The sequence below is a fragment of the Hibiscus syriacus genome, unplaced genomic scaffold (assembly GCF_006381635.1).
Source record: "Hibiscus syriacus cultivar Baekdansim isolate YM2019G1 unplaced genomic scaffold, ASM638163v2 tig00014086_pilon, whole genome shotgun sequence".
NCBI lineage: Eukaryota > Viridiplantae > Streptophyta > Magnoliopsida > Malvales > Malvaceae > Hibiscus > Hibiscus syriacus.
Window position 1 is genome coordinate 1 of NW_024062316.1, and position 106,411 is coordinate 106,411.

At 35.6% G+C, this 106,411-nt stretch overlaps 14 protein-coding genes and 6 pseudogenes across 15 annotated transcripts; 8 read left to right on the forward strand and 12 right to left on the reverse strand.

The window, feature by feature from the left end:
* Positions 1-152: 152 nt before the first annotated feature.
* Positions 153-811, forward strand: LOC120206916 (annotated as a pseudogene).
* An 82-nt stretch (positions 812-893) lies between these two features.
* On the reverse strand, positions 894-4,605 carry LOC120206920 (annotated as a pseudogene).
* An 11,221-nt stretch (positions 4,606-15,826) lies between these two features.
* On the reverse strand, positions 15,827-24,668 carry LOC120206917 (choline-phosphate cytidylyltransferase 2-like; the record flags this gene model as incomplete). The annotated part of the gene is made up of 9 exons (XM_039206481.1): positions 24,448-24,668; positions 24,156-24,269; positions 23,771-23,866; positions 23,530-23,572; positions 23,287-23,442; positions 22,864-22,944; positions 22,499-22,639; positions 22,226-22,422; positions 15,827-15,860 (listed from the first exon to the last, which is right to left on the reverse strand). Coding segments are annotated over exons 1-9 (984 nt in total), but the record flags the coding sequence as incomplete, so codon positions are not given.
* On the reverse strand, positions 17,756-18,734 carry LOC120206914 (zinc transporter 1-like). The gene is made up of 2 exons (XM_039206479.1): positions 18,117-18,734; positions 17,756-17,953 (listed from the first exon to the last, which is right to left on the reverse strand). The coding sequence occupies exons 1-2, from the start codon at positions 18,732-18,734 to the stop codon at positions 17,756-17,758; spliced, it is 816 nt and encodes a 271-aa protein (XP_039062410.1).
* A 4,539-nt stretch (positions 24,669-29,207) lies between the features above and the next one.
* Positions 29,208-30,054, reverse strand: LOC120206924 (VQ motif-containing protein 22-like). Its single transcript, XM_039206488.1, has one exon. It carries the CDS (start codon positions 29,975-29,977, stop codon positions 29,285-29,287), a length of 693 nt encoding a protein of 230 aa, XP_039062419.1. The 5' UTR covers positions 29,978-30,054; the 3' UTR covers positions 29,208-29,284.
* Positions 30,055-33,275: 3,221 nt separating this feature from the next.
* Positions 33,276-38,050, reverse strand: LOC120206921 (protein FAR-RED IMPAIRED RESPONSE 1-like). Its single transcript, XM_039206484.1, has 8 exons — positions 37,952-38,050; positions 35,258-37,489; positions 35,088-35,144; positions 34,690-34,758; positions 34,534-34,602; positions 34,231-34,299; positions 34,094-34,141; positions 33,276-34,016 (listed from the first exon to the last, which is right to left on the reverse strand). The coding sequence occupies exons 2-8, from the start codon at positions 37,415-37,417 to the stop codon at positions 33,960-33,962; spliced, it is 2,529 nt and encodes an 842-aa protein (XP_039062415.1). The 5' UTR covers positions 37,418-37,489; positions 37,952-38,050; the 3' UTR covers positions 33,276-33,959.
* Positions 38,051-39,432: 1,382 nt separating this feature from the next.
* LOC120206918 (gamma aminobutyrate transaminase 3, chloroplastic-like) lies at positions 39,433-42,698 on the forward strand. Its single transcript, XM_039206483.1, has 10 exons — positions 39,433-39,447; positions 40,313-40,351; positions 40,449-40,532; positions 40,627-40,714; positions 40,791-40,869; positions 41,337-41,427; positions 41,518-41,596; positions 41,736-41,851; positions 42,296-42,456; positions 42,492-42,698. The coding sequence occupies exons 1-9, from the start codon at positions 39,433-39,435 to the stop codon at positions 42,374-42,376; spliced, it is 672 nt and encodes a 223-aa protein (XP_039062414.1). The 3' UTR covers positions 42,377-42,456; positions 42,492-42,698.
* Positions 42,699-44,698: 2,000 nt separating this feature from the next.
* Positions 44,699-51,259, reverse strand: LOC120206922 (protein PAT1 homolog 1-like). Of its 2 annotated transcripts, XR_005524152.1 has the most exons (6): positions 51,034-51,259; positions 50,566-50,714; positions 49,617-49,673; positions 48,028-48,100; positions 45,016-47,362; positions 44,699-44,941 (listed from the first exon to the last, which is right to left on the reverse strand). XR_005524152.1 is itself a non-coding variant. In XM_039206486.1 (5 exons), exons 1-5 carry the CDS (start codon positions 51,086-51,088, stop codon positions 45,309-45,311), a joined length of 2,388 nt encoding a protein of 795 aa, XP_039062417.1. In that variant the 5' UTR covers positions 51,089-51,259; the 3' UTR covers positions 44,699-45,308. The 2 variants fall into 2 exon arrangements, 1 of the variants encoding a protein (XP_039062417.1); XM_039206486.1 differs by having other exon boundaries at positions 44,699-47,362.
* Positions 51,260-57,667: 6,408 nt separating this feature from the next.
* Positions 57,668-60,947, forward strand: LOC120206919 (annotated as a pseudogene).
* Positions 59,247-62,428, reverse strand: LOC120206923 (receptor-like protein kinase FERONIA). The gene is made up of 2 exons (XM_039206487.1): positions 61,220-62,428; positions 59,247-59,427 (listed from the first exon to the last, which is right to left on the reverse strand). The coding sequence occupies exon 1, from the start codon at positions 62,371-62,373 to the stop codon at positions 61,306-61,308; it is 1,068 nt and encodes a 355-aa protein (XP_039062418.1). The 5' UTR covers positions 62,374-62,428; the 3' UTR covers positions 59,247-59,427; positions 61,220-61,305.
* Positions 62,429-64,146: 1,718 nt separating this feature from the next.
* Positions 64,147-65,978, forward strand: LOC120206926 (plant-specific TFIIB-related protein PTF2-like). Its single transcript, XM_039206489.1, has one exon. It carries the CDS (start codon positions 64,227-64,229, stop codon positions 65,361-65,363), a length of 1,137 nt encoding a protein of 378 aa, XP_039062420.1. The 5' UTR covers positions 64,147-64,226; the 3' UTR covers positions 65,364-65,978.
* A 3,695-nt stretch (positions 65,979-69,673) lies between these two features.
* Positions 69,674-70,564, forward strand: LOC120206915. The gene is made up of 2 exons (XM_039206480.1): positions 69,674-69,742; positions 69,878-70,564. The coding sequence occupies exon 2, from the start codon at positions 69,905-69,907 to the stop codon at positions 70,286-70,288; it is 384 nt and encodes a 127-aa protein (XP_039062411.1). The 5' UTR covers positions 69,674-69,742; positions 69,878-69,904; the 3' UTR covers positions 70,289-70,564.
* A 9,770-nt stretch (positions 70,565-80,334) lies between these two features.
* Positions 80,335-83,329, forward strand: LOC120206927 (annotated as a pseudogene).
* Positions 83,330-84,597: 1,268 nt separating this feature from the next.
* On the reverse strand, positions 84,598-85,837 carry LOC120206930 (receptor-like protein kinase FERONIA). The gene has a single exon (XM_039206493.1). The coding sequence runs from the start codon at positions 85,756-85,758 to the stop codon at positions 84,682-84,684; it is 1,077 nt and encodes a 358-aa protein (XP_039062424.1). The 5' UTR covers positions 85,759-85,837; the 3' UTR covers positions 84,598-84,681.
* A 590-nt stretch (positions 85,838-86,427) lies between these two features.
* Positions 86,428-87,757, reverse strand: LOC120206928 (receptor-like protein kinase ANXUR2). Its single transcript, XM_039206490.1, has one exon. It carries the CDS (start codon positions 87,725-87,727, stop codon positions 86,573-86,575), a length of 1,155 nt encoding a protein of 384 aa, XP_039062421.1. The 5' UTR covers positions 87,728-87,757; the 3' UTR covers positions 86,428-86,572.
* A 3,735-nt stretch (positions 87,758-91,492) lies between these two features.
* Positions 91,493-92,853, reverse strand: LOC120206932 (annotated as a pseudogene).
* Positions 92,854-95,996: 3,143 nt separating this feature from the next.
* LOC120206934 (PI-PLC X domain-containing protein At5g67130-like) lies at positions 95,997-98,129 on the forward strand. The gene is made up of 9 exons (XM_039206495.1): positions 95,997-96,016; positions 96,071-96,166; positions 96,276-96,398; positions 96,662-96,803; positions 96,875-96,978; positions 97,059-97,359; positions 97,457-97,680; positions 97,775-97,861; positions 97,974-98,129. Exons 2-9 carry the CDS (start codon positions 96,080-96,082, stop codon positions 98,004-98,006), a joined length of 1,101 nt encoding a protein of 366 aa, XP_039062426.1. The 5' UTR covers positions 95,997-96,016; positions 96,071-96,079; the 3' UTR covers positions 98,007-98,129.
* Positions 98,130-98,707: 578 nt separating this feature from the next.
* Positions 98,708-100,054, forward strand: LOC120206929 (UDP-arabinopyranose mutase 1-like). Its single transcript, XM_039206492.1, has 3 exons — positions 98,708-99,049; positions 99,126-99,545; positions 99,623-100,054. The coding sequence occupies exons 1-3, from the start codon at positions 98,708-98,710 to the stop codon at positions 99,959-99,961; spliced, it is 1,101 nt and encodes a 366-aa protein (XP_039062423.1). The 3' UTR covers positions 99,962-100,054.
* A 1,393-nt stretch (positions 100,055-101,447) lies between these two features.
* Positions 101,448-102,796, reverse strand: LOC120206933 (probable tRNA (guanine(26)-N(2))-dimethyltransferase 2). Its single transcript, XM_039206494.1, has 2 exons — positions 102,503-102,796; positions 101,448-101,902 (listed from the first exon to the last, which is right to left on the reverse strand). Exons 1-2 carry the CDS (start codon positions 102,596-102,598, stop codon positions 101,615-101,617), a joined length of 384 nt encoding a protein of 127 aa, XP_039062425.1. The 5' UTR covers positions 102,599-102,796; the 3' UTR covers positions 101,448-101,614.
* A 1,822-nt stretch (positions 102,797-104,618) lies between these two features.
* On the reverse strand, positions 104,619-105,883 carry LOC120206931 (annotated as a pseudogene).
* Positions 105,884-106,411: the final 528 nt, after the last annotated feature.

Genomic DNA, 106,411 nt, shown 5'->3' on the forward strand with positions numbered 1-106,411 from the left:
TTGCTCTTCTCAGCCTCTTCTCACCCCTGAAGGTTGGCTCCATCTCTGTTATGCAGTTAATTGTTAAAGTCGAAACTTATGCCTGTTTTATGCATGCTTACATGCATGGCAAAATTAAGTTAATTTTGTGGCTCCGTCTTTAATTTATGCAGGACTGAACAATGCTCCCGCTTCAGGTTAGTTTCCAGTTTCTTTCTCATTGATGTATTTATTAGAATCTAGAACCGACAATGCAAGGAAATCTACAATTGTTCTCTTATCTTTTCTGGGTTTCTTGGTTACTGTTACACCATTTTTGCTCCTATCACGTTCTTTAGGTGTCAACTTTACCTTAACAGATTTATGCCTTCTATATCTGATGTGAAATCAGTATATTCCATAATTTCTCTTATTCTTCTCTCTTTACTCTCTAATAATCACTGTAGTACTAAATTACAATTGCGGGTGTTGCAGACGTATTTGCAGATTGCGCAAAACATGATCCGGAGGTGAATGAGGACACTGAAAAGCAGCTTGCAGAACTTTTGACAGAAGAGCTGAAGCTAAGAGAAGCTGAAGCTTTGGAAAGTCAGCAACGAGGCGACATGGCATTACTGGAGGCTAGAAATTAGCATCACAGTATCAAAAGGAAGCGGACAAATGCAATTCAGGCATGGAGACATGCGAAGAAGCCAGGGAGAAAGCTGAAGAAGCACTGTCGACTCAGATGAAATTAACAGCAATGTGGGAAATAAGAGCTCGACAAAAAGGTTGGAGAGAAGAGGTTACCAAATCTCACACACAGTTACAAGATAATCTCTTGTTCGTCTGAAACCATCGACCATGGCTATATAGGAACAAGATCATTAGAAAACTTTATTGGGGATGTATATATATTTCAGTAGTGATAATAATGAGAAGTAATATCAAATTTATTTGAAGGAACATTGGTCCAGAGAGACTCTGTGCTCCTAAATACTGATTCTAATTTGCCTTCTCGACAGCTGTGATTGTACCAGCATTCCCACTGATTGAATCATACCTTCGATACATGTGAGCTACAATCAACGAAGCTGACAGTGTCACATAATCCTTTGCTGCACATTGCTTATTCATTTCACTCGGCGTCCCGGTCTGAGGTCCATTCGACCAGAACAAGTAATTCAGCAACTCTTTCCCTTTCCCCACAAACCTGTCTGGTTTAAAACTCTCCGGTTCTTTGAAAACTTTACCATCCCTCATGGCCAAAGGCTGATATCCACAAAGTAACTCACCTTTCTTAATGTCGAAAACCGATTCATGAGAAGTGAGTTGAAAATCCTTCCTAGCTCGCGCGTATTGAAGTTGTACCGGCGGGTTCATACGCAACGTCTCGTAAACGACCGAGTTCACCAGCTCCATGTCTTTCACCGAGTCGAACCTCAGACCTGTTGATGTCCCACATACTTTCCTCACTTCGTCTCTTAACCTAGCTTGTAGCCCGGTTCTATCACTAGCTATGGTGTCTAACAATGTAGGTAAAAAGACGGAGAAACCACCATACGCATTGAAGCCGAGAATGAAGATCAAGTTGTGGATGACGTCGGATTTGGAAAGGCCAAACTCTTTTTCACCAAGCTGAACGACTTCTTTACCGTGCTGTTCGATGAAGCTATAGAGTTTTCTGTAGCCTCCACTTACGAGGGCAAAAGGGTAGGTGTAGGAGTGAAGAAGTATCTCAACCAAGGGCTGAAAAGCGAGGATAGGGACGGTGGGGAGGAGTTGGAGGCCGAGCCATAGGTTCATGGACAAGGGACCGGACTTGGCAACGCCAGGGTCGAGGGCAGGGTCGGCTCCGACGAGGGACTTGCTGAGGAAGTTGAAGAGGAAGGTTTGGAGGTGTGAGCCGAAGGAGGAGGAGCCGCCTTTTGAGATGTCGGATTCAATGGTGTCGAAGAAGATGTCGAGGTTGGCTTGGAGTTCCTCCACCCACACTTGGACCCACGCTTCAGGATGTCTAAAGCAAAGTTCTTGAGCTGTTCAATTCAAACATCTCAAACAACCGTCATTGCAATATCAGTAACATACAAAGTATTTAACCCAAAAACACACACACACACACATTCTTTTGGATGTTGAGAAAAAAGCAGCAAAATCCATAGCCAACTATCTAGGGTTCTTATTACGTACCTATTTTCCTTCTAACTTGTCATTTTATTTAAACAATTTCTATTTTCAATCATACAATCAACAAATGCGTTAAAGGAAAGATGAACTAAGGAGATTAAACCATGTATATCAAGGGTTTTCAACAAAATAATATTAGCAACGAAGGAACACTAAATGTTTTTTTCATCATTTTAAAAGGAATTTAACGACGAACCTGAAGGTGATTTCTCTACTCAAAGGCAAATTTTTTATTAAGCAAATATGTTTACTTTAAATTTTAATATGATTCGGCTCAAAGGAAGAAAGCAGAGAGAAGTCGCTGAAGATGCAAATGGAGGTCTTGCCACAAAGCAAAGTTCAGGAGAGTTGCGTTTGCACAAAGGTTTGCTTCTTATACTGAATTCAGTTGTTTGGTGCTTTTAAACAAAGGAAAGTAGATCTGTACTACGTGATGAAGGACGATGATTATTGTGTTTAAGACTAAATTGATATAATTTACAAATATAAAAGTTAATTTGTTGTATTATTTTGAATTAGAACTAGTTAATAATATATATAAATTTCGAGAATTAAATGTATTATTATATCAAATCCTATTATTTCGTTGTATTTTTAACAATAGCTGATAGGTGATTAAAATATAAAAAGCATGCCATCATTAGTGAGTAAAATGAAAATTTTAGAAGTTGGGTAACCAAACTCTAACCTAGCAATAGTCAGATGACTTAAATAAAGGTAATTTAACCCAAAAACTAATAACAAGTCTAAGGAATTCAGACATTTTAAAGTAATATATATGTATATTGTTATAACTTATATTAATTAATATATTGGATTAAAAGGTCATTTCAAATTTATATAATACTGGGGGCCATGCTGCCTATTTATGGTTGATCCTGATGTGTGGCCATACCTTGTAGTTGGCCCTCAAAGGTGAGGACGGTCCAAAAAGCTTATCTTGCCTTCACCTCAAAACAATTTCTTTAATCAAAATCAAATCTGAACCAGAGTGAACAGAACTTACTCTTTCAAAAAAATAATCAAAAAATTCATTTTAATCTGATGTTAAAAAATTCTACTTGAATCGATTCAATTTATAATTTTTTAATTTTCGAAAAAAATTAAATTCTAATTAAATTATAAAACATAACTCGAATAAATAAAAATTTAATAACTAGAGATTGATTTTTAAATTTAAATCAAATATATTAACTTATCAACGTATGAAAATATATATATATATAATATTGATTTTTAACAAGTGTTGTAAAATTAGCGATGCATCCTTCAATCCTATCTCATTTTTTCAATATGTATTATTGAAAATTGTCACATCACATAACAAAGCATCACGTGTTTAATAATGCAGCTCCAAAAAAAAAATTATCATCGTTCATTCTCTAAAATATTTTTCTTTTACCAACTCAATGTCGGTTGATGCGAGAAATTATGAATTAAACTAGTATCCCAGTTCCCCTTCCTTCCCCCCCCCCCCCAATTTTCTTAGAATCCAAACATGATGAGAGAAAATTTCAACTTCATGACAAAGAAAAGGAAAAGACCGGACAACCCCTAATATCTGGTTCCTTTACACTAATCTTTGGGCCTTTGTGGGGGTCATAAAAACAGCTTAACCATTTGTCCTTTGCTTCGGAAAGAAAGATTGTTTACAAAATCGGTGGAGGAAAAATTTTGATTTTTTTCACTTTTATTTGTCGGAAAGAAAATAATTCACACTTGTGAAGAAATCATCACTAACCCTTTCTTTGATTACTTTCTTTGAGATTTCTTTGATTACTATTGAATAAATAAATCTAACAAGATTTGAAGTAAATTCCTCACCAATAATTTCCTTCCAGTTATCCAGTTTATAGTGTCATGGAAGAAAGGAGGGAAAAAGACCCAGATTCATCACGTACCTGGGCATGTTTTGGCTCGACGGTATCAAGATAAGCACAAACCCTGGTATTTCCGGTGTAGCCGGTGCTAGGCATGAAGTCCCCAACCAAAATATCTTTTTTCTCAACCACTTCCATGTCGAACAGATGAGCGAAAGAGTTGCAGTCGAGGACGGCGATGACATTGGGGTTCACTCGGAGGAAGAAAGGGAAACTCGGGGGAACATTTGTACGGAAAACGGTGCTCTTATGCTTCTCCATTCTTGACCGGAAGAAGGTGTCGGGTCCCTGGAACCAGAAGTAATCTAGACGGTCGGAGATTGGTCCTACCAAAGGCCAGCCGTAGGATCCCGGGATTGTGCGGAGTGGGAGGTTGCTTGCCTGCCTTGATGGTGCTGAAAGCGACTGACTTGCCAACGGAGAAGAAAATGATGGTGGTGGCATGCACATCATGGCTGCCATGGCCTTTACGGATCTCTAGCTAGAGTGTTTAACTTGGTCTTTGTTAACGTTTCAAGTATCCTCAATGATCTGCCGTTTTGAGTTTAGAGAGAAGAGAGCTAAGTTTGGATTTGATAGTGATGAGCTACACTCATTACCAGGGAAATTTTGGAAGATTATGTACGGAGTTTTTTTCTTGAGAAAATAATTTTAGTGACTAAAAATATCTTATAATATAAGATTTTAATTAATATTTTTTAGATTTGTAAAATGACCAACTAAATCGTAATTCGATCGATAATTCGCAATGCGATCTCCGGTATCGCAAATCAGTTTCCAGATTTGCAACGCGATTTTAATTATCGTTTTGCGATTTCTCAAATTCGCGTTGTGATTTTTCTGAATACGTAAATCGCAACGCGAATACGTAAATCGCAACTCGAATACGTAAATCGGTACGCGATTACGTAAATCACAACGCGTATCTGTAAATGCAATGCGTATTTGTAAATCGCAACGCGTATCCGTAAATCGCAACGCGATTTTTTAAGCGCCATTACAATCGCTACGCGTATTTTATTTTCAAATTCCAAACACGAATATTAATTATCGGAACACTGAACCGTCCACAGTATATCCCGTAATCGCAACTCATAACCTAAAACCTAAAATCACAACTCAGTCCTATCTCTATCTCCCACTCTCTACGGCGAAATCCGTCCCCATCTCCGAAGATTTCCGTCCCCATCTCCAGCAAAATCCCTCACAACCATTCACGGTTAGAAATCACTCACAATCATTCAGAAATGGAAAATCAACCTCCGAGGGTTAGTTTTTTTAATTATTTTTATTTTGAAATTTTTGCATTATTTTAGGTTTTTCATATTGAAATTGATGATAAGTTTACTGGTAATTTCAATAATAAATTAACCATTTCACTTAGATTTCTTATTAAATTCATTCGATTGCTGCCAATACTGCTAAACTGTTTAGTCTTTAACCCTGTGAAGTTAGTATTTGTCTTTGTTTTGTCTTTTGGTTGAAGTAATGCAATCCATTAAAGTTTCAATTTACAGAAGAAGAATAGTTTCTAAACTTAAAATCGCAACATGAAAATGAAAATCGCAACACGAAAATGACTATCGCAACGAGAGAAATGAAAATCGCAACGAGAGAATCGCAACGCGAAACCAAAATCGCATGCGATTTTAATTTCGCGTTGCGATTCTCTCGTTGCGATTTTAATTTCGCGTTGCGATTCTCTCGTTACGATTTTCATTTCGCGTTGCGATAGTCATTTTCGTGTTGCGATAGTCATTCTCTCATTGCGATTTTCATTTCAACCAAAAGACAAAACAGTGTTGTAAATTTTAGTTTCAAGAATAAACTGCTACTCTTTATGTTTATTGTTTTTGGTATATCTTCACAGTGTAGTTTTTGGTATATCTAACTTGGTATGTTTATTGTTTTTGTAGAATTTTTTTCGGCTTCATTGACATTAAGGAATAAAGTTAGCCTAGCCACTACAATTGCTTCGAAGCTTTCACCTGCACAAAGAAAATTGTTTGAGGAAACCTGCTTTGGGCCATGGCTGAGAGTACATCATCCGGGTGGAGATGCTAATTTGACCCATTTGTGGCTTCAGACCATGACTAGCGATCTACCCGACAGTATACAACGTGGTGAGGAAGAGATATGATTTCATTTTCCACCGGCGTATACTTGTTTTGGGCGGAAGGAGTTCTGCTTAATCACTGGTCTACGATTCAGACACGATGATGTAGGCCGATACACTCGTCATAGCACCCGCCCATCATAGTTATCCCGGGTTTTTCCTGATGAGTCAATAGAGAAGTCGAACTTACACGTCGACGACCTGAAGAAATTGTTTAATAAGAAAGATGGTTTTACTCGGATGAATGACGTCGATGTTGTCCGAGTATGCTTTCTAGTACTTTTGTATGCCGACTTTTTAGGCAGAGAGGCCAGACAACCTATTCCTCAGGAGCTAATATTATTGGTAGAGGATCTAAATGCATGGAATCTGTTTCCGTGGGGTTCATATATATATGGAAAGCTACCTGGACTAAGTTGTCGTCTGCCTTTGATGACCGCAAAAGTTTGCGTGACGATGGGTCGAAATACACTTTGTCAGGCTTTGTTTGGGCCTTTAAGGTAAGAATTTCTATATAATGTTTTCAAAATTATAATTAATTATTTAACAATTACTAATGTTTGTTATTATATTGTTTGTAGATTTGGATATTCGAGGCTTTCCCCAGCATGCGGACATATGCATTAAAAACTTCAAATGATATTCCTAGGGCTATTTCATGGAAGAGGAAACGTCTGTTGGATTGGGAAGACTTAATACCATATGCGATAATAAATAATGTAAGTTAACACAAATACTATCATATATAAACAAGTTATTAATAGTAGACGTTTAACTTTGTTTGAGTTTTTATATTTTTAGGAGGCCAACACTCCATTACAGAGACTGACACCTCTACGGAGGCTGAGCTTGCCACTGATTGGTGGCAAGCTAGTCAGCGTTTTTTTTGTGGCACGAATGATGATCAACCTCCACTTCCTCCACTTCGAGAGCCATCACATCACCCAGAGCCATCACCTGATCGACCCGACTATACACCTCTACAACGAGAGCCATCACCTATCCCGTCACATCATCGAGCCTCTTCTCCACCATCACCTCATGATAGGCGACCGGCAAAGATGCCACGACTTCTATCTCCTGTTCTCAGAAGTGAGCTGCGTGAAAATGATGTATGGCTGCAAAAGTTGATTCAATAGTAGATGAGGAAATAAGAATTATTGCTTATTTTTTGATTGTTTAATTGATTTGTAAAAGATGATTTGTTTAATTGATGTGAACTTAATTCTTATTTGTACTTGTTTAATTGATTGAAATGTAATGGTTGATTTTGTTGATTTCAATATGCATTATGTTGAAGGCAATTTCGCGTTGCGATTTTGTCGTTGCGATTTTCATTTCGCATTGCGATTCTCTCGTTGCGATTTTCATTTCGCATTGCGATAGTCATTTCCGCGTTGCGATTTTCATATTCGCGTTACAATTTTCACGTTGCGATTTTCATTTCGCATTGCGATTCTCTCGTTGCGATAGTAATTTTCGCGTTGCGATTGACATTAAGATGATAGCGAACGTTATTTCCGTGTTGCGATAGTCAAATGAATGCCTAATAAGTGATAACAACTTAACAAATCATAGAAATTTTCAAACTCAAGTTACTAATACATGCCTAATTGAAAATATTAAAAGTTCACACATAAAATCCACATAATACAACGTTTGCATTTAAAAATCACTTAAGTTAACAGTCCCAAAAGGTGAAGCCGGTTGTGATTGGGATTTTAAAGATGATTACGATTTTGATTGCCTTTTGCTTGACACCATATGAGCTTTGTATTTTGATGAGGTTCCATATTTTGGTAGAGAAAAAGATGATTGTGATGGCACTGGTGATCCACATGTCAACCTTGTATGACCATTTCTTTGCACCAACTACATGTCGATCTCTTCTTCTCTTCACCCTTAGACGGTATACGATCATGACTTTTTGGTCGGCCAGGTAGCCTTCTGTCCATGGCTGGTGGCAAAACTGTTTGTAAGTCATCTGGTATGTCACACTCAGAAGGATGTGGAATAGGGTAGACAATCTCGCCATAAGTCTGTCGATATACTTCTGTAGTGTAGCAATCCATAGCGTATGCGCTTGAATCATCTTGGTTTAGATGAAAATAAACTTTTATAACATGGGCACACGGATAACCAGATGTTTGCCATTTCATACAACTACATTGCATTTAGATCGACAATTTAAGTTATTATCCGTACTTCAAACAAAGTGTTTAAACATGGTTCAACTCTCCATGACGTTGACTTCACAACACGTTTCGTTATCTTTTTTTCTGTCCATGGTGTAACACGATGTTCCAATGTTCCTGTAAATTTAAATAAATAATACTTAGTAAAATATATGATAAGTTACGAATTTAAAGAAATAATACATGCATGGTTTCTTTTCTTGTAGTACCACTGTTGAATAGAGGCTCGAAAAAACTCCATTAACATAGTAATGGGTAATTTCCGGGAATGACGACTTAGAGCGTTGATTGATTCTGCACTATTAGACGTCATGAAACCATATCTTGCTCCAAGTTGATGTACTCTTGACCATCTTTCAAACCCGACATCTTCTAGTGTTTGAGCACACTGAGGTAAAACATGTCTTAAACAGTTTATATGCTTATTAAAATCCACTTCCCGATAAGCTTTTACAGCCTTCCAGTATGTCCATCTGTGATTTTTTATACCAGCAGACCTTGATTTTAGATTTATATACAAATGAACACCACAAAGTCCATGAAAAGCATTTGGGAAACACCTTCTAACAGCGTTGTCAATTGAGTTTGCCTTATCGGATATGATTGTCAGATTGCTAATAGGATATATACAATCCCTAAGATGCCCCATAAACCATGTCCATGAATCAGAGCTTTTAGATTTGCCAACCCCGTAAGCTATTGGCAGTATCCCATTGTTAGCATCCATGGCTACTGCTAATAAGTTTACTCCAAGGTATCGACCTTTTAAATGTGCTCCGTCAACTATAATAACTGGGCGCATGCAATTAATAAACGAACGAATCTACAAAATCATATACACAAGAAATATAATCATTTAAATGTGAAATGCATGTGACTAACAAAAACGAGTCAACAAAATTATATTGATTTACTAACCGCAACACCAATGGCGATAAACACCAACTCAAAGCGTCCATCTCTATCTGTTTTGATATGAGTTACCGACCCATGATTTTTCAGTTTTAAATTGTGACAATAAGCCGGCAGTTGGGCAAACGATGCTTCTGGCGACCCCCTCAACAATTCCAAGGCATAACATTTGGCTCTCCAAGCTTGAGAATATGAGATACTAATCTTGAACCGAGCATTTATGTCAGTCATAATTTCATGTCCCCGATATACCCTACCATTCAAAAACATTAACTCAGCCAGAAAACCACCCAACACCTTTTTGTTTGTCTGTCTATGGTGAGGAAAAACTTGGGTTCTTGAACATGTATGTTTATCAATAAAAGTCCTAACTTGAAACAATTCGCAATCTTTTATCCTCTTTGCAATCATACGCCACATACAGTTTTTGTCAATCATACACCTTGTTTCGAAACGATCTTTGCTTGATTTGTTAACTTTTAGTTGATAGCTATCTTCCACACATTTCGTATACAAAGCTATCTTCAAGTCTTCCTTTGTATCAAAACAATCATCTTTCTTGATACGAATAATTTTTGTGTAACAATCAACTGCTATCTTTACCAACTCTTCTTCCGGTATCTGAAGTAATTCTGGCATATTCCAGTTATACTCCCGTGGCATTTTCTTCGGGGACTTTTCTTTGGGGATTTCTTCTTATTCTTTTTCTTATTCAGTGTTATATGAATTACAGAATGGATGTTCAACATGTTCATTTATAGTCGTAACTTCCTCCTCATTATCATCAACAACATCTTCCTCGGCAACGGCTGTTTCATCATCAAAATTCGGGTATTGACCAATATCAAAATCATTACATGCAGGGTCTGTTTCTTCTTCTGAAAAATCATCAAAATCCGAGTATTGACCAAGATCAAAGTCCGGGTATTGACCAAGATCAAATTTTGAATACTGACTAGTACTCACAATTTTTTCTGTTGGCTCATCATCGTCTAACTGGTCAATACGAAAACCGGAATATGGTGCTGAAAGTTGATTGGGATTTGGATTAGGGAAAGGTTGTGGGTTTTGAGATTGTGTTTGGTATTGGAAATGTGGTGAAACAATATTTGCTTGGTGATGAAATTGTGGTGGAACCATTAAATTTTGAGCACCATAAACTGGGGTTGAAAAACTTAGTTGATTACTACCCGCTACTGACCCAACTTCACTACTTCTAGGTTTAACAACATACAATGTAACATCATCACTTGAAACACTAATGTAAGCAATGAATCGTTTAACATCTTCATTGTCGGTTAACAAATAAACTTTACCATTTCTCTGATAAGATAGCCTAAATCCACTTAGGGGCTCTAAATTCAATTTATTTGCAACACGTAACATTAGAGTTTCATAAGTTAACTTTTTTAATGACAGTTTTAGTTGAAGATTCATGGGTAAAGACATATATTGTAAAACACCATGAACATTCTCCCATGACCCTCCAAAACACAAATCTATCCAATCATGATCAACATGAGATGATTTCATTATTGTAAATTAATTTACTAAACAAACGAGCTGCGAAACTAAAACCTGTTGCCGGATGGGGAATGATGTCATTGGATATAGGAACGGATGTCGCCGGAGAGAGTGATAGATGGAGATGGAATGAGTTGCGATTTAGGGATTTAGGTTATGAGTTGCTGCGTAGTTATATACCCAAAACATTTGTGTTGTGAAATTAAAACCTGTTGCGAATTCAGAAATCGAGTTGCGAATTTGAAATTCAGTATTGCGATAGTCATAATCTCGTTGCGATTTACGTATTCGCATTGCGAATTAGGAAAATCGCAACGTGAATTTGAGAAATCGCAATGCGATAGTCAGAATCGCATTGCGAATCTGGAAACTGATTTGCGATACCGGAGATCGCGTTGCGAATTATCGATCGCATTGCGATTTAGTTGGTCATTTTGGCAAATCCAAAAAAAGTTGGTTAAAATCGTATATTATAAGCATTTTTTGTCACTGAGGTTATTTTCTCTTATTTCTTTTCTCATAAGAAGGATGTATAAGGTACTACCATCTTAATATACCGTTAAAAAATTATTATTATAAATGTTAATTATTTTTTAATATTTTTGATAAAACGTTAATTAAAATATTTTTTATCAAAAATGTTAAAGTTAGACGTTACTTAAAATATTTTATATTTTTGATAAAATATTAATTAAATTTTTTTATCAAAAATATTAATAGTAAGTGTTTATTTTTTTATCAGAAATTAGGTAACAAAATTAATATTTTAAATAAAAAATAATATTTTAAATAATATTTTATTAAAAATATTAATATTTTCAATATGATTTTTTAATTGTATATTAATACAATCGTACAATAAAATTACTCAAATAATAGGAAAAAGGAGGGTGAGATTATGTTGATGTGGTGATACAATTTTACAATGAAATGTCGGAATACGTGTCATATATTATGCATTTTTAAGAGAATAATATATATTTAAAAATAATATTTAAAAAGTAATTTATATTATGAATATATTTTTTATGCAAATAATAGTGGGAAGTTTTATTAAAAGAAGATAATATACATCATTATAATCAACATATAATTAGGTCATGCCTTATAATCATTAATATAAAAAATTAGTCATTTGAAATTATATAAAGATCTTATAAAGAAATAATAAAAATAAATCTAAAAAAACTCGAATAAAAGATATACACGAATATATTTAATTGCATCGATAAACGAACTACAAAAAATTAAATTATTGAAAGACCACTAATAATCACAAACCAAAGTCAAGCATCGTGAGAAAAATATCTTTCAACACAAATTACGTATTTAAATCTAATCAAGGGTATAAAGCAAGAAAGATCAATATACTAACAAATAAATATCATTTTGATCAGTTTATACATCGTAAATCTAAACCTGAAAAAATAAACAAAAAAACAACCAAATGACCAAAATCGTGCTAAAATACAGAAGAAAATGTGTCACAAAGACAAACGAAAGTGTGCCATAAAGACAGAATTGTTAAAAATTAAAAAAAACTAAATAAAGAGAAAACGATATGAGGTATAAAAAAATAAAGAAAAAACAAGAAATACATATGATCAACAATTAACATTAAAATTGATATCGTCGTCTGCCAAGCAAAGTAAAAAAAAAGGAATGGGAAACAAAAGGCTAGAATTTTTTTCTTCTCAAATCATTCTTAATCTGATTATGTTATGAACATTTATATATGTATATATCTATCTTTATGTATAAGATAAGATTTTGGTGTATTTTATTATCAGGTCTTTAATATTCATCATTATTAAAGTTATATATTATATTTACTACTTATAACTATAAATATAAAGGTGGAAAGAAGTCTTACCACATACTTCATATTGAGAAAACAATACAAAATTTTCTTTATTTGATTTCTTTATTTTACGATCTTGTTATCCGTTTACTTAAAGAAAAACTAGTTAAAGATTAAATTTTATCTCTATCTGATTCGAAATAAGTCATTAGTCTATCCTTGTCCATTTTTTTCTTATTTTCTTAAAATTATTCTATTGTTTTTGCTTTTAAATTTTTTTACCATTAAAGCGTTTTATTCCCTATCATATTATCATTTGATTTCGTCACCGTGTGCTTCACCACTGTGAGTTCCACGCTTAGTTCCAACCAGAACCCGACCCTTCCGGTCCCTTGTCGCCATCGAATCCTCTTTCGCGATGTGGGTAAGTTCCTTTTTCTTTTCTAGTTATTTCATTGTTTTTTAGGTCGTGTTTTAGTTGGATATTGCATTGAATCGTTGAGTTGGACCTTTGGGAGTAATTGGCCGATGACCCCTCTCCATTTGGCCGCCACAAACGCCGCCCTGACGAATGGCCTTTGCTCCATTTGAATATTCTTGAACTGGTCCTAGTTAACTCGAACCAGACTGAGTCAACTCAAACCAAATCGAGTCAACTTGAATCGATCTGAGTCAACTCGAACTGATCTGACCCGTTGACTTTGACCAAACAATTTACTTTGACCAGAATGTTGAACATAGTTGACTTTGACCATCATTGACTTTGAACAAAAAGTTAGTTTTTTTCGAAAAGTCTTATTTTATGTTTTCGACGTCCTGGGTCCGAATCAAAGTCTGTTTTGCCAAATTTGAACCCGAAAGTTTCCGAATTGACCGTCAAACTCGAATATGCATGTACTTAATTATTTTATTTAAGAATAATTAAATTAAGGTTAATGAATAGTCTAAGATATTGTTATTTGAAGGTACATGAGACTCTACTGACCGTTCGACAGCTCGATCCAGCTCCTCTCGATCATTTCGACCTCGCGAGCCAGTGATTACAGTGATTACTCGTAGGACCCATAAACCTCATTAATAATTCGATTAAAATTTTATTTTGATATTAACTTAGTTTATTATGAATTAGATTCGAGCACTACTGCAGAGCGTGGCGAGACAGGTGTTCAGTAGACTGCCGACTGATTCCTTTTTGCTATGTGTGTTCCCTATGTGCTATATGATTGTTTTATCTCTTTTGAAATGTGATTTACCAAAATTACTGATTTATGGGTTGACTGTTTATGAACCATGCTATCTGATATGTGTTATCTGATTACTTGTTTTCACTGGAAGATATGATTATGTCGATTTATGGATCATTGAATTCACTGCTTGATGTGTGAATTGTTTTATATAGATATGTTTTAGGTACGATACTGAAGTATAGAGGTTCAACTCTGATCAATCTGCTAATCTTACGGACCTAAGGTGACCTTGGGTAGACTCCGATGCCCCAAAAACTTTCTTGGGTGAGCTCTCAGGCCCCAAGATATTCCCTTAGGTTAGCTCCTATACACAATGGATATAAGGTAGGCCCTTATGATGCAATTATGGGAAATGCATTTTGGTGTATGGGAGGAGGTAATTATGAGTGTTAGAATTTAAACTTCACTATGACTTTTATGATTCTTTACTGAATTATTTCTTTATTATTTTTCTCATTATGTTTTACTTGCACCATTGGAACACACCAAGCTCTCTAGCTCACCTTTTCAAACTTCTTCCCTTTCAGATGCTTTTGGATAAGCACTCCGGACCTGACACTTAGAGGATCGACACATTCGTACTTAACAATTTGTTGTAATTTTTATCTTCTGAACTGCTCTCATTTACGGTGATATGTGTCTTTATTTTGAAATACTTATTTTTATGACGATTACTGTTTTTGTTACTGATGTTAGACTTACAACAATACAGATTATGACATATTTTATTTTACACAATCACTTACGGTTTAATATTTACTCGAATTTTTTATCATTATTAACTATGTTTTTTTAATGTTATTTATAATGTGGATTTAAATTATCGATGACGGTTTAGAATATGTTTCGGAAATTTTTATTGTAATCCACTATATCTAGTCGTAACGGATAGATCGGTATATAGGGTTACATATGCTTTTTCTTTTAATTCAAATCAGGGGCAATAGAGGATATCCAAAAATAGGGTTTGTAATTTTGCCTACTTAATTTACTTATTGATGTTGGGATTGGGAAAACAGGTAGGTGAAACTTGCAGCTCGGGCGTTTTATGATGACGTGACGACGAAAGGAGATAATCAACCGAAGACGGGTCGTGGGGATAACAGAGGGATTGCTGTTGTAGTGCTTGATGCTCTTACAAGGTACTGATTCTTTACTCATCTATCGGGAATAACTAGAAATAGCTTTATTTCAATAGTTTTGAAGGGGAAGAGGCGAAGTGGTTTTGTTTGGAAAGGTAGCATTGAATTTAAGGTTTGTGTTTTTGTGATAGGTATAGCGTGGTGAAACTGAAGTGTTAGACTAGATGGACTACTTTGGCAAGTGTCCCGCCCCCCTCCCCTAGTCCAATAAGAAGTCTTGCCTTAGGAGGTTAGCATTAATAATTTTACTAAGATTTATTTAGTTATGCCGTGATGCCAAATATGTTTATCAGTCAAGGATAATTTCTGGTTGCATGCAATAATCATGCCTATTTGCTTGAGCTTCTCTTCAGGCTTACAATTTCTCAGGCACCTTAGTCTGTTATTGTTAGGAGACAATGGGTTAGGGAAGAAGATTTGGCAAAGGAGTTGAAACTACATTCTAAGCAACTTCGGCGGATTCTACGGTTATTTGAGGAAGAAAAATTAGTAACCCGGGATCATAGGAGAGAGGTCAGAGTCTGATATAGTACCTTTTCTTTTTTCTTTCTTTGGGATAATGTTTTTTAGTTGTCACTCTGTGTGGTTTTGTCGGTAAGTATTCCTTCTGTATCTGTTTTGAATCATTGTTGTTCTATTCCTTAGTAATTTCCAAACATGTACTGTGCTTATCAAATGATTGAAGCTCTCTTGCAATTTCCAAGCAGATTCAGACTTCTTAGTTTGTTAAAAATCTCTGAAGCAACGTGTTTTGTAGATATATGATGTTGTTAGGTATAGACTGCATCGTATGAAGAAAAAAATACAGGATGAACTTGAGGACAAGTATACTGTTCAGGAGTATGTATGCCCTGGCTGTGGGAAATGCCGTTGCTTCTCTCTTTTCTTCTCACTTTTAGTGATTTAGTAACATTGAAAAATTGAAGCTTCCCTAATACCATGTTTTCAGATACAATGCATTGGATGCATTGCGATTAGTTTCTTTGGAGGATGAATATTTTCACTGCGAAAGATGTAATGGAGAATTGGTGGCAGAGAGTGACAAGTTAGTTGCACAAGTCGTAGGAGATGGAGATGACAATGCAAGACGACGACGGCTTGAAAAGTTGAAGGACATGCTTCAGAAAATGGAGGTAAATTTTCCTTTTCAAGTTACTATTTAATTATTACCTTATATTGCATATCCATTTGTGCTTGATCCATGATGCGGATATATTGAAATAAGAAAATTAACCCCTTTATCATAACATGGCAAAATTTATTAGTTTGTTTACTAAAAAGACCCATTCATAAACTCCATAAAAGAAACACTAACCAAATAGAAACCCACAAACCCAACCTTTTAAAATACCCAACATTGTTCGAAATAAACATTAACCTTCCAGAAACTCTATCTTCCTTTGATAATCAAACAAATTTTATGTTTTTCTTATATCGGTTCAAAATGATCTCTAGCATAAACTCGATTTATGGTTTTGTAATGCTCTTCTCTTTCTGATTTAGGCTTCCTGTTTCATGTTTGGTTTGATGGTTAAGCTAGACCTCTCAAACCCAGGTTTTAGACTATGTAATTTTAACATGTGTTTTTTTAATTTGTTTAGTGTTTTTTTCCATTAATATCAAATACGACTATAGGCTAAATACAAATTCTTCTATGAATGAATCAAGTGGACGACGACATTTCCTTCCCAACACAATGGATTTGAGTAATCTCAACAGCACTTGTCATCTTATGATTGATTGTGATCGATTTAATATAAAATTTATTTTTTAAGAAATTGATTTTTTGCTGCATCATCATTTTTTTAACACGTTGACATCCTAGATTAGCATTTGCGGTCCAGCTGTACTTGAAACCTAAGTTAGTAGCTTGTTATAACCTAAGGAAATAAATCGAAGGAGAGGTAATGCGAAAAAAAATCTTATTATTGAATAGGAGATTGAAATAGTTAAATATACTGAGTTGCTGACTTCTATTGGACTTTTTTGCTAAAGATAAAATTCTATCTAGAGATAGATTACAAAGACTTGAACTTTCTTAACATAAGACTCCTAAACACACAAGACTTCTACACGGCAGATTCTGACAGACTTATTTCTTTATATATATATATATTTGCAGTATATGTTTATACAAAAAATGTGGGAAGACTGCTTGAAAACTGATTTGAAGGATTTAATCTTTACCGAGGATATGACCTCAGATAGGAAAGTATAGAGACTTAAGACCAGGGTAGCTGAGTAGTACGAGTCACATCCTTAGGGTGTATCATCTCTGTCTGTTTTTAATGCCTTTATAAAAATTTCCATGACGTCTACTTTTTATACGTCTCTGTCATTGTAATTTATGAAGGCTAAGAACTAGGGTATTGGAAAATGTTGCCTTAGTTTAGGTTTTAACCCATTTGACCTTATTTCTTCCCGTTGCTTGCTATCGTTGACTTCTGTGTATTCTTCTCTTCATGTTTCCTCTTTTTAATTTTAGTCGGATCTTACGTTTCTGTCTATATGCAGAGCTTTTTACGCAGGGATTTAATTTCAGGGATTAATTCTCATTACAGATGTGCATATGTAGATTACATATGTAGACTGTTTAACTATGTATTTATTTTTTATTTTTATACATGCATTGCATTTTATCTTTATTTTTAATTTTCTGACTGCCGGAAGTCTTCCACGGAAGCTGCTCTCAACCTGGCGTTGGGGGCAGCCTACTACCCTACCTTCCCTACCTTCCCCTTACCCCATTACATATGGGAATAGGGTTTTGTTGTTGTTATTTATACAAAAATGTTAGCCTTTTTGAATTCGTTTTTTGCAATAGATGGGCATATGTATTACTTGGGAAATGCATCCACCAAGCCCCATGCCTTCAAAGAACTGATGAAAGGTGAGTGCAGCCACCAATGGCCTTATAGTCTTTGGACTTTCAGAAGCACCCAGAGATATCCCTATGATCACCGAGTGCACCACTATTCCCAATTCCAAAACCTACATCATCAGATAAATCTATCAATTTTCATATCACATAATCAGAATTAGGGATTTAAGTTACAGTTTCGGTTGTATTGCATTTATTGCGATTGTAGAGATGCTATTCTAATTATTGCGCGTCATATATATATATATATATGATTCATAAAATAACAAATACCTGAGATACTACTCGGTGCCGAAGAAGCTGAACTGAATCCGAACGCTGGACCATAGAAACGGAACCATGAGCATGGCTATGTGTGGCGTGAGTATGAACCGGCAAATGATTTTCGTTTTCCTCTGTTTTCTCTTCATCACCACCGATGTTCTGTTGTGATTTGTGAAGGTGAGACTTTGTGTAATGAGGAGTAGCAAACACATCAATCATCACTGTACCGATGGAAGCGGCCATCGCCACCAGTCCGGCGAATGGAAACTTCCCCCAAGGATTCTCATGGAGGCAAGGAGACGTTAAGTTCTCCGTAGCGTCGGGAAGAACATGGATGAAGCCGGTGGACAATATGACTCTGACGGCGAAGGCTTTGATGAAAAAGAAGAGATTTTTCTCAGGACGAAGAGCATTGACGGTTTCCCCAAGCGGAGGGAAGCAAACACCAATGGCTCCGGCGACGAGGATGGAGGCTATAGCAGCCATCTTGTATTTGAGCGCTAGAGAGTTGTCCCGATCTTCATCTTCGGGTTGGCAGGTGCAGTCTCCTAATACACGGGAGGGAATTAGTGTTAGAAAGCAGCAGCAAAGAAACGTGAAGGATTTTGTTTCCCTAAAGTGGATCATGGCTGCAACTGAGTCGAGTCGAGTTTGATTGTTTGAAGAGACAATGTAATATATAAAGGATTAGTATAAAAGTAAGTCTCTAAATTAAAATATTTTCTCTATTTAAGTATTTAAATTATTTTTCAGTCAATTCATATGTCTAGTGTTATAAATGTTATTATTTTAAGTATCCCAACCTTAACCGTTGTTAATAATTCTGTTAAATGACATATATGACGTTCGGATAATTTTTTAAATTTTATTTAAAATAAAGAAATTTAAAATATATATTAAAAAACAAAATTTTTAAAATTTTTAATAAAAAACCAAAAAACTTTGAAAACGTTTATTCTAATCCATATACCTACGCTGATCACCGCCATTGTCGTCGACTAAACCTCCACTGACGACACAACCACCGTCACTAGCCATTCCGACCGTCGTCACCAAATGTTGATTTTAAAAAATATTTTTAAGTATAATAATTTGTTTTTAATTTATTTTTAAAAAATAAAATATTAAAAATTATCAGAATATTGCACGTGTCACTTAGTGAAATTTTTTAATGATCGTCACGATAAGTACACTTAAAATAATAACGTTTGTAACGTTAAACACTTAAATTGATTGAAAAATAATTTATACACATAAATAGAAAAAATGATATAGTTTGACTACGTCTTTCGATAATTCTCTTGTTGAGAAAAAAAAATATATCAACATAAAATTTGGAAAAATATAAATATGCTATATTGACATCTATAGTTTCGTTTCCTTATTAGAAATATAGAAAACCATCCCTTTATATAAATACCAAAAAGATAAACACATAATATAAATACAAATCTAACAAGGTGAACTACGTAAATGAGTCATTGAAATATGAATAAATTTTTATTTTCTGCATGGAAGTTTTAAAAGCAACAACACGATCTTTAATATTATTGTTTTGTAATAAATCGGTCACTGTATCTTTACCAGCCCTTCCCGCAATCATAGAAGTTTGATGTGGCACCTTTGGGTGACTGGTTGGCATTATTTGGCCACGTTGGCACCCTTTGACCAGGCATTTTGGCACCTTTAGCTCCACTCTTCAGGACAGTACCAATGAAGAATCGGCGCTTGCTCATCTGAAAAGAAGTTGCACGCTTCATCATCTGCACTGAAGAAATTATGTCCTTCCATCTTCACATACTGGTGAGGTTGATAAGTTATTTTGGAGAGATTGAAGCAATCCATGGATGATGGTGAAGAAGAAGATGTTGTTGATGATATAAACGGTGAATAAATAATCACGTTTTTGGGGCTAATGTTGTTGATGACAATGTCTTCATTTAAGACAGCAATCGAGTCACTGTCTGATGAAATATTATTTATTAGCATCATAACTGGTTTTGAGAAGGCCATAGTCCATTTCCAATTGCTTGGTCTTCCACCTAGCACGGTGGTTTTAGACCCAGACAACAACTTGTCTCGGTTGCAAGACGAGCTCTTGAACTAGTTTCACTCCTCTCAGGTTCGAGGTTGATGCACAACGTGAACGTTTCTTCATAGCTTATGCACGCATAACATCGTGTTCCTTAGATGCATGCATGGCCTAATTTACGTGAACCTAATTACCATGCAAAACTACAGGGTCAGTCGCTATCCCATAAATATTTGTGAGCGTGGGCACATATATATTCATAATAAAAATATATAATATAAAAAAATGAGATTTCAGGGTGGACACATAACCGGGCTGTATAGGGTTCATATTTAATTGATCAGAAGAAGTCTTACTTTCAAATTTTCAAATTATCATATATTATATATTATTTTTTATTGATAATTTGTTTTCACTTTAAATTTTTATAAAATCACTGTCTTAAAATTTTAAAAATTTACCACAACATAAAATCACTTTAAATTTTTTATAAAATCAATGTCTTCAAATTTCTGGTGCAGACAAATATTTCTGCCAGTTCAATTCTTAAGAGAATAGAGCAACTCTGCTCTCGGTTTTTTTGGAAGGGGTCGGACATTACTGCTACTGGAGCAAGAGTGAGCTGGAAAAGCATATGCTTCTTGAAATCCGAAGGAGGGCTGGGATTAAGTATATGAAATCATGGAACAAAGCTTGCATGATCTCTCTTATTAAACTCATCCTAGCTGGTGAAGGATCCCTTTGGGTTTCTTGGCTCCACCACTACGTCTTCAAGGGTAAAAATTTCTGGTCTGTTGACATCAATTCCAAAGCCAGTTGGAGCCTAAAGAAACTGCTTAAACTCAGACCTGAGGCTCAACAAATCCTTTATCCTGCTGCTACCAACGCTGGTAAGATCTGGGACACTCTTCGGGAGAAGAAAACGAAGGTTCACTGGCAGAAACTTTTATGGTTCCCACTGCACACTCCCAAACACAGCATGATTACTTGGATGGCTTTTCTTGACAAGCTTCCAACGAAGGTTCGTCTACAACATATAGGGCTCATCAATGATAATCACTGTATTTTTTGTAATTCTCACCCGGAAACTAGAGAGCATCTATTCCTTCATTGCTCTACTGCTGTCTTAATCTGGAATACTGTGTTCTCACTTTCTGGCATCATTTTTCCTGCCTGTTCCTGGGATGATTTTACGGTTTGGGCAAGTTCCACTTGGAAAGGAAAGTCATTGCTCACTTTGATCTTGAAGATAGCTTTCAACGCTACCATTTACACGATCTGGATCGAGAGAAACAACAGGGTGTTCAAACAAAGAGCTCGATCTGCAGAAGAAATTATCCAGACCATTAAAGAATCTTTCAGCTTGATTCTTAAAGGTAAAAATATCAATAGAATTGATCCTGTTAATATTACTTTATGTAATCAATGAGGTATAGAAGAACATTGATTCTTTTGTAAGTTTTCTGTGTTGTTTTGAAACTTTTCTGTACTCTTGAAGCATTCTGCTCTTTGAATATATTTGACTTATCAAAAAAAAAAAATCATATGTACATCCCTACACTTAAACTCACGTTACTTTAACATTTTCAAATTGTCATATATCTTATATATTCTTTTTTATATTTTTATTGATAATTTATTTTCACTTTAATAATTTAATAAATCCGCTGCCCTAAAATTTCAAAAATTTACCGTAGCATGAAATCATGCTAACATCCCTGCACTTAAACCCTCCTCAACTCTTTTGGAAAGGAAAAACCTTAGCGATACGAGTCAATATCAATATTTTTATACATTTAAAATTTACTTTATACAATTCATACATACAATCATGAACATAATTAACATCATACAATTTTATAAATAACATCTACTTAAATACATCTTATATATATCCAGACTACAATTCTTTTTTAAAAAAGAATTCTCACATTGTGCATCAAAATTTTAGGTGAAAAGAAGCACCAATGGGGACAACAGCATTTTCAGGTATGACATGAATAACCAAAATTACAGAATGAAGCTTTCTACTCAAACCCTACAGTAGTAAACTAAAGAAGCAATATTTTTGTTTTTCTAATTTCTTTTTTTCTCGTCTTTCTGGTCGTAATATTCATCCTCGTCATAGTATTTCTCATTATCATTGTCATCGTCGTGATCAACATCGTCATCGTCGTGATAATAATATTCCTCGTCTTCATCACTGATTTCCAACAGATATGTGGAACCCCTTGATTGCTGCCTCACCAAATGCTCCTGGATTCGCTCTCTGATTGCAGTGCCCTGAAAAGCACCGAAAGTTTTTATGTGCATGCACTTGTCGTTACTATAAGCATAGAGTTCCTTGGATTTTGCTCACCATTTTGTGGAAACGTTCTTCGAACATCTCAAGAAATCCGGCAACCCACCGATCAGCATTTTCCACCAACTCGTTACATCCAGCGACCCAGCGATCGGCATTTCCCACCCACTCATTGCGGTGCATAGCAACAGTTTGTATCTGCAAGTATTTTCTGGTAAAGATTAGAGAATTTCATTCAGTTATTATTGCATCATGTTTAACAGTTACAAACTTAATAAATGTTACGCTGACCAATTCATCACCCCATAAAAAATTAAAAGATGTGCATCTGGCTTCCAATGAACGACTAGATCCCTACCATTAACCACTGGAGAAGAATGAAATATAATAGATCTAGATAGTCATGGCATGAGGGGATATACCTTTTCTCCCACCTTTTCTTGGTGTTCCTTTACTTTTTCATGTAGTTTCTTCAGTCTCATGTTCACTCTCAATCTCTTTTCCTGTTGATATCATATGGGAACATCAATATAGAAGCACTGATGATAAAAAGGGTGAACACCCCCTTGCACCTCTGTGATTTGAACATTTCACTCAAGCTTCCTTATGCTTGTTTTGCCCCCATGTACAGGGACGGACGTAGGATTTTATGTTAGAGGCGAACTTATAAAATTTTAGGAAACGAAAATAGATTATAAATAAAAAATACAAAGAAAATATCTAAAATACATGTGAATTTAAAATTTTAAGAGGCGGCTGCCTCCTCCTCCGTCCCCTTTGGTCCATCCCTGCCAATTTAGTATCTCAAGGTAAAGTTCCATTCTCACAAGGATTCAAGACCATACCTTGACGTAGCTAACTCCAAGATCTTTCCTTGAATATCCACGGTCCAAGTTACGTATCACATACTGGTTATAATCTTTAATAATTCTCATTATTATATCTGACGTCGAAATCCCATCAGTTCGTTTAGTTTCCTTGAACTTCCCAGCAGCTTTAACCTAAGAACAAGAGCTTACTTCAATATAAAACAAAGTTTAAAAGAGCACCAAATGCATAACTACAAAGAAATGTCTCAATTAACTCACAAACTCATACACATCATTGGCGGCTCCACTGGCATCAGCGTAGCTGTAAAATAAATTATGGCAAAGTATAAAGACTACATGATGTGCTGAATGCCAAGTATTTATATATTTTTCAGTAACTAAAAGCCCTATATAAAATAAATGGCTGTCCCTTTTTCCCATATAGTTATCTTTCTTATATAATGCAGCATTCACAATGAACAAATTAGTCTCAAAGCAAGCAAGCATTGTCTATCCTTACGGAAGCGAATCATGAGCCACGTAGTCGATATTGTGTTTATCAAGAAATTCTTGATTGATAACCCATGGTGCATCGGGAATGACTTCGTCAACCCACCTGTAAGAAATGAATAACAAATAACACAATATCAATTCTAAGTTCTAACAAAATTGTTCTATTAAAGAAGAAAAGATTTACAACCAAATTGCTCTTCAAATGAGCTAATCCTAGTTGTTGTTTTCCCTTTAATGCTTTTCAATACAAAATCTAGAATATATTGAGACTGCATAGTATTAAATTGTGGCCACAACATCACGTCGTAACTTTTGCAACATCCACAATTGCAACACCACAATCGCAACCGCAATTTCGTATTAAGGTTGAGAGTTATGGAAAGAAGTAATACCTGCAATGGCGAAGGGATTCATAGCGCTCTGCTTCGGCCATAACAGTTTTACCCTTGTACTTGTGGGTTGTTTCATCATTGCAACACCCCACAACTAAATACGTATTGGGAAACCTAAAGTTCCGCAAAAATCAATCATATATGTAATCAAAACGGAAAATGAAAAACCAAGCAAAGCCCAGAAAATTAGAAACATCAGAAAAATGGCAGTGATGGAAATTTCTGAAGGATACCCAGAAATATGTGCAGATTAAAAGTTAAGAAAGTGGATAAAAGAGGGAGGAAAACATACAATTTCTTAGCTTGTTCGAGGGAGCGAGAGTGGCCGAAATGGAAAAGATCATAGATGCCATCGGCATAGACACGGACCAGGCGATCGGGATCGGGATTATCACTGGTGTTGTCGTTGTTCATGATGGAGATGATAGAATTTAGAAGACAAAAGTTGACAAATTTAAAATCTCTCGTGTCTCATAATTATAATTCGGATTACATGTCTTCTTCGTAAGGCAAAAAAGGGAGCTTCCGTTTCAAACAGCCCTCCATGCCTTCGAATATGCGCTTCTTCCGCTGCTATTTTTGTAGTGTGTCAAAATGTAAAATAGAACTTTGGGCTCTTCGATTTGTTTCTTGTTTTACCGTTGTGTTGATTCTCATCTCCCGCTCTTTAAAAAACTGTTCTTTAATTAGATTTATGCATGAATATTTTAGGATTTATTATTTTAATATTCTAAGTGATTATAAGACTATATATATTTTAATAGTACAGTAAACACTGACAGGACAGGATTAGCAATTACCAAGGACCGAACACATACAAGGAACAGTCACTAAATCAAAACAGTAAAAACGGAAGCTTTCATTATGTGGATCCAATGGCGCAAAATGCAATTCTCCAAGTAAAACTCGTCTCTTACTCATCATCAGTCAGCAAAACTCGGAGAAGATCAATCTTACCCAACTTTAAACATAAATGGGATCCATGCAAAAGCTTCGAACTATCCAATCATCCCAAGTTCTTCATAATTCTAAAACACTTTGTTCCTCTAACCACATGTAATACGTAATCATATTAATAAAACAAGAAGCAGCGCACAAAAGTACCATAGAAACCTAATGTAGTACATGAATGTACCCCATAAACAATGACAGACATAGAATTTTATATTGGGGGGACGAATTTTTAAAATTCTAGGAGGAATGAACTTCTAAAACCTAGGCTCCTCGGAGAAATCAAAATGGTATACATATTGACTTTGGTAACATAACATAAATGACAAGCTTTTCGAATTGCAAAATGACATAGATAAACCATAAGTACAAAGTATCCATACATGTTTAAAAATCGTATGTTGTGCACACTTAATTCTAAACAAAAATTATAATTCATAACAGTCATAGAACAAATAAATTAGAAGTCATACTTTCACATAATATTTTAGACATGTATAGTTCATAGAATCGTGCAACAAAAAATACAAAAATTAGAGAAAGTTACCTTAATAATAACATACCTTGAAAGATTAATAGACACATAATAATAATAATAATAAAATTAAAAAATTATTACACATAGCAGTATAAAAAACTTAGGTGAGACGCATGATAGTGCAAAGTTCACGAATCACAAAGCATAAATCTTTCCTCTAACTATAGTCATAGTTGAATAGGCCCAACATAGTTTGATCCTTAAAAAAATAAAAAAAATAAAAATCATAGGAGTCGGTAATAAAAGAATACGGATCAGAATCAAATAATTAAGTCAAATCTTCAAAATCAATGATCATAATCAAAGTTAACGATTAACAGATGAAGTGAACGATTAATAAGTCAGGCTAATGGATACGATTTAAAGGGTATAGGTGTCATTGGATATGAGTATGGTTTGGTTTGTAGGTTAGATAGGAACCCAAATTGTGGGTCAGAGCGAAAGGTTGTGGTCCTCACCAAGCTTAGGTAAGTGGGCTTAGGTGTGGCCTATAGGCATCGAGCCTAGATCATCCTTCCTTCCCCCCCCCCCCTTTGTTTCATTTTTGTACAGCCATAAAGAAGAAATGGGCAACGATCCAGATATGAGGTTTCAATTTCATTCCATGCATGGACAAGCTCTTTCACTCCTCCAGGTTTTCTTTCTCTATTTGCTTTTAACCACTGATTTGTTTCCTCGTACTTGTAATGATATTACTACTGCTATTTGTTTGTGTTATAAATGTATTTGTAATTAATGGGTAGTCCATCGCCACGGGGAACGGGAATGGGCAGACAATAACAATTATTACGAGCGAAGAAACGCCCCCAACCCAACCTATGCTTTAGCAGCATGGGATAGAGGAGATTATCAACTTTCAAATCCATGACTTGGTTAATGACACGTGTATTTTTTTTTTAATTCTCAACTCAGATTTTGTTAATAGATTAATCGAAATTAATGGTCGAGGACCAAAACTAAACAAATCGATAACATAAGGGATTAAAATCAATTTTTTTAAACCAGTGATCAAAATCAGATAAATCAAAAGTATAAGGTATAATCCATATAATTTACCCTTCATTAACTTGTGTGACCACATGCGTAGATTTCCCAAAATAATCTAATTAAATTTTAAACATTTATTAATATTTTGCCAAAGCGACGGAGTTTTGAGCGAGCGTCGCATGGAGGATATGTATCGTATAAATACAGGTGCTTGACATGACATACTTACTGTGATAATTTTGAAATTAAGGTGCACACTAATAATGATTATTTTACCAAAAAAGGACTTAATTTGAAAGTAATCTCATTGAATCACTCTGTTTAAATTTTTTTATTATTTCTTTTTTCAAATTATGTAAAGATTAGTCTAACTTTGACTTCCTTAATTCCACTTTGATGTCAAATGGGGCCCATTTCACGTTTCGGTTCACCCCCTCTGTCCGATTCCTTTCACTCTCGTATGTGTCCTTTTCTCTCACATTTTGAATTCTCATGTATTTTTTTCCTTCATTCTTTTGTGTGTTTATAAAATTAATTAAAATCATTATATTATTACTAAACTATGTTATGTTTGGTATATAATTTTACTTAATTTATTAATTAATTTTTATATGATAATTGTTGATGTATAACACGTGAAATGATGAATTACAGTTGTTTGGATGATGAAAAATGATATAATTAAGTTATCGATTCGTAGTTCGCTCATTCTAATTTGAACGACGAGCCATTAATCGACTATGTTCTAGTGGTATGAGATGAAATATGTTGTCTCTTCTTCTTTTTCCTTTACCCTCGTAAATCTCAAGTGCTTTATTATATCTGTTGAGTATGTGATAGCCATATGGTCGTCATATTGATACAAAACTATAAAAATTAGGATTAAATCATTGCAAGTCTAATATGTTTAGAGACATCCACGAGTGTCATTGGATATAGAGTTGAAATAATGTTGGATTTAAAATTGTGAAGATCGAGTTTAAATCATTATAAGTCTAATATATTTGCTGCACGATCCTATATTTGAATCCATTTGACCATATAAATTATTTGTTTATTTACACTTATAATTGACCATCTTATTTTCTTTGTATTTCAATAAATTGACCATCTCATTCATTAGCATTGTTTATTTACGCTTATAATTAGGGATGGCAAACAGGTACAGTTTCGTAGATTCCGCACCGCATCCGCTCCAATTGGAGCGGAGTTGGGTATAATTTTAGCGGTTAGTGGGCGGGTGTGGATTTATAAAGTGGTACCCGTTGTGGGTGGTGGGCGGGTAATGGGTTTGAGACATTACCCGCATCCGCCCCGCATCCGCCTGCCTTGCATCCGCCCGCCCAGCTAAATATCTATTAAATTTTGGACCATTATGAATTTAGGTGTAATTTTAGAGACTAATTTATAAATTTTAATATTGTATAATATATAACATATAATTTAACCAAATATTAAGGATATATAGTCTTTAATCTGATATTTAATTAGGGAAATATTAGGCTCTTTGATTAAACTCATAATCCCACTAACCACGTCACTTTCTATGTTCTTTAGCCCATGATGCTCATCCAAACACAAATTAGTCATACTATATGCATTAACATCAAAAGCAGCAGTTTTTATGTTCTTTAACCCCTCAAAACCCATATTAGGCGTACTATGAGCATTAACATCGAAAGCAACTCAACAATCCAGCTCTGCGACTACATGCTCCCTACAATCTGTCTCCATAACATTCGTAGAGCCATTCCTATGACAAATTGAAGCATGCGTTGCTACCCCATCACGAACTGTCTGGGAACCAACTCCAACATCCCATTAGTTTGCTGTCAGACGGGTCTAGATGGGTATGTCGCTAGTGGGTAGTGGGTGTAGGGATGGATTTGAAAATGTATCCGCGTGAGCGGGTGTGGATTTAAAAATTTGTACCCATCATGAGTGGAGGACGGGTGGTAGATTGAAAAATATTAGGTGTGTACGGGGATGGGGAAGGAGGTATACACACCCGACCCGCCCGTTTACCATCCCTACTTATAATGTTCCGACAGAGTCCTATTTAGCTGCAATGCTTAATTTTTCCTCCTAAAGTCCATCAATTTGGAGTCAATTTATGGTTAAAAAGGAGCACTAAAAATAAAATTAAAAATATTTATCAATACTAAAAAATTAAAATGAATAAAATTAAATAATATAATACTCCTATAAAGAATATATGACTTTTCAACATTCTATACCTTCATTATATATATATATATATATATATATATATATATATATATATATATATATATATATATATATATATATATATATGTAGTATTTCTTTAAACATATATGCACGTTGTATTCAGTATATTCTCAAGACAGATGTCTTTTCGTCGGGCATATGATAATATAATTAAAGAAAATGTATTGTACCCGAAAGTTTAATTTGCAAGTAAAACCATGTCTATTTTTTATTTAGATCTATTTTTTATTTAGTAAACAAGAAGAAAATTAAAATGAAAATATAGCAATATATATTTTTTCTGAAATTGGATTAGGCCCATTGTTTTAGAAAACAAGAATCCCTCATCCCATTAATTAATTGCTAATATATACATTGGTCAATGTTTACGTTCTCCCTAAGACAAGACAGTACCTAACATTCTCAAAACATGTGCCTAGGGTTAGTCCTATTCTCATTGGACGAGTTTGATGTTCTAGAACCAGGAACCTGTGAGGAAACACCCTCCGCCACTGCACCGCCACCTTCCATGGTTGCCCGTGGGTTGCCGCCGCCCAGTCTTTGAAAGTAAACCTCCCCCGTTCCGGGATTGTTATCGTTTCTGTTCAATGAAAACATCAACGGCTGGTTTTGGGGGTGATGGAGTGATTGATTTTGTTGATATTGCAAGTGAAAACCAGTGGGAGGAAGCATGAGGGAGTTGTTAGGGTTAACTTGGAACCCGACCCCGAAATTCGGCCCGCCGGAGTGGGAACCTCCTGCCGCGAAAGGAGCAGTGGGTGCGCCAGTGAATTGTTGAACCATGGCTCGGAAATTCGTGGTATCCGTGTTGAGCAAGGTAGTCGGGGTTCGCCTTGAAGCCCTCGATCGTCTTCGAACTGGCTTCCCGACGCGGCCTTCTGGGCTCAAATGACCACCACTTGGACCATCACCTAGTCCCGAGCTTACCGTAGCAGAGCCCGTTGTGACCGTGGAAGTGTTGACGACGGCGGAAGTATCGGAAGCCGGGTCGCCGAATAGCGATTCCGATGTCAGAACACGAAAGCGATTCGATATTTCTGGATCAGAAAGTGTTTGATCGTAATACTGTGGCCAATCAGACATGGTTTCACTCATGTCCAGGGCGAGAAATTAGCTAAAACTATCGAAGAAATAATTATTTTTTTCTCGTCTCTTTTTTTGGTAAGAAGGGAAGACGAGAGCGTAAGCTTAAGGTATTTATGGTGGCTTTCAAGGTGGCCAAAGGAAGAAAATTGGGAAAATCAAGGCCGTTGATTGTGGTTAAAAGATTTCCGGCACGTGGCAGGACACGTGAGAGGTGTGGCGTAAAAAGGAGAAAAGAAATGCTTGGCGGAAATGGGCGTTCTGGAAGTCGGGGGTATAGTTTCGTCGAAGCAGCAAATCACTTATCACGATGACGCCATCTAAATAATAAACACGTCGCTCCACTGTTTTCTTTCCCCAAATTTTGCTTTTGCTCCCTCTAATCTATTTATATTTATTCTTTATACCTTTAATATTCAATCCAAATAATTAACTATTTCAGTTAAAATAATTGTGTGATTTTTAAAAAAAATTCACTCATAGTATTATCGTCCTTGATTTGTTATTCAATTAATCTAAATTAAATATGTGTATCGATTATAGATATTATTCTCTTAATTTAATTTATTTCATTCATCTATTAAAAAATTTTATTCCATTCATAACAATAGAATTTAAATACAAATATAATTTAAAAATATTAATATATCTCATCCTATGAATAAATAATTAGTTAAGAAATCTCTTCTAACTCATTATACTAACATAATTTTTATTAAATTATTAATTTTAAAAAAATACATAAATTAACATTTTAACTGAAATAATTAATGATATTAATTAATTAAGTTAAATGACATTATATTAAAATTAAATCTCAGCGTTTTTTAAAATATTCATTTTAGCTCATATTATTTTCATTGGAGTAGTTTAACCCAATATTCTATTTTAGGACAGAACCACTCTTAAAGTTTGTCTGCATAGTAATTGACCATTTATTTTTTATTTGTATTTTGACCTCTAATGTTTCATTTTTAAAGTTAAAAAAAAGCTTATACTTTAGAGTAGAGACAATTTCTTAACTAACGATTTTTATTTATGGATGGATATTATTATTTAAAAAATATTATGATCAAAATTAGGGACAGACGTAAGATTTTATATTAAGAGGAGTGAACTTAAAAATTTTATATATTAGAGAAATTATAAAATTTTAAGAAAAACGAAAAAATATTTTTAATAAAAAATAAAAAAAAATAAAATATATGAAATTTAAAATTCGACCGCCCGCACCCGCCTCTCTAGTTCCATCCGTGATCAAAATCATTATTTGACTTTTAAGCTGTGGTTGGGTGGACATTGATAACTCTTGCTTTGTTCCAAACATGAATAAAACATCCCACTTCCTTCTCTACACTAGCGTTTTTTTTTTCTTACTAAAAATCATATATTTTTGTAATTCATATAGTTTGAATTTTTAATTTTAAATATATTTAAACATATAGTATTGTAATAAAAATATATTATTTTAATTAACATTAAATTTTAAAATCAATGTTAAATAATTGCAAAAAAAACATTTTTTAAATATAAAACAAAGTTTCATACTTCAACGTAGAAATAAATTATTTTATTATTCAAAGGATCTCAGCCACCCATCTAAAAGTGTTGTCTTTCCCTTTCTCATGGCACGTGGTCGAATGGAGGAGTTTCTTCTTAAAAATTTATAATAACTCAATCAAATTAAAGCTGAGCCAAAACAACAAACAAAAATATTATTTTAATTTTTTATTAACCGAATATAAAAAAATATCATTAAAAACCCATATAAACACATAAAATTAAAGCAAAAGAAAACGACAAACACCAAAACAAGGCTCTAAGCCTCTAACCAAAGCCCCCAAAAACACTGTAAAAAACAAAAGAAAATATAAATTATCTATTCAATATCCCACTTATTCACATTTTTATTTGACTATCTAACTTTTTTTCTTTCAAATTGTATATAATATTAAATTTTATTTCTATTTTAGCACCCGTCGTCAAGTCTAAACATTTAATAAACGAAAATGATGATATAATAATAATTTCAATCCCTAAACCTTACATATTCTTTCAAATTGATTTTAATTCAAAATAATTTGATGTATTTTTAATATTAGAAAAATCGTATCATTTTGTTCCTCATTTAATTTGAAATAATTTAATATTTATTAGTACTTTAATAATAATTTTAAATATTAAGAATTTATGTAATTACTTTGAATTAAGACAATTTAATAGAATGTGTAAGTTTTAGGGATTAAAAATATTATTAAATATATCATATGTTAAACTAACGATGAGGGTATCAAATCATCAAAATAGAAGCAAAACATAATAAATATAGATGATTTTGATAGAAACTAGTTGGATGCCAAAACAAATACAAGAGAATAGGTGAGGCACAAAATAGTAGTTTGTTTAGGTGTTCAACATCTCCTGTGCCACCATTGATTTCCTACGTCGCCTTCATTAGGCCATGGAGATGGTAACTGTGTTTTGACGAAGGATGGTGATTGGAGGCGATTTAGGCAAGTCTTTAGCGGCGACTACGGTCATATACTTACTGACCTTTGGTTTTGGGTGTTATTTTCTTGTTGATACTTTTCCAATCTGCCCTGGGTGGGGGTGATTTGTTTGGGCCCTTGGTGATCTGACTGAATAACTTATTTATATTACATAATGGTACGTTTGATTCACGAAATATAAGATTACCAGTGGAAATAAAAGATTACCAAGGAATAAGATTACTGAGAATGTTATATTTTGTATTTAGTTGATTTAACAAAAATGTAAGATTACCGTGTTTGGTTAAAAGATTATTGAAATGTATAATTAACCAAATTATCCTTATTATATATTTGTATAATATTACAAATTATAAAATATTTATATATTTTCTTTAAAAAAATTATATTCATAATATTTATATAATTTTTTTTACAAAATTAAAAATATAAAAAAGATTTAATGAAAAGATAAAAAAAAATTAACCCCTAAACTTCATATAAAATTTTAATTATAGATTTTTTTTGTAAATCTAAAATAATTTAAAGAAAAATTTATAATTTAACCTTAATAGAATTTTTATTATTCAATGACAGAAAGATATTTTTGAAAAAAAATAATAATTTAAGGACATTTTAATCCAAAACGCTGATAATGTTACAATACCTAAAGGAAGGGAGATAATAACATTCCCGGTAATATACCCCAAAAAATCTACTATTGGTAATAAAACATTACTAGAAATGAGATTCCCGGCCAACCAAACATGAAAATGTGAAATTTCCATCCTATGAGAATCCCACAATCCTTAAACCAAACACACCCTAAAGGTAAGAAGGAAGCAACAGTAACATATTACAAGTACCTGTTGTCTACTCTGACTCGACAATTTGGGCTTTTCCTTTTCCCCTGAAATATATCTCAGAGCATAGGACCAGACATTTCTATGTTATGCTAGATTCAGAATTTCCTTCCATAAATACATAGAGATAATAGATTAAAACATTCTACTTGCAAGGGTAAACAAAGTGCATGCAACAATGAACATCATACAGATTTTATAAGCATGAAGCCTTGGGAAGAGGTTAATCAATTCGACTGTAAAAATAGCATCCTCATCTGGGTTTTCCATTTGTGACACAACCTTAGAACCTCTTCTGCCTGAATGAAAGGCGTTAAGGAAAGGATCCAGCCTTGATCCAACTGCTCAAGCCATTTTGTCATTGCTGTTAAAATTGACGTACAAAAATGCAAGTCGTGCTTTATTTCTCCAGAACTTTTGGGCAGAGGCATATCAGAATCAGCAAAGACAAGAGCTACCCAAGTTTCAGCTCACAGTGTCGCATAGAAAACTGTGGGATGACTAATACTTTAGTTTAGAGTTCAATGAAATTAGCAGAAGTGAATAACAAAGAAAATACTGTATCTTGGATTCACTTTTCCTTTACCATATACAGCTCCCGACTCTATTGTCAAATATACCAAGAGTCAGCTCCAGGTACCATTATGGATGTCTTGAAACACCACCATGCAATTGTGTTGATCTCAATTGGGGCTCATCCTTCAATAGGGGAAACAAATATGCATTAAGAGAAGGCAGCTCAATAGTTTTGTCCGACAAAGGTTTACAAAACTAACCTGCAAAGCATATGTGAAACTAGCTGAAGGTCGATAATCCAATTGTCCCTACAAGAGAAAGCATAAAAAAATAAATTGTCATAACCATTTTAATATAACCAAAGTTACTAAAAAAATGGAAAAACAAAATTCCATACCATCCCATGCATGCTTTGTTGAGTGCCAAAATAACTGTCATGGCCAGGTGCCATAGAGTTCAACTGACCCTACAAAATGATAACTACTTATAAGTAGTCAATAGCCACAGTAGTTACAGTTCACAACAATTTTTGGACAGTTGAGCTAGGGTGGCTGGATTCAAATTAGACCAAGTTCAAGATGTCAATTTCTCATATCAATTCCGGTAATGATTTTGTTTCTGAAGGGAAACTGTTTGGTTGGGTCAGCTATTTAAATTTTTCTCAAACTGATTATTATGGTTGTAAGGCCAGCAAACTTACCAAACCCTGCATTCTCTGCTGATTAACATAATAACCATCATGAGGTGGCTCCATCAAGTTTAACTGTACCTGTAATTCCACAATTTAAAATCAGTGCGAAAACGACAACAGTTTCAGAAATCTCCATAGGCTTTCAAATTAGTAAATATGAAATACCAATCCTTGGACATTCTGTTGAGCACCATAGTAGCCATTAAGAGTTATCCCATCTGAGCTCAGGTTCTCCTACACATATAAAGCCAAAATGCCACAAAGCTAAATTAACTTGTTATGAGAATCCACACCAAACTACATGAAAGAAAGATGCAGAATCATATTGAATAATTCATTTTTCAGTAAAATTTCAAAAGTTAAAAGTATAAAACATTATATCTACCTACCACTTAACAACAGTGTCTGTAGGTTATAGTAATTTCTTTACCAAAAGATAGTAGATGAAGTTTACAACATGCAATGAACAATATTAGTACAATAGTTTTCACAGCCCAATTTGCAATGCAACTAGAAAGAAGCTATAAAATACATCAAGAAAAAAGAATTAAGCTAGGACAAACCATTTGCTGCAAGCTGTCCTGGGTATCAACAAACATGAGAGCCGGCTCTGATTGCCCCTGAAACATAAAAGTCCTTTCTTGAATGATTTCTTTTTTATCATGGAACAAGTGGCAAAAGTTACAACATAAGATATATACACATCAATCAACTTTCCAGTTTCAGAACTAACCTTCCGTTTCCTGTTTGTGTTCCTTCTCTTACTTGATTTTGAAGCAATACTCCCTTGATTTTCTTCTTCTGCTTCACGAAGACCTTGAACATTGCCAGTAGATTCTACAGCACTGATACAAGAGTTGTTAACATTGACACAATTTTTCAAAGCTTCTACCAATACACGAAAAGCAATGTTATAACTCTCTTCAGACAGTGATCCTTCCTCACTCAGTTCAATTGCTTGTTTACACAAATCATTGTATCGCTGAACCCTTGTTTGCACTCGTTCTGTTCCTTCAGCTGTCGATTGGCCACTCTTAGCATCCTTTGTCCACCTCTTCAATATATAACGAGGGGGGATACTTGTGCGACCACACATTTGGAGAACAATCATTGCATGCCGGCAAAGAAAACCTCTGTATTCAAACAAGCGACAGCTACAAGAAACTTCTGACTTTTCTTCATTCCATATTACCATAAAATTTTCATCCTTTTCACAGTCTTGAACTCTAAATGGTATAGTTCCTTGATTTTCACTTTCCCTTTTGGGATGGCAGCCAACTACACCCAAAACTTCAACTTGGAATTTTTTGAATATTGCATGTGTATAAACAATTGACATTTGTTTTTCCCATGGTGATGGAGATTTTAGTGCTGGCTGTTTTTGCCAAGTATCAAAATCTGCTATAGCTTCCTCTTCATATCTATTTTGCAGAATAGCTCCATACTGTTTCACAAATTCTTTCAAAGTAATTTTCTTATGGATATATTTATCAAAGAAGGAGTTCATACTTTCAGAACGCTGACTTGTAGACATTCCAGCAAGAAACACATCGTCCATGAAAGTAGGTACCCATTTTTTGCGGTCTTCATACAAAGATTGAACCCACTCATCATCTTGGAGGTCAAATCGAGTTATCATTTTCCACCATCGCATCTCAAACTCTTCATCCGTCCAAGATTTGAAAATGCATTTATTGAATTTAGGCAAAAAGTTCTCATGTGGCCCAATTACATGTGCAAGAGATTTGGGAATCTTTTCTAAAATGTGCCAAAGAGCAAAGCGGTGGCGTGCATTTGGGAAGACCTCTTCGACTGCAGCCTTCAAATCTTTGTCTTGGTCAGTAATTATAACTTTGGGAGTGTGTCCACCCATTGCTCTAAGCCATGTCTTCATTAGCCAAACAAATGTGGGCTTAGTTTCATCTGCAAGCAATGCACATCCAAGTAACATTGACTGGAAATGATGGTTAACACCAATAAATGGTGCAAATGGTAATTTCTCATTGAATTTCACATACGTGGTGTCAAAAGAAACCACATCATTGAAACTTGCATAATCATTCCTGCTTTTAGCATCAACCCAGAACAAATTTCTCAAGCGTTGCTCCTCATTTAAATCTATCGCATAGAAGAAGTCAGGGTTCTCCTTCTTGATACGCTTAAAATATTCTAGCATAATTTGGGCATCCCCATCATCCACGAACAAGTGCCTGCCCTTATCAAACTGAGTTTTTACATCATTCTGAAGGAAGGCTACATTTTGATATCCACCGGACTGTCTAGACATCTCAACATACATTTTTCTTGTCCGTTCACTAACAGCGTTAAGAATGTCGATGTTGTTCTTTTCAGCCAATTTCACATTCCGATAGATTCGAAAGTGGTAAGCAAGGGCTGGTAAAAGTTCATGATTATGCTCCTTTATAAATTCATGAATAATCCACTTCCCATCCGGCCTTCTTTTCACATGCATACTGGCTTTGCAGTCTGTTTTTTTCACACTAGATCTTCTACTACTACCAACATCTGATTCAGGTGTGACTCCATATTTGGAACATGCAAATTTAGCATCAATAAATTCCTTAGATTTCTTTGAACGTCTACTGTTTTTAATTGAGGTAGTAAATCCCATGGACTTGGCATATTCCTGATAAAATGCATATGCAGCCTCATGTGACTCAAATTCGATGCCATTTTGTGGCTCAAAATCTGCATCTCCTTCAAATCCAACAACAGCCCTTTTAGAGGTATCAACTATCCCCGCATCTCTACTACGTGTCGTTTCATCCACAATATCAACCATATGTTCATTCACCCCATCATTACAAGGCATGGAGTCTCTACAATCCACCATATTACCGATTGCATTTTGGTTTTCTCCAATCTTTATCATGATCACCAAATGGTAGATTCCTCTGTAATTTCATGAGAAAACCCACATCTCAAGCAGACAATCCAATGGCACCTAGTAAACACCCAAAATAAAGACCACTTTTACAAACCCTATGTCAGTAATAATAGGAAAGCATTCGATAAAAAAACTAAGCTGCCACGAATTATAACCCTGTCATGAAATATTTAGGTTCTTTGGATCGATTGGCATGCTTAAACCTCATCTGTACTAGGCCAAAAATAAATAAAAGCAAAAAATAAAAAATTTTATCTGAAGCAAGTAAGTCAACAAACTAATCAAATAAACTTCTTTCTAATGAATAACGACTCAAAAGAGGGAAAAATACAAAATACTAACGAAAAAAGTTACACAACAAGATCGATAACCCTAAAACTAGAAGGAATGAACAGTCACAAATTTCGACGTTGTAGCAAGAAATGTTGATGAACTGGATACCCATAATTAAATGAACTAAAATTAGGGAAAACCCAAATAAATTTTCGATAAACTGAAGGACAAGGAAAAGTCATATACCAGAAGAAGAAAGGTGCTGGAGAATAAAGAGCATAAAGTAGGCGATGGTGTGGGTTAAGCAAGATGCTGCAGACTCAAATGCGCCAGAGAGTTCTTAGGGATTTGAAATTTGCGAATTTTACCGTACCAAGTAGAAAATTTGGAACTTCAAAAGTTTATACGTTAATGCGAAAATGAAATAAAATATAGTGAAAAAATAACCTAAGTAATAAGAAGGGTAAATTGCACTACTACTCACTAATCAAAACGAATATTCAAATTAAGCTTAACTATAAAAATAAGTTTTCAAACATACCTCTTGTTAGTGTATAAAATTGTTTTGGTCAAAATAGATGTTTAACATTTTATGCGTTAGTAATTTGAGTGTCATGAAAAAAAAAACTACTAGAAATCAATCAATCAATCACCATCTAACACATGACTTCATGTTTATTTTTTTAAATTTTAAAATTAAAATTCATAAATTTTATAAAAAAAATCTTTAAAAAAATTCTTATTTTACACAAAACATCCAAAAATCATATAACTCCAATTCTCATATCTTTAAAACCCTAATTCTCTAATTAAATTTAGGGATTTGGAGGATTTAAGCGACGACAAAATAGTCTAATTTCCTCTTACCGTCACCTAATTATGGAAGAGAGGATATGAGTTTACTGTGAAGTCACGACGTGTATAGAAGATTCATATGAGATTTTAAATAAGCGGCATAGAGGGTGTAGAAGATGCATACTAAATTTCTTCCCGTGGTGTTGGTGACAAAAACAAGGGGTTTTGATTGATACACGATGTTAAGATTTTGATCGATCAGTGACGTTAATGACGACCGACGATAAGGAAATATATTAAGGATTTTAGAGTTTTTGGGGAGATTTTAGAGAAATTTTGATTTTTTAGAATATAATTTTAAGTTTTTTTATATAAAATTAAAAAATAAATCAGAAATTTGTCATGTTTTTAATGGTTGAAGGATTTTTTATATGGTCGTGACGGATTAGATACTTAAAATGATAACAAAAGGAATATTAAACATATATCTTAATATAAAAAAAATAAACACCTAAAATTAACAAAAGATATAATTTAAGTACTTGATTTTTAATTAAGCCTTTCCTTTCGCTTCATCCATAAGCCTTTATTCTCTTCAGCCTTCCTATACCTTCTTCAATTGCTCAGTGGTTGAGCCTAGTTTGCTAAGTAGTCTTATCCCACATTGGTTGAGTTTACGACTTTAAGTTGGAGCCTTAATGATCTTATTAATATCCATTAATTGTTCTTGTCTAATCTTGGGATGATAAAGCGATGTTTTGGTTTTAAATTAGTCCATAATGTTGCCAAAATGATTTTTTTGATTTTTTTAAGTACTTTACTTTAACGTTTTATTTTAGATTAAAAATCTCTGGTTAAATGAAAATTATTAATTGATTAACGGTTAAAGTTTTTTGTTTATTAGGCAGACTTACATGGACTAGAATGTTGACATGACATTTCTACGTGTAATGTCACAACAAAAAAATTATTTTTAAATTTTTAATTATAAATTATTATTATTTTATTTAATTGTAATTTTGAATTGTTTTCGGTTTAGATTATTTCCGAGTTTAATTTATATCTATGTAACTAAAATTTGAGTCAATTTTAGTTCATCTCAATTTGTTTCAAATATCGAATCAATTTTGAACTATTATATTCGAATCTTCATTAAAATTAAATCGAATAAATCAATTCATACAATCTAGCTGGAATTATATTTGTCAATCTAATTTCAACTCTTAGTCTAACTCTTATCCATTTGATATTTTTTTTAAAATAAATCACTAATTTCATTCAAAATATGAAATATCTTAAATTACAATAAATATTTACAATTATAATCGTAAATTAAGCGGACAATTTTCTATAATCATTGAAACAAAACTAACAACTTAAGATCACATAAGACCATACAAGGAAAGATTAAAATTTAACTAAGAAACTCGAACAAAGATAGATACAAATGAACCACAAAAGGAGATCAAACTATTGAAAGACCATCGACAATCCGCAAATCAGACTTGAGTGACGTGAAAAGCTATCCACGAATGCATAACGAGTACCAAATCCAATCCGATGGTCCAAAGCAAAGAAGATCAACAACATAACAAATAAGCATCATCTTGATTAGTCGTGGTGATGTCTAATCAACACTTTAAAAATATAAAAGAAAACAACGACCAAACGACCGAAAAACATAAAAGATAAGAAGAAAATTTATCATAAAAACAGAAGAAAAGGTGTAATAATAAACTTTTAATCTTAAATTAATAAGAAAATTATTGGAGAGATAAATTAAAAAAAGGAATCTTAATCTTAATTTGTCAGGTTGCCGTTGGTGGTGTGTTACTTTTTATCGCAGATGAGTTACTCCACTATCTCTGTGTCCATTTTGATATTGCCTCGATGCTTTTAGAAATATTTCAATTATTTGTTTTTAAGCATGCTTGTGTGCTTGCTTTAGGTTATTTGTGCATTTGGAAGGCTTGGGACAATGTTTGGGTGTGACAAGTACAATATTAAACCAGATCTTGTTTCAGTAGCAAAGGTGAAGCTGTAATATAATATATTCAAGTATAAAATAGGCTTCAACTGTGAGATAATTCTCATCTTCTGGCATATGCTGGTATTATGTTCCACAGGCCCTTTCTTCGGCATATATGCCCATCGGAGCAGTCACGGTGAGCCCTGAAATTTCAGAAGTCATTTATTCTCAAAGCAACAAACTTGGTAGGGAATATTACTCATTAGATGACGTGTGCATATTCACTTTCTCAGTGCCTTGTCTAATTTCCGCTCATTTCAGGTACTTTCTCTCATGGATTCACCTACACTGGGCACCCTGTATCCTGTGTGGTCGCAATTGAAACACTCAAGCTCTACAAGTGTGTTTCTATCCTGCCACTAAATAGAAAAAAATAACATAATTTCTAAATGTCTAGACTGCAAACAGAAAAGTTTCTCTATAGCTGTTATTTCATGGAGTAGTTGAATTCCATGGCAGTATGTTGGAGTGAGTTATGGGTTGAAACATCTAGTTATGTCAGAAACAACTTAACCTCGCCCTAGGAATAAATAAAAATAGGTTAAATCTTCATGTTATCTTGAAAGGCATATGGGTAACCAAAATAATAACCAAAGAATGCCATAACGAAAATGTTACCAAGCTTATTTCTTCAGGTTGTATATGATTATACAGTGGCTTTAGATAATCTGTTTTATGACTCTTTTTCCAGCTATACATTCGTTATTTAATCAATTAACGTGCAAAGCATTGTTGGACATTTTCTGACTTGAGTTAATTTGCATATTGCGTGCAATACTCAGGGTAGTCTATTTCACATCCTTGCAGAGAAAGAAACATTGTTGAGAAAGTGAAGAGCATTTCACCCAGGTTTCAAGATGGTCTAACATCCTTTTCTGACAGTCCTACTGTTGGGGAGGTACGTTCTGCATTTGAGGTATCCATTTTACGCAGTCAATATTTACTAAACGTCGATACATTAAATTGTTCCACTTCACTGATTCTGCAGATCAGAGGTAATGGCTTGATTCATGGTACCGAGTGTACAGACAAGAAGTCACCTAATGATCCGTTCCCTCCTGAATGGGGTAAGTACCACTTTCTACTTCCTATTTCTGTTTGAGAGAAAACTATCATCTGTCTGCATGATAGAGGATTTGAGTTGCTTTTTTATTTTTATATAGGGGCAATTGAGTGTGACGGATTTTATATTTTGTTACCACACAGGAATTGGTGCATATTTTGGAGCACAATGTGAGAAACAAGGGTTGCTAATACGTGTTGCAGGCAACAACATAATGATGTCTCCACCATTAACAATTACTCCTCCGGAGGTCGATGAAGTAAGTTTAAAGATGTTAGCTCTATCTGCTGAATTATCTTTAAATTTTAAAGTATGTTCTACCAATTATCTTGTGTGACCATTAGTCAATTAATGCGTGTCCTTTGTTTCCCTTCTCAAGCTTTCATAATCCATTGCAAAAAAGTTTCTATTTAAATGTATGGTTTCAAATTGCAAGATGGGTTTTGTGTCATGTCATGTTTATCATGATTTTAGTAAGTATTGAGCCGAAACTGCAAAACAATTGGTTTTCGGTCATGTCATGTTTATCATGATTGTAAGTATCGATGGTGTTGGGAGCCGAAACTGCAAGACAATGATAATAACCGAAAACTTGCTATATTCGACTGTTTCTCTTGGTTGACATAGAAATAGAAGTTTTAGCTGTTGTTAAGCAGAGTTGTAATATAATAAATAACAATCCTGGACTCATTACTACCTGCAGTTGATAAAAAAATACGGCAAAGCATTGAAGGCTACGGAGGAGAGGGTGAAGGAACTCAAGTACCAGCAGAAGAAACAGTGAAGAGATTTTGTTGATGATGGTGGAAAAGGTAATGCTGCTTCTTGTGAACCGAAAGCTATATCTGATAAGTCAGTAAGTAAATAGAGGTGGTAGCTGTGGCCTCTTCTGATGTGCATAGAGTTCATACTCGTATCTGTAAAATATATCTGGTGCCTTAATAAAGCAACTGTTTTCGGTTTTACTTTGTTTCTTGTTTTTCAACTGCATTTTGTTTGTTGTGTTTGTGACTAAACCGACGAAAAATAAAACGATAGAAGTATTCATGGGTCGGATAAATTCGGATTTTAAATGTTAACAGTGTCTAGCTTATTGTTTTGTTCAAGTACATTTCTTGGTCACAACCTTTTCGACCATGGCCATAGCTGTAGGGCTCATGATATGACTCCACAAAACTGTTGACATAAATGCAGTTCTTGGAAAGATGGATTGGTAGTAGACACCTCTCTGCATTTCAAAACTAAGGATATTTGTATTTAGGGATGGACAAGGGGTTCAATTGGGAGGAGTCGACCAAAATTTTAAATCATCATATATTTTAAATTTTTTGTTTGTATTTTCTATCGATAATTTATTTTCATCTCCTAGAATTTTATAAATTCACCCCTCCTAAAATTTTATAAATTTATTCTCTTATCATAAAATCTTACGTCCGTCTCTATTAGCATTGCGACTCGAGTATTAGCTGTTAGTATTGTGACTCGAGTATGAGCGACGGGAAACACAATTGGAGTGTCAAACTAAAGAAGAGAGTGAAGGCACGGCTAGGATGCAATCATGTCATTAGTCATAGACGAGTGCAGGTAAAGCCGAGTAGTTCAGCAAAGAAATTAGAACCAGAACATTTCATCTAGTGTTGTGTGGTGAAAGGTGAATAATGGGATTGGGTTGCAATTTCTAGGCCTTTGTTTTCTCATGAACTCTTTCCTGATAATTTAAGACTAAATAAAATACAACTATGCCTTTGTTCATACATATTTGAATTGTTTAGGTGTAAATTTTACAAATTAAAACAAAAGCGAAAGCAATGTGGCAAAATATTAAATAGGTAGGGTAGTCAACTGTAGGACCTTTTGTATGTTATTTCTCAAGAATATTCCTTTTCCCAATAAGAATGCAATAATTCCCTTGTTTTATGGTTCCAATGGTTTGTGGTATATTTTATATTGATTTATGGTTTAGGGTTCAACTAATACAAGATGCTGAAGCGCACAAATTTCTCAGGCAACAATGATAATACAAAAATGGTTTATGGTTTCGAATCCGTCCAAAATGTTCAAATCACTAGGCTGAACTCTTCTCAAAAACCATAACATAGACCCTCAAAACCTAAGTTTAGTAAAAAAAACCACCTGTTCTTTCCAGTCCTGAACATCTCCTTGGTTTCCTTGCAAGCACCGACGGAAACCGCGTCTTTCAAGTCCACGTCGAGGGTGTAGCGCGTGGGCATCAGATGCTGGTGATTGACGAGCTTGACGAAGCACTTAACGCGTGACTTCTTGGCTGTTTTCTTGGCGGAATCCTTGCTGGGGTTACTTGTTTATTCCTGCAACCAGACAGCGGCCATAGGGGCGGTCACGTGTGCCTTCGTCGAAGGATTTCACGATCACGGCCTTGTTGTGTTTCAGAAATTTCACCATGGCTACAACCGCTCCTCGGGTTCTCTCCAAGCGGAAGCCCCAAGTCGAGAAAGGAAGGAAAATTACAAAGAGTTACATAGAATGGAATAGGAATTTTTTGTATTCTTGCTTGAATTGATGGACTTCCTGCATTGGATTGGATCGGGTCAATTTTTTTTTAAGAATGTGATGTTCTTCAAGTCACACATAATCTAATACTAATAAAAAGAGGTCAAACATTTCAAATTCATATAAATACTTGAGAAAAGCATCAAATTGTATCACAGATAATGCCATGGAGTTGGAATGTAAAAACTACAAAGATTAATAATTTAGTGGATGAGAGAAATGTGGAGACATGAACATGACATTGACAACAACAAAATCCAATTCCCATATGCAATGAGGTAAGGGGGAAGTAGGGTAGTAGGCTGTCCCCAACGCCAGGTTGAGAGTAACTTCCGTGGAAGACCTCTGACAGTCAAAAAATTAAAAATATAGATAAAATGCAATGCATGTATAAATAAATACAAAAATACATAGTTGAACAGTAATCATATGCAGTCATTAATATCATTAATATTATATGCGCGTCTGTAATGGACAATAATCCCTGTAAAAAAAATCCTTGCGAAAAAATCTCTGTATATAGACAAAAACGTAAGACCCGATTAAAATTAAAAGTGAAGAGAATGATACACTGAAATCAAACGATAGCAAGTTCAGTTCTAAGCCTTCATAAATACCAATAACAGAAACGAATAAAAAGTAGGAGTTGAAGTTTATTATACAAGCCCCTTGGAATTACAAAATACACAGAATGAAAACAAACAACAATAACACGTTGGGTTGAGACTACCTCAGAAACTAATGCAACTAAACAGCATTAGAATCAAAAGAAAGGTTGACTGCTTCAGCAAGCTGCACATATTCTTTCTAACTTCCAACCCTGGAGTCTCACAACAGAGCACCAAAATAAAGCTCCCCACAACTCCCGTCATAATTAATATACACAATTCATACCTTACTACTGCTACCATCTTCCAATTCTTCGGTCCCTTCTCTCTCCAGATTTTTTACCTTTCTTAAAACCTGTAAAACAAAGCACGATAAAAGATAAAAGAGGGGTGGGGAGAGTTGAGAGAGGAAAGAGGGGCAATGACAATCAACAAAAAACAAAGTGTGCAACACAACGCAATGCATAATAACTTGATGCTGTCCCCTCTAAACCAGACTCCTGTAGTGAAACACACAGCACCTGGCTTCCGCCCTCCCATTCCACAATCCATCAAGCAATTTATTTGGCTGGTACTTTCTTAACCCCTCACTGATTCAGAATTTATTTGGCTGGCACTTCCAGCTTGGGAATTGGATCCATCCATGGGTACAAAACGCTGAAACAAGTCCATTAAAAGCTTCCTCTGCGCTTCATCTGTATGAGGAAGACTAGCAAATAGAAGCTCGCAAGGCATTTCTCGCCTTACAACCTCTGAACCAATCCCTTCTGTTGTTGGCAGAGACTCGTTCTGCATTGACTGCTTTATCATCTCATATTTTTTCATGCAATGCTTGGTAAGAAGCATGAAAAATTCATCAAACGACTCCCTCCACAAAGCATAATTAGGCATGCTGCAATTTCCTGAAGGATAACTTAAAAGTTGACTGGCCCTTTCAAGAACTGATTTTAAAATGATAGAAGCACCATCTCCAGCAGGACTTCCGAGGGGCCTAAGTGGTGGTTGCTCTGAAGAACAAACAACGGCTACAACACATGCGCTGAGAGCACGAAGATCCATAACATTAAAACATGTCGAAACAGTCTTCGCAAGATTAGTAGTTGTCTCGGCTACTTCCGGATCAGAAGAAAGACCACCAAACAAGAATCTCAAGTGGCGGAAAATCGCCATGCACACTATTCGAATAAGCTCACTTCCAGGGATGAGAAGCTGAAGGAACCTGGAGAGCAGCTTACGACCCTTTGCAAGAGAGACTAATCTTAGGAACACAATGTCATCTTTTGGAGCACAGTTAACTGCAGGCATACCATTGCTAAGTGGATCAACAAGCTGAAGTGATGCTGCAATACCTTCAAGCAGGATCTGCCGCCTCTGTCTGAGCTGGACCCCACCATCTTGGGGTGGACTGAATTGTATGACCCTGTCAATATCATCTATATCAAGAAGAAGACAGAGACAATCTTCAATGGTGATTCTAGCTGCAAGCATAGGTTCCTCCTCTAGAGGCTTCTCCGTTTTCTGTTCAGAACCTCCATCACCTGAACCTAAGGGAGGATCAACTTCAAGCAGGGGATGAGGTCTTCGAATGGAAGAGTGGGGTACCTTCCCAAGTGCATCAACATGTAGATGCAAAAGCTGCTCTCCACTGTTACGGGACCGAGAATGCAAGTCCTTCAGGTGAGATGGAAAAAAATTACGTTTACCCCTGGGTTCGAAAGATCTTCTGGCAAGACAAGCGTGGTGGTAATAATCATCTACATAAGGATCATTACTACGTGTGGCAGCATGCTGCATCTTCAGGATACTCTCTATCTCTTCAGAAGACATATGCTTGGATCTGAATTGTACCAAGCCACTCTCACTTTTCTGGCTACCGGTATCAGAGTTTTGCTGAGAAATACGCATGCTCTGCCGTTTTCTTTGGGACAATTTAGTTCGTTGATCCCTAAGATCAGTTTGTCCAACCATAAGTTTATGTGATGAATGATGGGCATTATACAGTTGAGATTGCAATGATGCGAAATGAGCAAAAGATGGTTGAATTGAATGGTGCAATCTCTGTTGTTGTGGTGACATTAACTGTGGGGAAATTAGGCCATTGTGATGAGGTATTTGCTGTTGCAACATATTATGCAAAAGACCAGCATGATCACCATGTAATGGACCAGAGTGGTTAATCCAGTGACTCTGTGACTTGCTACTAAAAGATAGGCCAGGAGATATTAACTGGGACATGTTTCCACCACCATGCAATCCATGAGATAAACCAGCCAGTTGAAGACTGGAATTGAACAATGGAGAGAGGCTTGCTGTAGAGAAGGGTGGCTGAAATCCACTGGAAAGTGTAGAAATATTAAAGTGGGCAGGTAAAGACTGCTGGCTGCCAGGAGCAGGGAAAGGCATGAAGTTTGATTTTGGTCCAAAAATTGGTTCACTTGAGAAGCGATGCAGCATTGGTTGCTTCTCAGGATACGAGGAAGTTCTATACAAAGGCTTTGAAACTGAAAGATGAGAAGAAGTTTGTGGCTGTGAAGACCATCTATTGCCTTCTTGTGCATCTTCTGCATCAAAAATATGCTGATCCATCATGAATGCATAATCTCCGTCTTGAGCCCAGTCAGCAGCAGAGGAACCTGGAAAAAATTGTTCACAACATGAAACATTAGCAATCTCAAATAAAAAAGTTCATAAACCACTTACCACCATTGAAATGGATAAAATCCCACAAATTCATTACTTGTAAATCAGCACGGCACATATACTGAATTTCTAATTAACATTCATGCATCTTACATAAATGATAAACTCTATCCTGTTACATGAATTGCATTGAAAGAGAAATACAGAATAAAGTCAGCCAACAATACATCCAGAGTGTACATGTAAAAGAACTGAGACCAAGTCATCTGAACAAAGGGCATAGTTAAATAATATCATCAGTAGCATCAACACAGAGATAAGGCAAATTGCAGAACTGCAGCAAGAAAATGAGATGACTAATTTAACCAAAATACATTGTATCCATGAAACAACGAAAAACGGATAGAAAAATATGAAAAGAAAGAAAGAATATGCATTTACTAATACTAAGAAGAGTCATCAACAAATCTTTTGAATCTAGCTCTACAGAAAACAAAGAATAAGGAAACTATTTATGAGGGGTGGAACCGCTATTGTAGAGAAAGGGTGCTTGCGGAGATTTTCAAGCACATAAGTGTGATAAATATTTATTGCTTTCAAGTATCATTAAATAATATTATAATAATGAAAGCATAAAATAATACATAAGTGTACTCACTTTCCCTTGAAAAAGATCCAGATCTATCACCAATAACTCCTGGATTTCTTGGCCCGGTAACAACTCTATTCAACTGTTGAAAGAAGAGAAATATTAAAAATCCAACCAACATGAAAGGAAAATAAAATCAGAACAGCAACAATAGCAAGAAAGTGTAAGTGTTAACCAAGTGCTTTTTCGGACAGCATTTGACTTCAGGCCTAACTAGGGTTGGGCTGTTTTTTATTTCCCTTCTGGATCTGCTTGCTCCTGCCATCCTTGACTTTGAGTCTCACCAGCTTTAGAACAGAAGAATCCTCACCCCCTACCTTTTACATTTCCTACTCTTTCTTTCCATTTACCCTTCTTTCCACCCACAATTTTAGTAGCTTCCGCCAATCTCAATACTATAACTAGTAACTACAAGTGTCTTGCTGTAATAGGTTATTTGTTATGAATTCTAGGTTCCTCAACTCTTAGTTTACCTTAAGAACTTCTAGTCTTCAGAACTATGTTTTCATGAATCTCTCCCTTATCTCTTCTTGTTTTATATTTGAGGTTGCTAAGGATTGAACCCTAAATAACTAATCATTGGAACTAAAAGTCGAGCAATCTATCACAGTCCACATTCTTGTTGACAATTATCTCATATAACAAGTGACATCAGATTATTTTTTTCAATTAGTTTCACATTCCTCTTATTCGGTTGTTGACAATTATCCCATATAACAAAAAACAGCAGATTAATTTTTCAGTTATTTTCACTTTCGTCTTACTCGCTGATACATGCGTCCTCCCCTTGTTTTCCATCATAAGGTCAAACAAAAAGAAAAGTTGTAGTTGATGGATCAAGATCGATTGTTTTTCAAAACAATTTGACCAAAATACAAAAGGCAAATCACATTTTTTTCAGCCAATTTTGTTTATTAATTGACAAAATTGCAAACTAAGTTCAAGAGCAACACCTAAATTAGGTTAGAATGAAGCACTAGACTAAGACATCCTTTGAAAGCCCAAAATAAGAATGTAATATATCCAAGAAACAAATCTTACTCCTCCATTTCTAAATTAACGCTTAGTCCAACAAGTTTGATGAACTACACTTCTTTCCCAATATTGAGGTCATACACCACATCAAAGAATATTCTTTTACATTTTCTTAATAACTAAATCTTTGGATTATGATTACTAATAGTCTGATAGATTAGTTTTTAATTATTAACATGTCAAAATCAGTCCATTAAAAACTACACATAAAACAACTTTTAGTTTTTTTATACCAAAATTTTTGTGCGATGAATGGTAATAATCCAGAACACAAATTTCATTTGATAAATTTTAAGTTTATTTAGGGTTATCTATTGGCCACTTCCTTATGCAAGAAAATCAAGACAGATCTAAAATTACTCACAATTGGCATTCTCAACTGCAAGGTAAGCCACAATCACACAATCTTCAGTATAGAATACAAAATGTAGTCAGTATAAAATAAAGACTACCAGAAATGCAAGAAACAAGCATGCCAAATCTTATAAACAACCGTTAGGGAGAATAATTAACTACTGGAATTCATCCCACCACAAAGATTTGTGAATAGATAAATAACCAACCTTCGCAAAAGTACTAGCTAGATCATCCATATCAGATTGAGAACCTAAACCTACAACCTGCAAAAAAATAACACCAAAATTAGAGCTGAACTACCCATAATTCAAAATCCAAAATAGATAAAGTTGAAACCAAGATTTATGTTATGGGTGATGGGAAACAATATCAACAACTAAAATGTAGAAACAAGAAAAAAATAAAATCAATGTGCATGAGTGCAGAAAACACATAAATTCCTTACAACAAGAATGAAATACAACAAGTTTGAACTAATATATAGCTGTTGCACTTGATCCATGTCAATACAAAAATAGAAATCACATGCTCTGTTAAGATTTATGTTATGAAAGCATCTTTCCACTTTCCCGTATCAATTGTCAACAATTAAATCAACTATTTATTTTATTAAACCCTTAAAATTTTAAATTCAAATAAATTCATTGTGTACTTAGGAGTTAAGAGCACATATTTGTAGAATAAGTATCTAAAGATATATGTTTCATGCATCTTATGGCCATCAAATTGATCACGCATTGGGAAGAGAGTTCAAATAGATAGAGAGTAACTAATTTTCAAATGAATCATTTTACTTGGGCAACAAAATACGGACACGTGTCAAGTGAGAAAACCTTGAAACCTAATTTTTGTCTGGCTACCTTAAATAAGTAGCAATTTGGAACTTCAAATTGACAGACATAATCTACTTAATAAAAAGTTAATTTCCAAAATGACCGCGGAATAAAACTTTTATAGCTAACTAGTGGAGTGTACGTAATTGGAATGAGAAGGTACATGGCAAAGAGTGAGCTCGACACATATTAATTTATGAAACACCTAAGGCTTAAGAAAATAAATACAATGCAAAGTATTGTTTAGGGAGGAGGTGAAATGCAATGCAAATAAAGCTTGGGGTTGGCCGCACAGTGTATAACCAAAGGAATGAAATCTCACCTCTCCTTTATCAAAATGGTACTCATCATCTTCAGTGGAAGCAAAGACAGGAGCATCCTCTTCATCATCTTCCAGACCCCCCAGCTCCACTTCTTCCGGATCATTTTGACCAAAAAATTCATACTGGGATGCATCAAAAACCGCATTACCTGCAAAACCACCAACTTATTCAGCAATCAAACAGGACCACATATGCCGATCGACCAACATAGTATAGCTTAAGAACCATCAAATGAAAGAAACAGAAAAAATATCGAAAAAATAAAACTTTGAATACAAACAAGTAATCAAGCAAATACAATAGGTTTAGTGGAGAGTTAACAGTAAAGACTCCGTTTGGTAGGTGAGAAAAAAGAAGTAAGATCCAAACTTTTCCCAGTAAAATTTAATATCATTTCACGTCATAAGAAGCAAGCTATTAAGTAAGGGGAGATCGAAATAGGAAAGGAAGGAACCGAGGAAAGAAACCTGAGGAAGATAGAGAGGATAAATTGCTGTAAAGTTTGCCATCGGATCGCTCCATATTTACAAAACCAACGTGAAAGAGAAAGATCCTAAGCTCAGATATAGCAGAGAAGAAGAAGAAGAAGAAGAAAATTAAACCCTAAAGATACATAAGGGAACGATGGGAAATCTCTCTCGGAGAGAGAGAGGTGGAGATTAGAGCAGTAAGAGAAAGGGAAAGGGGGGGGGGGGTTCGTTGTAAACGGAAAGGGGATATTTTGATCTATTAATGAGTGTTTTGCACGCCGAGATTGAAGAAAGACACGTGCACGCTGAGATAACGACGCTCTTCCATCACTTTCACTTTAATAATACATTCACTAATAATTTATCTTAATTAAAAAAACTAACCAAATCTTCCTCGTTAAGAAACTATTAAATTCTGAATTAAGACAAAGAAAATGAGATATGATGATAGGTTTTATTGCTGGATCAATATATAAAGAACATATCATGTAATCTTAGTGACAAAAATAAATATTGTTCTTCTCATAGGTTTTGGGTTCGAATAGTTAAGTAGTGTATGCTGTTAATTGATTAAAAATGTTCTCGATAGATATTACATTATAATCATCTCAGACTATTTAAAAAATTATAAGAATACATAGATGTTATAAGAAAGTGAAAGATTAAAGGTTTAAAGAAATACAATATAGAACAATATCTATATCATTTGTCATAAACTATCTAGGAGTTAAAGATTTTCAAAAAATTATTTTATTAATTAAATGATTAATTATAACCTCTGAGGAATTGTCAAAATCCAAAATTTTGAGACAATTGAAATGAAATTAAGAGTATAAAAGATGGAATTGAATAAATTGAAAACCTTGTCATAAATTGGAGAAGACAAGGAATAAGTTGAAATGAAGAAGAAAGATTGAGGACAAATAAATGAATCTTGGCGTGTTCAAGGTCACGCCTAATAATTTAACCAATTTAGGGACTAAATAGTAACCTCTAAAATAGGGTAAATTACATCTTTTTAACTTAACTATCTTATCATTATTATTCTGGTCATTAAGGTTTAAAATTTTTAATTTAATCATTCAACTTTAGAGTTACTCCTGTTTCGATCACTCTATGATTATATTGATTATTTAATTATTATTTTGTTATAATATAACATGTTTTATTAGATGTAAAATTAGATGTATTATTGATGTAGACGTAGGGATTGAGAGAATGAATTTGACAGATTGTTTCATGAACCGTTTTAAATGCATCAATAAACTGTAGTAAAAGGGATCGAAATATGAAAGACAGTTGACCTTTCCTGATCAAGAGGTACACTATGATGAATGCAATATGAAAAGTTAAATTATTATAACAATAACTAAACATAAACACTAAAAGTTGATCGACTATATGTGTAGTTTACATTTTTGTTATTTGAATAGTCATTTATAATGCAGTAATAAATTAATTGTTAACCCTATAATTATAGGTTTAATACTTAATTTGTTATTTTTTTTAATATTGGCAATATTTGGTGGTGATTCCTTCATAAATTACATGGATTGAATGTGAATGGAAGAAATAGCCTTAAACAATAGACAACGTGCCATCAATGCCCTTTCACCGTATATATTCAGCCTACATGTAATTTTCTATTCCTTTTGTAACCCCCAGACCGATGCGGATAACTCGATCCGATCTGGGTTGTCACATTAGGGCCACCGGAGCGACCCACTGTAAAAATAGCGGAAAATTTAAAACTTTTTATCAGAACATGTAAACTTATAAAATCATTTGTCATTGTTTAAAAATAAAACAGATTTTCAGAATCGTATATAAAACAAAATACAATTACATGCCCCTAATCACATGTATAATTATCTAAAATCAACGCCGGAAGAACTCCCATACTGATGACGATAGTTGCACTGGTACAATTCTTTTAACCTGCAATGTTGAGTAATAGAGTGAGCTTCGGAAAGCTCAGTAATACAGAACTACCAGATGATGCTAATGAACGTGCACATACAGATAAATATTTATATATCCTTATTGTTTCCGAACATTTACAGACTTTTATGCTGAGCAGAGATCCTACTGATATTTCAGGTGGTAATGGACAATGAGCTTTCAGTTCAGAGAAATATTTCGGATGACTGAGTTCAGGAGATCAAAATAGGTTATCTAGTGTGTTCCCAAAAACCATGTAACTTTTCAGATCTTTTTAAAACCTATATATATATATATATATACCTCCATCTGGCACGTACAAAAATGTGTAGGTTCCCCAGAACCATACAACCTCGTCACGTCCAGTAAGACTCTGAGCACACAGCCGATGAGCCAACAAGTAAGGCCCTGAGCATAAAGCCGAGGAGCCTCTAGGTATTCTTCCTCCAATAATACCCCCAAATAAAACATATTCCGTCCGTAAACGGACATATAAAAAATCAAAGCATAATTCATGTCAAATATCATATCAAAATCCAGGTCAAGTATCATATCAGAATCCAAGTCAAATATCAGATCAGAATCTATGTCAGATATCAAATTAGAATCCATGTCAAGTATCACATCAGAATTCAAGTCGAAAATCATATAAAATATTCATGTGAGTAGGGAACACACCAGAATTTACAGATATTATTCAAAGATATTGGATAATCTTAACAGGTAGAGGAACACAAATCTTCAGTATACCGATAGAACATCGGAATTCAGAATCACTATTGGAAGAGTTTAATAACTGACGAAATCATCAGTTATTCATAATATGACTTGAGCTGGTAAGAAAGAAATGAAGATTCAGGACATTTACAGTCTATGTCGATTAATCGGATTTTCTAACAACTCCAGATGAATAGTTCCCAGAACTAATGCTTGTCAACTGATCTATTCATTATCCTTTCAGGGTATTTACTTTTTAATACCAAAAATTCTTATCCATAGATCATCTTCGGAATCATCGCTGAATAGATCTTAAAGAAACTAACAGATATATCGATGTTCTTAATTTCGTTTCCACGCTTCCACGATATCATGAAATGATGTCGTGCTTGATTTGTAGTTCATGACCCATAAGAACATTACATCATGTATGTTCATTAACGTTTTCAGACTCATCCAAATCACTTATTTAATCCATAGTCATTGAAGTTACTTATTTCACTTAGCAGTCAAGTCCATTTCAGTTACTTCGGGGTTTTCCAAGGTAATTCAGACGTTTCTGAATTTCGGATACATATTGTACTTCCGTTCAATTCAATTTGGTCTTCGTGGTTGATTTGTCTAACAAATATCAAATTCTTACTGTTGAATGCGATCTAGAGTTGAGCTGAGCTGAATACTTCCAAAATTATCATCGAGCCAAACTTGAGAATACAAACACGCATTCAAGTGACATCTATGTCGTTCAGGTACTGATATAACACTAGCATTGGTTGCTCGGCTTAATATGTGATCTGTAACTTTTAAGAGCAGTACCACATCCATGTTTATTTGGATTCCTTAATTAATCCAAGACATTTCCTTAGTATAGGCCATAAGGGTATTTTGGTTATTTTGGTGTTCAGTTTATTCCAATCATTACATAGCTCAAGGATATCTAATCATTCATGAGCTTGGTGATATTCTTGAGTCATTTCCATTACAGGGGTATTTTGATCATTGTACAGATTCAGTGTAATTTAATCATTTCCTTCAGTCTGATCTTACTATTAAATTCAATCTTATCATTTATTTCATTCATTTCGAACAATTCTGACAACAAAACAACCCCGACAAATTGTTCTGCAGGTATTTACTCATAACTCGGATATTTCCGGGTCAAGTGCCTTCTCAGATTTTACAAACGGAATATTAGGAAATTTTCCTGCACTAAATCAGGATCTTAATAATCAAATCCGTACTTAATCGAGTTAAGTATGAATCCTTTAAGTATTTTCTCATTCAGGGTTAACTCAGACTATTTTACCTCTTAAGGGCATTTCTGTAATTTCTTAACCAGATAATTTCGATATTAGCTCTTAACGAAAATAATTATAATTTAGAGATCCTATGATTAATTGCTTTCCTGAACATTCTCTGATCTTGAAATTATTCTTTAACAAACTTCTAGTATCTTGCACAAACCCTTTTTAGCGATAAAAACCTGTTATCCAAAATTTATAAACAAAACTATCATTTCTTATACACATCTGTAATTATATCAGATCAATATGTCATTTCAGAGTTATTAACCAACTTCCAGGGATAATTTTTGACATCCTACAACATAAGGGTATTTTCATAATTTTACCCTACCGAAGTATTCTCATAATTTCTCATCCAAGTACCTTTAACATTTAACCTTTGATGATATAAAATATAAGTTACAAATATAGGGTTGATTTCTTTATCACCAATCACAAACTTGTAAATTTAATTCTAACAATTCCTCAATCTATTATAATAGTCATATGAGCCATATTTAGTTACCTACTTGCTACCGTATTCGTATCAAATGTAGATCTTCATTAATTACACATATGAGACCAAACATTTCCATTCATGCATTTACCAATACCAACATGTTCTATAAAGCATAAAGAGGTAGTAAAGTATTATCTCGATTTCCGTGCAATACTGATCGACCATAAAATTTCATTCGAACGCCCTCGATCTTGAAATTATCTTCCAATATTTCCTCGTATTCATACCAACAGAAATTACATAAAAAACGGAGCTTAATTATGAAAAACGGATCGAATCAGATGATAAATCATTGAAAAACAGATTATCGGGTTAGAATTTGGCGAAACGGACTTCGGATTCAGGACATCGAAAGCATAAAATATGAATTTTCAAAAATTTGGAATTTTCGGTCAAAATCAAAGTCAACGGGTTTGACTGGCAATTTTGAGGCCTTCGAGTCCGAATTTCAAAAAACGGACTGCGGAATCGGATTTGGAACGTCGAAAAATGTCAGGATAGGTATACTCAGTCAAAGTCAAAGGTCGTTTAATGCCCGGTCAAATCCGGTCAAAGTTTTGGTCAACAATGGTCAACACCGGTCAACGGATCGGGTCAACGGGTCGGGTCAGGTTATAACCGGTCAAAACAGGAGCAAAACCGGTCAAACCGGTCATTTTTTTCTTCCCCACGCGCAGTGGCTGCGCGTGAACAGTACCCTGATGTCGGAAAATTCCTGAAAAAATTTCTAAAAATTATTTTAAGCGATTTCGAGATACTTACAAAGCTCGGTTCAAATTTTTGAACGGCGGAGAGCACGATTTCAACGAATCGAAAACTTTGACCGCTTCACCTCCTCACGCGCAGCCGTCGACGGAGACCAAGGATGACACCGGCGGACTCGGAATGATGCAAGGAACACGATGGTGCGGGAGGTGTCGTAAACAGATTCTCGGATCGTCGTGAATCGATAAAAAACCAACTGAAATCGGGTTATTACCGACGATACTTCCGACTAAAATTAATGACGAACGGAGATGATTCATGACGAAAGGTTTAAGGGGTTTTGTTCCTCGCTCGACAACGAACACAATGGTGATTTCGGCTCGTCGATCGGAGGTCGGACGACGAATAGATCAGAGTTGAAAGTTGGGTCAACGAGAGAGGAAAAAATGAATTCTGTTGTACGGGGAGGGGTTATAAATTCTCTCATAAATAAAAATGGGTAAACCATGACTTTAGTCACTGAAGTTCCTGTACTTATTAAAACGGTCTATCAACTTTGAAATTTTACAATTTAATCCTCAATTTCCTTCCAAAATTCCAATTAAATTCACCACTTTATAATTTCTTAAATTTTAACCCCTAAATTGGAGTGTTACACCTTTAATTAAATTATTTTAATTTATCAAATCTCAATTAAGCATTAAACTAAATTTGCTTTTACCTTTATATAACAGTTTAATTAAATTATGGATAAACTACAAAAATATCACTGAAATTTAGACGGTGTATCGTTTATCCTATAGAACTTTCAATTACTCCAATAATAGCACTAAACTTTGATTTTGACTTCAATTATGGCATTGGGCTGTTAACATCCAAACAACGTGATAATATGGATAAAATAACATCGTTTTGGTATCAATATCGATACCCAAAATAATGTCATTTTGGACACTAAACTTTAAGGGTGTGTCGATTTTTCCACATCATGCCATTAACATTTAACAACTCAATAAAATAATTGAAATTAAAACCAAAATTTAGTGATATAATTAGAGCAATTAAAAGTTCAATAATATAAACAATACATTCTCTAAAGTTTAATGATATCTAAGTATAGTTTACCCTTAAATTATTTATACTCCTTGAATAGACCAGCGTGTGAATACAATCCCTTGCACATTTTCTCTCTATAATATTATGAAAATGATGGACAAAGAAAGAAATAATAGTTTAATTAATTAATTAGTATAGGTTGGTGGGTGAGCAAGGATTCCTAATAACAATTTGGATTAACAGAATTTAACATCATTATCATCTATCTCAATAATTTAGTTCACGTAATTGTCATGGCTTCTGTTTCTTCCAATGAATGTTGAACTTCATTATAAATTCATAATAGAGGGTCTTGGGAAGCTCCGTTCCAGCTCAGAAATCCATGTACATGGTTAAAAGAACTGAAATTATGGGGAAGAAGATGTTAAGTCAAGCGAAAGCGAAAATATCAAAGACTAGCTGTAGTGAAAAGAAGCCATTGAAGAGTCTGATAAAGGTGTTGTGTCCCAAGGTTTACATTACCCACAGCTCCAGTTTCAAAATCCTTGTTCAAGAGCTCACTGGCAACGCCACTGTTTCATCTCCTTCTTCTTCGTCTTCACCCCAAATTCTAGAGCAACCGGAGCCTGTTCTTGAGATTCTTGGAAACCCTGAGAGTAGCACGGAATCATCCTTTGAAGCATCGCTCGATTCATTTCGGGTCTGGGACGATTTAGCTTTGCCTTTCGATGATACAAATTCATTGGAATATATTTCCATGGATAGTCAGCTTGAGGATTCCTTGGTATATGGGGATCTGCAGGCGCTTTTACAGCTTGATCACGTGGATGAGCAATGTTTTGGTTCTTTCAATAATGTATATTCTGAAATTCAGCAAGAGGTGAGCATTTATGACTGAGTTATCCGGACTCATATGAAGCTAGCTTGTACATGTATTAGCTTCATTGATTTCCAATGGTTTTTGCTGTAAATATAGTTTTTTTTTTGTTGGATGTGAATATAGATATTAGTGTACCTTATGCACAGAGAAATAGTTTTTTTATCACTTTTGATTTTGTCCAAAATATACCTCTTGTTCACTTTAAGTGTCTAATTTTTTTTTTTATCAATGTAGGTGCCTAATGGTTTCTGTTATTATTTTAAATGTCTAATCCATCACGGCAGTTTAAAAAATCCATCAACCATTTCAAAAATGACACATGGTGGGTTTATAAATTTTTAAAAGTTTTATTAAAAACATTAAAATTATCATTAAAAAACTCATTTATTTTTCAAAAATTTCAAAAAGAACCCAAACCCTCGTTATTGTCGCCCGCCATCGACGGCTGCCCACCTGTTGCCGTTAACCTAACTCATCTTTCTAGGTTCAAGTTTAAATTTGAACTAAATATGAGAAACTATTTTAAAATTAATGTAATAACTCGTGTAATAATTAAACTTTTTCCTTGTGTTACTACTTGTGTAGCAAACGTGACATGAAGGAATCAAAGATTAATATATTCCCAAAACTATAAAGTATACCAACTACTCATTTAACAAGAACAGTTCACTAACCACATAGATGCTAATATAAGCCAAATCAATTTCACATCTTCACGAAATATTCCAAAAACAAAAGTTGGAACTAACCTTTGTTTTGTTAAAGTACTAATAGCACAGTTTACAATTTGCAGATGAGATGTACACCTTTGCATCTAACATTACTTTCTCACAATCTTTCTAATATTTTGTTCCATTGCAACCAGTGCTTACAAAAATTTGACAAATTTCAAATAGCTTTTTTTGTGATTCTAGAATCAAAGTTCAGGCTATTAGTAATTATAATGTACGAACAAAACAAGTAGCAGAGAACCAATATTAATGATGATATTGATATAATATCAGCAAGAAACATCCAAGAGTTCAAACCGTTTCAAATACCTGAACTTGCAAACCAAAATAAAGAACAGTAAATTCAAAAGATGAAATTGGTAAGCAAATGAATCATTTTCCAAAAGGCCAGCAATATTCATGATTAGACACGAAATTGGAGTTATATAACACTTACAAAATTCTCAGCCTTTTCAAAGAAGATAGGAAGAACCCCTTGTCCCCCCACTTAAAACAACATCTTTCACCGCTTCTTCCTCTTTGCGTGAAACTTTCCGACTTTGGCTATGAGGGTTGGGGCTTGAGCAGTTCCACAAAGAAAAACAAACAGCAAAATAAAACCCATTAAAGAAAAGTGAAGATGAAAGAAATCTGTAATTTTTAGATATGTAAAGATAAAGGTAAAAATATTGCAACAGAAAAGCAAAGAGGAGGGAAATCTTAAGCCAGAGGGAAAGAGGGAAGAGAGAATAAGGGAAACAAACAGACCATAAGTATATAAGAAACTTTAGTAGAAGATTAGTACAGAACATCAGCTGTACAACTAAACTAGAGAGACAATCATAAAAATGTCAAGTTACAGAATATGGCAACAACAGGCACAGCGTTTAACATAAACAATTATTAATTTAGATGAACAATAGTCAATAGTACAGCATTTAAAAGTAGTTACAGCAGATATGCAGTACCCCTGAAGGACTGAAATGACATTATTACACATATTTGACGATGAATGTTGCATATGAATATTTGTTCGATTTACTTAAAAAATTAATATATTGGCAATATCATATTTTGATTGGTACATAAAAAAGAGAGATTATTTCTCTTAAATTCTGAAGCTCAAATGTATACAAGCAACTCTCCCACATGCTAATGAATGACTCTTAAATACAGGAAAGATGGAAAAGTATGAGAACTTTAATTCCATGCCTCATACAAACGATTTATCTGATTAAGTTGGACAGACTAGAGAACAGAACAGAGGGAAATGTCCTTGCCCCCAAGTGGTGGATGACCTTCAAATACAAGCTAGCCCAGACTTTGATTGATGAAACAGATGGATTTACACTTGCACTGGTGTTAGAATGGGATCAGTCAGCAGTCCAGGCCTACTTTGTGCTCATTAGACCTAGTGAAGCACCGAAGGACGGTTTTATCTCTGCAAGGAACTTACTCTGGTGTGGCAAAAGACTTGCGTTAATTTCAAGTTTTAATTAAAAAATAAAAAGGCAGAATAAGGGATATCAAAGATGACCTCCAGTTTCTAGCTTGGGAAAACTTGAAGGGCTCTGTAAGATTAAGGAGCAATGGGGGCAATAAAAAACAGTCAGTGAAAGGCATGGAAAGAGTAATGTATGATTTGCAGTTCATTAATTGGGGGCAGGCCTTGCTTTTCAAGAGGGAAAAGCATTGGCTAAAGAAGGGATATAATTAGATGCTCATTTGTTAGTGTGCATTCTCTTCTATTTCACTGGCTATCAGCTTAAGAAATATTAAGCTGGGTAAGTTGATGCTTCCTTCAAACAATGAACCTCAGGCCAGTGGTGATGTGGAGATCAAGGATAACTCTTTCAGACTAAGAATTGATTAGGTGCCTCACCTTCATGTGAATAATAGTTGTTATATCTGCTGCCAGTAGCACACCAATCCAAAAGGAACCAAGGAAAAGGAGAATAAAAAGGGGCAAGTTGCAGCAAAGTTGTCTGGTGATGTCAAGGGAGAAACAAAAGTTTGTCGAGGCTCATGGGTGGGATCAATCGCAGTATGTTGACTTGGATAACCAGCAGGTAAATGAAAACAATAAAACATTTTTTTGAACATAAACTGACGCAAGAATATCTGTTAACACATTCACATATTCCTTTCCTTAACAAGTGCACAAAAGTCCCATAATTTGAGAAGAAAGTTGGTGTATACATTTCAAATGTGAAAGGGCAATAGTTCTGTTAACAAATTTAGAAATGGCATACATAGATAAGCATATGAGTACGATCTTCAATAGCAACAAAAGATGAAAGTTTCTATTAAACAAACAGAATATTGTATAGTTAAAGAAGACTTCAACTAAAAAAGCATATATGTTGTGTACCTTCATTCTTTGATGGCTATTGAATCCCCAATTGTTGTATCAGTGTCAGAAAATTACATCTTCATACACGAACTCGCCACGAGGAATTATATACTTGTCATTTCGGACTCTGATTTCTTTTGCAGTTCCAATGCAAGTTCTAGAGTCACCTCCACTTCACCCATGGACGGTCGTTCATCTTCCGTAGCAGAGATACAACACATAGCAATCTCCATAAATTTGTTGAAGCACTCTGGGGCTATCCTCCCCTTTAAATATGGATCAATGTAGTGATAAAGAGTCCCATTCCTGAGGCACCAAGATGTCCATCCAGACAGAGATCTTGCCTCATTGTTCATCTGAAAGTGAAATGTTCGAGTTTGAACCAAAATTACTTCGAGTAAGACAACACCAAATGAATAGACATCAATTTTTTCTGACAGGTACTTGGTGTGATAATATTCTGGATCAAGGTATCCGAAAGCACCCTCAGCTGGTGCCTCTTTTCTTATCAAAGCTTTTGACATGCTCCGAGGTCCTAACTTGGACACAAAGAAACCAGAAAGCTTAGGAACCAAATCATGATCTAAAAGAATAGTGTTGGTGGTCACGTTGCGGTGCATTACTACGTACTTGGTTCCGGTATGAAGGTAATGTAATCCACGTGCAGCACCAATGCAAATTTCTAGCCTCTTTTCCCAAGGAAGTGGGAAAAGAGGAAGTGGATTAGCATTGATAACATTACCATGGAGACAATCGTAGAGCGACCGATTGCACAAATATTCATAAACAAGGATTGTTTCTCCCTTCTCATCGCAGAATCCAATGAGAGATTCAACATTGAAGTGATTCAGCTGGCAAAGTAAGACCACTTCAGTTCGGAATAAAGTAAGACCTAATTCCATGCGTCTGATAGCAACAGTAAATGTCCCATCATCTATAACCCCTTTGTATACAGATCCAAAAATACTTGTACCAATAATCAAGTTTTCATCGAAGTTGGCGGTGGCAGCTTTGATCTCCGCTAGTGAAAATTGACGAATGGATAGTTCCTCCGGCAGTGTTGAATACGATTTCCCAGAAGATCCTCGTTGACTCCTTAGTCGCGAAATGAAGCCAACCGCTTTCTTAGTGACTTGAAAGAAACGTAAACGTGAGCTTGAAGAATCTGTCATGATGGTAGATGAGAATAAGGATGGCGATTTAGAAAGCTGCCAGACAATGAAAATTCGCACTTTTTGAATTTTGAGTCTCAAACCCTAAGTATGAATCGGCGATAGGGACGATAATGATTAGCGAGGGCAACGGGCGGGTTCAGGTTCGGGTATTGGTCTCCCGTCTCCGTTTAAAAATCTCATATTCGTCCCCGTCTAAAAAATCACGGGAAAACGGATATCTCATTTAGTATAAACGGCTATTTAAACAAGTATCGGGCCGGGTATATATATTTAAATTAAATATATAAATATTATATATATTTTAATTTAAATTAAATTTATTAATATTATATATATATAATAATTATTTTTAATATTTATCGGGCCGGGTAATCGGAGCGGGGATTATCAAACCTGTCCCCGTCCCCGTTTATCATCCCCGAACCGACCCGTTTAATTCGGTTTTCGATTTTCCTCGTCGGATTCGAGTTTTTTTGCCATCCCGATGGTCTTTTGGGTTAAACTATATAAATGGTCCTTGATGTTTGAGCAAGTTATTTTTCCCTACTGATATTTAAAAAGGAATGATTTAATCACTACATTATCGATTTATAACAAATCGGTTACTCATCGTTAACAACCGTTGATGAGAGTGATGCAATATTAATATGACACGTTAACTGACTAATGAGAATGACATAATAATGATGTTACACGTTAACTGATTGGCATGACATCATTTTAACTAATCATTTGACTCTCATCTCTAAAAAAAAGTTTCCACAACCATAGGCTTGATTGGAATCATCTTCAACATTCCTACATCTCTGTTCTTTAAACATTCCTACATCTCTGTTCTTTAAGAACTTAGGCTCCTTACCAGATCGTTTATCGACTTGGCCAACAATTTCGCAAATTTGACAACGATTGACGGATCCACATGTATTTGAGGTTAGGCATGAAATCTGATTTTTCTTCAGTTAGTTACTTATTTTATTAATGATTAAAATAAAGTATTGATGTTATGCTAATTAAAATTAAAGGATAATTTCAAAATTAACTATCAAAACAAAAATAAAGTCAAAACCATAGATGATTTAAAACATAGATGTCTAAAGTCTAAACAGAGGAAAGTATTGGTTAGCATGCAATTTTACAATTCAAATTAAAATAAAGTATGTGGGCTTTAATGTAGTTTATCCATTTATATTAAACACATACATTGGTTTACCTAGAAGTCTAAAGGTAAAGGGAAAATAGGGGTTTACATGTAGTTTCTCCAGTTAAATTAAAACAGTTAGCAATTTGACCATTCAGATTAAAACATAAATAGTCGGGGTTACTCAAATCACGGCCGGACGAGCTGGGGGACTTTCACTCAGAGATTTCATAGGGACGATCAACGGCGGGTGTGGTCGGTTTGGCTGGGACGGGAAACGACTACGGATGGTTCACGGTTCTCTGATGGTGTCTAAATGCTTTGAAAACGAGAGGAAACAACCGATAGTGTGCGAAGCAAACGAGAAATAACAAGGATGCTAGACAGTCGTTTATGTCACCGACGGTGAATTGAATTAAAATTAAAACTGAAATTAAACGAGAATAAGCTATTATTATCTAAGATCGTATTATTATTATGTTAAATTTTTTAAGTGTAAGTGATTAGAATGGCATTTAGATAATAATTGCTTGCTAGATCTCTTTCAATCTCTCTTTTTAAATTTGGATCCAATTTAATGAAATTTTACTTTTAATTTTTGGACTCTTTAAATTTCCCTTTCTTAGTTCTTTTTCATTATATTTTCAAGGTTTTAGGGTTTTTATCAGACCCAACCAGCTTTGCCTTTCCCTTGTAAAACTCCAAAACCTAAATGCCGTGCAGATGTGGAAGTCGTTCCACCCTTCGCGACGATTTGACGGACAACCTCGTCTGCGTCAATTGCTACGCCGTTCTCGATTTCGACAACTACGATGCTCAAATCGGCGGAATCAACGGTCCTACTGGCACCAACATCCACATCGGCTATGCAGGTACCGGTTCTCTCTACAGTTACAAAGACAAAAAACTCTTCGTAGCCAAAGCCTTAATCCACGAATACACCACCAGTCTTAAAATATCTAATTCTGAATCCGAGGTGACTTCTATGATCGACGAGATCACCGATGGCGAATTCGGTGATGGCGATTGGTTTCATGTTCTAATCGGTGCTTGTTCTTATGTTGTTATGAGGAGAGATAAGAAGTTTTTGCCCGCCGCGGAGGTGGCGGAGGTTGTTGATTGTGATGTTTATGAATTAGGTAGGATGATTGATCATGTCGTTAAGATTATGAAATTGAGTTTGCCTGAGGTTAGTATCGCTGGTTTGTTTGAAAGAGAGTTGAATAATTATATGGATTTCAACGATGTGGATGAGAATAAGAAAGAGAGGATGAGGAAACAAGGGATTTTTTTGGTCAATTGTGCTGTCAAGTGGTTTTTGACTACTGGAAGGAGGCCGTTGCCGGCTGTGGCAGCTGTGATGGCGTTTCTGGCGGAGTTGAATGGGGTGGACGGTTTGAAGATCGAGGATGCAGCAAAGAATGTTCGTGCCATGGTGTCTACTACTAAGTCGAGGTATAAGGAGCTCTTGGCGGCACTTGTGAACGTTGCTCAAGTGTTGCCATGGGGGAAAGATGTTACTGTGAAAAATGTGGTCAAGTATGCTCCATTTGTTATTCGATATATGGAGTTGAAGTCCATGGAATTGCCTGGGGGAGGCGGTGAAGTGGTTGAGAATTTTGATATAGATGATGTGGTTCATGAGTGTTTGCAAAAAGTTGCTGCATATGGTGATGATGAGAAGTTTTTTAATGGTGATTGGCGATATTTTGAGGGAGGGAATACAAGTGGTTTTACTAGGTCATCTAATGATAACTATGGAGATAACCTTAAGCTTTCTCATGAATGCTTGACCTTGATTTATACAACGTTTGTGAACGAGGTTGATGACGATAATTTGGAAGGATAACATGGAAAGATTCACAGGCAAAAGAGTAGGGGGGTTGAGCGTCATGCATACGAGGATTGATGGAGTGGGAAATCAGAATTAAGTAAAAAGCTTCTTCTGGAGCAAATTTTGGAAAAAGAAGTTGGTTTGGATATGATGCCACCCTCTTATATTGCTGGTTGCAAGGCAATTGAAAGGAGAAGGCAAAAGATAAATGCTGCTAAGGTGCGAATAAATAAGATAATGTATCCATCCTGTACCGTTTCAGATGGTGGTGAGAATTTTAACTCTTCCGAATTTGGTTGTGCTGGGAAGAAGAGAAAGAGAAGGCCAGTCAGTGTAATTGATTGGGAAGATTTTGCTATCGAAGCCCTCCTCCTGCATCAGGTTAAAGAAGAAGACGTTGAGAAAGGGCATTATCGAGCTCTGCTAGGTTTGCATGTCTTTAACTCTGGGATGAGATGAGAGCTTCCACTGCATGAGGCATGTTTCTAAGAATCTTGCATCATTGGACTGATTGAAATTTTTGTGCAGATATTTTTGTTTGGATTCTTTGTTTAAAACATTTTACAGCAACAGGAAAACTTTTTTGATGCAGTACCTTTTGTAAAGAAAATAGAAAGGAAATTTTGGGGCAGGTCTCTTATTACACAAAGAAGAAATCCACTCACTTTTTTCTCATTTTTATCATACTTTTTACTTCGTATGAGGAGTTTTGGTATGCAGATTTTTCAATGTGTTAGTTGTTTTGATTGCATTCACTGCATCCCATCTTATTCAAGCTCTGTCATGGAACCAAGTATAATGTCACTGGTCTCCTGAAGGAAATGTTTTCTGATGGCAAAAACCGACAGGACAATGTTCATCAAATTAAAAATAAACTTGTCAAACAACAACAAATTATTTTGGCCGACAGGTAGAAAGATTAGTGAAGCCAGCAGCAAAGCTCAAATGTAATAATGTATCATATAAAACATAATTTTCTTGTGTGCATTTCCCTGTCAAAACAGGAAAATATGTATGTATGATGTCTCCTTTACTTAGTGCTCCTTACCTCCAAAAAGGTCCAAACTCCTAACTCGCAAACAGAACAGAGCTTCAGAATGTACTTTTCTTTTCTCCTGAAAATCTAACACCTTTATCAGCTCTGGTACGTGATTCTGGCCCATAAATGCCCCCAAGAGGCATGCAAAAACTAGAAGAGTTATTAAAATGTGTAATTATGGTACACAACAACTGCTTAAACCCACAATGATACTGTTTCCCTATTAACTTTGTGTGGGCTTACATGGGGAGCGTCGTTATTTCAGGTCCAGCCCACCTCAACTCTTTTCATTGTGTCGACTCGAAGATGGTAAACATTGGTTCCTTCCTTCATTGAATGAAGAAGAAAGGGAGGGGTTTATTCGCAGCTTTCCGCCAAACCTTTCTCACCCTCCGAAACCCAACTTCCCAGGCATCCACTCTCTCTCACTTTACGACCCGATATCAATCCCTTGTTTTATATGTGTAAATAGGCCTGTAAATGAATTGAACGTTCAGCGAACTGTTCGTGAACCGTGCGGCGGGAAGTTCGTTTATGTGCGTTTATTTATTAAATGAACAAATATGAACAAGATTTTGTGTTCGTTTAATTAAATGAACGAACATGAACATAGGTCTCGTTCGTTCATTTACGTTCGTGAACGTTCGGTTATGTTCGTACGGTTATGTTCGTTTATGTTCGTTCGGTTATGTTCATTTATGTTCATTCATTTATGTTTAACCCAATCTTCTTAAATCAATTTTGGTGACTAATTTGTAAGTATCTTAAATATATTAATTAATCTGATATTCTGATGACTAACTCCATAATTAACCCAATTTTATTTGGAGATTAAATCCAATAATTTAACCTTGAGGCACCTCGCACCTATATTCATTTTCCCCATTTTTTCCCCAAACCGTAGTGTTCACTGGAGAGTGGAGACGATCGTTGAAAACTTCAAAATAAGTTATATTATAGTGCAATCTGAAGTTTTACAGGTCTGTTTTCATCTCTTTCTCTGTTTTATTTGGCTTAATAGTTGATATGTAAAGTTATTGCGGGTATCTTCACATCTAAAACTCAAGAAAACATTATACTTCTTTCTAGAAATAGATGGGAAAATAAAGGTAACAATCGGAAGTATATGAGTATCAGTAAAGAGAAAAATATATAGAATTTGCCAGAAAATAAAACAAATGTTTCTATGCAATTTTTGAAAAAGAGTGTAATAGCGGAAGTAATGGGTTTTCCAGGAAGAACCCATTAATAAGTAGAAAATACATTTTGACAATGAACTTTTGTTTTCATAGTTCTTGTGTGACCTTTAGTTGTGGAATAGACTTTAGGTACGTTAAAATTTTGAATGGTGGTTTAACAATAATATCAGTTACTATATATAGCATCGAAGGGATTTCGGATCTATGTTATTGCCTTGTAGTCCAATTTGTACCGTTCGAAATCTTCATGCAGTTAAATTTTCTACTCTGCCAACGGAAAAGAGCATTATTAACAAACCTCACTAAAGTCTGATATTAATGTAACAAAATTTTTAGCCGGCGAATTTATTAGAATAAAGTAGTGGAAAATGATTGTTCATATTTAACCATGGACCACTAAGATAAATGTTGTAGCGTTAAATTAAAGACGTGTGAATCATTTATTATCTTTAAAAGATCGATCGAAATATTTGATATCTTTAAACATTTCATCACTGCTAATCAGCTCTTACGCTATTTATCACTGTAGATTTGGTTGATTTGCATTGTCAACTATTTTTCATGAAAGAACAATGAAAGGTGGGGTATTCAACGTTTATGTTCGTGTTCATTTATATTCATTCGTTTATGTTCGTGTTCGTTTATGTTCGTTTATTTATTAAATGAACGAACATGAACAAGTTTTATTCTTTAATAAACGAACATGAACAAAAAAAAATTGTTCGTTTATGTTCGTGTTCGTTTATGTTCGTTTATTTATTAAATGAACGAACATGAACATACCTCTGTTCGTGTGCGTTCGGTTCGTTTACAGGCCTATGTGTAAATGATCTGATTGGCAACCTTTTGAAATAGAGAGAGGTGATTACATAAAATCCAAAACCAATCCCATCCTCTCACTGCACTAAGATAGTAAATATATTTGGTCGGTTGGTCAAATTGTTCATATCTACTCTTTTATATTTTTTTTAATCATGAATCCTAGATTCACTAAAAATACTCATATTCATTCTCTAAAATTTTCTCTTCATATTCTCTCTAAATACGATTAGGATTAGATTTAAGATTTGTAAAATAAATAAAATAATTAACACAACACTGTGAAAAAGAAAAAGAAACTTGATAAAGGATAGAGAATGGACTAACGTAAAATAATGGTCAAACGATCGAAAACGTGTCATAAAGGCAGAGAAACACGTGTCATAAAGACAAAATTATTAAAAATAAAAAAACAAATATATGATATAATAAAGCAAAGGAAAAATAATAAAAACCAATAGTCGGCTACTAGCACCAAGACTGATGCTATTACTAATCACAAAAATGAAGAAGAAAAGAGGCTAACGGTGATTAAGGGAAAAAAAAGAAAATAAAACAAACCCTAAATTTATAATTTTGTATATAATTTTTAATAACATAGATTCACCTGTATTAGTATAAAATTAAGTTAATTTTATATGCCTAATAATTTAACAATTCAACTATTATGTAAATTAATTGTTCAAACATGAATCTTTTTAGGAAAAATAATAATATTTTCTTTTATTATTGAGACTATTCAATGAATTCTTATAATTATTTTTCAAATAAAATAAAACAAGTTTAAAATTATAACGAATGAAACAGAAAAGTCGAAAGAGATGAGACGATAAAAAATTATGTAATTTTTTATATGTATTATTTGAATATAAAATATTTAAAAATAATAATGATTGGGAGTGGAAATTAGAAAATGTATAAAGATAAGAATTTAATTAAATTTTTAATTATTGTTTGAATAAATCACTTTATGTTTAGGAATAAATATAAAAACTATTATTATTTGAGAATTAAAATTTCAAAATAATATGGGAAAAGCTTTGTATTAAGAATTTGATGAGTGGGTAGCTGAGTTGGGCCTAATTAAAATTTGGGCTTCATTATATGTTGACTTGTTTAAGAGTCGGATTAAGTTCATAAACCAAAAGCATCTATCCACATCCCTAGCCAAAACATATATATATATATATATATATCAACTTCATCACTCCACATTGCCTAACAAATAATTGTATGTCTAACCCAAAGATGCCAAGAATAAACTAAGAACTTGTTTTTTCAGAATTTATTACAGACAAATTATCTACGTCCGTGATCAATTATTGTGTCTGTTGCAGGTAATATTTTAATTATATATATCCGTGATTAATCATTGTGTTTATTGTATACTCATTTTCTTCTACTAAAATGTTTTTGTTTTGTTCGATTTTCTATATATATATATGAACTTCTTATGATGAGAGTTTTAGCAGGAGAAAAAGGGAGGTTCAAGTTCAGCAATGCTGGTGCTAATGATACTGGTAATGCTATGGAGCACCGACCGAAACTGTGCTGCGGACGCGGTCAATAAGAACAAGAGCATCAGCAGCCGGTGGTGCGATGGTTCTTCAAAGGAGGAGGAGTGCCTGAAGCTGCAGCTTTCAAACGACATAGAGACGGTGGAGATGTTGATGGATTCAGAAGCAAGCAAAATGGTATACGAAGTAAGTGCAGCATCGGGCTTCGCCGACAGTAAATATGCAACGATAAGATCACTCGACCGAGCTCAAGCCGTTTGCGACCGTAACACAGGCATTTCCTGCACTGCTCGTGGTAATTCAGGTACAAAGGTGCCTCCCAATTGTACACCAACTTCATACAACAGAGAATGCCACCGTCATTGATTCACCGCTTCTCTTGAAATTAGTAGGATTCCAGTATGATTACCGAATAACCAAGAGTATACTTTCTAATGTTGTCTGTTGTGTCTCATTTCAATTGTTATCAGCATACATAAATCATAATGATGGAAAACCATCTCTTTCAATATATGCATAAATATTTCTCATTGGTCTAGTGGTCAGAGGTCAGCTTTGCATATCAAGAGACCTAGATTCAATTTTTGTGAAGTGCAATCTGGACTTGGTGTTTGTCCAATAAAACGATTTCGTTTTGATTTATTTCGAACATCAAAATAATCAGTTACGATGTAATGTTCACGTTGACAGCTATCAGCTATGTTAGTATATAATTAATGATTTAACTATCTAATAATATAATAAAATAAAAATTTAAATTAAATTTATAGTTAACAAAATTAAAAATTTAATAATATAAATGATATACGTCTAGAGTTAAAATGATTTACTCTATATTATATCTCATACTATTTATTATTATTTTTCAAAATAAATATGTACTAACCAATACCAGCTTCTGCTGTTGAAGCCGACAACTTTTATATTTTATGAGCATAAAGATAAGGTTTGGCGAGTGAAATTATGATTGCACAACACTTGCATGGTCACGGGTGATACTGCCCACCAGCGTAGGGTAGGCTGTTCTCAATTTTTTTTAAAATATCTATAAAACTTTTTTTCATCAATTAAAAATTTAAATTTAAAATATATTTTTTTAAATTAAATAAGTCCTTAAAAAATAATTTGATCCTCGAATATGATAAAAAAAATTCATTTAGTCTATCTGTCATGTCATCAATCATCGTGTATTGTTACATCAGTATTGTGAACTGTCATGTCGGTACCATAACGATCAACGACAAAAAACGTTGGTCAAAGGACCACATTAAATTTGTTTATGAGTTGGAGGGTCACATTGGATACAAAAATAATTCATGACCACATTAACTTCTTCTTTTTTTACTACAAGGGCCTCATATGTCTTTTTGCTTTTCTAATAAAAACTACATTATAAGATTTTAATGTATTTAAGTTTCGTACTTAAACTCGAGTTTGACTTTCAATCGAGCAAAGTATGAGAATATTTTGAGTTCAAGTTTTTTCAAGCTCGAGTCGAATTTTAATTTTTAATTTTAAGTTCGAGTCAAACTTGACAATTTTAAACTCGTGAACTTTCAAGTTGAATTGAACTTAATTTAAATTTTTTGAATCGAGTAGAGTTCAATAATACTCGAACTTAACTCGACTAATTTACCGGGCCTAATTTGCAATTACTAAACCTACTTTCATTGCCCATATATTTGCATCTCTAAATTTGGATATTGGAATAGTGTTTCCAATTATTTTAGGAAAAAATATTAATGCATCTACAAGATAGGGTAAACTCACGAAATAATGCATTCAAAATAAATAATTCACAAAATAACGTTCTCCCAATATTATTTGCTGAAATAGGGCGAAATCAACAGTGGCCGTAGGTCGCCATGCACTCCCAGTGACCTCCTAGGTCGCCATGCACGCCCGGCGACCAAGGAGGTCGCCATGCACTCGCGGCAACATCCCCTGCTGCATGCTCGCCTGCTCGCGACCTTGCCGGGACTCCATGGCGACCTACACATGCACGATCTCCCCATTCTTCCCATGCATGAACCGATCCTTGGTCGCCCCGAGTGCCCCATGCATGAACCGATCCTTGGTCATCCTTGGTCGCCTCGAGTGCCCCATGCATGAACCGAGCCCCGAGTGCATGGCACGATCTCCCCATGCATGAATCCTTGGTCGCCCCCGAGTGCATGGCGACCTCCTTGGTCGCCGGGCGTGCATGGCAACCTAGGAGGTCGCTGGGAGTGAAGCAAGCCACGTCGTAGGTCGCCCGGAAGGCATGGCGACCTACGGCCACACTGTTGATTTCGCCCTATTTCAGCAAATAATGTTGGGAGAACGTTATTTCGTGAATTATTTATTTTGAGTGCATTATATCGTGAGTTTAGCCCTACAAGATAATTGCTGACAGCAGTCTTTATAGGGCTTTTTTTTCGAAAAATCATCGGTGATCGGTATATTTATCGATCTAACATCGGTCAGATTATATTTCTCGATCTAACACCCTTAACAATAAAACGCGCCCCTGCACTGCGCTATATGTTGATTTGGCGCCACGTAAGGTAAGGCGCGCCCCCTGAAGCGCGACTTATGCTGGCATTGATACACGTGTGTAAAGCGCGGCCCCTGGGACGCGCCTTACGCCACGTAGGGGTATAGCGCGGGACAGGGGCCGCGTCTTACCTTTAATTCTGATTTATATATAGCGCGGGACAGGGGACGCACCATACCTTTAACGGATATAATTATATAAGGCGCGATGCAGGTATCGCGCCTTGTAACTTTTCCCGGCTATAAATACCCTTCTTCCCGATTAAGTTCCTCACATCTCCTCACATCTCTCCTCTCAACTTATAAATTAATACAACAATTCCGTCAACGAGTCAATAATTCTGATAATTTTCTCATATTTTATTCAGAAGTTTGTTCGATTTTTCGTTATAAGATAATTTTGTGATAAATTTTTTATTATATTTATTGTTTATTATGATTATTTAAAAAAATATTATACTAATTTTTGTCAATTAATTTTTGTGTTTGTAAAATTAGAAAGCGGGAATATACGTCGAAATAGTTTTGCGGTACATGTAATAATATAAAATTATATTATTTAAATTATTTACGTTTATGTGTAAAAAATTTATTTTGTTATATTTTCGTTCATATATTATTTATTTAATCAGTATTGTTTCAGTTATATTTTTTGCAGATATAATATTGCCGCACTTTTAAACTCAAAGAATGGCACGACTTTCAGCTATTGTTTATTATGATGGTGAAATTTGAGAAGATGAAATTGGCGTTGTTTTCGTATCAAATGAGCGTGTTAAAATATCATTGAAGAGAAACATAAATCTTGAGGAGTTGATAACGAAGATTTCGATGAATATTCATGTTGTAAGTAGTAGAAGAATGTCGTCGTTGCAGTACAGATTTCGAACATCATTGTTGCCATTAACTTATACAGCGTTCGAACTTTTGAACAATGATGATGTTGAAATTATAGTTGAAGCTCAAAGTAATTATTCAGACGCCGATATTGAGATGTATGCAAATTTTATTCAAGTGTGTGCCGTTCGGGGTCAATCATTAAGCTTCCACTATGGGTTGGCTGAACAAGTTGATAGTCCGACGACAATAATGTGTAATGATTTTAATTCCATAATGGGGAGACATTCATCCGGAACTCCTTACGATATGTACCGAGGTGGGTCGACGAACAATCCGTATGACAACATCGCGTCCAGTTCAAGGGGAAGTCATTCATCTGCAAATCCGTTTGACCTTAATATGAAGATGCCATCGACGCAACCATCTGTGCAGTTCCCATTTGAGACGATGACTTCAAGCTCTAAGGGGGAGACATTCGACTGCGAGCTTTTTCGATCTCAATGTCGATATGCCTTCTAGTTCAAGGGGAAGGCGTGCAAGTAGTAGGTTCTTCGACCTAAATGTGGAGCGCATGAAGGAACCATCATCTTTACCAGAAGAACCGCTTTGTGAGCTTGGTGCGGATGGTGCTGAGACTGGACTATTCATTCACCCAGAATCACCGCAATTCAACTTCGATGATGATGAAGTTCCAGGAAATGTAACACAAACTGACCCACTTGCACACATGTATGAAGCTGATTATGCTGCAATGTACAGGCTAGAATTTGTGGATATGCCTCATCTCGGTGACTATAGATATTACTCATTAATAAATAATGGTGAATTATCTTTAGGCATGGAGTTTTCAAGCAAAGAAGAAGCGTTGCTATAAAAAATTACAATATCAATAATTATGTTCAGTCCAGAGTCAACTGATCCACGACCGATAAATATGTATGTTACTGTACCCTACGCGAAAATGGATACAATTGGATGGTTCGTGTATCGAAAAGGAAGAGGAAAAACAACATATGGGAACTAACAGTATACAACGGTTCTCACACATGTTGTGCTGGAGGGGTCAACCAAGATCATCCCAACTTGGACTCTAAAGTGATATGCCAATCCATCTTGCCCATGGTAAAAGCAAGCTCTCATATAGCTATTGTTGTGTTGATTTCAGCTATACAATCGCAGCATGGGTACACTGTCTCCTATAAAAAAGCTTGGTTGTCAAAACAAAATGCCATTGTCAAACTTCATGGCGAATGTGATGCATCTTACAACGAACTTCTAGGTTGGTTTAGGCTGGTACGGAGGTTGAATCCTGGGATAATTGTGGACTTCGAAACCTCCTATGCATACCATAATGATCGAGTTCTCCGCAATCGATGCCAATTCTATCGGGTTTTTTGGACTTACCCACAGTGCGTTAATACTGTCAAATACTGCAAGCTTGTTGTCCAGATCAACGAGACTTTCTTGTATGGAAAATACAATCAAGTTTTATTATTGGCAGTTGTCCAAGATGAAAATCGCAACATTCTTCCAGTTGTTTTTGCTCTTGTCGAAGGAGAAGATACATATTCTTGGGTTTTTTTCATCCGAAATTTACGTGCACATGTTATCACGAGGGAAAACATCTGTGTCATTTCAGATCGAGGAGCTGGGATCAAAGCAGCAATGGAGTCTTTGGGTCCAATGTGGCAACCACCCTTTGTCCAACATAGGTATTGTCTCCGACACATTGCTGCGAACTATCATGGAAGGTACAAGAAGAATGATGAGCGTCAATTAATTGTGCGCATGGGTAAGTGAAACTGATGTAGTGTGTTTTCTTTTCGTTCGTTTTAATTTTGCAAAGAAAGCAAGTTAGTAAGTTATACATTTTTTGATCAGGTTACGAACTACTTCCTCAAACGTTTGAATCAATGCTTCAAGATTTGCGGGCGAAGAATGAGGAAGGATACGATTACATCAGCCTCATCGATAAAGAAATGTGGACGAAAGCATATGATGGTGGATATCGATATGGACACATGACGACCAACTTGGCAGAGACAACCAATTCGACCTTAAAGGGTGCACGTCACTTACCAGTAGCGGCTTTGGTAAAGACTATATATTTTCGTTTGGGGCGCTCTTTGCGAAGCTCGGGAGACAAGCTCAAACCTGGATGCAAGGCGGTCATGTCTATCACCCTAGATTAGTTACTGCGACCTCTTCAAGGGATTGAAGCCGTGTCGTTAAGAGTAAATCAAAAGGACAGAACGTGCGACTGCAGGTTTTTTCAAGCTCTGAAGTATCCATGCTCTCATGTGATAGCAGCTTGCTCGCATACACGTCAAGACTATAACTATTTTTTGGATCCCGTATACCTACTATCTGAAGTTTTTAAGGTATACGAATTTGAGTTTCCCCTCATAGGTAATGACAAAGACCCTGATGAGGTTCAAGTTTGGCTTCCAATTGTACCAAATCCGAGTTTATTGAGGGAGCGTGGTCGTCCAAAATCCAATCGAATTCATTGCGATATGTATATTCGAGAAAGATCTAGACAAGACAGAAGATGTGGGCATTGTAGAAACCCAGGACATACTAGAAAAACATGTCCACTTCTGTTCCCATCAAGTAACAATTGATGAGGAAATGATGTATTTGTTTATCAAATAATAATTCTTGTACTTCAATTTGTATTTACTTCAAGTTAATGTCATTCGATAATCACTGATGAAGATTAAAAAAACGATACAATAATACGAGATTGGACGTTTGTGTTATATGTGATTATAATAAAAGAGATAATAAGTGACAAACTTAAGAAAGTTATCGAACACAATCATTAAATTTTATCTAACTGATAACAATTTGGTATTTCAAAATAATTTTAAATGCAACAAACTTACAATAAGTATTAAATGGTAAATGATAACCAAATTAAAATAACTGATATTAAATGATAATAAACAAAATTAACTGAAATATATTAAAAAAGTCCAACAAATTTTTAAAAAATAAAGTAAGTATTAAATGATGAATAATAAAAAATTACAATTAAAAAATCTAATAAACTAAATACAAATATAATAAAAAACAAAATCTATCGATGCATTCGACGTAAATGTGTTCCGTAGGGCGATGACTGTCGGTCTCGAGGAGGATTTCTTCGTATCACTGGTTGTGACTCATCGCTGTCATCATCATCGCCGTCGTAGTCCTGAGTAGGTACATGAGGAGCTGATGACGATGAAGCACCTCCATAGAATAAGGACCCTGGAGGTGTATGACTGACTATCACACCGGCCTGTGAAAACTGGAAAAACTCATAAAACCCAGACATCGCTGAGTGTGAAAATTGTACAGGAGGTGTCTGTGCTTCGGCCATGGGTGATGATGCTGAACCTGCCAAATATCCAGTATATGAACCCCAAGTTGGATCTGCAAACATAGACCCATAATAACCTCCAGGAGGGGTCATCTGTGACGGTGGCGGCGGTGGCATCGGGTAAGGGAATGGCGGCGTCGACATATGGTAATGAAAAGGCGACGGCGGCATCATATATGGCTGCGGTGGCTGCTGTGAAGGTCCTGCTGGTGCAGCTGAGGATAAACCAGAAGCACCTGCTCTCCGTCCACGAGTCAGGGGACGATGGTGCTGTGTCGGTGACGGTCTCTGTCGACGTCGCGGAAAGGTCTGCCCTCGTGCATCCTCGGGAACCAGAAACGGTTTCCCGTTACTGTTGAACCACTCGTAATAACCCTCAGTAACCATCAAGAGGTCATCAAAAATGGGCTCTCTACGGGGAAGGCGCCGATGTCGATCATCTCACAACACGACCCACGCATGATGCCTCACCAGCCAATCTGTATTTGTCTTGCCGCGTCTATCTGTTCTATGCAACTCATCCATATTGCGAGGTGCTTCTGGAATTGGTTGAAAACAACCAAATTGTCGGAGCACGAGATCAGTGGAGTGTCACTCGACGGTCGCATAACAGATCAAGGGTACCGTCACCATCCAAACATCTAATGGGCCCCTCAACTCAGGTGGGATCACCGCACTAACATCATCAGTAGAATATATCACCCTAATTATAATCTAATTATATAACTATAATCTAAAATCAATTTTTAAACATTAAAATTCATACATGTGTGCCAGCCTTCTGATCGATTAACACCCTAATTTTTTCTAAATCATCAGGTAGCTCCTGATGATTTTTCCTATCAGTAGACCACCTATTCAAGAAAAATAATTTCTTATTCACTGTATAAAATTATTAATATACAAAATCAGTTTTACAATTACCTCAGTAGTAGCGGAAATACGAATGGTTCTTGACAACGGGACATAAAAAGGGCAATCGATACCATGCCCAATACTGCAGTAGCAGGAGACATCCGCCGATAGCATTACGCCTGTAGTCAATGGCTTGACACATCTCTCTGTACAGGAAAGCCAACACTGCCGAGCCCCAATTGAGTGATCCGACCAGATGAAAGTCGCCAAGGTGTCGCAACCACATGCAGCGAACTTGGTTGCGTGATTTGTCTGGTATCAACAACCCTCCTATCAGCTGCAGTATGCATGCCCGTGCATACATTTTAACTTCATCCTCAGACGCGTCCTCGCTCAAATCACGAAAATTGGCATCTAACCAATTTAACGGTATCCAACTACCGTTAAAATTTTCCGGGACACGTCCTAGATTATCCCGACACAAAGTAGTCCAGGAACCATGCGCGATCCCCGATATCACATCTCCATCCACCGAAAGCCCCAGGTGTATAGAAACATCCTCAAGTGTAATCGTGCACAATCCGCACAGAAGATGGAATGTGTGGGTATCCGGCCTCCACCGCTCTACTAAGGCAGAAATCATGTCTGACTCTATCTTACAGTAACCCTGATATCTACTTATGTAACCGAATCCAGCCTCTACTAAATACGGAAAGACACGGCTAGGTATTACTAACTTAAGATTCCTAATAAAAGGATCTAATACACGGTCATTCTCCTAAAATTAAATAATTACAAAAATTAATTCTTAATCTAATAATCATGCATTAAATAAATCAACAAATTATTACTAATAATTTAAATTAAATTAAAATGTTAAAATGTTACCGTATCAGCAAAGTGTCGTGATATATGATTTGCATCAAAGCGAAGTAGATCGTCTGTCATTTTATATCTGCAAAAAAATTAAATAAGTAAAATATTAAATAAATTAAATACTTAAATAAATTAAGTACAAAATATTAAAAATATAATAAAATATACCTTAGAAGAGATTATAAGAGTATTTGAGAGAAGTTGAAAGAATTTGGTGTGATGAAAGTGATTGAGGATTGAGGTATTTATAGGGAGGTTTGGGGGTATTGAAGTCGGGGTAGTTGTGTAATTACACCTAAGGCGCGAGCCTTCCTGACGCGTGTCAGATTCACAGAATGCACGGCCCCTGCCCCTCGTCTTAGGTGTAATTATACAACTACCCTGCGCTTTACACACGTGTATCCATGTCAGCATAAGGCGCGTTTCAGGGGACGCGCCTTAGCTCACGTGGCGCCAAATCAATATATAGCGCGGTACAGGGGGCGCGCTTTACTGCTAAAGGTGCTAGATCAAAAAATATAGTCTGATCGATATTAGATCGATAAATATACCGATCACCGATAGTTTTTTTTTTTATAGAAAACGCCGCCTTTATATGTTTATTCAACGAAATTCAATTTGATTTTATAAAATGAAGAAAGATAATATCCCTCGCCCAACCAAGTCCTGCCAAACACTATGATGCTTTTGGCAAGTCCTCCGTGACTATTATATATGCATCACTGTAATACAAAAAGAAGATGATAATAGTCTTTGGCGTTGATCAATTTAATATTTGTATTAAATAAATTATACTTACTCAATTTTTAAGTAATGTGTAGCTTATATGATTCAACTTTCAATTTTTTCAACCATAATACTAGATTTCGGTTTTAATTTCAATTGTATCATTGGATTGTTGAAATTTAAATAGTGTGATAACATGTACAAAATTACATCATTTTATTGACGATTATTGATGCCCAAAAAGACATCGTTTTTGGCATTAAACTTTAGAGTTGCATCGGTTTGTCACTAAACATTTAAATAATTCACTTTTTGTTATTGTAGTTTTTCGATTGCTGCCGTCAATCAATCATCGTTTGTCATCGATCGTATTTTGTGATAAGATCAGTATCAAAACATTCGTGTTTTACTCATATTTCTTTTCCTATATTTGTTTTTTTTTTCCACGAAAATCACTCAAAATCGACGACATTAGATAAAAAATCTATAATTTTTTGGGTTTGGGGGCTTTCTTAGATTTGAAGCATTTATTTAAAAATTCAAATGATGAGAAGCATTATTTCGAGAAGACGAACAACAAACCTCAAACTATACTCATCGAACGGTCTTCAGAAGAGACCAGAGTATTAGCACGTCAAACTTTCAAATGATTTTGATTTTGAGCGGGTTTCGTGAAAAACCAATCCAATGAGAACAAACATGATTGAAATGCGAACGTTTTAGTATCAATATTACCGTGATAGACGACCGATGACAGGCGATGATTGATTGTCGGTGACGGTTAAAAAAATACAGAGCAAAAAGTGAACTATTTAAAATTTTAGTGTCAAAATCGATAATGCTCATAAAGTTCAATGCCTAAAACGACACCGCTTTGGAAGTCAATAGTTGTTGTCAAAATGACATAATTTTTTCTACGTCATCATAGTAACGGAAAGATCTATCCGCCTCATGGTGTCCTTAAAATTAAACGTTTTAGTGTCATAATTGAAGTCAAAACTAAAGTTTAATGTTATAATTGATAAAATTAGAAGTTGAATGATATAAATTATATACCGCTTAAACTTTAGTGATATATGTTTTATTTTACCATTTATATTAAAAAGAAGACGCGTGAAATTGTTGCAAAGTTGACCCGCAGATGAGAAAACAACTGAGGAAGATGGAGGGAAGGAGAGAATATCGTATGAAATTTCATAGCAATTCAGTACTTGAAAGAGTTCATACTTTCTAGCTTTCTTGGCTCTGATCCCTTTCTTCAAATCTTTCTCTCTATGACAATGGAGTTTACAAGCAAATACCTGTTAGTTCCATGTCTCTTCTTCTTCATAGCATACCTTGCTGTCCCTGTTGCCTCCGACACCGAGGTTACCCCTTATAGCCCCACCGAGAACATCACAATCGACTGTGGTTCTTCCAAAGACGACCAATCTCTCGACGGCCGTCCTTGGTTGGGAGATGTCCATGGAAAGTTCACCCCTTTAGACCATCAAAACAAAACAATGAATCATCCACGGCTTCAACAGCACCTATACAAAACTCAGTTGAGAGTGTCCCCTACTCCACAGCCCGTCTTTCTCACTCCGAATTCACCTATTCGATTCCCTTAACGGCCGGTCAAAAGTTCATTCGGTTGCACTTCTACCCGGGGCCGGCATCATATCCAGGCTTTGACGACCCTTCTAATAAATCTTTCTTCTCTGTCAAAGCAGGTCCTTATACCCTTCTCAAGAATTTCAGTGCTTTACTCCATGCACAAGGCAAAGCTACTGTGGTCAAGGAATTTTGTTTAAACGTGGATGAAAGCCAAAGGCTAAACTTAACCTTCACCCCAAGTCCCGATATCGTTGATTCCTACGCTTTCATCAATGGAATCGAAGTTGTTTCCATGCCGACAAATCTATATTATACAGCGGACAGTGACGGAGGGGCGACTTTTATAGGCCAGGCTATGGGAGCCTTGTTCTCCGTAGGAAACGACACTGCCCTCGAGAGTGTGTATCGAGTCAACGTCGGTGGGAAGGAAATCACGCCGGGAAAAGACACCGGGATGTTCCGGCACTGGTCAAGTGACGACGACTATTTGACAATAGCGAAGCCAAGTGCTCTTCCCGTTAATACCAGTGTGAATCTCACCTTCAGCAATATACCATCGTATTCGGCTCCAAGGGATGTTTATGTCACTGCCAGAACCATGGGATTGAACAAGACTGAGAATCAGAACTACAATCTGACATGGGAGTTCCCTGTTGATTCTGGGTTCAGTTACTATGTCAGGTTACATTTCTGTGAGTTCCAGATAGAGGTAACGGAACAAGGTAACAGAGTCTTTGAGATCTTCTTGGCTAATTTAACTGCAGAAACTCAAGCAGATGTTATAGTCTGGAGTACTGGAAATGGGTTCCCAGTGTATAGGGACTATGTTGTTGCAATGGGAACAAGGGGAAATCTAAAGCAACAAAGTCTCTCTGTTGCTTTGCATCCTGCTCCGGAATGGGGGACCACTTTCTCTGATGCAATCTTGAATGGACTAGAAATCTTCAAATTGAGCAATAATATGGATCTTTCCGGACCGAATCCGGATCCGATCCTGATAAATCCTCCAGTGAGTTCACCACCGGGATCAACCAACAGCAGCAGCAAAACAACAATTGGTATCGTGGCAGGTGTGATAGGTGGCCTAATTGTTCTGTGTCTTATTTGTTTCTTGGTTTTCCGGCAAAAGAGAAGAGTCAAAGATTCAGGTTCCAACGACGGAGCTTCATGGTGGAGCCAATTTTCCTACACAACCAAATCCACCAAGTCTACCAAGTCAACCAAGTCCCGAGGGTCATCCCTACCATCTGACCTTTGCCGTTACTTTTCACTTGCTGAGATCAAAGGGGCAACCAACAACTTCGACAGTGTTTTCATTATCGGTGTCGGTGGTTTCGGCAACGTATACAAAGGGTTCATCGATGGCGGGGCAACCCCCGTCGCGATCAAACGGTTGAATCCCGAGTCTCAACAAGGGGCTCACGAGTTCAAGACCGAGATCGAGATGCTCTCGCAGCTACGCCACCTACATTTGGTGTCGTTAATCGGATACTGCAACGATGATGGGGAGATGATCCTCGTTTACGATTACATGGCTCATGGTACACTTCGTGATCATCTCTACAGCACCGAAAACCCTGCTCTCCCATGGAAGCAACGTTTAGAGATTTGTATCGGCGCCGCTCGTGGGTTGCATTATCTTCACTCGGGTGCCAAGCACATGATCATTCATCGAGACGTTAAGACAACAAACATTTTGTTGGATGAGAAGTGGGTGTCTAAAGTTTCAGATTTCGGGTTGTCTAGAATCGGCCCTACCGACATATCCCAGGCACATGTTAGCACAGTGGTGAAAGGTAGCTTCGGGTATTTAGACCCCGAGTACTATCGTCGTCAACAGTTGACAGCGAAATCCGATGTATATTCATTCGGCGTGGTCCTATGTGAAATATTATGCGCTAGGCCACCTATTAGTCGATCGGCCGACAAGGCACAGATCAGCTTAGCAGCATGGGCTCAACAATGCCACCGAAGTGGAACTCTTCACAAAATCATTGATCCATTCTTGAGGGGTAAGATTGCACCCGAGTGTTTGAAAAAATTCACCGAGGTGACAATGAGTTGTTTGAATGACGAAGGATCCGAAAGGCCCTCGATGGGCGATGTGGTGTGGGGACTAGAGTTCGCACTACAATTGCAAGAAAGTGGCGAGGCGAAGCTTAAACCTGTAATCGATGGGGCTTCCATAGAAGCAGAGTTTGATGAGGAGACCCCCTTGAAAGCACTGGAAGACGACAGCGGCGACGTTTTCAGTAGCCTCGGCGATCATGTCCTCAACTCCAAGAGCACCGGTAGTTTCAGTTTAACGACAAGTGATACTTTTGTCAGCAAAGATTCTGACAGACCCTTGTCTAAGGCAGTGTTTTCCGAGATCAGAAATCCTCAAGGACGATGATCAAAACTCGAAATTGGTAGCTAGTAGTCACGTGGTCCTTAATTTCAAACGCGTCTGTGTTTCGGTGCGTAGGATCAAACCATGTCAACTTCAACTGTCGAAAGAATGGGGGAAAATAGTTGAAGCCGGTAGTGGACGATGACCAAGTAAACGGTCCAATTTCACTGCTAAAGCTCCCTTGGTATTTTTATTTGAAATCAATAAAATATTTGTATTGTAGTATATATATATATATATATATATATATATATATATATATATATATATATATATATATATATATATATGATTTCAAGTTTGGTCTGATGTATCTCATATTGTTTACTTTATGGCTTTGACCAGGTCGGTCCATTTAATAACGATGCTAATAATTGGGGTGGTTGGAACTTTGCAAGTGCTAAAATCAATCTAAACTACGACCATTCTTCAAATAAGAAACCAAATAATTATCCCAAGAATTTTCTTTTTAGTTTTGGTTTCTAATTCTTAAAATTGATCATTTATCAGTCTTCTGATATAAAAAAAAAATACTGTTAGGATAAATAGTTTCTTAATCTTATTTTATAACTCATACTTGATTTGAAATTTTTTCGTTGAGTTTATAAATTTTGAATCGAATTATTCGAGTTTCTGTTTAAATTTTATTATAAATATTTATAATATTATAATACTATTTGATTTCAATTTAAATAATTTTCTATAACGTTATATAATACATATATATTTCTTCATATTTTTTTCCATATGTGATATACATATATCATATAGAGTCGAAAGACTCAACTTAAACTTGAAAAAGTCTTGAAAACTAATCCACTAATTACTAAAAATTTCGAGTTATATTTTATAACTTGACTCGAATTTAAAAAAATTCAAGTCGAGTTTAAAAAATCACAACTCGAAATAAATTTGAGTAAAAAATTTTCAGGTCGAGTTGATTCAAAAAGATAATTTTTTCAAGTCAAATTTTACTCATCTTAATTCTATGGATGGGAATGGGTCGGGTTTTTGGTCCACCCGACCCGAAAACAAGGGAGCCTCCACCCGAGACCCGACCCGACCAAAACAAGGTTTCACCCGACCCGACCCAAATATATGACATAGAAACCCGACCCGAAATAAAAAATATTTTTATTCAATAAAAACAGTGACTTAATTGAAAAATATTATATATAGAGGGGTATTATTGTAATTATCCCTAAATATATAGGGTAAAATTATATATTTTTTCCGGGTCGGATTTTTTTCACCCTAAACCTGAACCCAACCCCGATTTTTTTTTTAAAAAACCCGACCCGATTGGAACCCGTCGGATTCGGGTCACATGCACATCCCTACCCAATTCTATTAAAATCTTTACTGCAACTCAAATCTCAAGTCCTGATTTTGGGTTACTTCTTTTGGTTCGCATTTTGGGCAATGTGATTTATTCATATTTCAAAAACATTTAAACACCAGGCTTAAAAACCAGGAACACAACTGAAATCACATCTTCAGACCCTACACAATAATTCATGATTTTTGTGCATTTACCATCATCAAAGCAACCAGTTAGATGGTACATAAAAATTATGCTTCTTCACAAATAAATTCACCTTGCGGATTTATACTCTCCATTTCGTATTCTTCTTGCTTCTGCAACTCCAACGCAAGCTCCAAGGTCGCCTCCACCTCACCCATGGTAGGCCTTTTGTTTTCCTCATACTGGACACAACTGTAAGCAATCTCCAAGAATTTCTTCAAACACTGTGGACTTATCTTTCCCTTCAGGTATGGATCAATTATACTGTAAATTGTTCCATTCTCAATGCATTTACGTGCCCAAGTATATAGAAATCGCTGTTCCATCTGCAATTTTGCATCGAATACGCGTCTACGACACAGAACTTCAAACAGAACAACCCCGAATGAGAAAACATCAGATTTGGTCGATACCCTGCTTGTTCTTGCTACCTCCGGAGCCAAGCATGCAAAAGTATAAGTTATGTCTGATTCTACTTCAATGGAAACTGTACCCCTTGATAGGCTAAGAGGCCCCCTCTTGCAGAAACCGAAATTACAGAGTTTCGAAGTCCATTGGTCGTCCAGAAGGATGTTCTTGCTACTGACATCGCGATGGATTAGTATAAACTTTGCTCCCGTATGAAGATAATGTAAAGCTCGAGCTACACCGATGCATATCTCCAGTCTTCGCTTCCATGGGATGGGATCATAATTCTGAGAATGGAGATTATCGTGAAGGCTCCCATTGTTTACATATTCATATACATGGATCATCTCTTTTTTCTCGTCGCAGAAACCAATGAGAGATAAAATATTCGGGTGGCGCAACTGGCAGAGAATCTCCGCCCCACATCTCAACTCGACGAGCGGTAGGAGTGAATCACTGGTCGGAATTAAGCGTTTAATAGCATAGAACCCGCCATTGATCTTCCCTCCATATATAAATCCCGTATCACCATTGGCTATAATCTTGTTTTTGTGGAAGTTGTTGGTAGCAGCTTTGATGTCGGTCAGTGAAATTCGGTGACATAATTCATCTGGAAGTGATCTGTTAAGAGTATTGGATTTTGTTCGTCTGATTTTGGATTTGATCTCCTTCAAAACTTTAGAGAAAGATGGAAGAGAATGTGAACAAGAACCCATTGGCTTGAGTTTTGTTTGTTTAACTAGAAACTTGAGAGAGAGAGAGAGAGAGAGAGAATCACAGGCTCTTGTCCTGGTGATTTTGATGTCCTAAAAGTCATAAAATGCAGCTCTCAATTACCAACTTTAATGAACAATAGTTGACTTTTCTATAACTTTTTTACTTTCTTTCCTTTCTCTTTCTTGTCGTCCTGCATTTTTAGTTCTTTATTGAGAAAAGCAAAGCGACGACCCTTGACTTGATTCATTGGATCTCAATTATAGGAGGTGCTTAGTTGTCATGGATGCTATTGCTAGGTTGATACAGCTAAATATCATGTATTAAGCACATTCTTCTGATGCAACTAATGAGATTCCTAAGATACTTGGATTGAGAATTGAAAGCATTTAATGTAGTTAAGAGTTAACCTCATCAAAATAACATGCTTCTATTACCTGGAATGATCCTTTTGACCGCATGAAGCCCCTCATCCTCTCAGGAGGGAGTGAACTGTGAGCTGCTCAGAATTTGGGATTCTAATCTTTTCTGTTCTGACTGTAATGGCCTAATAAACACATCAAGCAAGTATGCGATTTAAGCAAAGCAAGAACTACAAAGAGAAGGAACGATTTATTGTCATAAATCAATAATTAGTACAATCACAATATGATCAATAAATATAAGCTCGGATAACTAGACGATTAAACAGAATTACTGTCTTCATCCTTCCATTGTCGATCCATCCTTGATGAGCCATGCTACAATGAAAGAGTGCTTGGGAATTCAATTGGCAGACTATCTAAATAGTTATCGCTATCCTTCCTCACAAAGCATTTAACTACTAGAATTGGAACTACTGCTATCTGAATATGATAACAAAGAAGTATATTTGCTATCAAGACCAGAAAAATTCCTAAGAAAGGCAGAAAATAATGCTTCTTCATACAGATATTCACCAGAAGGATTGAAAGCCTCCATTTCAGCATCTGCTCTGTTTTGTAGCTCCAAGGCAAGCTCAAGGGTGACCTCCACCTCGCCCATCGCCGGCCTTTCGTTTGCCCTACCGTGGACACAACTAGAAGCGATTTCCAAATACTTGTTCAAACATTCCGGAGCTACCCTTCCCTTGAGCTGTGGATCAATGGCATGATAAATGGTTCCTTCCCTTAGGGATTCCTTGGCCCAATCAAGTATATAACTTTGATTCGTCGGTAGGCTGCGATCAATCGCTGCTTTGCCAAAAAGAACTACGAACAAAGTGACCCCAAACGAGAAGACGTCAGATTTTTCTGTGAGTTCCCCAGACATGGCATACTCTGGATCCATAAATCCCAAAGTTCCCAAAACACGTGAATCAATTCTTATCAAGGCTTTGGACATGCTACGAGGACCCAGTTTGGAGAGGTCAAAATCAGAAAGTTTAGAAGACCATTGCTCATCTATAAGTATGTTTGAGGTCCTGATGTCACGGTGGATTACAGAACGCTTGGCCCCGGTGTGAAGGTAATGTAATCCACGTGCTGCACCGATACAGATCTGCAACCTACGTTTCCAAGCTAGTGGAACAAAATCCTCCCCACCCCCAAAGAGGAAATCAGCGAGTGACCCTCTGCTCATGTATTCGAACACCAGGAGCGTCTGTTTCTCCAGGAGGCAGAAGCCGATAAGAGAGACGAGATGTGGGTGGTGCAACTGGCAAAGCATCTCTACCTCATTTGGTTTTGAACTGCTATAGATACGTTTGATAAAAACAACGGTTCCATAATCGATGATCCCTTTATAAAGAGTACTACAGCCATGAATTGTACGAAAAATGGAGTCTGGGTGGAAGTTGTTGGTAGCGGCTTTGAGCTCGGCTAGTGAAAATTGACGGCATATCTCATCCGGAAGTTCTGAACCTGGTTCTAGTTGAGGGGATTTTTTCTTGGCAACAAACAAGTGTAGAAGAGAACGCAGAGGATGCTTCATTGGATTATATTTAATCAACATGCTTGAGAGAAGATATATGGTAAAGTTTAACTTACTTTATAAGATTATGCAGTTTGAATACCACTGGTTTTTCAGTGCGACTTGAAATTTAAGAGTCAGCGAAAATTTATTTCAAAACGCGGAAACGAGTGTGATGGCCCTTTATGCTTTATGGTTGCTTGTCACCCAAGTCCTAACGTTTATATGTTTTTTTTTTAATATTTTTATTTTTATATAATAATTTATATATTAATGATATTTGAGGCATTCAAAGTTTATTAAAAAATTAAAATGATTGCTGATTTTTTTTACATCTCGTACGACTTAAACTAAAAAAAATTAATTTAACCATTTGACCAAAAAAATTAATTTAACCATTTGACCAAAAAAATTAAACGTTAACCATTACGATATTGATGTTACAATTCACAGTGTTGATATGGTGGTCCATTCATTTTACACATGGTGGTTTATGATGACTATGGTAAATGAACTAATTATATTTTTTCATTATAAATATTCTTATACGTACGCATGCTTTTAATTTAATCATATTCATACAATCATATTAATAAAGTCAACATGTTTTTAATTTCATATAAATATCAACTTTCGCTAAAAATGTCATATATTTGTTAAAAAAGGTCATGCTCTTTTATATCAAATACGTGCGCATCCTACAAATGATTTAATTATCATATAGTAGTGTCATTAATTTTTTACAAAATATTCTTACTCGATTAGTCAAGACCTACAGATTTTGTATCTAAATATAATTAGGAATATCGAAAGTAATATGTATCAATCCACACGTCTAATCATATTTCAAACAATTCTAAAAACTATTCGTAAACTCTTGCACATCGTATGATAAATTAGAAAATGGAGACCACCCCTCCTTTTGAGTAGAGGTGTAAACGAGCCAAGTCGAGCAGAGTAAACTCTAAAATGGAACTCGACTAAACTTGAAAACTAGCGAGTTTAAAATTTTCAAGCTCGACTCGAACTTGAAATCCTGAACTGAAGCTCGTGAACAGCTCGAAATGAAAAAAATTCTTAAACTTAATTCGATTGAAACCTCAAACTCTAACTCTAACCTAAAACTTAAATACATGAAAATCTTACTGTATTTTTAAAAATCAATACATAAATGTTGATATTATTAATAATTTATTTTTAAAGAAAATAAAATCTTAATATATTATATTTTTGAGCTGCTCACGAGCTTTTCGAATCAAATATCAGGTAGCTCGTTTCGGCTCGTTAAGAACTCGAGTCGATCCATTTGATCCTAGTATTTATCGAGCATTTATCAAGTCGATCTCGAATAGCTCACAATCTGTCTCGTCTCATTTACAACACTACTTTTGTGCACCAATACTCTCCTTTATGCCTTAATATCTCTAATAGAAAATGATGACTAACAAATGTCTTCTTACCAACTGAGATTCGTCTAAATCTGAAGTGATAAACCGTTAATGAACGACGAGATAAATTTAATCTCATCAACAATTGGCGTGGTGAATGTGGACGAACCTCACGACTGATTGAATCAATCAAGATCCCCAAAAAAATAAAAACAACAATCATCATCCTTTCTACAAATCAAAACAACCATCCTCACCTCTAACTAGTCCATTGAAGAGTGCCAGAGGTGAATATGATGAGGAGAAGAAAAGGGAGGACAACGTGAGCGATCCACCTATCCCTCTCACCAAAATCACTCTTCCCGTGAGTCTCCCACTTCAGATCCTACGCAGTTTTGTCTTCCCATAGGTTCGAACATATAAACAGAGAGTCTATCCTGTTACAAAACACATTCTCCAAGATGTTTTGGGCGTCAATGCCTCATCACGATCTTAGGCGATACAAAAGGCTCATCAAAGTGTACAAGGGAGCGTGCTCAAAAACACAAGAAATCATACCTTGGACATTGACTTCTACAAAGACAACATGAAAAAAAAAATATGGAAGACTTCTACAACAATCCTTTACATCGCGTTATGGGCATCGCTTCACAGTCTGATAACCATAATAGTTATTGATTAACTCATTTTTTATAGGAATACAACTTGTGAGAAACTGTCAAGTTACTTCTAACTCGTGTATTTAAAAAAACCTTCTCTAAGAATAACATGTGATGTTTGAACAATTAATGTATGCAAGAATTGAAATTTTGATACCTCTGCTGGAGCATTGAGTCTCTAGGTACTTTCATAAATCTTCTATTGCGTTGTCACATCGAAGACGTCTCCGTTGTATTGATATAATGGAGATGACCCTTTTCTTGATCAAGAATGTTGAATTGTCTCCGTTTCGAGGAAACCTCTTAAATTAAAAGAAAAAAAGCATCCTCTCGTAGATCATTGTAATAATAATTTATTTGTTAATTCTCTCCTTCATAATAAGTATTAAGATTATTCTACTTCAGAGCAAGCACTTTTGGTCGGTTGGTTAAATTATTCATCTTTGTTCTCTCATATTCTCATAGATCATAGGTTCTACACTCGCTAAAAGCATTTCCTTTTCTCTCTAGAGTTCCCCTTCCCCTCCCCTTTAAGTTGAATTAGTATTCATCGAATTTAAAATATTCTATAATCAATAAAACGAGTATGAATTCATGAGAACTCAATGAATGTTCTAAATTATAGCATGCATACGCTATTGATATAGGTGAAATAGAAGCATCCATATGTATCACCCCAACTTTGACATCACGGCTCAGATTTTCAGTTTTAACTACGAGTCTCAACACCACATCCAGGAATAAGTAAGATCAATCGATCAACCATCGTTAACAAATAATTATCCTAGAAACAATTGCGTTTGTAAGATGTGTGTGCGCGTTGTCAATCGCTAAAAAATATTTAAATAGAAACTACCTTATAATCATTCAAATTATTAAAAAATTGATTCCTAAATAAGATGGTTACAACTACAAATATAATATTTATTATAATTGATTTCATAATTAATTTTTATTTTTTACTTTAAATATATAGTTGTGATAATATATTTGTCACTTTATTAAACTTTTTCCGTAAGAAAATGTTGTCATAAAAAATATAAACAATTGTGACGAAATTCAAGAAAGTTGTCACTAATATAATAGCGACGAAGTTATTAGTGACGACTCTAAAAAATGACCACTATAAATTTTAGTGACTAAATTGATATTTTTAGTGATCTAATTTGATACTTTTTAGTATATTTGCTCCTCCATGCATCTAATGTTTTCAAGAATATAATGCTAGTTTTATTGTTTCTGGGTAGTTCATGGTGGCAAATGTTATCTGTAAAGAGGAAATATACTTATTTTCCCTTTACATATGTAACTATTGAAGAATGAAATTCATTATTTAGGTCACTAAACGTAGAGTTTTGTTTATTTTGTTGAACAGATGATTCTGTTATATCACCTCCTGATGTTTATCCTCTGTTGCCTAATGCCAGTTCCCATTAGCTTACCTCCACACATGGTCTGTTCACTGTTGGAGTCTCTCTTGGCAGCAATGGCGTTGTTATTCCGATATGCATAAACATCGATCAATTTTGTTCTGAAACATCTAGTATGTACCATTTGTGACTGAATCATTCAAACTACAGAGATGTATATTAGCTTTTCTGACAAACTCGGATTCCATTGAGCTAGAATTTTGTTACAAGATACCTTTTTCTGACTAGTTGAAAGGACTTCAAAAATGCTCACCCCTGCAAGAATTTTGTTATGAAGGGGATGCGTATAGCTTCGCTGACAAATTCGGATACCATTTTGCTAGAATTTTGTTACCAAAAGGTCACCAATAAGGAAAGAATTGCAGCAAAAAATGACAAGTTGGTGAAGGATAGGCGTTGATGCGCAGAATTTGTAAAAATGGGTATGTATCAGGTGGAGGGAGCATGCATTCATCACCATTGAAATACACTTCCTGGGAAATGCCCACCCCTGCTTGAAAGTGAAGGTGTCCTTGTCCTTCCTAAGAAGCACCTTTGATTGAACACTTCCAAATGGGCCGCTTCCATCAATAGGTCATTGTAGTACTTCATGCCGTAGAACATCCATGTGTCATCTACATACAAGCAAATAGCTGTGATTAAGTATCCGGTTATGATTCGATTGTAATGACAAATGAAAGCAAAATGTTGTCAACTACTTACTGATTGATTCACAAGGAACTAGAGGCTTGTAATAGAAACTGAAAACTTGTGTGACATTATTAAGATTAGGGTGCTGGACAACGAGGCTCCAGAGCGTGTAATTCATCCGGTAGTTGAAGTTGGTGATTGAGACCTTAACTCGCCAGTAATCCTTGTAGTTGAGCTTGACATGCCAATGTACCCGAACCGGGCACATGTGGTGCGTGCATTGAAGCAATGGAGAATTATCTTTCCTTGGAGTGTTCAATTCTACCATTTTAAGAATCTTGGAATCACTTCTGCATCATTTCATTCATTGTAAGATTTTGATGTTCATATAAGTAAATCAAGTGTAAGCACTGGGAGCGGAATGGAAGCTTACTTGACACAATAGTTCTTGTTCTGGCATCCACAGGCACAAGATGGGCAAGGAGTGATGGTTTCATTGTAGAAGGATGAGAAAGAGACGCAGCAATTCGGATTTTTCATAGCTAGAAATTGCGAGTAAGTGCAGGTCACATTCCATGTCACTGCAGGACAGGATATTGAAGCTGATCAATCTAACTGCAACAATCTTCCATAAATTAGGATAAAGTCCCGATCATGTGAGCCAAAAGGACTTACTGAGGGCCTGAGTTTTTCGGCGGCGATCCGGGGTGAGAAAAGTTGTCGAAGGCACGACCTTTGCTGCACCGCAGGTGTAACCTGGTCCCGGACCAAGTAAAGTGAAGTTCTTGTGAAGTTTGACGGTCTTGTTTGAAGTACCGCTAATCCAACACTCACTTGGAAAGCTGAGACAGCAGCTTGAGGATCTTGACCCCATGCTGCAAGCACTCCACCTTTGCAGCAGTGAGGTATATTCCCTTTTAACTGGAACAATCACCTTGCTCAGTAGTTTGAGCCCCTACCATGGACCATATTACTTCTTTCTTACCCCATGTCCACCCCAAGGTCCAGCCAGGACTCATTATGTGCCGATACATTTGAAAATTGTTCATTGTTACCACTGCCTGGAACATGTCATTGGCACCACAAGCTCAGATAAATATATAGCTATCATCAGCGCAACTCACCTGATTCCCAATAATAAATAAAATGTCTAGCACTTACCACATATCCATCAGGCGTCCAAGACACAATATCCCATTTGATTGTTACATTTCCATTTGGATCCAAAGGGTCATATGCAGCTGCAGCAACAAAGCAAAGAAAGTAAATGCAATGCAGTGCAATTTAATAAACATGCAAAGAAAAAAGCTCTGGGAACTGAATAAATATTCACCCGCAGGAGAAAAGAGCACAAAGAGACAAAACTGAGATGAAAATTTTCATTCTATCGATTTCCAATGGCTGGAATTACGTTTTGGACAATTGCTGAATGCAAACAACTACTCTTTATGAATTTTCTTCCGACACTGTAATGGAAACTGCAATGGCAGCTATCATTTGTAAGAAGAAAAGTTGGTGCTGTCTGAGTTCTAAGAAAGATAAAGAAAAACTTTCCACATTTCCAATATTGGAAGAGCTTGGGAGATGGCTTACCAACTGGTTGCTAAGTACATGTATTGCGTGTCTGTGTGTGTGTATATATATATATTGTTTTCTGGATTTTTCGCTTTCCATAACTTGAAGCAACTGCTAGGGTTGAGACAAAGCGGGAGGCTCAAGAGTTGTCTGAACATAACATCTCAACGGCCCCCCGTTGAGGATGACTTTGACAGGTTTTTAACCACACAAGACATTTCCAGGTTGATACAATATTCACTTACAAAAAGCAAGAGCAGTAAACCAAAATCACACCACTGCTAAACACCAAGCTACCAGTTGGCATAGAGAGTGCTATCAATATTTCTCATCCCATTAACACTCAAACTCAGACGAACAACTTCCTTAATCATCACCACGATATCAGCAGCAGATCGTTCAAGCTGTCGAAATTGTCTCCGATTCCTTTCTCTCCAAAATAAAGCAATGCAACAATTCCATGTCAGTTTTAGAAGGAACGACAGCAGCGATTTCGTTCGCAACCTGCAATTAAACCATTCCAACTCCAAGTATCAATTCATTAAACAAGAAATCTTTCAAAATACGGGTTTCTAATTCTTTCGAGCAGAGAATACACAAGCCGTCTATAAACCAAATCCAATGAGCCTGCTCTTGGTTGGCGATTTGTCCAAGATAACCATCCAAATAATGATCAAGTTCTTAGGAATATGTCCCAAATATCACATCAATCTATCCCAAGACACCTTATCGTTTTTTAAGCAGATCACACGCCCAACAAGACCAATAGAAGGGGAAAAAAAAACCTCCCAGCAACCCATGTATCGCGGCAGTCTTATTCCAAAGGGAAAGCACTACAAAAAATCTTTTTTATAGGATAAACTATATTCTCGTTTTTTTTAATTAATAATTATTTTTCTTTTCAAAATGATGTGGCATGGCAGAATAAAAGTTTTGGTCCTCAAAACTTACATATTCTATCAAATTAGTCATAATTAAAAATAACTTAATAAATCTCTAATATTTAAATTTAATGATTCTTTAATAATTTATTATAATTCAATAATCTAATAATATTTTATTAATATTTTTGAGTGTATGTTTACTTTCGAAATTGTTGAAGTTTAAGAATTTATTATGTGAATATCCCTTTTTTTCAGTTTCATCTATGTCTATTATTCTAGATGTCAGTTTCACGGGAAGTTCTGTAGCACGGTAGTCTTAATATATGGTTAAAGAAATAAGATATCGGAAATATTATTATTTTTTAACATTTCTAGTAAAAAAATTACTTAAAACATTATTATTTTTTACCTAAAACATTAATATTTTTTAATATTTCCTGTAAAATGCCTAATATTAACATTTTCGGTAGAAAAAAAATAATTTTAGGTAACGTTTAACGGATATATTAACAAATCCGGTAAAGCGCCAAACAATAACATTTCTGATAGAAATAATAATATTTTATGTATTTTTTACCGAAATATTAAAATAATAATATTTCTAGTAACGTCTTTCTTAACCGTATATTAGGTTACCACACGTGATACTTCCTAGTTTCACCGTCTTTCCTAAATCACAACTTTTTTATTGCACTAATGACCCACAATAGGTGTTCAATACTAATGCGGGGCGGCCGGCCTTTCGATCTGTCTCGAGTAAAGGTGATATGGGGTTAATTCAAGAAGCCTAAAGTATCTTGCTGAGGAGAGAAATGCATGGATTTAAACAGTGGTATGTTTTTAAAAAAAACCGTTATTTCACGAACGCAAAATCTACAATGACCGCTATTATCGTAATCACGATAAACAGAATGTAGTCGAAAATACAATCACGACGATAATTTCAATCTCCGAAGAAATGACCTTCGCTGCTTCCTAGGTTGAAAGTTTATATCAATGTTCCATATACATAACAGAATGTTATCAGATCAAGAGAGAAAGAAAAGAGACAAAGCCATAAAAAAAACAGAAGAAGAATGCTAGGAATGAAGCGTCAAGATCTTATACGTCAGAGAAATTATTACCGACAGTGATATGTAATTATTTAATTTTTTTTCTTTGATGTTTAAAATTTCCAATTTTAATTTTATATAAATTTTGAATCTAAAAATAATAAAATTAACTAAATGCATGTATTTATCTGGAAGGCAGGTGAGATAGAAAACTGGTCCTTGTATAAATATGTCAATGTGGTCTTCTTTTTTTCAACTAAAAATGAATTATTAGAAAGAATTATTTATAATAATTTATCTAAATAATTTTTAACTACTTGAATTATATAAAAATTTAATTTCAGTTATTAATTAGAATTTGATTAAAAAAATTGTATGAGATGAAAATAAATAAATTGAGACATAGAAATAAAAGTCCCTGCGGTGAGATTAACTAAGTAAGGAAATAAAATTATGAATGTACCAATTTGGGAATAAAGATTTAATTTTTATCCTATTACAAAGGAATTAAGCCTGAGTGTCGCATATTAGAGTTAAAATCTTGGTGGGATGTTTAACTTAGTTTCTTAATTAGTTAATTAATATCATTGTCTTTAAGTGGATAGCCAACCCTTCATAAATTTCCAGTTTTCTTGTTTTTTTTTTCCATATATTCAATGAAAATTTTCCATAGTTTTCTCAGCCAAGAAGCTGAAGAAAAACCCAAATTTATTTCACAATAAAAACCACTTTGTCTATGAGGATTGCGCCTTACAGTCTTTTGAATCTCCAACAAAATGAGACCTTTTCAGAATTTGGTTTTGGTCACTGCTATTTCTGTGTTTCTCGGTATTGCTTCAGCTTGCACTAATGGACAGTGCAAGGTAGGGTTTACAGATGCATACATATATCCCTTCTTTTTATCAATTGTATATGATTTTATTATTGTTGCATTTGTGGAATTCGTAGAATTCACAGTTTTGATATGTTTAGTTGCTTGATGAATGTTCTTCGGATGGAGATTGTGAGGCTGGACTGTATTGTTTCGCTTGCTCACAAGGATTTTCAGGTTCCAGATGTGTACGATCAACCATTACAAACCAATTCCAGCTTCTGGTAAGTCAACAAGTTCATAAGCTTTCTTTTCTTTATTTAGCTCATTTATGAACCTTTAAGCTAAAATAAACATGGGGGAAATTTATAAAATTTGAAATTATCAGGGGCGACTGCCCCCTCGGCCCATCACTGGTCTCAGCAAAGCCCTGGTAGGTCCATAAATAATTCTATCCATGTCAGATATCATCTCTTAACTTCTATGTGCAATTATATTCATATAATGCACATGTTAATTCTGTGCGTGTTTACTTGTGGGTGAATAGAATAACTCTCTTCCTTTCAACAAATACGCATTCTTGACAACCCACAATGCATATGCCATCGATGGATACCCTTTGCATACCCCAATTCCTCGTGTTACCTTTACCAATCAAGAAGACATGATTACTGCTCAGCTCAACGTATGTTTCTCTACTCACATTCTACAAATGTATCATTCTTCAATATCTCTATTCCTAGTTAATTTCCCCTTCGAGTTGCAGAATGGAGCAGAGGATTGATGCTCGACACTTATGATTTCGATGGAGATGTGTGGATGTGCCATTCATTTGGAGGACAATGTCATGACATTACTGCATTTGTAAGTCCAACTCCCCCTTCTTAATGACCCATGAATATTGCCCCTTTCACATCTTCTTCTTCTTTGGATTGGCCTACCAGGGACCAGCTATAGATTATTTGAAGGAAATCGAAACATTCTTATCTGCAAACCTAAGAGAGATTGTCACATTAATCTTGGAAGATTATGTTGGTCCAAATGGGCTAACCAAGGTGTTTACCGATGCCGGGTTGATGAAATACTGGTTTCCAGTGTCGAAAATGCCCCAAAATGGTGGAGACTGGCCTCTGGTAAGTGACATGGTGGCTAATAACCAAAGACTACTCGTTTTCACCTCAGTCAAGTCCAAAGAAGCAAGTGAAGGAATAGCTTACCAGTGGAACTACATGGTCGAAAATCAATGTAAACCATACACATCCATCAATAATTCCCTTTTTAAGCTATTCCAAAACTCTAAAAGAACCGTGCAACATGGCGTTATTGAATGTGAAATTGGCAGATGGTGATGGTGGAATGGAAGCAGGGAATTGTCCAAACAGGGGAGAGTCGTCAAGTCTAAATGACAAGACAAAGTCTTTGGTGTTGGTAAATTACTTTCCTTCAGAGTCAAACAAGGGGGAGGCATGTGAGGACAACTCGGGAGATCTGATTAACATGCTCCATACTTGCTATGCTGCTGCTGGTAACCGGTGGGCTAACTTTGTTGCTGTTGATTATTACAAGGTTCTTTTTATCATTAACCCTCTATATTGCTACTTCTTTCTTGTTTCGTTAACTTTGAAGCCTGAAAATATTGTGTATATATTGGTTTGGATAGAGGAGTGAAGGAGGAGGATCATTTCAAGCTGTGGACACTTTGAATGGGAAGTTGTTATGTGGATGTGATGATATCCATGCATGTGTGGTATGTGTCTTTTTCATATAAATGTATTTCGAGTCTAATATTTTTATCCGAATCCTCTCTCAAGTAGACCTTCGAACTTGGTAAAAAAGATGGGTTTGTTTTGTGATTGCAGCCTGGATCAACATCAGGGGCCTGCACACCATAAGATAAATTCCAGGCATAGGATGTGGTGAAGACTTGGACTACATCAACATTTTATGATGCAATGAATTCCCTGTTGTTGTAAGAATATTTGTTGTATACAAATACAAGCATATCATATCATAATATATATATATATATATATTCGAATAAAAAATATAAATATATTATTGTATGCTTTTATATATTTTAATTAATGAATTTTTAAAAATTATAAAATAATCATTAAAGTATTAAAAAAATATTTTGATTATGTTATCCTATTCAAGAAGATGGCATGACACACAAACTCAATGATTAATATCTTATTTAATTCAAATTAAAATTTTTGTTTTACATAATTTATACATGATAAATTCTTAACGTATAATTTATATGAAGAAATCTTTACCTTTAATTCAGACCTTTATAAACATTTATTATAAATCAATATTTTAAAATAAAATATATATTTTGTAAAATGATTTTTAATTTTAGCCTTATAAATTTGGATATTTTAGGTTTGACAAAAAACTAAAGTTTCAAGGCTAAATCAGAGGCATTGAAAAAGTCGTAATTACCTGCAAATTTCTTACACGTGCTCTCGTCTCTCTTCCTTCACTCATGGCGCCTGACTCGTTTCTCACATCTCGACTCCATATATACTCCCATACAACCTCTTCCTTTCTTTCACATCTCTCTCACTTCTTCTTCTTTCAATTAAAAATGGTTGAGCCAGCAACAGCAACCCAGACAGCAGCTCCGGTAATGCCTCAGCTGAAAGATGAGCTTGACATTGTTATACCCACGATAAGAAACTTGGACTTTCTCGAGATGTGGAGGCCATTTTTCCAGCCCTACCACCTCATCATCGTTCAAGATGGTGACCCTTCAAAGACCATCAAGGTCCCTCGTGGCTTTGACTATGAGCTTTATAACAGGAATGATATCAACAAGATTCTGGGCCCTAAGGCTTCTTGCATTTCCTTCAAGGACTCCGCTTGCCGTTGCTTTGGTTACATGGTGTCTAAGAAGAAGTACATTTTCACCATCGATGATGACTGCTTTGTAAGTTTCTTTTCTTGTTTTAATCTTGTTTTGAGATGTTTTAAGAATCTGGGTTTTAGTCAAATTCTGTGATTAGGTTGCCAAGGACCCATCAGGCAAAGCAGTGAATGCACTTGAGCAGCACATCAAGAACATTCTATCTCCATCAACTCCCTTCTTCTTCAACACCTTGTATGACCCTTTTCGAGATGGTGCTGATTTCGTCCGTGGATATCCATTCAGTCTCCGTGAGGGTGTCCCGACCGCTGTTTCTCACGGACTGTGGCTAAACATCCCGGATTACGATGCACCCACCCAACTGGTGAAGCCTCTCGAGAGGAACAACAGGTTTGTCGACGCGGTTCTCACCATCCCAAAGGGCACATTGTTCCCCATGTGCGGTATGAATCTGGCGTTCGACCGTGATTTGATCGGCCCTGCCATGTACTTTGGACTCATGGGTGAGGGTCAGCCAATCGGACGCTACGACGATATGTGGGCTGGCTGGTGCATCAAGGTATATCGCCATTGGAGTCGGTCATTTGCATTGCTTCTTCTTCTTCTTCTTCTTATGCTTTATGTCTATTTGTTTAGGTGATATGTGACCATTTGGGACTGGGGGTGAAAACTGGTCTGCCATACATCTACCACAGCAAAGCCAGCAACCCATTTGTGAACCTAAGGAAGGAATACAAGGGGATTTTCTGGCAGGAAGAGATCATCCCCTTCTTCCAACAAGTTGTTCTTCCAAAAGACTGTACCACTGTTCAAAAGTGCTACATTGAACTGGCTAAGCAGGTGAAAGAGAAGCTCAGCAAAGTTGATCCTTACTTTGACAAGCTGGCTGATGCAATGATCACTTGGATTAAAGCCTGGGATGAGCTCAACCCACCCACCGGAGGATCTTCTGTGCCCAATGGCAAAGCAGCTTAGAAACTTTTTTTCCAACAAAATCACATTTATTATTTATATTCTATTTCACATGCTTTTAACAGTCAGCTGCACCATTATTTCGCTACAGTTTTGAATCAAGTTCAATAATTTTTGTTGTTCCTCACTAGATTTTGGCATGTAATTTTATCAAGTTACAAACAAGAATAAACATGTGTTAGATGATTTAGCATTGCTTCCATTTTGCTTCTCAATAAGAGAATTTAAATTTAAACTTTAAAGATGGTATTATTTAAAGAAATACTCAAATTTTAAACATGAATTATAAAACCAACTTAGAAGATTAAAGCTCAAATTTAGTTTTAGATTAACAATGTGAGGAGTAGATTTTCCTTTTAGGGAATAAGTTAGCTAAGTCAAAAGGAAATATTGTTGTCCACTGCAGAAAATATATGTTATTCCTTGAACAACCATAGTTTGTCTTGTCCATTTAATCTTTGTTGAATATCATGTAAAGAAAATCTAAAATATAAAAAGTTAAAAGTACAAGAAAATAGAAAATATATGCACATATACATATTTAAAATTGCTTTAACTTTGAACATTAACTTACATTTCTCTTGATTTGTTTTAAAGAATTAGGATAGAAAATGACTGTGTCCTATTTTGTTTCTTCACGTAAAAAAATATTTTTTCCCATTCTTCAATCAATCTTCCATCCAAGCACAGGGTGTGTGGCTGTGCGCTTGGTTTCTTTTGAATGAGAATAAAGAGCGTATGAGTTAAGGGATGGAATGTCTTTCCTACTTACAGTTCCATGACAGATTACAATTCCAAAAAACTAAACAGAGCATCAAACTCTCTGCATCTTACCTCTGGTTTCCAACACCACAAAACTTGAATAAATTGCTTCAAAATTTTAATTAGTTTTCAAACAGAAACTAAATTTTGCAAAACGGATTATAGTCACAGAACAATGAATTTTAACCAACCAAATCATGACAAATTTTAGGCGATGAGGCGGTAACAACCAGGTTTCTACCACCTTGGCTAGGCTACCCTCCTAATCTATGATTCTGCAATAGCATCATCATCATCGGACTTCTTGGTCTTTTGACGTTTGGCGTCACACTCACTATCTTCATCATTGAGGCATCCATTTACTGCATCCTCGCCCAAAAGAGAGATGTACTTGCTGGTGATTTGGCGACCTGCCTTAAGCTTAGGCCCCCAGTGCCTTTCGGGATTCGGAAGGAAGCGAGCAACTTTTTTAGCTTGCGCCTTGCTAAGGGATTCAACAGCTCGAGCAAAATTTGCCTGCCAAAAAGATGCACAGGTTAGAGGATGTTAAAACTTAAAACATTTCCCACCTCTAACCTCAAGTTGTAATGTTTATGTCAAAGAAGCCATGTGTTTACACGTCGAACATGAAACAAGGACAAATGATAGAGGAAGAGCATGCAACTATAGAAAGTGGCAAGGAAGACGTGCTTGAAGAACCGGTTCTTTGGCAAGTATCACACTTCCAGGTTGATCAACCGGTTGAGCTTTCACTGGATGACTATTAACCTACAGAGAAGACAAAAACCTCATGAAAACCATTTCATCACGTCTCAATCAAATTAGTAGAGCATAGGATGTTGACCAGTTTGAAATTCCAATAATTTAACCAAAGTTTAGTTGTTTGAAATATCTTTAGTGTGCACGCCCACGCAGAAATGCAGAAGATAAAGGAACAACAGGAAGAAGTTCTTCTGATGTAGTACATGGGTCATCATTAAATTTCTCTTCAATCCCTTGTTCATTCGTTTCAATATTCATATCAGAGTCATTGGGTTTATCTTTCACGTCAGACAAAGAAACATTCTTATCAAGTGCCGTCGGTGCTGATTTGTTTCTTTTAGACAAGAATGCCTCATGTTCCTGCTTCCTTCTTGTTATAAATGTACTCAGGACCGCTATGGACATGTCTCTGTTATTAACCTAATTATTATAGTAAACAATTAAAATCCCCACTAGTAAATAAGAACCAAGCATAAAACAACTAACACAACAATTACACAGCAGAGGAAACAAAATCCCACTCAGCATCTAGAAATAGAATATACATGTCTCCAGCGAAAGCAGTACTTATAGAATATTTCACAGTTCCTTTTTCCCCCCCTTTCTCAGCAGCCAATCACGGCGCCATTAGTTCACATTACTGAACAAAGAGCTTACAATTTTCATAAACAGCTTAACTTAGAAGACCTCCCTAGTTGAGTATTTCTAACAATAAATCATCATTAATATAGAACTCTTTATTAAAATCAATAGCTTCCCATTAACTAAAACTAAGACATGAAAAAATCTAACAAAAACAAAACCATGAAATTCAATTATATTTTCCCTGCCCATCAGTTAATCCGATTAAGCAGACGTCACTTTTTTTTAAATAAAAATCCATAAGTGGTTCCCCTTAAAATAGAAAATTCATCGCAATGAAGAGAACCTTTTAACTATAATAAAAGAAGCTAACCATCGACTAAAGCCCATGAAAATTCTAATGATGGATTCAATTGAAACCAAAATAAAATCTGAAACCTGGGTTTTGTTGAAAAAGACTTCATTTTTAGCAAGCATAAGAATCGCAGCTTCTCCTTCCTTTATGATAGTGTAATCATTGAGATCAGTCGACATTGTTTCCCCTTTTACATTCAATAACAAAACGATGGGTTCTTTTCCTTTTCCTTTTACCCTTTCCTTTTGTAGCTTATTATATCTTCTTTGAATGGGTTTGAAGACAAAATTTGAGTAACAAATACAATTGTTATTTTTGGATTTGAAATTGGTTTTGACGCTCGAAAGTCTGGAAGCAGCAAATTCATGAGGAGTCTATGTTAAGTTTGAATATAGGAGGTGGAACTGGGAACCCCTTTTTATTCAAGGGTAAACTGCATTTTAGGGCACTCAATTATTAAATATGTTAGAAAAAGGCCCCGTTTTTACTAAAAATTTAAAATTAGCCACTCAATTAAAATTTGAGTAAACTACAAGGGTGATCCCTTACATGCTTAGTCTCTCCGATTCTGGTCACCAGTTCAAAAAGAGCGATTTTGGTCCCTTACGTTATCGATCCGTTCGGTTCACGTGTCTTCTTCAAAAAAAAGGACGATTTTGGTCTCTTACGTTACTGATCCGTTCGATTCATGTATATTCTTCTTCTTCTTCCGATAAAATAACCATTTATGCAAATGCTATAGTAAATTTGAATTATTCCAAGTTCAAAATACTAAAAGAAACATAAACATTCAAGTTGCACCAAGTCATGGAAACGTGTTTTACACTTCATTTCAGTGCTTTGCTTGAGTTTTTGACTGCACTGTCCTTACCAACTTGGTCGTCAAGATAACCAATAGAATGGATTTTAAATTGATTAACAAGTATCCTACAATTCTAACATTGATAATCAAGGTCAAAACATCGAATTCGTAGCAGCATGATGGTGTTGCAATCAGTTCTTGAGATTGCCAATGCCATCTTGTTCGTTGAAACCACCGCCATGAAGACAATGTTCCCTGCGGTTAGAAAGAACCAGACGGCATATCGTTCATCAGAACAATAAGATAAAGCAGATAATGAATATGGATGTTAACTATCCTCCATCATCAATAGTATCAAATTAAGAACCCATCAACAATACATTGTATCAAATATAAATCCATACGAAACTATAAATTAACATTTTCATCTATTACATGAACCAAAACAACCACTTATTTACTTATATATAATGAGATGGTAGCAAATACGTAGTAAAATTGCTTATGTGCAAAAGGAGAATGATTTATGGCTCATGGAAGGAAGTGCAAACACAAGCTAGAGTCTCAATAAAATTCTTAAACTTAGAACTGAAGCTCTACCGATCCTCTCGAGTGGAGCTCTTTCTGTTAGACAAATTTGGCTGGAGATCAGATAAAAGGAGACAAAATGATTTGGCATTCTTTGATTTGGTTCCCCCACCACATCCCTAAACATAATTTGATAGCTTGGATGGCATTTTTAGATAGGCTTCCCACTCATGACCGTCTACAACGCATGGGGATTACTTCTTCTGAGATTTGTGTTCTTTGCAATGATATAATGGAAAGTTGAAACCATTTGTTCTTCGGATGCCAATTCTCATCGCACTTAAGAGAGAAAATTCTACACCTTAGTGGACTACAAAAGACCTTACAATCCTGGGAAGACATGGTTGTTTGGGCAAGTACCACTTGGAAAGATAAGTCACTCCTAACCACTATCCTTAAAATCGCTGGACGCTAATATCTATATTTTGTGGGAGAACGCAACCGAAGAATTTTCAAATGATGCTCTCGAAACTCAGCAGAAATCTTTAGTAGTATTAAAGAAATAGTAGGAATTAAATTACGGGGAAAATTATCAATAGGCTTGACTATGTTAACTCCAAACTTTGTATATCACGGGGTATTGATTAAACCGATCGATTTTTTTGTAATTAGCTTGTAATTATCTTCTGTGATCGGTGATTGTTTTTGTAGCAGTTTTGTTTCTTTGGGTAATAAAATTGAATTATCCAAAAAAAAATACATAATAAATTATATTTTTAATTGAAGGAAAAAATCCCACACCAAACATAGCAAACAAATAGAATTAATCCATTAATATTGGCGTAAAGTGGAAGGATTTACGGAACCAAATAAGAGAAATAAACACATATGCACCACAAAGCTATACATGAAAAAGAAGTGATATATTTAAACAACTTAATCATACGAAAGTCAAGTAAATGCTATATATTACTGCTTGCTAATTTCACATTGTCATTGAAGACTCAAATTCCGATCCGGGTTCATCATCTTCATCGAAAGAAGCGATGCCGACTGCACCATGACCAGGGCCAAAGGCCTTGATATGATCTTTCAAAGACCTTTTGTGCTTGAAATCCGACCCACAGATGCAATACCAAATCTTGCCGCAGTTCTTCTCATGTGTTCTCCAATCTCCTTTCACCGCAAAAGCCTTGTCACATTTCCTGCACATGAAGGGTTTGATTCCATGTTTCCTTTTGTAGTGGGTTTGGAGAGTTCTGAAATCTTTGAGCGCTCTCGCTCTTGGGTGATCGATGTTGTGTTACAACCCGGTGCGCAGCAGTAACATGGAAGCCTTAGCATGCCCGTTCGCTGGGTTCCTCTAAGAATCGGGTCCCTTTCTGTACTGAGATCCATGCCCCCACATATGCATCTGCTCTTTCATATTATATGAAGTAATTAAAGAAGGAAAATTTTAAGGGATCATGTCTCGTGCAAATGAGGCATGCATACCTGTAGGTTGTTGTATCTGTTGAAGGTCTTGCAACAGACAGGACATGAAAACTGTGTAGGACCAACGAGAATCTGAGTAGGGGTAGGAATCCAATACTGTTGTCCATTGCTGGTGTTTAAAGAATACCCAGGAGCTGCTGCACTACTACTGTTCTCTCCCAATTTGTCAGTTGAATCCGCGGATGGGGAGATTCTGTAATCGGAACTAGGGCTAGGTAGGCCTATGTGTAGGGCTACAGTTAGAGCTTCATCGTCAACAGTTCTGAACTTATCGTCCTCCATGGAACGGCTTGTGGGTTCGTTGAACTCTTGTTGCCTTGTGGAAGTTAGATATTTGATGAGAGGCGGAGCCTCTTTGCTAGAGGAAGTTGCATGATGAACAGTACTTTCACTGTTGTTGTGTGAGGTTGTGAAGAAGGGATTGGTTGATTTGGAGGAGTGGGAGCAGTGCAAGTGAAAGAATAATAGTGGGGATGAAGAGGTATGAAGTTGAAGCAACCAGTGAAAAGATTGGAGAAAGGGTCTGCCATGGTTGAACGATTGGGAACTTTGATAAGACTATAAAGTGGGATTGCTTGTACTTTGGTAACTAAAAATGATAAGACACTCACAGTCACACATACGATATTTATATATAGATAGATAGCTACACACACTTATGTACACAATTAAGTAATCTTAATAATAAAAGTATTGTTATTTATTAAAGTATAAGGTTAAGTGCGATGTCTTTAAGAATGTATATTTATTGTTTGATGATTAAAAATAATTTAAATATATATTATTTTGTGTACCAACATTTTGTCGGCGGAATTGCAATTATAGATACGTATAAATAAAACTTAAAGCACGTGTTTAGAAGCAAACTCAAGCATTTAGAGATTGTTAACATTGAAAGTGGATACATAGTAGAAGAGATAAGGCCAAAAGCATGATTGAAACACACTGTTCACATTCGCCATGGACGTCATAAAAGAAATAGCTGTCGGTGGCAAAAAGAGAGAAGTTGGTCTGTGGTTAAAAGCGAGGTTGGGTTGTATGGCCACTCAGCTGTCAACATCATCAGGTTCAAGTTTGCGAGTTGTTAGGGAACATCAAATTAATCCCCCTAACCTATATTACTATCCTATATCGTATTTGAACAAAAATAGTTACTTGTGCGTGGATT

Coding starts and splice junctions, on each gene's coding strand:
- LOC120206934 (XM_039206495.1), top strand. CDS start 96,080: ATGAGACCTTTTCAGAATTTGGTTTTGGTCACTGCTATTTCTGTGTTT. Junction 96,167..96,275: donor GCACTAATGGACAGTGCAAG/GTAGGGTTTACA, acceptor TGATATGTTTAG/TTGCTTGATGAATGTTCTTC. Junction 96,399..96,661: donor CAAACCAATTCCAGCTTCTG/GTAAGTCAACAA, acceptor GTGGGTGAATAG/AATAACTCTCTTCCTTTCAA.
- LOC120206922 (XM_039206486.1), bottom strand. CDS start 51,088: ATGGAGCGATCCGATGGCAAACTTTACAGCAATTTATCCTCTCTATCT. Junction 48,101..49,616: donor TAGCTAGTACTTTTGCGAAG/GTTGGTTATTTA, acceptor TTCTTTCAACAG/TTGAATAGAGTTGTTACCGG. Junction 47,363..48,027: donor TGGATCTTTTTCAAGGGAAA/GTGAGTACACTT, acceptor AATTTTTTCCAG/GTTCCTCTGCTGCTGACTGG.
- LOC120206930 (XM_039206493.1), bottom strand. CDS start 85,758: ATGGGTTCTTGTTCACATTCTCTTCCATCTTTCTCTAAAGTTTTGAAG.
- LOC120206923 (XM_039206487.1), bottom strand. CDS start 62,373: ATGACAGATTCTTCAAGCTCACGTTTACGTTTCTTTCAAGTCACTAAG.
- LOC120206914 (XM_039206479.1), bottom strand. CDS start 18,734: ATGATCCACTTTAGGGAAACAAAATCCTTCACGTTTCTTTGCTGCTGC. Junction 17,954..18,116: donor GGCACCGAGTAGTATCTCAG/GTATTTGTTATT, acceptor CTGATGATGTAG/GTTTTGGAATTGGGAATAGT.
- LOC120206929 (XM_039206492.1), top strand. CDS start 98,708: ATGGTTGAGCCAGCAACAGCAACCCAGACAGCAGCTCCGGTAATGCCT. Junction 99,050..99,125: donor CCATCGATGATGACTGCTTT/GTAAGTTTCTTT, acceptor TTCTGTGATTAG/GTTGCCAAGGACCCATCAGG. Junction 99,546..99,622: donor GGGCTGGCTGGTGCATCAAG/GTATATCGCCAT, acceptor CTATTTGTTTAG/GTGATATGTGACCATTTGGG.
- LOC120206928 (XM_039206490.1), bottom strand. CDS start 87,727: ATGTTGATTAAATATAATCCAATGAAGCATCCTCTGCGTTCTCTTCTA.
- LOC120206915 (XM_039206480.1), top strand. CDS start 69,905: ATGCTGGTGCTAATGATACTGGTAATGCTATGGAGCACCGACCGAAAC.
- LOC120206921 (XM_039206484.1), bottom strand. CDS start 37,417: ATGATAAAGATTGGAGAAAACCAAAATGCAATCGGTAATATGGTGGAT. Junction 34,759..35,087: donor AGGACAGCTTGCAGCAAATG/GTTTGTCCTAGC, acceptor TTATATGTGTAG/GAGAACCTGAGCTCAGATGG. Junction 34,142..34,230: donor AACAAAGCATGCATGGGATG/GTATGGAATTTT, acceptor TTTCTCTTGTAG/GGACAATTGGATTATCGACC.
- LOC120206926 (XM_039206489.1), top strand. CDS start 64,227: ATGCCGTGCAGATGTGGAAGTCGTTCCACCCTTCGCGACGATTTGACG.
- LOC120206918 (XM_039206483.1), top strand. Junction 40,715..40,790: donor TTCTCAAAGCAACAAACTTG/GTAGGGAATATT, acceptor CGCTCATTTCAG/GTACTTTCTCTCATGGATTC. Junction 41,597..41,735: donor TCCGTTCCCTCCTGAATGGG/GTAAGTACCACT, acceptor GTTACCACACAG/GAATTGGTGCATATTTTGGA.
- LOC120206933 (XM_039206494.1), bottom strand. CDS start 102,598: ATGTCGACTGATCTCAATGATTACACTATCATAAAGGAAGGAGAAGCT. Junction 101,903..102,502: donor TCTTTTTCAACAAAACCCAG/GTTTCAGATTTT, acceptor TATAATAATTAG/GTTAATAACAGAGACATGTC.
- LOC120206924 (XM_039206488.1), bottom strand. CDS start 29,977: ATGAGTGAAACCATGTCTGATTGGCCACAGTATTACGATCAAACACTT.